Here is a 135,507-nt window from a genome sequence, read left to right as displayed (position 1 = left end):
CACGCTCTTCTGTGCTCTTTAGTGCTTGCCAAACTCCTATATGTGTGCTGCTGCTTCCATCGGACAAGAAGCACAGCTTTCTGACAGCAGCTTTCAACTTGCCCAAGAAAGAGCTTGGCCATTGAAATGTGATGCAAATCTGTGTGTGTGTAAGGTGCAGGAGCAATCTTCTGAAAAATGCGTTCTCCAGGTTCAGTTTCTCCCTGCCAGACGCATTGGAAATGTTTTCCTCTGGCATTCGCATCAAGAGTCGCAGATTGCTTAACTGAGGAGCTCTGAGAATGGAACGGCAAGAGGTGTTCCGCTTTCGTCATAAACAGTGCTCCAGAGCGCTTGGTAACGGGCACAACGAAACTTGTGTGTGCGGGATAGTGACCATTTACGCCTAGTGCTGGCAATGCACGAGCACTGCCAAAAGGCAAAGGAAGACGCTTAGCCTGCGGCTTGTGCGCAAAGCATTCAGACTGCCAGAGGACCGTAGCTGTGGTAAGCCGGCTTGCTCATTTGACGTTAGATGTCACCTGCAAGAACTTCACCCGCATCTGGTTTATGCTGCTACCTGTTGTTAGGCGACAACAAGGGCACATGTAGCAAATGTTTTTTTCCTGTTTCATTTTGCTAGGCCACGCTCTTCTGTGGCTCTTTAGTGCTTGCCAAACTCCTATATGCGTGCTGCTGCTTCCATCTGACAAGGAGCACAGCCTTCGGACAGCAGCTTTCAACTTGCCTAAGAAAGAGCTTGGTCATTTAGATGTGCTGCAAATCTGTGTGTGTATAAGGTGCAGGTGCAAACTCCTGACAAAGGTGTTCTCCAGGTTCAGTTTCTCTCTGCCAGAAGCATTGGAAATGTTTTCCTCTGGCATTCGCATCAAGAGTCGCAGATTGCTTAACTGAGGAGCTCTGAGAATGGAACGGCAAGAGGTGTTCCACTTTCGTCATAAACAGTGCTCCAGAGCGCTTGGTAACGGACACAACGAAACGTGGGTGCGGGATAGTGACCATTTACGCCTAGTGCTGGCAATGCACGAGCACTGCCAAAAGGCAAAGGAAGGCGCTTTGCATCCGGCTTGTGCGCAAAGCATTCAGACTGCCAGAGGACCGTAGCTGTGGTAAGCCGGCTTGCTCATTTGACGTTAGATGTCACCTGCAAGAACTTCACCCGCATCTGGTTTATGCTGCTACCTGTTGTTAGGCGACAACAAGGGCACATGTAGCAAATGTTTTTTTCCTGTTTCATTTTGCTAGGACACGCTCTTCTGTGGCTCTTTAGTGCTTGCCAAACTCCTATATGCATGCTGCTGCTTCCATCGGACAAGGAGCACAGCCTTCGGACAGCAGCTTTCAACTTGCTTAAGAAAAACCTTGGTCATTGAAATGTGATACAAATCTGTGTGTGTGTAAGGTGCAGGTGCAAGCTCCTGACAAAGGTTTTATCCAGGTTCAGTTTCTCTCTGCCAGAAACATTGGAAATATTTTCCTCTATCATTCGCATCAAGAGTCGCAGATTGCTTAACTGAGGAGCTCTGAGAATGGAACGGCAAGAGGTGTTCCGCTTTCATCATAAACAGTGCTCCAGAGCGCTTGGTAACGGACACAACGAAACGTGGGTGCGGGATAGTGACCATTTACGCCTAGTGCTGGCAATGCACGAGCACTACCAAAAGGCAAAGGAAGGCGCTTTGCATCCGGCTTGTGCGCAAAGCATTCAGACTGCCAGAGGACCGTAGCTGTGGTAAGCCAGCTTGCTCATTTGACGTTAGATGTCACCTGCAAGAACTTCACCCGCATCTGGTTTATGCTGCTACCTGTTGTTAGGCGACAACAAGGGCACATGTAGCAAATGTTTTTTTCCTGTTTCATTTTGCTAAGCCACGCTCTTCTGTGCTCTTTAGTGCTTGCCAAACTCCTATATGCGTGCTGCTGCTTCCATCGGACAAGAAGCACAGCTTTCTGACAGCAGCTTTCAACTTGCCCAAGAAAGAGCTTGGCCATTGAAATGTGATGCAAATCTGTGTGTGTGTAAGGTGCAGGAGCAATCTTCTGAAAAATGCGTTCTCCAGGTTCAGTTTCTCCCTGCCAGACGCATTGGAAATGTTTTCCTCTGGCATTCGCATCAAGAGTCGCAGATTGCTTAACTGAGGAGCTCTGAGAATGGAACGGCAAGAGGTGTTCCGCTTTCGTCATAAACAGTGCTCAAGAGCGCTTGGTAACGGGCACAACGAAACTTGTGTGTGCGGGATAGTGACCATTCATGCCTCGTTCTGGCCATGCACGAGCACTGCCAAAAGGCAAAGGAAGGCGCTTAGCATCCGGCTTGTGCGCAAAGCATTCAGACTGCCAGAGGACCGTAGCTGTGGTAAGCCGGCTTGCTCATTTGACGTTAGATGTCACCTGCAAGAACTTCACCCGCATCTGGTTTATGCTGCTACCTGTTGTTAGGCGACAACAAGGGCACATGTAGCAAATGTTTTTTTCTTGTTCCATTTTGCTAAGCCACGCTCTTCTGTGGCTCTTTAGTGCTTGCCAAACTCCTATATGCGTGCTGCTGCTTCCATCGGACAAGGAGCACAGCCTTCTGACAGCAGCTTTCAACTTGCCTAAGAAAGAGCTTGGTCATTTAGATGTGCTGCAAATCTGTGGGTGTATAAGGTGCAGGTGCAAACTCCTGACAAAGGTGTTCTCCAGGTTCAGTTTCTCCCTGCCAGAAGCATTGGAAATGTTTTCCTCTATCATTCGCATCAAGAGTCGCAGATTGCTTAACTGAGGAGCTCTGAGAATGGAACGGCAAGAGGTGTTCCGCTTTCGTCATAAACAGTGCTCCAGAGCGCTTGGTAACGGACACAACGAAACGTGGGTGCGGGATAGTGACCATTTACGCCTAGTGCTGGCAATGCACGAGCACTGCCAAAAGGCAAAGGAAGACGCTTAGCCTGCGGCTTGTGCGCAAAGCATTCAGACTGCCAGAGGACCGTAGCTGTGGTAAGCCGGCTTGCTCATTTGACGTTAGATGTCACCTGCAAGAACTTCACCCGCATCTGGTTTATGCTGCTACCTGTTGTTAGGCGACAACAAGGGCACATGTAGCAAATGTTTTTTTCCTGTTTCATTTTGCTAGGCCACGCTCTTCTGTGGCTCTTTAGTGCTTGCCAAACTCCTATATGCGTGCTGCTGCTTCCATCGGACAAGGAGCACAGCCTTCTGACAGCAGCTTTCAACTTGCTTAAGAAAAACCTTGGTCATTGAAATGTGATACAAATCTGTGTGTGTGTAAGGTGCAGGTGCAAGCTCCTGACAAAGGTTTTATCCAGGTTCAGTTTCTCTCTGCCAGAAACATTGGAAATATTTTCCTCTATCATTCGCATCAAGAGTCGCAGATTGCTTAACTGAGGAGCTCTGAGAATGGAACGGCAAGAGGTGTTCCGCTTTCATCATAAACAGTGCTCCAGAGCGCTTGGTAACGGACACAACGAAACGTGGGTGCGGGATAGTGACCATTTACGCCTAGTGCTGGCAATGCACGAGCACTGCCAAAAGGCAAAGGAAGGCGCTTTGCATCCGGCTTGTGCGCAAAGCATTCAGACTGCCAGAGGACCGTAGCTGTGGTAAGCCGGCTTGCTCATTTGACGTTAGATGTCACCTGCAAGAACTTCACCCGCATCTGGTTTATGCTGCTACCTGTTGTTAGGCGACAACAAGGGCACATGTAGCAAATGTTTTTTTCCTGTTTCATTTTGCTAAGCCACGCTCTTCTGTGCTCTTTAGTGCTTGCCAAACTCCTATATGCGTGCTGCTGCTTCCATCGGACAAGAAGCACAGCTTTCTGACAGCAGCTTTCAACTTGCCCAAGAAAGAGCTTGGCCATTGAAATGTGATGCAAATCTGTGTGTGTGTAAGGTGCAGGAGCAATCTTCTGAAAAATGCGTTCTCCAGGTTCAGTTTCTCCCTGCCAGACGCATTGGAAATGTTTTCCTCTGGCATTCGCATCAAGAGTCGCAGATTGCTTAACTGAGGAGCTCTGAGAATGGAACGGCAAGAGGTGTTCCGCTTTCGTCATAAACAGTGCTCCAGAGCGCTTGGTAACGGGCACAACGAAACTTGTGTGTGCGGGATAGTGACCATTCATGCCTCGTTCTGGCCATGCACGAGCACTGCCAAAAGGCAAAGGAAGGCGCTTAGCATCCGGCTTGTGCGCAAAGCATTCAGACTGCCAGAGGACCGTAGCTGTGGTAAGCCGGCTTGCTCATTTGACGTTAGATGTCACCTGCAAGAACTTCACCCGCATCTGGTTTATGCTGCTACCTGTTGTTAGGCGACAACAAGGGCACATGTAGCAAATGTTTTTTTCTTGTTCCATTTTGCTAAGCCACGCTCTTCTGTGGCTCTTTAGTGCTTGCCAAACTCCTATATGCGTGCTGCTGCTTCCATCGGACAAGGAGCACAGCCTTCTGACAGCAGCTTTCAACTTGCCTAAGAAAGAGCTTGGTCATTTAGATGTGCTGCAAATCTGTGGGTGTATAAGGTGCAGGTGCAAACTCCTGACAAAGGTGTTCTCCAGGTTCAGTTTCTCCCTGCCAGAAGCATTGGAAATGTTTTCCTCTATCATTCGCATCAAGAGTCGCAGATTGCTTAACTGAGGAGCTCTGAGAATGGAACGGCAAGAGGTGTTCCGCTTTCGTCATAAACAGTGCTCCAGAGCGCTTGGTAACGGACACAACGAAACGTGGGTGCGGGATAGTGACCATTTACGCCTAGTGCTGGCAATGCACGAGCACTGCCAAAAGGCAAAGGAAGACGCTTAGCCTGCGGCTTGTGCGCAAAGCATTCAGACTGCCAGAGGACCGTAGCTGTGGTAAGCCGGCTTGCTCATTTGACGTTAGATGTCACCTGCAAGAACTTCAGCCGCATCTGGTTTATGCTGCTACCTGTTGTTAGGCGACAACAAGGGCACATGTAGCAAATGTTTTTTTCCTGTTTCATTTTGCTAGGCCACGCTCTTCTGTGGCTCTTTAGTGCTTGCCAAACTCCTATATGCGTGCTGCTGCTTCCATCTGACAAGGAGCACAGCCTTCGGACAGCAGCTTTCAACTTGCCTAAGAAAGAGCTTGGTCATTTAGATGTGCTGCAAATCTGTGTGTGTATAAGGTGCAGGTGCAAACTCCTGACAAAGGTGTTCTCCAGGTTCAGTTTCTCTCTGCCAGAAGCATTGGAAATCTTTTCCTCTGGCATTCGCATCAAGAGTCGCAGATTGCTTAACTGAGGAGCTCTGAGAATGGAACGGCAAGAGGTGTTCCACTTTCGTCATAAACAGTGCTCCAGAGCGCTTGGTAACGGACACAACGAAACGTGGGTGCGGGATAGTGACCATTTACGCCTAGTGCTGGCAATGCACGAGCACTGCCAAAAGGCAAAGGAAGGCGCTTTGCATCCGGCTTGTGCGCAAAGCATTCAGACTGCCAGAGGACCATAGCTGTGGTAAGCCGGCTTGCTCATTTGACGTTAGATGTCACCTGCAAGAACTTCACCCGCATCTGGTTTATGTTGCTACCTGTTGTTAGGCGACAACAAGGGCACATGTAGCAAATGTTTTTTTCCTGTTTCATTTTGCTAGGCCACCCTCTTCTGTGGCTCTTTAGTGCTTGCCAAACTCCTATATGCGTGCTGCTGCTTCCATCGGACAAGGAGCACAGCCTTCTGACAGCAGCTTTCAACTTGTCTAAGAAAGAGCTTGGCCGTTTAGATGTGCTGCAAATATGTGGGTGTGTAAGGTGCAGGTGCAAACTCCTGACAAAGGTTTTATCCAGGTTCAGTTTCTCCCTGCCAGAAGCATTGGAAATGTTTTCCTCTGGCATTCGCATCAAGAGTCGCAGATTGCTTAACTGAGGAGCTCTGAGAATGGAACGGCAAGAGGTGTTCCACTTTCGTCATAAACAGTGCTCCAGAGCGCTTGGTAACGGGCACAACGAAACGTGGGTGCGGGATAGTGACCATTCATGCCTAGTGCTGGCCATGCACGAGCACTGCCAAAAGGCAAAGGAAGGCGCTTAGCATCCGGCTTGTGCGCAAAGCATTCAGACTGCCAGAGGACCATAGCTGTGGTAAGCCGGCTTGCTCATTTGACGTTAGATGTCACCTGCAAGAACTTCACCCGCATCTGGTTTATGATGCAACCTGTTGTTAGGCGACAACAAGGGCACATGTAGCAAATGTTTTTTTCCTGTTTCATTTTGGTAGGCCACCCTCTTCTGTGGCTCTTTAGTGCTTTCCAAACTCCTATATGCGTGCTGCTGCTTCCATCGGACAAGAAGCACAGCTTTCTGACAGCAGCTTTCAACTTGCCCAAGAAAGAGCTTGGCCATTGAAATGTGATGCAAATCTGTGTGTGTGTAAGGTGCAGGAGCAATCTTCTGAAAAATGCGTTCTCCAGGTTCAGTTTCTCCCTGCCAGACGCATTGGAAATGTTTTCCTCTGGCATTCACATCAAGAGTCGCAGATTGCTTAACTGAGGAGCTCTGAGAATGGAACGGCAAGAGGTGTTCCGCTTTCGTCATAAACAGTGCTCCAGAGCGCTTGGTAACGGGCACAACGAAACTTGTGTGTGCGGGATAGTGACCATTCATGCCTCGTTCTGGCCATGCACGAGCACTGCCAAAAGGCAAAGGAAGGCGCTTAGCATCCGGCTTGTGCGCAAAGCATTCAGACTGCCAGAGGACCGTAGCTGTGGTAAGCCGGCTTGCTCATTTGACGTTAGATGTCACCTGCAAGAACTTCAGCCGCATCTGGTTTATGCTGCTACCTGTTGTTAGGCGACAACAAGGGCACATGTAGCAAATGTTTTTTTCCTGTTTCATTTTGCTAGGCCACGCTCTTCTGTGGCTCTTTAGTGCTTGCCAAACTCCTATATGCGTGCTGCTGCTTCCATCTGACAAGGAGCACAGCCTTCGGACAGCAGCTTTCAACTTGCCTAAGAAAGAGCTTGGTCATTTAGATGTGCTGCAAATCTGTGTGTGTATAAGGTGCAGGTGCAAACTCCTGACAAAGGTGTTCTCCAGGTTCAGTTTCTCTCTGCCAGAAGCATTGGAAATCTTTTCCTCTGGCATTCGCATCAAGAGTCGCAGATTGCTTAACTGAGGAGCTCTGAGAATGGAACGGCAAGAGGTGTTCCACTTTCGTCATAAACAGTGCTCCAGAGCGCTTGGTAACGGACACAACGAAACGTGGGTGCGGGATAGTGACCATTTACGCCTAGTGCTGGCAATGCACGAGCACTGCCAAAAGGCAAAGGAAGGCGCTTTGCATCCGGCTTGTGCGCAAAGCATTCAGACTGCCAGAGGACCATAGCTGTGGTAAGCCGGCTTGCTCATTTGACGTTAGATGTCACCTGCAAGAACTTCACCCGCATCTGGTTTATGTTGCTACCTGTTGTTAGGCGACAACAAGGGCACATGTAGCAAATGTTTTTTTCCTGTTTCATTTTGCTAGGCCACCCTCTTCTGTGGCTCTTTAGTGCTTGCCAAACTCCTATATGCGTGCTGCTGCTTCCATCGGACAAGGAGCACAGCCTTCTGACAGCAGCTTTCAACTTGTCTAAGAAAGAGCTTGGCCGTTTAGATGTGCTGCAAATATGTGGGTGTGTAAGGTGCAGGTGCAAACTCCTGACAAAGGTTTTATCCAGGTTCAGTTTCTCCCTGCCAGAAGCATTGGAAATGTTTTCCTCTGGCATTCGCATCAAGAGTCGCAGATTGCTTAACTGAGGAGCTCTGAGAATGGAACGGCAAGAGGTGTTCCACTTTCGTCATAAACAGTGCTCCAGAGCGCTTGGTAACGGGCACAACGAAACGTGGGTGCGGGATAGTGACCATTCATGCCTAGTGCTGGCCATGCACGAGCACTGCCAAAAGGCAAAGGAAGGCGCTTAGCATCCGGCTTGTGCGCAAAGCATTCAGACTGCCAGAGGACCATAGCTGTGGTAAGCCGGCTTGCTCATTTGACGTTAGATGTCACCTGCAAGAACTTCACCCGCATCTGGTTTATGATGCAACCTGTTGTTAGGCGACAACAAGGGCACATGTAGCAAATGTTTTTTTCCTGTTTCATTTTGGTAGGCCACCCTCTTCTGTGGCTCTTTAGTGCTTTCCAAACTCCTATATGCGTGCTGCTGCTTCCATCGGACAAGAAGCACAGCTTTCTGACAGCAGCTTTCAACTTGCCCAAGAAAGAGCTTGGCCATTGAAATGTGATGCAAATCTGTGTGTGTGTAAGGTGCAGGAGCAATCTTCTGAAAAATGCGTTCTCCAGGTTCAGTTTCTCCCTGCCAGACGCATTGGAAATGTTTTCCTCTGGCATTCGCATCAAGAGTCGCAGATTGCTTAACTGAGGAGCTCTGAGAATGGAACGGCAAGAGGTGTTCCGCTTTCGTCATAAACAGTGCTCCAGAGCGCTTGGTAACGGGCACAACGAAACTTGTGTGTGCGGGATAGTGACCATTCATGCCTCGTTCTGGCCATGCACGAGCACTGCCAAAAGGCAAAGGAAGGCGCTTAGCATCCGGCTTGTGCGCAAAGCATTCAGACTGCCAGAGGACCGTAGCTGTGGTAAGCCGGCTTGCTCATTTGACGTTAGATGTCACCTGCAAGAACTTCACCCGCATCTGGTTTATGCTGCTACCTGTTGTTAGGCGACAACAAGGGCACATGTAGCAAATGTTTTTTTCCTGTTTCATTTTGCTAGGCCACCCTCTTCTGTGGCTCTTTAGTGCTTGCCAAACTCCTATATGGGTGCTGCTGCTTCCATCGGACAAGGAGCACAGCCTTCGGACAGCAGCTTTCAACTTGCCCAAGAAAGAGCTTGGTCATTTAGATGTGCTGCAAATCTGTGGGTGTATAAGGTGCAGGTGCAAACTCCTGACAAAGGTGTTCTCCAGGTTCAGTTTCTCTCTGCCAGAAGCATTGGAAATGTTTTCCTCTGGCATTCGCATCAAGAGTCGCAGATTGCTTAACTGAGGAGCTCTGAGAATGGAACGGCAAGAGGTGTTCCACTTTCGTCATAAACAGTGCTCCAGAGCGCTTGGTAACGGGCACAACGAAACGTGGGTGCGGGATAGTGACCATTCATGCCTAGTGCTGGCAATGCACGAGCACTGCCAGAAGGCAAAGGAAGGCGCTTAGCATCCGGCTTGTGCGCAAAGCATTCAGACTGCCAGAGGACCATAGCTGTGGTAAGCCGGCTTGCTCATTTGACGTTAGATGTCACCTGCAAGAACTTCACCCGCATCTGGTTTATGATGCAACCTGTTGTTAGGCGACAACAAGGGCACATGTAGCAAATGTTTTTTTCCTGTTTCATTTTGGTAGGCCACCCTCTTCTGTGGCTCTTTAGTGCTTTCCAAACTCCTATATGCGTGCTGCTGCTTCCATCGGACAAGGAGCACAGCCTTCTGACAGCAGCTTTCAACTTGCCTAAGAAAGAGCTTGGTCATTTAGATGTGCTGCAAATCTGTGGGTGTATAAGGTGCAGGTGCAAACTCCTGACAAAGGTGTTCTCCAGGTTCACTTTCTCCCTGCCAGAAGCATTGGAAATGTTTTCCTCTATCATTCGCATCAAGAGTCGCAGATTGCTTAACTGAGGAGCTCTGAGAATGGAACGGCAAGAGGTGTTCCGCTTTCGTCATAAACAGTGCTCCAGAGCGCTTGGTAACGGACACAACGAAACGTGGGTGCGGGATAGTGACCATTTACGCCTAGTGCTGGCAATGCACGAGCACTGCCAAAAGGCAAAGGAAGACGCTTAGCCTGCGGCTTGTGCGCAAAGCATTCAGACTGCCAGAGGACCGTAGCTGTGGTAAGCCGGCTTGCTCATTTGACGTTAGATGTCACCTGCAAGAACTTCACCCGCATCTGGTTTATGCTGCTACCTGTTGTTAGGCGACAACAAGGGCACATGTAGCAAATGTTTTTTTCCTGTTTCATTTTGCTAGGCCACGCTCTTCTGTGGCTCTTTAGTGCTTGCCAAACTCCTATATGCGTGCTGCTGCTTCCATCGGACAAGGAGCACAGCCTTCTGACAGCAGCTTTCAACTTGCCTAAGAAAGAGCTTGGTCATTTAGATGTGCTGCAAATCTGTGTGTGTATAAGGTGCAGGTGCAAGCTCCTGACAAAGGTTTTATCCAGGTTCAGTTTCTCTCTGCCAGAAGCATTGGAAATGTTTTCCTCTGGCATTCGCATCAAGAGTCGCAGATTGCTTAACTGAGGAGCTCTGAGAATGGAACGGCAAGAGGTGTTCCACTTTCGTCATTAACAGTGCTCCAGAGCGCTTGGTAACGGGCACAACGAAACGTGGGTGCGGGATAGTGACCATTTACGCCTAGTGCTGGCAATGCACGAGCACTGCCAAAAGGCAAAGGAAGGCGCTTTGCATCCGGCTTGTGCGCAAAGCATTCAGACTGCCAGAGGACCGTAGCTGTGGTAAGCCGGCTTGCTCATTTGACGTTAGATGTCACCTGCAAGAACTTCACTCGCATCTGGTTTATGCTGCTACCTGTTGTTAGGCGACAACAAGGGCACATGTAGCAAATGTTTTTTTCCTGTTTCATTTTGCTAGGCCACGCTCTTCTGTGGCTCTTTAGTGCTTGCCAAACTCCGATGTGCATGCTGCTGCTTCCATCTGACAAGGAGCACAGCTTTCTGACAGCAGCTTTCAACTTGCCCAAGAAAGAGCTTGGCCATTGAAATGTGATGCAAATCTGGGTGTGTGTAAGGTGCAGGAGCAATCTTCTGAAAAACGTGTTCTCCAGGTTCAGTTTCTCCCTTCCAGACGCATTGGAAATGTTTTCCTCTGGCATTCGCATCAAGAGTCGCAGATTGCTTAACTGAGGAGCTCTGAGAATGGAACGGCAAGAGGTGTTCCGCTTTCGTCATAAACAGTGCTCCAGAGCGCTTGGTAACGGGCACAACGAAACTTGTGTGTGCGGGATAGTGACCATTCATGCCTCGTTCTGGCCATGCACGAGCACTGCCAAAAGGCAAAGGAAGGTGCTTAGCATCCGGCTTGTGCGCAAAGCATTCAGACTGCCAGAGGACCGTAGCTGTGGTAAGCCGGCTTGCTCATTTGACGTTAGATGTCACCTGCAAGAACTTCACCCGCATCTGGTTTATGCTGCTACCTGTTGTTAGGCGACAACAAGGGCACATGTAGCAAATGTTTTTTTCCTGTTTCATTTTGCTAGGCCACGCTCTTCTGTGGCTCTTTAGTGCTTGCCAAACTCCTATATGCGTGCTGCTGCTTCCATCTGACAAGGAGCACAGCCTTCGGACAGCAGCTTTCAACTTGCTTAAGAAAGAGCTTGGCCATTGAAATGTGATGCAAATCTGTGTGTGTATAAGGTGCAGGTGCAAGCTCCTGACAAAAGTTTTATCCAGGTTCAGTTTCTCCCTGCCAGAAGCATTGGAAATGTTTTCCTCTATCATTCGCATCAAGAGTCGCAGATTGCTTAACTGAGGAGTTCTGAGAATGGAACAGCAAGAGGTGTTCCGCTTTCATCATAAACAGTGCTCCAGAGCACTTGGCAGCGGGCACAACGAAACGTGGGTGCGGGATAGTGACCATTCATGCCTAGTGCTGGCCATGCACGAGCACAGCCAAAAGGCAAAGGAAGGCGCTTAGCATTCGGCATGTGCGCAAAGCTTTCAGACTGCCAGAGGACCGGAGCTGTGGTAAGCCGGCTTGCTCATTTGACGTTAGATGTCACCTGCAAGAACTTCACCCTCATCTGGTTTATGCTGCTACCTGTTGTTAGGCGACAACAAGGGCACATGTAGCAAATGTTTTTTCCTGTTTCATTTTGCTAAGCCACGCTCTTCTGTGGCTCTTTAGTGCTTGGCAAACTCCGATGTGCATGCTGCTGCTTCCATCGGACAAGGAGCACAGCCTTCTGACAGCAGCTTTCAACTTGCCGAAGAAAGAGCTTGGCCATTTAGATGTGCTGCAAATCTGTGTGTGTTTAAGGTGCAGGTGATAACTCCTGAGAAACGAGTTCTCTTGGTTCAGTTTCTATTTGCCAGACACATTGGAAATGTTTTCCTGTATCATTCGCATCAAGAGTCGCAGATTGCTTAATTCAGGAGCTCTGAGAATGGAACAGCAAGAGGTGTTCCGCTTTCGTCATAAACAGTGCTCCAGAGCGCTTGGTAACGGGCACAACGAATCGTGTGTGCGGGATAGTGACCATTTACACCTAGTGCTGGCCATGCACGAGCACTGCCAAAAGGCAAAGGAAGACGCTTAGCATGCGGCTTGTGCGCAAAGCTTTCAGACTGCCAGAGGACCGCAGCTGTGGTAAGCCGGCTTGCTCATTTGACGTTACATGTCACCTGCAAGAACTTCACCCGCATCTGGTTTATGCTGCTACCTGTTGTTAGGCGACAACAAGGGCACATGTAGCAAATGCTTTTTCCTGTTTCATTTTGCTAAGCCACACTCTTCTGTGGCTCTTTAATGCTTGCCAAACTCCTATGTGCATGCTGCTTCTTCCATCTGACAAGGAGCACAGCCTTCTGACAGCAGCTTTCAACTAGCCTAAGAAAGAGCTTGGCCATTGAAATGTGATGCAAATCTGGGTCTGCGGAAGGCGCAAGTGTGAGCTCCTGACAAAGGTGTTCTCCAGGTTCAGTTTCTCCCTGCCAGACACATTAGAAATGTTTTCCTCCGGCATTCGCATCAAGAGTCGCAGATTGCTTAACTGAGGAGCTCTGAGAATGGAACAGCAAGAGGTGTTCCACTTTCGTCATAAACAGTGCTCCAGAGCTCTTGGCAGCGGGTACAACAAATTGTGTGTGCGGGATAGTGACCATTCACGCCTAGTGCTGGCATTGCACTAGCATTGCCAAAAGGCAAAGGAAGGCGCTTAGCATCCGGCATGTGCGCAAAGCATTCAGACTGCCAGAGGACCGCAGCTGTGGTAAGCCCCCTTGCTAATTTGACGTTAGATGTCACCTGCAAGAACTTCACCCGCATCTGGTTTATGTTGCTACCTGTTGTTAGGCGACAACAAGGGCACATGTAGCAAATGTTTTTTTCCTGTTTCATTTTGCTAAGCCACGCACTTCTGTGGCTCTTTAGTGCTTGGCAAACTCTGATGTGCATGCTGCTGCTTCCATCTGACAAGGAGCACAGCCTTCTGACAGCAGCTTTCAACTTGTCTAAGAAAGAGCTTGGTCATTTAGATGTGCTGCAAATCTGTGGGTGTGTAAGGTGCAGGTGCAAACTCCTGACAAAGGTGTTCTCCAGGTTCAGTTTCTCCCTGCCAGACACATTGGAAATGTTTTCCTCTGGCAGTCGCATCAAGAGTCGCACATTGCTTAACTCAGGAGCTCTGAGAATGGAACGGCATGAGGTGTTCCGCTTTCGTCATAAACAGTGCTCCAGAGTGCTTGGCAACGGGCACAACGAAACGTGGGTGCGGGATAGTGACCATTTACGCCTAGTGCTGGCCATGCACGAGCACTGCCAAAAGGCAAAGGAAGGCGCTTAGCATCCGGCTTGTGCGCAAAGCTTTCAGACTGCCAGAGGACTGGAGCTGTGGTAAGCCGGCTTGCTCATTTGACGTTAGATGTCACCTGCAAGAACTTCACCCGCATCTGGTTTATGCTGCTACCTGTTGTTAGGCGACAACAAGGGCACATGTAGCAAATGTTTTTTCCTGTTTCATTTTGCTAAGCCACGCTCTTCTGTGGCTCTTTAGTGCTTGCCAAACTCCGATGTGCATGCTGCTGCTTCCATCGGACAAGGAGCACAGCCTTCTGCAGCAGCTTTCAACTTCCCGAAGAAAGAGCTTGGCCATTTAGATGTGCTGCAAATCTGTGTGTGTGTAAGGTGCAGGTGATAACTCCTGAGAAACGAGTTCTCTTGGTTCAGTTTCTATTTGCCAGACACATTGGAAATGTTTTCCTGTATCATTCGCATCAAGAGTCGCAGATTGCTTAATTCAGGAGCTCTGAGAATGGAACAGCAAGAGGTGTTCTGCTTTCGTCATAAACAGTGCTCCAGAGCGCTTGGTAACGGGCACAACGAATCGTGTGTGCGGGATAGTGACCATTTACACCTAGTGCTGGCCATGCACGAGCACTGCCAAAAGGCAAAGGAAGGCGCTTAGCATCCGGCTTGTGCGCAAAGCTTTCAGACTGCCAGAGGACCGCAGCTGTGGTAAGCCGGCTTGCTCATTTGACGTTACATGTCACCTGCAAGAACTTCACCCGCATCTGGTTTATGCTGCTACCTGTTGTTAGGCGACAACAAGGGCACATGTAGCAAATGCTTTTTCCTGTTTCATTTTGCTAAGCCACGCACTTCTGTGGCTCTTTAATGCTTGCCAAACTCCTATGTGCATGCTGCTTCTTCCATCTGACAAGGAGCACAGCCTTCTGACAGCAGCTTTCAACTTGTCTAAGAAAGAGCTTGGCCGTTTAGATCTGCTGCAAATCTGTGGGTGTGTAAGGTGCAGGTGCAAACTCCTGACAAAGGTGTTCTCCAGGTTCAGTTTCTCCCTGCCAGACACATTGGAAATGTTTTCCTCTGGCAGTCGCATCAAGAGTCGCACATTGCTTAACTCAGGAGCTCTGAGAATGGAACGGCATGAGGTGTTACGCTTTCGTCATAAACAGTGCTCCAGAGCGCTTGGCAACGGGCACAACGAAACGTGGGTGCGGGATAGTGACCATTTACGCCTAGTGCTGGCCATGCACGAGCACTGCCAAAAGGCAAAGGAAGGCGCTTAGCATCCGGCATGTGCGCAAAGCTTTCAGACTGCCAGAGGACTGGAGCTGTGGTAAGCCGGCTTGCTCATTTGACGTTAGATGTCACCTGCAAGAACTTCACCCGCATCTGGTTTATGTTGCTACCTGTTGTTAGGCAACAACAAGGGCACATGTAGCAAATGTTTTTTTGCTGTTTCATTTTGCTAAGCCACGCACTTCTGTGGCTCTTTAGTGCTTGCCAAACTCCGATGTGCATGCTGCTGCTTCCATCGGACAAGGAGCACAGCTTTCTGACAGCAGCTTTCAACTTGCCCAAGAAAGAGCTTGGCCATTGAAATGTGCTGCAAATCTGTGGGTGTGTAAGGTGCAGGTGCAAACTCCTGACAAAGGTGTTCTCCAGGTTCAGTTTCTATTTGCCAGATGCATTGGAAATGTTTTCCTCTGGCATTCGCACCAAGAATCGCAGATTGCTTAACTGAGGAGCTCTGAGAATGGAACGGCAAGAGGTGTTCCGCTTTCGTCATAAACAGTGCTCCAGAGCGCCTGGCAACGGGCACAACGAAACGTGTGTGCGGGATAGTGACCATTCACGCCTCGTTCTGGCAATGCACGAGCACTGCCAAAAGGCAAAGGAAGGCGCTTAGCATCCGGCTTGTGCGCAAAGCATTCAGACTGCCAGAGGACCGGAGCTGTGGTAAGCCGGCTTGCTCATTTGACGTTAGATGTCACCTGCAAGAACTTCACCCGCATCTGGTTTATGCTGCTACCTGTTGTTAGGCGACAACAAGGGCACATGTAGGAAATGCTTTTTCCTTCTGTGACGTACTTCCGGCCAAGATGGCGGCGGCCATGCCTCACTTTTTTCCTCTCTGTGACATCACAAAAATGAGTGACCCAGTTTCCCCTCTCTGGGACATCACTGCACTGACAAGTCCAATTTACACCTCCCAGTGTCACCACAGTGGTGACAGATCCATTATTCCCCTCTCTGTGACATCCCAGCAGAGACAGACTCAGTTGTCCCCTTATTGTGACATCACAGAAGTGACAGGCCCAATTGATGCCTCTCTGTGACACCAGTGCAGTGGCAGTCTCCGTTTTTTCCTCTCTGTGACATCACACCAATCAGGGACGCATTTTCCCCCTCTCTGGGACATCACTGCACTGACAAGTCCAATTTACACCTCTCTGTGTCACCACAGCGGTGACAGATCCATTATTCCCCTCTCTGTGACATCATATCAGAGACAGAATCAAATGAAGACTCTCTGTCATACCATAGCCATGAAAACCCCAATTGCATCCCCTTTGTGGCATCAGATAAGTCAGAACACCTGTGTGACTTTCTCTCAGACTCCACAGCTCTGATAGCCCCAGTTTTCCCATCTCTGGGACATCACAGCAGTGGGAACCCCAATTTATGCCTCTCTGGTACAGCACAACACATCACAGCACTGACAAACCAAATTTCACCCTTTCTCTCACATCCCAGATGGAACAAGCCCAATTTACACTTACCTGGAACACCACAGAGGTGACAATGCCCGCTTTCTCTTCTCCGTGACATAACATCAAATACAAGCCTGAATTCCTCTCCTCCTATAGGCCACAGCAGTGACAGCCTCAGTTTTCTTCTCTCTGTGAGATCACTGCAGTGACAAGTCCAATTGACACCTCTCTGTGACACCACGGCGCTGAAAGACCCATTATTCCCCTCTCTGTGACGGCACACCAATGAAAGCCTCAAATTCATTCCCCTTTGTAACACTGCAGAAGTGACTGGTCCAGTTTTCCTCCAACTGTGACATCAGAGCAGTGACAGGTCCAATTTACATCTGTTTATGGCACCAAAGCTGTGGCAGCCTCAGTTTTTTCCTCTCTGTGACATCACAAAAATGAGTGACCCAGTTTCCCCTCTCTGGGACATCACTGCACTGACAAGTCCAATTTACACCTCCCAGTGTCACCACAGTGGTGACAGATCCATTATTCCCCTCTCTGTGACATCCCAGCAGAGACAGACTCAGTTTTCCCCTCTTTGTGACATCACAGAAGTGACAGGCCCAATTGATGCCTCTCTGTGACACCAGTGCAGTGGCAGTCTCAGTTTTTTCCTCTCTGTGACATCACACCAATGAGGGACCCATTTTCCCCTCTCTATGACATCACTGCACTGACAACTCTAATTTACGCCTCTCTGTGACGCCCCTGCGTTGACAGACGCATTGTTCCCCTCTCTGGGACATCACACCAATGACAGCCTCAAATTCATTCCCCTTTGTAACACCGCAGCAGTGACTGGTTCAGTTTCCCTCCATTGGTGACATCAGAGCAGTGACAGGCCCAATTTACGTCTGTTTATGACACCAAAGCTGTGGCAGCCTCAGATTCTTCCTCTCTGTGGCATAATAAATAGGATGGAAACTGGGTCTTTCACCGCCGTGGTGTCACAGAGAGGTGTCAATTGGATTTCTCACTGCAGTCATCTCCCAGAGAGAGGAAAACTGAGGCTGTCACTGCTGTGGCCTATAGGAGGGGATGAATTGAGACTTGTCTTTGATGTTATGTCACAGAGAGGAGAAACCTGGCACTGTCACCTCTATGGTGTTCCAGGTAGGTGTAAATTGGGCTTGTTCCATCTGGGGTGTGAGAGAAAGGGTGAAATTTGGTCTGTCAGTGCTGTGATGTCTGAAAAGGTGGAAACTGGGTCTTTCACTGCTGTGGTGTCCCAGAGAGGAGTAAATTGGGGTTCCCACTGCTGTGATGTCCCAGAGAGGGGAAAACTGGGGCTATCAGAGCTGTGGAGTCTGAGAGAAAGTCACACAGGTGTTCTGACTTGTCTGATGCCACAAAGGGGATGCAATTGGGGTTTTCATGGCTATGGTATCAGAGTGAGGTTTGAATTGGTCTTGTCTCTGATGTGATGTCACAGAGAGGGGAATAATGGATCTGTCACCACTGTGGTGACACTGGGAGGTGTAAATTGGACTTGTCAGTGCAGTGATGTCATAGAGAGGGGAAACTGGGTCACTCATTTTTTTGATGTCACAGAGAGGGAAACACTGAGGCTGCCACGGCTTTGTTGTCATAAACGGACGTAAATTGGGCCTGTCACTGCTCTGATGTCACCAATGGAAGAAAACTGGACCAGTCACTTCTGCGGTGTTACAAAGGGGATGAATTTGAGGCTGTGATGACTGTGATGTCACAGAGAGGGGAATAATGCCTCTGTCACCACTGTGGTGTCACTGGGAGGCGTAAATTGGACTTGTCAGTGCAGTGATGTCATAGAGAGGGGAAAATGGGTCCCTCATTTTTTTGATGTCACAGAGAGGAAAAAACTGAGACTGCCACAGCTTTGGTGGCAGAAACAGACATAAATTGGGCCTGTCACTGCTCTGATGTCACCAATGGAGGAAAACTGGATCAGTCACTGCTGCGGTGTTGGAAAGGGGATGAATTTGAGGCTGTCACGACTGTGATGTCCCAGAGAGGGGAATAATGCGTCTGTCACCGCTTTGGTGTCACAGAGAGGCATAAGTTAGAGTTGTCACTGCGTGTTTGCCGAAGTGTCAGGCGTTAGCTGCACAAATACATGTCGTCCTGGCACACATTCACCTCTGCAGACGCAGTGGAAAATCTTTGCGCTTGCATGAAGACCAAGAAAGGCAGAAGGCGGGACTCTGGAGGTCGGAGAAGGTACACCGCAAGAGGTGAGACTCTTTTGGCAGAAGCAGCGTTCCGGAGCGTTTGGCAAGCGGCACAACGAACAATGTGTGCGGGAAGATGCCGGTTGGCGCCTGGGCGCTGGAAAGCGCAAGCGCTGCAAGGAAGGCGAATAAGGAAGGTGCTTAGCAGCCTGCTTGTGCGCGAAGCTTTCAGACTGCAAGAGGAACGTAGGTGCCGCTCGCCCGCTTGTTGAATAGACGCTAGCTGTCGTCTGGAAGATGATCAACCATGGTGTCCTAGTTTAGGGCAGAAATGGGAGGAACACTCCAAATGGGGGGTTCCCCAGGGAAAAAAATTCAAAGGATCCCTCCCCGCAACTGGTCCGGGAGAAAAAAAAAAAAAAAATTGACTTAGAGGGGAGTGGAAAATGTTGTATATTTAACAGAAATTGAATAATATTAAACGAAAAAACTTCTCACAGTTCGACGGGATGGGAAACCTAGGAAGAAAAGTCCTTTTCATGTGGTGTAGCTCAGCTCACTCAGGTTCTTCATAGTCCCTCCGGCGCTGGATAATGCCAAGGCCCAGGCCCCAGTGGGTCACAGGCGTGAGCTCCCGGGGTTTGTCTGGGTGTTTTTCAGTCCAAAAGAGGTTTGCACAGACTCCGGAGAATGTACACCACAAGAGGTGAGCCTCTTTCGGCAGAAGCAGCGTTCCGGAGCGTTTGGCAAGCGGCACAAAGAACGATGTGTGCGGGAAGACGCCGGTTTGTGCCTGGGTGCTGGAAATTGCAAGCGCTGCATCAAGTCCCGGGACAGACGCTCCTGCTGCCCCCAGCCTCACGTCCCGGTGTGTCTTCCGGCAGAGTGTGGTCCCTGCTCGGCAGGTGGTAGAATGGTGGCCTCGCTGCTGTTCTGTAGAGTCGTTCCCGCTGCTGCTGGCTTCCTGCAGGCCTCCTCACGATCCCCCAAGCCCTGGCTGATGTTGCTGGGTCAATAACTCTTCATGAGCCATCAGCAGAGCAAGGGTCTCACCGTGGGAAAGGGCTTTCTCCCAGTACTCCTGGGCTGGGCTCCTGCTCCCACCTTGTTCCCACGCTGCTACCTTGGAATCGGAATGAATTGTGGAGTATCCCAAACTTGAAGGGATCCACAATGATTAAGTCCAACTGCTGGCCCTGCACAGGATACCTCAGCAATCCCACCGTATGCCTGAAAGCATTGTCCAAACACACCTTGATCTCTGTCACGGCCAGGCCCTGGGGACCCTGTTTATGTGCCTTCCTTGCTCAGCTCCAGAGGCTCGGCAGAGGCTGATTCCAAGGGAAAGGGCAGCTGGTGTCCATGGGTGGATGAAGCAAGCCCTGCTCTGGCAGGATTGTACAGGCTCAGAGCCTTAGGCTGCAGCTCAGTGTGTAACACAAGCAGGTTTCCACCTTGTGAAGCCTGCAAATGGCCCCACAAGAACAGGACAAAGGAAGGGTGTCACAGAAACCGGCCTGGCTTGGGGCTGAAGGAGCTGCAGGGAATATTCCCTGGAACAACTCCGCTTCCCCTACATGCCACCATGGCTCCCAGTGCACCAAGTTCTGCTCCCACACAGACTGTGCCTGGCATTGTTTACTTATTTATTCAATCTTCTGTTGGTTATTTATTTTTCCCATTATGTCCTTGTCCTGAACCTGTCACTGAGCGAGTGCTGAGCCCTGACCTGGCTGGGGTGGTGTGGCAGGGGCAGAACATGCTCTGGGCACAGGGGAACCCCCCCACTCCTGCTGGCTTCTCAGGAATCCAGCAGCTGGGAGCTGGCTCGCTGTCACCACCGAGCAGGAGTGTGGGGACCGGCTGGGCTGTGGTGACCTGCTGGCATTGCCTTACATGGCTGCATCCCCGGGACACCGCCAGCTGTGAGGCACTGGGCCTGGGCGGCTGCCAGTAGAACCTCCATTGTGCCAGTGAGCAGTCTGTGCTCCCTGTCTCCAGTTCTGCAGTGCTAGGTCCCCTCCTGCTCCCAGTCCCAAATGCCACCTTGCGCTCTCCACCACAGTAGCCCCAGTGTGCTGGTAGCTGATGGAGATCACTGAATCCTGTAACATCCTGAGTTGGAAGGGACCCACAAGGACCACGGAGTCATGCTCCTGGCCCTGCACAGGACACACCAACAATCCCACCATGTGTCTGAGAGTATTGTCTAAATGCTACTGGAGTTCTGGCAACCTTGGGCCTGTGCCCATTCCCTGGGGAGCTTGTTCAGCACCTGACCACCCTTCGGGGGAAGAACCTTGTCCTAATATCCAACGTAAGAAGGCACCGTGTCCCTGGCGACCTCAGAGGTCCCTGGCAGTGTCCCTCTGTGCTGAGCTGGGGGGCATGAGAGGACACATAGGGCACCCGCGCTGGCATCTCACTCCGTGCCCTGCCATAACGCCCAGAAAGCACACGGAGATCCTTCCCAGGTGGAGACGTTACTGCTCCCCGGGCAGGGGCCGAGCCGGCCCCGCTGTAGCCGAGGGCACCGAGAACCGGTCTGACGGCGCCGGGCGGCTCTGCCGGCTCCCGCCCGCACACGGTATGCTCCGGGAGACGGGTGGAACCGAAACGCCGCGACCTGTTTCCACGTCGGGGCCGGGATGCGCGGGGCTTGGGGCTCGTCGCCCCTCGAATAGAGACCCAGATGCACGGGGTGAATCTCACAAATCGGCGCGGGGGGCGACCGGGACCTGACAAAACCCCGGGAACCCCTGACCCGTCCCCGCCTACCGCGCTCCGCCCCGTCCGGTGGGCGCAGGGCAGACTGCAGCGCGCTCCGCCCCGCCACGCCCATCGCGGGGTCCTCGGAGCGCCGGGGCCGAGCCGGGCCGGGCCGAGCCGTGCAGATCCCGGGAGCCGGGCCGAGCCATGCCGTGCGGGGCTCTCCCAGCAGCAGTGCTGGGGCTGCGGATCCTGGTTCTGAGTGCGGCGCTGGGCGCGGGGGCGACCCGGCCTCAGCCGCCCCCCTTCCCTTTCTGGGACCCCTCGCTGCCCTGGCACCGCCGCCTTGATGACCTGCTGGGCCGGCTGAGCCCCGCCGAACTGGTGCTGCAGGTGAGGGGGCGGCGGGACCCCCTCGGGGCTCCCGCGGGACTCCCCGCTCAGCGCCGCTGCCCTGCAGGTGGCGAGGGGGGGAGCGATGGGGAACGGCCCCGCGCCCCCCATCCCGCGGTTGGGCATCGCGCCCTACAACTGGAACACGGAGTGTCTGCGGGGTGACGGCGAGGCACCTGGGTGGGCCACGGCTTTCCCGCAGGCCTTGGGGCTTGCTGCCGCTTTCAGGTACCAGCACCGGTGACCGGGGACCGAGGGTGTGGGATGGGACCTTGTAAAACAGGTTGCCCTTGTCTTGCCTACGCCACCCTGATACCCCTGTGCTGTCCCCACAGCCCTGAGCTTATCTACCGTGTGGCCAACGCCACGGCCACCGAGGTGAGAGCCAAGCACAACAGCTTTGCTGCTGCTGGCCGCTACAGTGACCACACCGGGCTCAGCTGCTTCAGCCCTGTCCTGAACATCATGAGGCACCCACTGTGGGGGAGGAACCAGGTGCCAGATTGGGCGGGTGATCCCTGGCTGGGATTGGGCCACAAAGGACTGTGGCTGACCAGCTGGATATGGCCATGGCTTGCCAGGCTGTGGGGATATAGGGACAGGGCTCCCAAAGGTGACCTGCCTGTGCCCTGGACAGGAGACCTATGGGGAGGACCCGTTTCTGAGTGGGGAGCTGGCCCGCAGCTTTGTGCAGGGGCTGCAGGGCCAGCACCCCCGTTATGCCAAGGCCAGCGCTGGCTGCAAACACTTCAGTGTGCACGGAGGCCCTGAGAACATCCCTGTCTCCAGGCTAAGCTTTGATGCCAAGGTGAGTGCAGCGGGGCAGGGGATGTTAAGAGGGCAGGGGACAGTCCAGATGCTGACCCCACTCAGCCATGGTGCTTTCAGGTGCTGGAGCGGGACTGGCGCATGACCTTCCTGCCCCAGTTCCAGGCATGTGTGCGTGCTGGCTCCTACAGCTTCATGTGCAGCTACAACAGGTGTGGAGAGTGGCAGGAGCCACATTGGCTGGGCTGCCCCTGGCATGGCCAGTGCCCCGCTCTCCTGGCTGCCCCATCCCCTCTCCAACAGGATCAATGGCATTCCTGCTTGTGCCAACAAGAAGCTGCTGACAGACATCCTGCGTGGCGAGTGGGGCTTTGATGGGTATGTGGTGAGCGACGAGGGGGCTGTGGAGCTCATCATGCTAGGGCACCACTACACACACAGCTTCCTGGAGACGGCGGTTGGTGAGCTCATGGGCTGGGCATGGGGTCGATCCCCAGGCATCGCACAGCCATGACAGGAGTTCTCCCTTCTCCCTGGCATGGCAGCCTCGGTGAATGCTGGCTGCAATCTGGAGCTCTCCTATGGCTTGAGGAACAACGTCTTCATGCACATCCCTCAGGCTCTGGCCATGGGCAACATCACGTTGCAGGTAAGCTGAGGGGAGTGGGTTCAAGGGTGTGGGCAGAGAGCCTGAGCTGTCCCTGCCAAGCACAACTGTGGTGTTTGGGTTGGGGTCTCCACAGATGCTGCGTGACCGAGTCCGGCCCCTCTTCTACACACGGATGCGGCTGGGGGAGTTTGATCCCCCTGCCATGAACCCCTACAACTCCCTGGACCTGAGTGTAGTGCAGAGCCCTGAGCACCTCAACCTCTCGCTGGAAGCTGCTGTCAAGAGTTTTGTGCTGCTGAAGAACATGCGGGACACACTGCCTCTGCAGGCCCAGGACCTACCTGGCCAGCACCTTGCGGTGAGCCCCTTGCAAGGTGACGGGCAGGGGAACATGCTGTCTCCACACCCATGGCACACAGGTGTCACAGGTTTTCTGGTGCCCAGCCTCACCTTCTGCCCCCTGCAGGTTGTGGGTCCCTTTGCTGACAATCCCCAGGTACTCTTTGGGGACTATGCACCAGTGCCAGAGCCTCAGTACATCTACACTCCCCGGTGAGACAGCATAGTCCCACCTCATGTCCTCCTCTCCTGGTCACAGTTCCCCTCTGGATACTGTCCAGGGCTGCTGCTGGAGCTGCTTGGCCCTTGGCTGGTGGCCAGGGCAAGGGGGCTGTCCCCATTGGGCCCCAGCCCTGGGGCACAGCTGCCCCTGTGTCCTCTGCTCTTCCCTGGTGCAGGAGGGGGCTGGAGATGCTGGGGGCCAATGTCAGCTTCACAGCGGGCTGCAGCGAGCCACAGTGCCAGCGGTACTCGCAGGCAGAGCTGCTGAGGGTCGTGGGGGCAGCTGACGTGGTGCTGGTCTGCCTGGGGACAGGTAGGTGGCAGCAGGAGGGCACTGGGTGGGCACTGCCAGGGGAAGGGGAGTGCTCTAGGAGAGGGGGTATGCCCATGAGCCATCTCTGAGGCGGTCAGTGCCTCTCTGCCCTGTCTGCCCACAGGGGTGTAAGGGGCTCTCCCTTGGCTGTCCCCACCCAGGGGTAGATGTGGAGACAGAGGCGAAAGACCGGAAAGACCTGTCCCTGCCGGGACACCAGCTGGAGCTGCTGCAGGATGCTGTGCAGGCGGGTAGGGGCTCTGTGGGACTTCAACTCGCCCAGGTGTTCCCATCCATGGGACACACTGGGGTCATCCCAGCAGTGCCACTACAGGGCTCCCAGTGACAGCCACCTCCCTGCAGCTGCTGGCCGCCCCGTCATTCTGCTGCTGTTCAACGCGGGGCCCCTGGATGTGAGCTGGGCACAGGCACATGATGGTGTGGGGGCCATCCTGGCCTGCTTCTTCCCTGCCCAGGCCACTGGCTTGGCCATAGCCAGGGTACTGCTGGGCGAGGCGGGGGCTAGCCCGGCTGGCCGGCTGCCAGCCACTTGGCCTGCAGGCATGCACCAGGTAAGGCCAGGGCTGCTGGTCGCACCCTTAGCCCTTCCCTGCCTTGGTGGCTGCAACAACTGGGGGATGCAGGGCTGGTTCTTGCCTGTGCCTGCCCAGCTCTGCCCTGTTCCACTGGTCCCTTGTCCTGCAGGTGCCACCAATGGAGAACTACACCATGGAGGGACGGACATACCGGTATTATGGGCAGGAGGCCCCACTCTACCCTTTTGGGTATGGGCTGTCCTACACCACCTTCCGCTATCGGGACCTGGTGCTGAGCCCCCCAGTGCTGCCTGTCTGTGCCAACCTCTCTGTGTCTGTGGTGCTGGAGAACACAGGGCTGCGGGACAGCGAGGAGGTGGGCACAGCTGCTCTGTACTGAGCTGGCTGTACGGCGTACAGATGTGCCCGAGCTCCTCCCACAGGGGGACTGCTGTGGAATCCCATCGTGCTGACTCCCCTCCCTCCGTGCAGGTGGTGCAGCTGTACCTGCGCTGGGAGCAGTCATCTGTGCCGGTGCCCCGCTGGCAGCTGGTGGCTTTCCGCCGTGTGGCATTGCTGGCCAGCCAGGAGGCCAAGCTGTCCTTCAAGGTGCTGGCTGAGCAGCGTGCAGTCTGGGCACAGGACTGGCGCCTGGAGCCCGGCACCTTCACCCTCTTTGCTGGTGGGCAGCAGCCCAGCCAGAAGACACGGGCACCCTCGGAGGTGCTGAGCGCACAGTTCAGCGTCACTGGCACGGCCCGACCCTTACATGCGTGTTAGCGGTGGCGATGGCCACTGGGTGCTGGCAGAGGGAAGAGATGTGAGGTACCCTGTGTGCCATGGGCAGCATGGTGGTCCTCTGCCCTGCAATAAAGTGCTGGTGCTCCTGTCAGCTGTGTGGGGCCTCCCCTCCATCCTCCCGGCACAGCGCTGACATATCCCGGGAGCAGGACCACGCTGCTCTTGTCCTGCTCAGTGCTTTCACCCTCCTCCCGTGGCTGTCCCACCCCGAGGTGCTGCTGCAGGCCCACATCCTGCCTGTGCCCCACACTGACCATGGGGCAGCGGCCATCCGGACCTGCACATCCTGCAGCCACACGTGCCTGCGCCTCCCGCTCCATTTACAGCTGCCGGGCTGCTCCAGTGCATTCCCTGCACTGAGGGAGCGGGTGACTGGCAGCCTGGGAAGCTCGGAGGGCAAGGGAAGGATCCAAGGAAGGATCTCCTTCCCAGGCAGGACCCAGGGAGTGGGAGGGATGCTGCAGGGAAGGGGGCAGAGATGCTGTGTTTGGAGTGACCAGGCTTTGCTCTGGCCCGAGGGACAGATCCAACCCTGCAGCAGCTCGGGGGCTGTAGAACAGCCCTGGGATGTGATTCTGGAAGCAATGCTGGCGGGGAGCCTGAGCTGGGCAGGAACTCTTCCGGATGGTGTTGGAAGACTGTGATCTCCAGCCCCAAGGCCGGAGGCCAAGGTGGGGGTGGCAGGGAGTGCATGGGGCTGCCCAGGCCTGACCCCATGACATCAGGACACTAATTACAGATTCAGCTTGGGATAATTACAGAGCAGGCGCGAGCTGTGGCAGGGCAGAGCACAGCCCGCTGTGGCTCAGCCCATTGCTGGCCCATTTGTCACTGACACCCACAGGTTGTCTTGCAGCAGCCGGGATTTGCCATGGGCTGTTGTGTAGCCCCTTGGCAAGATGCTGGGGTTCTGGTTGTTGCCCTGACGTGCTGCCGGTCATGGGTTCTTGTTGCATCCATCCACCCCAGGACAGGACACAGGGACAGACACTTGTCCCCAGGATCCTGTTGGGTCACTGCCCCACAGCTAGTGGGAATCAGCTGGAGTGTTTTGGGAACAGGGATTCAGATCAGCCCTTGTGGGCACTGTATCACAGAGCAGCAGGGTGCAAGCAGCCTGGAGCAAGGGGCTGAGGACAGATGTGGGAGCAGATGGAAACAGGTGGGATGGGATGTACCACACATTACTTTGCTCAGAGGTGCTGGTAGGGTTTGTTTGCTATCCTTGTCCCTGTTTGCTCCCAGACTTGCACAGTGTCAGCTCCTGCTGGCAGGGCTGAGCTGTGGCTGTAGTTATCCTTTGACTTTGGGGTGCTGATCATTTTGGGTCCCTACAATCAGTGTCAGGACCAGGTGTTGGGGCCCTGGAGTGTAGCTCCCTACCCAGACTGGCCCGATGAAGCCATGGCATTGTTGCACCCTACGCTGCAGGGCTGAGGAGCACAGGGAGTGCTGGGGCATGCAGCAGCCAGGGCTGGGTGCTGTGCTCATCGTGAGCTCATCGGATTTTCCATCAGCTCAGGGAGGGCAGCTGTTCCCAGCACCACAGGAATGGCAGGGCTGGACCCAGGAACCACAACACAGCGGGGCTCTGCCTGCAGCGGAGTGATCAATCAATCCCTGCTTGTATAAGCCCATCGACTTGCGGGGCATTCACGAACCCGCTCATGTTCCACTGCTGGAGCATTGCCACAGGCCCTGTACACCCGTGGCTGCCCCTTCCTCACCATGCCCCCTGCTCCAGACTCACCCCACTGCAGGGAGGAGGACCATGGGACGTGGCTGGATCCAGTGCCAGGCTGTCCTAAAGCCTTGAGATGCTCATCTGCTCCAGGTGATTCTGTGGGACCCACAGGCAAAGAGGCTTTGGAAGCCACCCATAGTCACCCTTGGAGATGTCATGGAATGCCTCCAGTCCCGCTCTGCCAGATTCCTTGTGTGCCATGGAAATATGGGGCTGTGGGGCTGCTGCAGCCCCGTAGAGGCTCAGCCATGCAATGGGAGTAGGGCTGTTCCCCTTTCTTGTCCCAGGGCATATCCTGGCGTTGTGAGTTCGCAGGGACACTGCACTCCGTGCCATCCTCCTGGGGTGCCCAGCTACCTGAGCTGGGGCTTGGCCATGCAGCATTCCCTGCCAGCTGGGGAGTCAGCTGGCAGGTGAGGCTTGGGGAGTTTTGGGAAGCCTCTGCTCTGTCTGAGCCAGGTGAGAGGGTGCAGGGCTGGAGGCTGTAGGAGGGTGATGACTTTAGGGTGATTTGGGGTATAGGGCTACCCCTGCAGCATCATAGAGTGGGGCCGCCCTGTCTGCTGAGGAGCTCCCCATCCCTGAGTCACGGGAATGCACTTCCAAGGGAAAGGGTTGGGATTTCGGTAAACCGGTTTGCCTGGTAGATGAGGGAGAATGAGTGGCAGCGGATCTCCTGGCCTGCGGTGACATCATCCCCAAAACAGGCATCTCTGATGGGTGCTGCCCGCAGAAAACTCACTTTGTTCATCCACACACCCAGAGCGGAGCACTCTGCGGGATGGCTGAAGCAGTCTGGTCACATGGTGGACAAGGACATGTCCCTGCCTCCTAGTGCCCCTGCAGAGCCTGGAGCCGTGTTCCTCCCACTGCTGGTGCTGCCCACTTGTCCCCTACCCTGGCCGTGCAGCTACATTCCCGTCCAAGCAGGGCGGAAAGGGATTTCAGCGTAGAGCGGGGCCCGCTGCTCCTGCCCCGGGAGCGGCCCCCGTTGTCTGCCGGTTACCGGGCAGGGTGGGGAACCCCGCGAGCGGGGGCGGCTGCTGGCGGTGACTAAGGCTCACGTGTGACGGGGAGCGGGGCAGCAGTAGCTCCAAGGCCTCTCGAACAGCTGAGGTGGGGCTCGGAAACGGGAAATCGGTGTCTTTTTGGGGTGCCTGAGGCTGGAGCAGCTGGAACGGGTGGCGCTGGCTGTGCATCGCGGTGCTGCTTGGGGCGGGGCGTTCGCTGCGGGGTCAGCGCTACGGGCGTGACCGGAGCATCGTAAAATGTGTGTGCGAGTCCCAAAATCTGGGAGAGCAGGGGCTGGAGGCGGGCGAATGGCCGAGCAAAGCTGGGGGATGCTGAGCACGGCAGGGGCAGGCCCGAGGCAGGGGTGAGGGGCGCGGGGTCCCAGCCACGGAGGGCCGCGGCAGGAGCGCCGCAGGCTCGGGGCTGTGGGGCTGTCTCTGGAGCCGGGGCGAGGCGGAGCATCCCCCGGCCGCTCCCCCCGGCCGGGGCCGCGGGGCCGGGGCGGGGAGCGTTGAGCGTCCTCCCCCGCGGGCCGGGGGGAGCGGGGCTGGGCCAGCCCCTGCGCCTGCCGCGCCATGGAGCGGAGCTGCGCCGGGCGGGAGCCGCAGCCCCGGCCCCAGCCCCAGCCCCTCGGTAAGGATCCGCGGCGGCACCGGCGCCGGTACCGGCTCCGGGGGGCGCCCGGCCCCCATCCCGCACCGCGGGGCCGCAGGGAGTCCGGGTGCGGGATGCGGCCCGGGGGTGCGGGGTCTGCCGGGGGGTGCGGGATGCGGCCCGCCGTGCCGGCGGAGATGCGGCGGCCGGGTCCGCTGAATGTGGCGGTGCGGAGCGGGGCGGCGGCCCAGGAAGGCGGTGGAGGAGCCGGGGGGGTGAGGGCCGGTAACGCGCTGCCGGGGCCGGGGCGACTTCCCTAGAGGGACAAAGCCCGGGCACGGCTCTTCCATCTTGGGGAGGGCCGGAACGTCCCCGGCCCCGCCGGCGGCGGGGGTGCAAGGGGACTGTCCTTGGGGAGCCCCGGGGGTGGCGGCGCCGGCGCCGCCCCGGCTCGTCCCCGCCGTCCGGTGGGCGATGTTCCCCGTGGGAGCCACACTGTGCCCCCCGCCCGCCCGGGGCCGGCCCTGCCCCGCCGCGTGGACTCGCGGCTCGTTCCAGCAGGGCCGATCCCGTTGCCCCGGGATGAACCAGGGAGGGCGGCGGCGAGGCCGCTCTCGGGGCCGGGGCTGGCGCTGTCTCTCGGGACTCCAGCGCAGCGCTCGCTGTGACTAAGCAGAGCTCCACGGCGGAGCCGCTTCCCACCGCGGGAGGAAGAGGAGAGGCGGCTCCCCTCCCCCTCGGCTCCAGTGCTCCATCGCCCGGGCCCGCGGAGAAGGAGGGATGGCTGCGGCTCCCGGCGATGTTGAAAACCGGCGGCTCCTGCACCAGCCGGCCGCGGGTCCTGGCATCGCTGCCCAAACGACGCGTCCTGCGCCAGACATGTTGTCTGAGTCCCGCTCTTTGCCTCCACCGCCTTCCTGCCTGCCGTGGCCTGCCCGCTCGATGCTGTCGCTGCCCGGGGACCGGGGCTGGCTGCTCCCGGCCACCTTGGGCTCTCCGCACACCCGGATGGGTCACTCTGGCTGCTCCGCTGTTTGCACAGAATGGTGCTGATGAAGCACGGGTGGTTTTGCACCATGTCTTCCTTCGGGGACCATCCCTGACATGTCCCATGTGTGTGACCTGCATGACTGGGCAGCCCGAGCTGCTTCCTGTCTTGCTGCCTAGAACGGGTCGGAGACACCAGCACGGACGAGATTTCACTCAAGGGACCCACCATGTGTGTGGCAGCCAGTGGCACTGGAGGCCAGAAACTCGTGAAGGACAGTCAGGGCAGGGTGACCTGCGGAGCTTCCCAGGTGGGCAGAGGGATGCAGTGGACAGAGGGACGAGGAACTAAGCAGGCAGAGGAACAGGCCGAGGTCTGTCCTTATCGAAGTTTCCCCCAGCTTCTCCAGCCTTTCTCCCTTGGCAGGGCAGAGAGGGAGGGTGAGCTGGTTGCCCGCCAGTGGCTGTGTTTGGGAGCAGCAGCTCCGGAGTTCTCCCAGTGCGGGAGCTGCTGCTGTGTAACCGTCAGAGCAACGTGATGCGACATGCAGAGTGGTGATGTGACAGTCCCGTGGTGCCATGTCCAAAATAGTTAGCACAGCTCTGGCTCCTTGGAGGGCTCTGAGCAGGGTCAGGCAGCCCCACAGGCAGCCTGCTGGGAGTGGAGCTGGATCCTGCACAACGCCAGCCCTGGTAGGTGCCGCCTCTGTGTTGTGAGGCACAGGACCTGTTTTTTGGGGGTACTGACCTGCTCCCCAGGGGGCTGGATGCTGGCAGGCGCACAGCCCCAATGCCCTGCCTCCCAGCCAGGTTTCTGTTTCCCAGCATGATGCTAGCAGACAGGTTTTTGGGAGCATGGCTGGGCTGGCTGCCCTGGGCACTGGTGGCGCCACATGGGTCGCCCCAAGGACGAGAGCACCTCCTGTCGCCACTGCCAGTGTGCCAGATGGATGGTGGGCAGGTGTTCTGGCCCATGCCCTCGGGCTGTTTGGGGTTGCACTGTAACCACAGTCACAGTTTGCTGTGGGGGTGCTGTGGTCAGCGTCAGCTCCAGCTCTTTCCTACAGATGTGTTTTAAACCCTGGAAACCCCCTGGCTCTGGCCTTGGTCTCACCACAAGATCCCAAGTTCCCCTTGTTGCTCTCCAGCTTGGCACGTCACTGCTGGCTCGGCAGTGCCATGGGAGCTTGGTGATCTCTGCCTTTGCCCAGGGGCTGGTGCAGTTCCCTCATGACTGTCCCCCATACCCTATCCTGGAGCCTTGGCAGAACACAAAGTCCTGGGAAAGGGGCTAGATATGCCTCTTTCTCCTGCCTGGCACCTGGTTCTGCCCTCCCAGTAGCCCTGCTGCCTGCCCCCTCCTGCCCTGCTCCAGCCTGTCCCTGGAGGCCTGTCCCCTGAAGCAGGCTGTGGTGGGCACTGTGGGCTGAAGCCCAGGCAGCTACCAGATGTGTTTCACTGGGTCCAAGCTGGCGGGGAGAGGAGCCAGCCATGGGTGACAGTGCCCATGTGCCTAGGGACAGGCTGCAAGTAGCTGTCCTTGTTGGGGGCAGGGTGTCATTGCTGATGGAAGCTGCCAGGGTGGCACTGGCCACCCCCAAGGCAGGGGCTGCTGGCATTGCCCATGTCTCCCTGCCCAGGCATGTGAGCCAGCATTGAGGTTGTGTGTCAGTGCTGTGCCTGCAGGTATATAGTGGGGACGTGTTGGGAATGCGGTGTGGACGTTCCAGGGATGTGTCAGGAGCACTTGCTCACTGTCCCTGTCATCCAGGTGTGAGGGTTGCTGCAGCACAGGGGAATCCCAGGAGCTGGGCGAGACAGGGCAGGGCTCAGCCCCAAGGCATGTCTGAGTGTTGAGGCAGGGGTGGGATCAGGGGCAGCACGGGCTTGGAGCACCCCAGGGCTTGGAGCATCCCAGTGCATCCCACAGTGCTTTGGTGGCCTCAGGTAGATCCCACAGGTAGATCCCTCAGGTAGACCCCTCCTCTGTGGCCATGGCTGCCTTCCTGCTCTGCACCAGGACCTACTGGCAACAAGAGACCCAGAGACCTGTGCCCATGGGGCTGCAGGGGAGGCAGCTGGGAACAGCTGCACCAAGGAGGGCCTGAGGGTGTATTGCTCACATGGATGTCCCCACAGGCTGCGGGGAGCAGCCCTGTAGGGCCAGCAGTGACTCTTTGGGCTGGCCTCAGGGTCTCGTCCTTGGCACAGCAGGGACTGGTGCAATGGCTAGTGTGGCTGGGCACTGTGATGCCAGCACCTTTGTTTGGCTTTCCACTGCTCACCAATGACATCCACTGCATCATCAGCCCTGCTCTCCTGCCCCCTGGGGCAGGGGCAGGCCTCAGTTGATGCCCCTGGCCCCGCTGGGCACTGCACGTGGAGCAGCCTGTGGCTGCGGAGCGGGAACACAAGGATACGGAGCCGGGGGGAGCTGAGGTGACATCAGGCGGGTCGTCCCCCCCCCCGCCCCCCCCCCCCCGTTCGTACAGGCAGTGCCCTGCAGGGACAGTTAACGAGGGCCGCTGGTCCAAGCAGCGCCTGCGGGCCTCAATGTGCTCTCGCTTCACGGCACCGGGATCTGCCTCCGCCTGCCTGAGCATCCCTGGCCATGTGCTGGCCAAGGAATCACGCTGCACTGGGCACCACCGGGCTGGAGGTGCCGCTGGTGCTCGGTGGCACGGGCACCAGTGCCAAAGGAACCCATGGGAGGAGCAGGATGGGCTGGGTGATGCAGCGTCAAGGGCAGCACCTCACTCCGTGCTGGGCACAGCGCCGTCCCAGTGGCAGCAGTGGAGCCGGTGCTATGCAGGCTTGCCTGGGCTGGGTGCTGCAGGGCAGCCATGCCTGCGTGTCTGGGGGGACGGGAGCTAATCCATGTGGAATGGCCTGGCCGGGGGAGAGGGGATGCCTGTACGGCCTGGGCGCAGGCAGCGTTGGGTTTCAGGGCAGCTGCTGTGCTGGAGCAGTGACAGGGACAGATGGCGGCAGGGCTGGCCCTGCCCCACCTTAGGGGTCTTGGCTGGGCCTGGAGGTCTTGGCTGTGCCCACAGCCCTACCCTAGCCACAGGTGCTGTTGTCTTTCTGGACAGTGGGGCAGGGCAGATCCTGCCAATGGCTCTGTGCCTGGCTGTGTGGGGTGGCAGGAGGCACCCACTGTCCCCTGCCAGTGCTTCCCACACATGCAGGGCTTTCTGAGGTATTTCCATCTGCTCAGGGGTTCAGCCGGGCCTTGATGCTTTCACTTGGCCCTGTGGGTAGCACTTGGCTGTGCCACCACGGTGGTCCCAGGGTCACCCCTCCCAGCTGGGACACACATGGTGACACTGCAGGTGCCATCCTTGGATCTGGCACCTGGGTTTGCCAAGCCCTGCTGCCTGTGGTTACCCATCTGAGGCAGCCTGGGGGAACGGAGCAGGGGACCCCCCCCAGTTCCAGCCCCTCATCAGACCGATGGCCGCCTCCCAGGGTGCAGCGCTGGGGACATGGGATGTGCAGGATCGGGGCCAGGGGATGGGCCGACTTCCTGCAGCAGAAAATACCCGGAAAGCTTGCGGGGGGGCCAGGGCTGGCTGTGTCCCCACAGAGTCCAGGGTGGGGGAAACCTGTTGGCACAGCCCTGGCTTGGGGGGCTGCAGCAGCATCCCCAGCCCCTCTCAGGAGACCAGGGGACCTGGGTGTGCCCATGCTGTCAGTGCAGGGGGCTGGAAGTGCCTCTTTGGGTAGCCTGGGCTGACCCTGGCTCGGAGCGCTCCAGCACGGAGTGGATGAGAATGCAAGGGGCACGTGAGGAGCTGTGGGGTGGGTGAGCAGCCATGGAGTGGGTGAGGAGCGGCGCCGGCTGTGTTTGCAGAGCCCACACTTTGCCCCTTGCTGAGGGTTGTGGAGAGCTCTGCAAACATGGCTGAGCTGGCGTGTGACATCAGCTGGTGGTGTGTGCTTGTCACCCGGGTTCTGCCATCCCCCCCTGGAGCTGGGGACTCACCCTGCAGTGATGCCCATGGGGATGGAGCTGTGTGTCCTGGGCTGGATGTGGCATCGTTCTGGCCAGGAGTGGTCGTGCTGCCACTGTGTGGGGGTTGGAGTTGGGATCCTGGAAAGTACTGAAGGGTTTGTTTGCAAAGGGCTGATAATGGGGGCCAGGGGAGTCACCACTGTGGTCACTGAGGACACTTTCCACACCTACACATTGCCAGGCACTGGCACCATATTGGGGTGTGCTCAGGGCTCCCTCGGGGTGCCTGGAGGCCATCCAGAAGGGGGAGATCCCCGAGGCTGCCCCATGGCCGGCCCCAGGCGGGGAGGGGGCTCTGTCTGGCAGCCTCGTGTGCATTCCTGGGCCATGAGTTCATGGCTGCGGGTCCGTGGTGCGATGGGGGGGGGCTGTCACGGTGACGTCAGCCCACGGCCCGCACCCATCCTGCCTCCAACTGCACTGTGGAAGCACTCGACAGCCTTGTCCCCCTGGGGAGAGTGGCAGGGGAGTCTGTGGATCCCTGTGCCCATGGAGGGTCTCTGGCCCTGTGTCCCCCCACGGCCGGGCCAGGCAGCAGCTGCCAGGGGATGAGGGGTAGCTTTATGGTGGCAGTGCCTGGTGGAGCCCAGCTGTCCCTCTGTGCATTGTGTGCCCAGCGCCTGGCACTCGCTGTGGGTGTCTCTCAGGATTGGGGCAGCAGCAGCAGAGCTCAGGTGGGGTCACAGTGCCCTCCCCAGCCTTGCTCCTGAGGGCTGTGTTTGGGGGGACAGGGCTGTGCTCCCCAAGGGCTGTGTTTGGGGAGGATGCATCTTCTTCCACAACTGAGTAACCTTGTGTTCTGCTCTGCCCCTCTTGCAGGGAAGCCACCTTCCCCGATGGGAGACAGCATCCCCCTGCCCTCTGTGCCACCCCCTTCGCCTGGAGATGCCGTGCAAGGAGAGCGCAGCCCCTGCCCACACAACCGACCCGGCCCTCCGGATGTCATCCCCTCGGAAAAGACCGTTCCACCTGTCCCTGCAGCCATCAACCCCTCTGAAAAGATTGTCTCGTCTGTCCCTGCAGCCATGCCCCCCTCCTGGCAGCCTGTGATGTCCCCCCCTGAGAGCAGCCTCCCGCAGCATGACCGACCCGGCCCTCCAGCCGTGGCACTGCCAGGACAGCCCACGTCCCCCAGCCCTGCGACTCTGGTCCCCTCAGCACAGAGTGTTCCCCCCCGGTGCGATCGGTCCCCCCCCCCCAAGCCACCTGGAATGGAGCACCCCAAAGAAGAGGCATTGCCCCACACCGCTGGCCAGCCTGCCCCCATCCTTGCTGCTGCCCCTTGCTCTGCGGAGACACTGCCCCATGGGAGCCAGCCCCCAGCCCCAGCTGCCACTGAAAGGGCCCCTCCTGATGCCAAGAGCTCCCTGGGTGCCACAGCCAGGCCCTCAAAGGATGTGACCCCCCGGAGCAGCCGCCCCTCACCGTCTCCTGCCACCAGCCCCCGGCCCAAGCAAGGTGGGTGCCAGGAGGTTGCAGTGCTCCAGTGATGCTCCACACTATGGGCACCAGTCGATGCCTGGTGGGGCCAGGCACTACCCTGACAGTGTTTCCCCTCTGCAGATGCCCAGAAAGCCCAGGCAAGGCACAAGCAGGCGAAGGAGCGGCGTGAGGAACGGGCCAAGTACCTGGGTATGGGGCTGGGAGGGAAAGTGGATGGGGGGGAGGCAGGGGCTAAGGAGCTTTGCCGGGTCATGACCAATCCCATTAGCTGTGGTGAGCTGAGCCCAGGCAGGAGCTGCGGTGCTCCAGCTCTGCCCACCAGGCACACCACTGATTCCCCAGCATGCCACTGACCCCTGGGCACACTGCTGACCCCCAGGCCTGGTGCTGATCCCACAGCACATTGTTGCTCCCTGCTTTGGATGCTTGTCGGCTCTGTGCAGGTGCCAGCAGCCCCGGTGCCCGGCTCTGCTGTGCGCAGGCAGCCCCAGAGGGGCTCGGGGCAGTGGGCAAGCGGGGCCCCTGCACTGCGCATGGGGCCTCCTTGTCCCCGCGCTCTTTCCACCCTCATTCCCCCATTGTTCGCCGCGCGGCTCGGCGGGCTCCCGGCGGGCTCCCGGCCTTCCTTTTGTCCTGGCCCAAACCCCTCCCTCGCCAGCCGTGATGCTGCCTGCCCCGCAAGCCCGGCCATGTGCCCCGGCCGCAGCCAGCCTGTGGCCCCATGCCACTGGCATGGGCACGCGGTCCCACCACGGGACTGGCCAGGGCTGTGCCTCTGGTGCGACCCCGCTGCCCCCCACAGCTGCCAAGCGGGTGCTGTGGCTGGAGAAGGAGGAGAAGGCCCGGCTGCTGCGGGAGAAGCAGCTGGAGGAGCGGCGCAAGCGGCTGGAAGAGCAGCGGCTGCGGGCGGAGAAGCGCCGGGCAGTCCTGGAGGAGCGGCAGAGGCAGAAGCTGGAGAAGAATAAGGTGGGGATGGGGATGGGTATCATGGGTGCAGTGAACATGGGGCTGAGGTGGCATATGGGATACAATCCCTGAGGAGTTCTCATGGCTCCAGCAGCCCTTCAGAAGATGCTTCATGAGCCCTTTGGGAGCTGCCCACTGTGCCTGTCTTCTGCTGCCCCTCCTTCATGGTGCAGAGCCTGTGCTGTGCCCAGCTTTTTGGCTGTGTGCCCTGGCCAGGGCAGGCATCACTGTCCTGTCTCCCTCCAAGCACCCCCATCGCTGTGATGGCCTCATGCTGGGAGGCTCTGGCTGGCCCCAGCCCCACTCCCGCAGCCGCCAGGCTCAGCCTGTCCCTCTCCCTCGGGCAGGAGCGCTATGAGGCAGCAATACAGCGGTCGGTCAAGAAGACGTGGGCAGAGATCCGGCAGCAGCGGTGGTCCTGGGCTGGGGCCCTGCACCATGGCTCTCCTGCACACAAGGACGGTGAGTGCTGGGCTGGGCACAGGCACCTCGGGACGCTGTGGCTCTGACAGTGGTGAGGGTAGCTGGGCATCTTGTTGGCAACCCTTAAACCCAGCTCAGGCCCACTTGGTGGGGTCATGCTGCCATCACTCTGAACTGTGCTGGGGACTGATGGGGTCCCGCGGCTGTTCCCTGCTCCTGTGGGGCTGGGTGTAAGCTGGAGGCTGTGCATCACAGTCACTGTTCCGCTCCGAGTCCTGCCTGGGGGCAGCCCTGGCTGCCTCAGCATGCCATGGCCACACTGCCAGGTCTCCAGCATCCTGAAGAGTCCCTGGCCCCAGGGGCTGTGGAGCTGCACAAGGCCTCCGCGAGCTCTGGTTGGAGTCTGTGCTGTGGCGTGTCCCCTTGTCCCCCAGCTGGGTGGGGACAGTGCTTGGCAGGTCCAGTATGGAGGTGACTGTGGCTGTATGTGTGGTTGCAGAAGCTGGTCCTGCTCCTTGAGGGCTTCTTGAGGACAACTCAGCATTTAGGAACGATTCAGCACTTGGACATGTGGAGGTCTCCACTGTCCCCTGACTGCTGTGCTGTGCTGGCAGGTGCTAGCGCTGTCTGGCATGGATGGTGACACGGAGGAGAGTGCTGTGTCCTTGGGAACTGGCCTTCACGTGCCATGGGGCAGCCGTGGTGGCCCTAGCTGTACCTGGCCAGGCTGTGTAGAGGTGTTGTGTTTCTGGCTGTACCTGACCAGGCTGTGTACAGGTGTTATGCCAGGTTGTGCATACTGGCACCATGTGCCCAGCGCCGTGTGTGTTCAGGTGTTGCATGCCCAGCTGTTCCTGGCTGGGCTGTGTGTACAGGCTCCATGTTCTGGGTATGCCTATCTCGGTGCCGTGCGTGCCACTGTGGCTCATGGCTCTCTCGGGGTGTCCGTGGTGCAGCACCTGGCAGGGTCTGGCAAGGGGACACCTTCCCCTGTTGCTTCCCATCGGGATGTCCTGCTGGAGCTGCTGCCATCTGTCACTCACCAATCTCCCCCCTGCACTGGCCCTGAGCTTCTCTGGCTGTTTTGTCCAGAGGAGCCTGGGGTGGGGAGGTCCCAGCTACCTGTGGAGGTGCTGCCAGCCACCAGCACTATCCTGGCAATGCCAAAGTGACCCTGCACTGGTGTGATGTTGTCTTGTGTCTGTCTGGACCTGCTGCCCTTCCCCAGGGTGGATGCTGGCCTGGTGCTGCCGAGGTTCCCAGCCACCTGCTCCTGATTCCCAGGACTGTGTTTGGAAAGGCTGTTGTAGCGTGGCCTGGGAGCCACCCTGGCTCTCTGAGGATGAGATTCCTGCATGATCCCAGCATGACCCTGTAGGGTTCAGACACTGCCATACTGAATGCCAGTGCTGCGTGTCGTGTCCCCAGACAATGGTAGCTCCTCTAGCCCCACTCTGTGCCGTATCACTGGATTCCAGCATCTCCTGTCCCACTCTGTGCTGTGTCCCCAGACTCCAGCATCTCTTGTCACAATCTGTGTTGCATCCCTGGATTCCAGCATCTCCTACCCCATTCTGTGCTGTGTCCTCGGACTCTAGCATCTCCCCTGATCCTTCCACTTCTGCCCCAGTGCCCTGGCACGGCCGTGCATGCTGCATGTGGGGGGCCTGGCCCTGGCCCCGGGACCTTAATGCCCTTGTGTCTTTTCCCTCCTCCAGGTGCGAGCCGGTGCTCGGTGTCCGCTGTAAACCTCCCCAAACACGTCGACTCTATAATCAACAAGCGGCTCTCCAAATCCTCCGCCACCCTCTGGAACTCTCCCAGTAGAAGTAAGAGCCCTTTGCGTTTGCCCCAGCGCAAGGGGCACAGCCCAGCCCCTACCCAGCGCTGGGGACCCCCGATGCCAGGGTCCCCCATCCCCAGGTGCCCGCGGAGAGAGGAGAAGCCGTTTGCTGTTTGCGGGAGGAGGCTGGAACCGGCTGGTGGCTCTTGAGGCTGTGTGGGCTGGGAGGAGAAGGAAGAGGAGGAGGAGGAGGAATGGCTGGGTGGTGGCAGCCCCATGGGGCGCCAGGATGAGGATGGGAGCCTGGCTCCCTGCCCCAGGGCAGTTCTGGTGGGTGCTGGTGCAGCCACAGGGGGGCTGCCTGTCTCTGGCTCTCCTGGGGCTGGGCACGATGCCAGTGTCCCCACAGGCTCCTGGGGCTGGGTGCCATGGAGCTCTGTGGCCGTGCTGCTGCAAGGTCGTCCTGGCCCAGGGAGTGCTGCCCAGGGCTGCAGCCATGCCGGAGGGATGTGTCCAACCAACAGAGGGATGTGTCCAGCGCCGGGGCTGCTGTTGTGTTTCAGGGTTGCCTGGCGATGAGCGCCTTCCCGGACGGGTATAAATAGCCAGAGCAGCTGACGCCGGTGGCTGTGGTGACGCAGGCAGCTCCCACCGCCCTGTGCTGGGGCTCAGTCCAGGGACAGGCACCTGGTGGCTGTCAGCACTGCCTGGGTGGGAGCAGCATCTCCCTGGGCCCGTGCCAGACCTGCCACCCTGTCCCCCTGCAGCACGCATGGCTCTGTGCTCTCCTCTCCTGGCAGCTGGTGCTGCCCCTGGCCTGACATCCAGTGGAGAGGGGCAGAGGGGCCCTGTCTCCATGGGTATTTCCCATGCGCCGTGGGGTGTTTAGTGATGTGCTGCAGGGAAGCCAGCAGCAGCTTGGTGCCCAGCTGAGCCACCTGTGTGGCCAGGCATCGCCGTTCTGTGGGTGCTGTGAGGCTGGCCTGGCTCCTGGGACACGCTTGGTGATTCAGCACAGCTCCCGTGGGATGAGGGCATGCTGTGGTGTCCCCCGGGCAGCTGACACGTGCCAGCGCCTTGGTCACACAGGGCAGGGCCACAGAAGGGTGCCATTGCTGGGCACAAGGAGAGGGCAGAGTGGGGAGGCTGCTGCTACCAGGGTGGCACCCAGCACCACTAGGTACATGGTACCTGCAGTGTCCACAGGACACAAGGACACCATTGTCATCATGCCACATGCCGTCTACAGGTGCCCAGCCACCCACCCATGCCTGGGCCTGCATGGCCCTTCGTCCTGCTCAGCTGTGTGGGGCCCTGGGGACCCCTCCCCAGCACAGCCAAGCTCTGGGCGCTCCTGGAACTGTGCATGTGCCGTGGTATTGCTGTAGACACATGACTGCTCCTCCCAGCGGTGGCTGTGCGGGCAGGACTGGGGTCTGGAGGTTTGTGATACACTAATGGCCCCTCTCCCTCCCCAGACCGGAGCTTGCAGCTGAGCCCATGGGAGAGCAGCATCGTGGACCGGCTGATGACGCCCACCCTGTCTTTCCTCGCGCGCAGCCGGAGCGCTGTGACGCTGGCTGGGAATGGCAAGGAGCAGGGTGAGCCCCCAGGGTGTCACAGACATACGGGTCCTGGCACAGGCAGGGACCCAGCATGAGGGAGCCTGGAGTCAGTGGGCAGCTGGTGTTGCTGCTGGCTCCATCTTGACCCTGGTCGCTCGTCCCCCAGTGCCCGTGTGCCCCCGCTCAGCCTCCGCCAGCCCCCTCAGCCCTTGCCACAACCACCGCCTGCCACACCGCTGCTGGGAGCGCCGGAAGGTGGCCGCCGCCAGCCCTGATGTAACACCGCGCCGCAGGACCGAGCCCTTGCCCGTGAGTGCCTCTTCCCGCAGGGACCCCGAGTGCCAGGGCAGCTGAGGGGCATGGCGTGGCTTCTGGCTGAGCACAGCACCCAGTGCTGACGCTGTCTCTGTCTGTCCTTGTCTGGAGCAGAAGAAGAAGGAGAAGAAGGAGAAGGATCGGGAGAATGCCAAGGAGCGCAGCGCCCTGTCCCATGAGCGCAGCCTCAAGAAGCGGCAGTCACTGCCGGCAGCACAGCCCTGGCTCCTGCCTGCGGCTGACAGCAGGTCGGGACCCCCCACCCTGAGGCTTCCCCTGATCCCACCTGGGGGCTTCCCCAGCCCCACTAACGCAGTCTCTTGCTCTGTTTGCAGCCCTGGTCCCAAGAACCGTCCCTCATCCCCTGCCGCCCCCAAGAACCGTCCCTCATCCCCTGCCATCCCCAAGAATCGTCCCTCATCCCCTGCCACTCCCAAGAACCGTCCTTCATCCCCTGCTACCCCCAAGGCCCACCCATCGTCCCTCAGCCCGGCCCTCAGCTCTCCCCACAAGCCACCCCTGCCTCGAAGCACCCATTCCTCCCCCAAGGTGCGAGCCAGGGCCCGGGAGGAGCGGGGAGAGCAGGAGGGCCAGGCGAAGGCCCGTGAGAGGAAGGAGGAGGAGCGGGGTCTGGCACCCCCAGCCCTTTCTGAGCCCCCCAAGGTGCCCGCTGAGCCGACAGCAGGTGGGTACAGCATGGTCAGGGAAGCCTCAGGGCTGGGAGAAGCCAGAGCAGCCCTGATGCTGCCTACCTCCCCCAGGCTCCCCAGTCCCTGCAGCCCCTGGCCCTGTGCTGGCCAGCCCCCCAGCCAGACCTCCTGCTGGCACCACAGACCGGGAGGAAGCTGCCCGGCTGTTGGCGGAGAAACGACGCCAGGCCCGGGAGCAGCGGGAGCGGGAGGAGCGGGAGCGCCGGGAGCAGGAGGAGCAGGAGAGGTGGGTGTTGTCCCCCTGGCCCCCAGCCCCGTCCTCCTGCCGTGCTAAGGGCCCCCTCCCCACAGGCGGGTGCAGGAGGAACGGGCGCAGCGGGCAGCCGAGGAACAGAGCCGGCGGGAGGCCCTGGCACGGCTACAGGAGGAACGAGAGGCCCAGGAGAGAGCCCGGGCTGCACAAGAAGAGGTGGAGCGGCTGCAGAGACAGGTTGGGGGAAAGGGGCTGCAGGAGATGGGGTACAAAGGCAGGGATGGATTCAGTCTCCAGGGGGATGGAGGGGTGAGAACCAGCCCAGCCCCTCAAGGCCCAGGGTGGCAGGGAACACGAGGCAGGGAAGTGCTGAGCTGTCCAGTCAGCACATCCCCACAGTCCCTGCCCCATCCCTTTCCTCCCTGTCACATCTCATCTGTGTGTCTATGTCCTGCTGTGACACAGAGGGAAGAGGCCGAGGTGAGGGCGCGCGAAGAGGCTGAGCGGCAGCGCCTGGAGCGGGAGAAGCACTTCCAGCGTGAGGAGCAGGAGCGGCTGGAGAGGAAGAAGGTGAGGATGGGGGCCATCTCCAGGCATGGGGCATGGCAGGTTTTCCCCTGGAAGGGACCTGCATGGCAGCAGGGGCAGGTCTGGGCGGCCAGGGCCATGTGTGAGTCCCTCTGTGACTGCAGCGCCTGGAGGAGATCATGAAGAGGACACGCAAGTCGGACGCAGCAGACACCAAGGTAAGAGCTTGTCCTCTGTCCCGAGGCACTGGGGACTTGGGGCGCTGCACAGAGTGCTTCTGCCCCTGCCTGCAGACCCTCACAGCTCTCCTCTCCCTGCAGAAGAAGGACGACAAGAAGGTGGTGAATGGGAAAGCAGCCGAGCAGGAAAATGTCCCAGGTGTGTGGGCACCCCAGGTCTGCTTCTCCCAGCCATGGTGTGGCCTGGGCCATGGCTGAGCCAGGTTCTGCCATGTCCTCAGGCCACGAGAAGCACCTGGGGCCAATCCCAAAGGCAGAAGAGCTCCCGGAGATGGAGACCCCAAGTGCAGGGACACCAGGGGGAACGAAGGGCTTGGTGGGTGAGGGGCTGCAGCCAAGGTGAGCACAGGGACACTGGGGGGGGGCCGGGGGGCGGCAGGGCTAGGGCTGAGCCCAGCCCTCCCATCACGCAGCTCCAAGGAGGCAGCAGCCCTGGTGAACGGCATGCAGCCCGGCAAGCACGAGAACGGCTTCTCAGGCACTGAGGGCTCCAAGGAGCTGCGGGATCTCTCCCACCACGGTGGTAGCCCCGGCAGCATCATCCCCTTCGGCGACAAGGAACCCTTCCTCAAGCAGGCCGTGGTGAAGCCCCCGCAAGTGACAGGTGAGCAGTGGGAGGGTAGTGGGGGGACGGCGCTGTGCGCATCCCAGGCTCACGCTGCTCTCCCCACCCGCAGAGGTGCTGTGAGGGCCTGGCCGATGTTCCTAGGGCCACTGCCTGCACCCTGACCCCGGCGGCCCATGCAGATCTGTAGCTGTCATCAGAACACGACCCTCACTGCTCCTCCTGGGCGCCCGGGGGCTGTGGGACCCCGGTGAGGACGCCTGACTCCTCTCTTTGTTCTCGTTTTTATTTCGTTTTGTTGGGGTTTTTTATTTTAAATATGCACCTTATCAGACTGACAGCCCACCCTCGCAGCCTGCCGGAGCTGCCCCAGACGTGTGGTGTAATGGTGTAGTTATTTAACTCGCTGGGTACAACGTCTGTGAATACTGTAAATAGAGCCGGCTGGGCGTGGGGATGCTCTGAGGGGCTCGGGGCGGGGGCCGTGTTACAGCTCCCTGTCTCCACGTTCCCCCGCATGTCCGTGTGTCCAGTGTCCCCGGGCCCGGCCGGCACCACGCTGCTCTGTGCCCTTGTGACAGTGTTATGCATCCAGACAACCTTTGACAACAATTAAAAGTGGACAATGCCCTCAGCGTGCCTCTCTGTGTCCGGGGAAGGGACTGGGCGGGTCCGTGCCCGCGCCTCGGTGCTCCGCCAGGCAGGGCCGGGCACTCTCCCGGCCTCCACAGCAGCGGGGCAGTTCGCCCCCGGAGCCCCCAGCACTGCCCAGTCCATCAGCTCCGTCCCGGCGATGGGGGGGAAACCTCATCCTGGCTGCCCCACCAGCATGCAGGGCCTTCCCTCCCGGGCCCTCAGGAGCTGCACATGGGACAAACCGGGAGCCCGGGGCCTGCATCATTAGGGCTGGACGGGAGAGGCCCCCCAAGGCCCCTTCGGCGAGGGCAGCGCCGCGCCCTGGCCGCCCGCGCGGCAGAGAAGGCCGGGCCGGGTCAGGCCCGGCTGGGCGGACGCGCCCCGTCACCGCCTCCGCCGCCATTTCCCGCCCGCGGTCCCGCTCCCCGCCGGAAGGGCTGCGAGCACTGCCGCGCCACGGACGGAGGCGGATGTGACGGCTGGCGCGCGCGGCTCCTGCCGGGAGCTGTAGGGCGGCGGAGCCGCCGGATCCCGCGCACGCTGCGCGGGCCGAACTACGAGTCCCGGCGGCCCCTGCGGGCGGGCAGAGCGCGCGCGCGGGGCGGAAGTGCGTGAGGCGGAGGCGGAGGGGGCGCCTGGTGCGGAGGGGCCGTGGCGAAGCGGCGCCGGTGAGTGCAGGGGCACTGGGGGGGGGGGGGGGGGGGGGTCCGCGGGGTCCCTGCTCCGCCCCGTCCGCCGCCACCGGGAGCTTCTCTTACCCTCCCTCCTCTCTGGGCCCTCCGCAGCCGCCTCGCCCCGGCTCTGCCCACTCCCCGCTCCCGCCCCTCCTGGGCCTCACCGGGGCGCTGCTCCCCCCCCTTTCCTAGTTTCCTGGCCCCGCATGTCCCCGGGCGAGGCTCGTTCGCGGCTCTTGGGACCGCTCTGGCCCGGCCCCAGCGGCGCCTCGTGGTGCGCCTGGGCCCGGCCAGGCCTTGGCGCCTCCTCGCGGCCCCGGGGCCGGTTGGGCCTGCCCGGCCCTTTCCCGGAGCCGCTCGTGTTTGGCTGTGGTCTTCGCAGACTGTTCCTCTGTCCAATTCCCGGAGATCCCTGTCCTCCACCCGCGCCTCTGAGCCGTGCCCTTTAGGTTCTCCCCCGCATCGGTCTGTCCCGGAGGTCCCATCCCGGTGTCCGGGGCTCCGCGTGCTGCTGCGGCTCGGGAGGCGCTGCCGGGGCCACCGAGGAGGCGGGCGGGGCCCGGCAGCTCGAGGGGGCCGCAGCCGTGACACCGCGTCCCAACCCCTGCGGGTGCGTGGCTCCCGCAGCGTCCCGCACCGGCGCTCAGCACGGCCTTTTTCCCGGTTCAGCAGGAGAGATTCGTGCTTTCTCACTGCCTGCTTTGTGTCTTGCTTAAACGTGAAGTTTGGCTGAACTTCAGGCGATGTGGCAGAAGAGGCGTTGCAGTGGCGCAGACGCACGTGTGAAGCCTGAGTCTTCATTTTTCGTGTACTGATAAAGGGTTTTTTTGCTAGTTCGTGTTGTTTTGGGGAAATGAACGTGTTGGGGGTTTCTACAAATGAATTTCGAAGTCTATCCGATTGTCACTGTATTTTCTCGTGCATGGGTTTCTGGGTGTTTATGTGGAAATTGACATGGAATAAGCATAGAATTGGCATGGAATAAGCTCCATAGAATCACCGAATCATGGGATGGTTTGGGTTGGAATGGACCATTAGGCTCATCGCGTCCCACCCCTTCCATGTGCAGGGCCGCCTTCCACTATCCCAGCTTGGACACTTCCAGGGACAGGGCAGCCACAGCTACTCTGGGTGACCTGTGCCAGGGCCTCCCCACCCTCACAGGGAAGAGTTTCTCCTTAAGCTTCGATCTAAACCCGCTTTCAGTATGAAGCCATTCCCTGTGCCCTGCTTTGGGAGGAGCGGGTGAACTCAGTGTGTGTGGTGTGCATGCAGCAGCATCCTCTCAGGTCAGAGGTGGGGGACTCCTTGATTTTTATGGGTACAGTGATGTGCTAGACACTGTGGCACAAGGACTGACTGGTTTGTTGCTTGAAATTAACAATTTAAAACCATTTGGAAGATGTCTTATAACTCGTGGTGGAAGAGAAAAGCTTTTATTGCTGCAGTAGCAGTGTCATAACAGCAAATGGATGTTTTCAGGCTGCTTTTCCCGAGAGCACAATTAAATCATCCAGTTACCCTCTGAAAGGACTCAAGAATTCCCTCTCATAGGGAGTGAGGGCAGATGCTGTGTCAGTGCTGATGGTGTATGACATTTTGGGTGGGCTTTACTGTGCCCTTGGTGAGTGTCAGGCTGGGAGAGCTGCTCCCAGGGATTGAATGTCACAACTTTGCCTTCACTCACTCAAAAGGTGTTTCAAAGCTTTGCCTCTCAGGTTCCCTCAAAGGCAGTCAGGTGTAGGCACAGGAAGGCAAGTGCTAGGATCCAGCAGTGCTTTCTTCCATGGCTGCTCTGTGTCCTGCTCTGGAACTTTACAGGTGCTGAGCATGGAGTGAGGAAATGGCTGGCTTTTTGACCTCTCTTACAAGTTGCACAATCTCATAGCAGATGAAAGGACTAAAGAAGACAGTTACTGTAGAGAGCTTTTGCAAATGTACATTTTTGTGTCATAGGATCCTCTGAAAGGGTCTAGGGCCTTGTGATTTTTGTCTAACATTTCTTTGGGTGCTGCTACCTATTTTTGAATTGCATCCTTCCTTCTAGGAATTATTGTCCCTGCTTCAGCAGGAACATGGAGGGCAAGTAAGAACTTGATTTGAACAGTTACCTCTAATGTCCGTAGGCAGCTGAAGGTTGGGAATGCTGCTCCTGAGGCAGTGATCTGGTGAATGGGCCTTGGTCTGATTTGGAAACACTACTGTCTGGTCACAGGGGATTGCAGAATTCTGAGGTCTGAACCCTTCCCCTCCAGCTGGAGTCCTGTCCATGGGACGAGGGAGGTGCAGGGCAGCCAATGCCTTGCTGCTCCTTATCTCATTTTCACGTTCTTTTTGTCCAGAGATCCAAGGATAAAGCCTTTTACTTGTCAGGTTATTACAAAGGGTGGTCAGGCATTGGAAGGGAGGGGTTGCCCAGGGAGGTTTGGAGTCCCCATCCCTGGAAGTGTCCAAGGAACATGTGAATGTGGCACTCAGTGCTCTGGGCTGGGCGACAAGGTGGGGATCAGTCACAGGCTGGACTTGATGATCTTGCAGATCTTTTCCAACCTAAATGGATCTGTAAAGACCTGGCCCTGGGAAGGAGGTGCCTTTCCAAGGTGCTGTAAAGAACAGTGTGCTCTGGCTGCAGCCACATGTTTGCCCAGGCTATGTTGGCAGCAGCAGGTGTGAGCAGCGATGGATCCCTGCTGGTGTTCTTTGTCTGCAGGAGTCCTGCCCGTGTCTCTGCTGAATTATACCCTGGTGACTTCCTGCTGTTTTCTATCCTTCCTAATTCCCTGTCTCTCTGTGAGTTGTGTGTCTGGAAAAAAGTTCTGCTGTCAGTGCTTAAGGGCTGTCTGGGAAGAGGCTTCCCTGGACACTGGGGCTTTGGACCAGCCATGGGCGCTGACCTTCGCTTCTAGTTCTTTTTCATGGAAGTAATGCTTTGTCGTGTGTTGTAAATAAAATGGGTATTCTGCTGATGGGGCTATGATAATATAATTTAGCTATCTGCTGCTTTGTCCAGTTCATTTAAGTCAGGAAGTATGTAAACTATTAAAGGAAAAAATTAAAGTTATTAAAGTTATTTGGGTCAAGCCAGGCATGTGGGCTCACAGTGAGGTGTTTGAGGCTTCAGGAAAGCTGGTGAACACTTTCTGACATGGGTATTGCTATTAGAAAACAAAAATGTTACGGTTATAAAGCACCAACATATAGCATAAGTGACAATCCATGCACATCAGCAGATCTAAATTTGGTTTACCTGCTCCCACTTTCTCTGCAGTTAAAGAAATGTTGCTTTGGGAGGCCTAGGGAGTGCTGAGCTGGACTGGATAATCCTGAGGATTCTTTTTGTTGTGAGGCCGTGATGTCCCTAGCTGTATCCCTGAAGGAATAGAGTGGTTTTGCCAGAAGTTTGAGTATTTTTCAGCTCACTTGGCTTTGTCTTTGTGAAATGACAGTTTGTCGTTTTGGAACTCATTAATTGTTTGAGCAGCCCTGGAGTCCTTGAACTTTTTCTCCGTTTCTGGAAAAGTTTACAATATCCTGAGCTGTGTTTAATGGCTGCATGTACCAGGGCAGGGATGTGGGGTTTGGGTCATGTGGTTTCCTTGGAATTATGGCAGTGCAGGGAGTTCTTTGGTGAGGCAGGAATTTCAGGATATTTAGCCACATAGTTCAGGCCACGGGCATTGGAAGAGAGGGGAATGGTGGTGGTGGTTGCAGAAGCTGTTCTGGCTCTCTGGGGAGCTTGTGACATTTCATGGTCCCAGACTGTGTGACAGCTACTGGTGGCAGTGGGGCTGTGGCAGTACCCCTTGAGCTGCCCCTGTTCCTGGATATGGCAGTGCCCATGCTGGACAGGCCTGGGAAAAAAGCTTTAACTGCTCTGTTGGATTCTGTAGTGGGTCCCAAGATGAGGAAGTTGTTAAATTTGGCCCCAGCAGCTCATCAGGTCTTTGTGCCTGCTGGTGCCAGGACAAATCAGTGTCTGGGAAGGAGCCGGTGCCATTTTGTTTCCAGATGACAGGTTGGGCGTGTGGGTCTGGAGACTCCTACCGTAAAGGAAACATCCTTCCCCTTCTCACAGAAAAACTGTGTTAGGAGAGCCTGAGTGCTGGGGGAGTCACTGCTGGGAGTTTAGAGAAGTGAAGAGTTCCTGCTTAATTTAGCTTTGTCATGTCAGAGCTATGAATAGTGAAATCATGGGATCACATTTCATGCCAGCTGGGAATGGTGTTTGCACTGCCTCACTCCATGGTAACCGGAAGCTGCCAGGCCATAGAAAAAAAAGTGAAGCTAATGGCACACAGATATGACACCCAGCTTCACTGGGGGTTGTTTACCCGCCAAGGACGGGTTTTCTGTCCATGCCCTTGCTCCTGTCACACATGAACACAGCTTCTGCCTCTCTGGTGTCCAAGGGAGGCCTGTGCACAGCCCTGCTCACGTCTCCAGTGATCCCAGAGCAAGTGCCCTGCTCACAATTTCACCTCCACATTCGTCACCCGGCCATTTTTAGCCTGCTGTGATTTACAGGGTGAGGTGGGTGTGCAAACCCCAAAGAGCCCCCACTGGGACCACAGTGTGGAGCTGGCTCAGCTGGGCACTGCTCCTGCTGCTGCTGGGGTCACTCCTACCTTTGGCTGAGTGAGAGCAGCAGAGGAAAGTGGGGCAAGGAGCCTCCTGGGCGTGACTGCTCAAGGAGCACTGAAGGTGATGGGGTGTCGGGCTGGAATTCAGTCCTCCAGGGACTGAGACTCAGCATGTATGATGGTAACTAACCTGTGCCTTAACAAGGGGCTGGACATGTGATACCAGGTGGTGTCCTGTATGTTGTAATTTACATCTGAAATAATTACAGTAATTGCTCCTGTGGGGCTGTGGGTGAGATTGGTTTCCCAAGTTAAGACCGGTGTATGTACTGTCTGATTAAATGAGGTTATTTTGGCAGCCTTTGTTTACTGGGAAACGGTGCTGGGATGAATGGCTGAAATCAGAATCCTTTCCTGTGCTCCTAAAATAAGAGGATTTGCCAGTGTCTGGTTTGGCTTAAATTTGATTTTCCCTTTTTCACTTAGGTCAATCGCTTCTAAAGAGGCAGTGTTTAGAATCACATTTGATGGGACACTTGTACAAGGTAAGTGAACACAGCACAGAAAATTGTTCAAATAAGCTTATTCCATATGTACAGGATTCCTGTGGATAGGCATTTCCCTCTGTTTTGAAGCTTGACAGAGCATAGGGATGGCCTGGTCTGGTGCCTTGTCCTTACAATAATGCCACAATTTTTAAAAAAATATTTAGAAAACTTTAAATGTTATAGCAGGTCATGGAAATCCTTTTCCTTGTTTTCCCCTGAGGTAGTGGGATTCCAGTTAAGGTAGAGATAAATGAAGTGCTGGCTTGAGAATATGTGATTAGTTTTGCTTTTTTCAGCTTATAAATGAAATCTGATGGAATTAGTATTTTCATAGGTTAAATGTGTGGAGAGTTGCAATCCCTCAAGAGATTCTGTTTTGGCTGTAACTGTACTGTGTGCTGCAGAAGAAATTCCAAAGAGTCCCAAATCAAACAGTTTTTCTGTTACTTGCTGTTTATTTGGAAGCAGAACTTCCACGTTTTTCAAGCATGCACGGTGTCCTGGGCTCCAGCTGGCAGACACCTGAGAGGATGGAAATGTCCTCGAGGGCACAGATCATCCTCCCTTTGCTGAGAACTTCACTTACACACAAGTTTGAATTCTTTCAGTTAGCTGATTTGTGAATAGTTTGCTTAAGGAAAGTAAATTGGACCATTTTGTGCTTCTTGTGGGGGTTCCAAAACTCCAGGCACGGATTCCCAGCCCTCACAGCAGTGTTGTCAGAGTGTCAGTTTGCATCCAAAGTTGCTCAGAACAGTACAGCTGTGCTGTGAGAAAACCATCAATTTGGGGAAAGACCTGATCTTTCTGCTTTTCACAGGCTGTGTAAATTTGGAAGGAAAAAGCTGATGAAATAGGTTGGTTTATCTTTTGAATTTTTTTTTTCTTTTTTTTTTTTAAATTATGGATATTTTCTTCTGTGTTTAGTAGAAATTCCATCTACCCAAATTCTATAACAAAAGCACCCAGATTTCTAATCAGCTTTTTCTCAGATTGTTTCCTTGAGCTAAACTGTCTGAATAACTACATATGACTTTTTAAGCTCAAATATTTGTAAAATAGTGTCTCTCAAGTACCCACTTTCAGAAAAGTCACTGATTGGGGTTTGTAGCTGGTCAAGTTATTTGGAAAGGGATTGTTAAGCAATAAAATCTGCAGAATCAGTCCTTTCCAGAAGAACCTGTAAATACTCTTCCAGCCATTCCATAGAACCTGCTTCTAATTATCTGAGCCCAGGGCTGGAGCTCAGGGTTAAACTTCTTTAGGGATTAGTTTAATGGTGTGAAAACCCAAATGTGCTTGAAGGAAAATCTTAATTTTGAAAGCACATGGACTAGAGAGAAATTGAAACTGGTGCTGACAAATTTGTTTCTCTTGCTGTGGCAGAATAATTCTGGATGTTTTTCCTCAAGTATGTTTAGCACATGTTAGAGTAGAACACTCTGTTTTGTGGTTGGGTTTTTGGTCATTTTTTTTAGCAGTGTTGTCTGGGACATTTTTTGCTGAGGAGTTCGGTAGGTTTAGTTGTAACTTGAGTTAATGTGCGTCATAAATCTTCTGAAAACACACTGGCATTGGATCAGGGAAGAATAATCATACTGTTTTTTGTTTCCCCAATGAAATTTGATTAGAATTAACATTTTAATTTGCTCCCTGGATGGCTGTAGGAGTTGTGCAGGTGGTTCTTCCCGTCCCCTCAAGTGTTCTGTTGATACCAAGATCATACTTAAGGTTTGGTCTTGCACCAAAAATTAGCTTGAAAAGGAAGAATCCAGTAGAAAGTGAGGTGTTAAGAGTTGGATGATTAGCTAACAAAGATGAGTCTGCTCTCTGCACTTGCTGCTGCACTTAAGGGACGTGGAGAGAGCTGCAACTCTTTATAAGCTTATTTTTGCAGTGATTGTTGTTGCCTCATTATACAGAGTGCACTTTGGTGGTAAGGTGTTTTGTGGGATTATTCCTTTTTTTCAGAATGAACTAATCTTGTTTGGGTTTTGGAGCTTGGGATTAGGAATTGTAGAGCTGGCAGAAGGAGAATTAATTTTTTTTCTTCCCTGATAATGAAGGGTGTTGAGCAAATGAAGGAGCAGTTCAGCTGTTCCTCCCAAGCTGAGTGTCTGTGCTGGTGACACCAAATGGATGCCAAGAGGCTCGGGCAGAAATGTGCTCTCTAATGAGGTGCCACTTCATTTGCTTTGGGCCTCACAGCAAAATAAACCACAACAGCTTCACACAAATGCTAGCCAGTGAAAAGCAAATTCTTGTTTTCCTATTGCACTTCTAGAGAGCTTTCTAGAAATGCTTTTACAAAACTTAATATTTACGAGCTGAATGTTTGCAAACATCGTGTGATAAACGGAAACCACTGTAAGGAATTTCACCACACTGTGCTTGTGTCTGAGGCATGTACAGAAGCTGTGTCACTTGTTTCCAGGTGTTTTGTGGTTTATGCTTAGATATGAACACAAGCAGCTGCCTTGGCAGGGAGGTGTGTGCTGGCTTTCCCTCTCCAAGCTGCCCAGCTGTGGTGCTCGGTGTGCAGGATCCTCACTGACACCTGGGGATGGAGTGGGCTCAGCTGGAACTTGTGCCAGCTGGCTGCTTTGGGCAGGGCTGTTCTGCAACAGCTGGGGAAGGGCAGAAATCCCGACGTGTGCTACCTGAAAGACCTTGAACAAAGGAGTGGAAGATGGAAAGAGTCATAAAGTAATACAGGCCAGTTGGAAACAGGGAACAAATTCCTGGAAAAAGGCTTTTTGACAGCCAGCAATGTTTTTCATTTGACCCATGCCTTGGATCATAGAAGTGTTCTTTACAGTGTTCTGGAATAAGAAGCTCTTGAACTATGATGTCTACTTGAGCAGAGAGCATTGAGCATGTTTCCCAATTCACTTTTGCTATCTGGAAGAAGTGTCTGCTACTCCTGCCTGTTGTGTGTTGACTTGGTTCCTTTTTCTGTAGTAGTGCTCTAAATACAAGAATAGTATTTTTCTCCAAAGAAGAATCCAGGTTTTGCTTTGGATGACACCTTTGTGTGGGATTGTAGCAAAACTTGGTGGTAACAGTGGAGTTTGGGAAATAGGCAAAAACCCCCAAAACCCAAGTGTTCTGTCACAAAGCAAGAAATAATGGGTATGGCAGACTCTTTCTGCCACTGTGAAGGGCTGAAAGTCAAAGGTGTTTGTTAGATATAAGTTGAGATTTCTTTTTATGGACATTAAGACTGGTGGACAAGACAACAGTAAAAATAATAAAAGAAGGTCTGTGGCATGCTGTTCTTTGTGGTTTTTTCCCAAGATTGGTAAGCAGGGTTTCAAAATCACTGAACTTTGCAACACCACCTTCCCGTTTGGGTGAGAACAGGACTTAATCACCAGTTCAGAGAAAAGTTTCAAGGCTACTTGAAAATTGCTTTTTCAGTGAAGTAAGGACAAGAAATTAATATCTTTAAACAAGTCTATTTTATGGCTGAACACAGAGTAAGTGACATTCTTGCTGTTAGATCAGAGGTTTAATAAAATGGAGTAATTTTTGAGGTTGTGTTTACTCTTGTTTTCTCTTCTAAAACCTCCGCCCCTCCAGCAGTGCATGGAAGGATTCTGAAATGTAACTGTAGACCTGTCAGAAAAGCTCCCAGTGGACTGGTGGCTCCTTTGGATGACGGCGATATGCTGATGGATGAATTGTCAGGAAAAGAATTGTTTCTGTTGGCTTGTGGATTCCTTTAACAATATGGGAAAATCCTTAGTCCTGAGCCCAGTAAGACCATTCAAATGGGCTGAGAGAAATGACTCCAGCATGGCTGTACAGGTGCACTGACAGATGTGTGTCACAGCAGGTGGGATGGGGCAGGGGAGGTGGAGCAAGGAAGGAAGAAGACTTAAAATTTTGAAAGCATGAACTATCATTTTGAAACCTACATTTTCCATTAAAGTCCATGAAAAAATTCCTGGTCAGCTGTGGTGTGTGTGCTCTCTGAAACACTGGGGATCTGATGGACCTTTTGGGTGCAGCAGGAGCTTAGGGCAGCCAGTTCACTTCTGGAGGCAGTACAGCAATGCATGTACAAAGATGTATTTTCTTCTCATTTCAGGTTTTCTTCCTGATTTCATAATTGACAAAGCTGAGAAGGTGAAGTCTGACAGAAAGGTGCAAGGTGTGAGCCTGCTGAAGCAGGTAGGCACAGCAAATAAAATATTCACAAGAGGTAAAACCGCCTGTCTTGGGATTTGTAATAGGTCTTATATCCCTTCTCTTCTGGGCATGCTGCAAGTTATGCAACAATGGTAAAATTCTGCTTTCACTGATAATTTTGCTGTGCAAAAGATATGGAGCAGGTTTAGAAGAAAAAAATCAGCTTTGTGTCTTAGAATGTTTGGGCTTATCTTCCCAACTAACTGCGAAATATAAGGGTAAAGTAGAACAATTTAGTGAAAAAATCCTGGATGTACTGAAGAAGTAGTACCTATTTTTGGTTTTTTAATGGTATATTGATTAATCTTTAGATTTACTCCCTGATGGTTTTTGGGAGAAGAGCACTGCTTCCCTCAGATACCATAACTGGCCAGATTTTTAAATGTCACACTGATCTAAGTGTTAAGTCCCATATTGTGCCATGTGCCTTCCTCCAGCTTTTGTTCTTTGCATGAGCATTGCAGTGATTTCAATCAGTGGCCTTAAAAGTTTTCCTTGGCTATTGTGAACATTTAAATTCCAAAGCTGTGGAAGCTCATTGAAGTGCATAGCTGTGAAAGACTCTGGATGGTGACCTTTTTTCATTGCTGCAGAGTGAAGCAGAGTTGTGCTTCTTTTTTGGCTTATGTCAGGAGGTAAAACATTAACTTTCCTGCCACTGTGTCCTGACAATAATTTGCCTTCTGGGAAAAGTCCATCGTGGTGCTTTAGTGGGAGCATTTGCTCCTCTATTGTTTCCATCAGTGGTCTGCTGGATTGCCCTGAGGATTTGGAATGGAGAAGGCAAAGTTTGCTCTATACAGTGTGGTTTTATGACAGATGAACAAGCTGTCAGGTGTCCGTTTCCCAGGGGGTGATGCCTTACCAGAACTTCTAAACTCAGCATACAGATCACATCCAAAACAGTGTTTGTTTTTGGACGGGAGACTACACTCCTTGGGAAGATCTGCTGGACAGCTTAAATCTGGGCCTGCAGAAGAAACAAACCAAAAACCAAAAGTTGAAAATTCCTGGCAGTGCTTGCAGCAGGACATACCCTTCAGATGTGTGTAGTCACGCTTGCCTGCTGGGAGAGGAGATCTGGATCAGGCAGCAGCATCAGCCTTGTCCCTTCCCCAGGTGCAGGAGGAGCTGGTGTTGGGGGGTTCTGTAGCTGTAGGAAGGAAGTGGGACCTGGGCAGGGCAGATTAAGGATGAGTCCCCGTAGCACTGTGCAAATTCTTCCACTTGCAGTCCCTGCTCAGGGCCAGACACAGCATCTCCAGGAGTTGTGTGCCCTCGGCACAGCTCCGTGGGCAGGGGAAAAATAGGAATGATGGGGAAAAAATGGGAGTGGGAGGTCAGCAGCCACTGCTGTTCTCAGAGTTTGCCTTTGCTTCACTTACAGGCACCACTTTATTTAAAAAAATCCTTTTTATAAGAACAGATGCTTTCAAAGCAGGGTATTTTGCTGAGCATATTTTATCTGAGTCAGTCATTCTTAAAACGAAATGTGTATTACAGTAAGTTTACAGCTGCAGTTAACTTAAGGGAGCTGACCTGACTCCAGTGTGCAGTTTGTTTAACCTTTTGAGTGCTGATAGACCATAGCAACTCTGTTTCTATCCTAGTATGAGTTACTTCATGTGTTAGGAATGAATCAACTTTAAAATGTTGGCAGAGATAAAGAATCCAAGACGCGAGGGTTTGGCAAATGTTGCACACACCAGGGTGATTTGGCTGGGAAGTACTGTAGATCAACGTGAAAGGCAAAAACTATTAAACAGATCAAAGTGATATACTTAAAATCTATTTTGGGGTCTTCTTGGGACTTCCTGAGAGTTGGTGCCACATCTTCTGTATCTTGCAGTAGTTCCTGTTACCATTTCTTTCTTTTCCTCTTCCATGTTTTGGTTTCCAATGCTCAGCATTGGATTGTTGTGGACAACAGAGTAGGAAGTGTTGCAGGAAGTGGTTCAACAGACACATTCAGTTAATTAAAAGGAAATACTTGAAAATTATCCTTTCACATGTTCCTTCCCTGAAAAATGACCAAGAACAAGCTTTGGTTATCTGTGGCAGTATCTTTTGATTTTCATCCCTGGGGCAACAGGGAATAAAACAAATTCTATCGTTTCCTAGCAGAACAGGAACATAAATTTTATTATTTTTTCTGCATGCTTTCTGATGTGGAATATATTCAAATGCTTCAGTTGAATTGATCTAACATCTTTAGTATAGGTAAAGGGAAGAATGGGAACATGTAATGTGATTTTTTAAAATAAAAGCCAGCTTCCCATTTCTAGGAAGTCTCAGCTCTGGTGATGAACTACCACCCACTCTCCCAGCAGCTGCTCCTGTGCTGGGCATTGTGCTTTTCCTGGAAGTGCCCTGGCAGAAGTTGAAGCCTTTGGTAACCATATATGTAATTTTGGAGAGCCACTGAAAGTGAAGGCATTGCGAGTCAGTCCTCTGGAATTTCCTTAAAATGGATAATAGCAGCAGCAGCCGCACTTGATCAGTTGTGTTTATATACCTGAATGTCTCTATTTTTAAGCAGTGGGTAAAAAAAAAAAAATGAACTTTGTACTAATGTAGTTCCTTTTTATTTCTGGCTCTTTTTCATTAGTCATTTTAGGTGGGAAGTTTGTTCATAACTTATTGAATATGCAATTAGTGCAAATTTCACTCATTGGTAAAGGAGAGCAGATCAGGGAGGGTGTAACTGAAAGATTTCTGTGGTCAGACTATTCCCTGAATCATCTTCTAAGGGACTTTCTAACCTTTACCTGGATGCATGCCTGAAAATAGCCCAGGTAATTCATAATTATAGCTATTTTGAGTCATTTAGTGCTACAGTGTAATCTCTTCGGTCTCTGAATATTTGGAAGGACATCGGATTTATTTTGGCTGCAACAGAACTCCTGGCTGGGTGATGCATGCTGGTGACTGATCGCAGCAACTGCAGGAACTGCACAAGCATGAACCTGAGCAGAGCTGTGCAAATAGGGTCACATTCCTGTGACTTGGAGTATCAACTCTTGTTTGATTGCCTCTGAAAGTTTAGATAAAAGTTTACAGGGTGGGTTTTTGATGGAAAGCTTTTTTATTTCTTTCCTATCCTTTAAAGCAGTGGCAGCTAGCTGCAGAGACAGGGATGTGGCTGCAATTACATGGAATTTTCACTTCCATGGGCTAGTTTGCCTCTAGAGGTGTCCTTGCCTCAGCCAGCAGTGTGGCCCTGCCTCTTCCCAGGTTTGCATTAACTTGGTGCTTTCAACTGTCACACTTTCATTTGTGATTACTCTGGGTTTAGAGCCTTTTATTCTTTTTGCAGTTTTCCCCTTTAGATGGAAAGAAACCCTCTATTCTGAACTATTCATCTGTTCCTAGCAGGCACTTCAAACATTCCTATTTCCAGCCTTATCAAGCTCCACGTCCCTGGAGTCTGTCAGCCTGCCAACCTGTCTGTCCTCTCCTACCAGCCACATGCTTAATTTCTCAAATACTTCTATTTCCCTCTTTCCCTCAGGTGCACTGACAGGTGCTTGCAAAGATGTCTAAAACTAACAAATCCAAGTCTGGATCCCGTTCCTCCCGCTCAAGGTCTGGATCGAGGTCCCGCTCCCGATCCTTCTCCAAATCCCGCTCCCGTTCCCGCTCTATCTCACGGTCAAGGAAACGCAGACTGAGGTGAGTGTGCCCCGCCAAAGGCTGGAATGGGCCTTTTCCTCCCTTGCAGGTGGTTTGTCACTTAGCTTCTTTCCAGGGAAAGACTTTGATTAGATCCCAGGACAGATAATGTCCTGTGTCTCAGGCTGTTTCCTGCCAGCCTGTGCTGGTTGGGTGTTTTCAAACACTTGGGAGAATAAATTGTGAATAAATAAATAAATTAGGAGAGTAAGATGTTTGTCAGCACAGTAAAGATTTTTCTTTTGAGACTTTGTCTTTTTTAAAGAGGCTTTAATGTACTGGATCCCAGACTTGAGGAGTCTTTGCAAATGTCATGTGCTTTTCCCCTCCTGAGAAATGAATTCAAGCAAGTTTTAATATCAATTTTAGACACTCCTGTGAAAGGTGGGGACAGTTCTTTATATTCCCTTGTCCCTCCCCTCAGCATGCAGGAGCCAGGTAACAGGGAAGATCCTCCTGGAGGGATAAAGTGGATAAAAGATAATTTTGCTGTTAAAAGTTAATTTTAAGAAATGATTAATGTGTATAATAGTTGTTCCTGTCTCCCTGAATTGCTTCTGAGTCAGTTACAGACTTGTGTCTTCTTCCCTGGATGTCAGTTTTTATCTTTTTTCTTGGCTAAGCATTCTGCGTCTGGCGAAACCATTGCGGTTGGATGAGGTGTAATGGGGTCCTGCCTTTTCACTCATATGAATAACACATATTCTGGAAACCACTGGGCTGTGAACACATGCAAGTGTTACCAGTTAGAAATTTTAAAAATACAGATGCTCTAATGAATGTACAGTTGGAGAAAGAAGGACATGACAAAACTAAATTAGAGGCGGAGACTTGAGTCCAAGTGAGCTCTTTGCAGAAGGAAGCTGGAACACTGGAAGATCCATGCATATTTGGGAATATCTCCTAGTTGTGAAGGAACTTTGGCAGTTGAGAAAAAGGCACCCTGTGTGAATATGATTGCTTCCTCTGTGCTGCTGCTGAAGCTACTTGTGCTTTATAAATAACTCATTTTTTTTTAAAAAAAAAAAGGAGTCCGAATGGAGGGGGTCAGCCCAGCCCCCCTTGGCTTTGGGATGTGCTCTAAGGTAGGTCTGGTGGGTCTCAGTAAAAGGCCATTGCTGCGTATTTCAGGATGCACCACAAATAGTTTTCTTCTTCTTTTGGTAGGTTTGCTGTTTCTGCTAAGTTACAGTGCTGTGTTGGAGTCTGCCTAATACATTCTGCTTTCTTGATGACTTTATTTCTCACTTCTTGTAAATGCTGGGCATTTAGCCCTGGAGCAGTGCAGTGCTAACAGTTCTGGGGGCTGGCAGTGTTGGGGGAATTATCACTTTTGGTGTTTCTTTTACTGCATAACTTTTACTGTATTTTTCTAAAAAGATTTCTGGTAAATAGTCTCTGCAACTTTTGGAGCAAAATCTTCCTGCTGCAGCCTCTGTAAAGCACTAGAACAGATTTTGGAAGCATCGTACAACAGGTCCTTGCTGATAATTGATCACAGATGGAGCAGTTGTCTGAAAATTGATTGTCTGTGTTCCTCATGCCTTGGACTAGAGCTTGTTATAACTGGTCCTTGCCTCCTGTCTCTCTGCTTTTCCTTCTGGTCGCTATTGTTTGAATGAAGAAATGTCTCAGATAAGTTTGTTGGTTGTTTGAAGGATTGAAAAATCTGTTGAAGTGGTCATTGAGCTGTTTGTTAGCAATGATTGGAGTATGAGTAAGAGTTTCCTGTTAAACTATGACCTGTTTGGTAGGAGGAAGAAATTAGAACAGGACTAAAGTTAATTTCTGACTGCACGTGTGTGCTAACCATGTAGGAATTCCAACAGCAGGTTGTTCTACCTTGGTTCTGGGGGTTTGGGATGCAGGTGAGGAGCAGCACTGAGATCTGTGTGAGGAAGTTCATGTCCATTGGAGTACAATCAGCGTGTGTGTCAGAGCCAGAGCTTGGAATGCAAGAAAGGGCTGTGGAAACTGTTCCAATGAATGTTATTTACTAAAATTCCATTCGGAAAACTTTTCTTTTTCAACTTCCTAGTTTGGCCAGTCCTTCCTGTACCTCTGGCATCTGAGCTACAGGGGGACTTTTAAACAGTTACGCAACTGCAGCAATTTAATGGGAAAGACTGCTGGGACAATTAGCCGCTGGAATCTGCGTTTTTCCAGGGTTTGTGCGTTCCTGGATTCAGGTTTTGTGGATGCAGGCAGGGGCGTCCACAGCGGCACCTGGTGGCGCCTGGCAGAGATGTCCCAGCGCTGTCCCTGCCCGGGAATGCCATGAGATGGGGCCATGGGATGCACCTCTGGGAGCTTAAACCCATAGGGCAGCGTGCCCTTCACCCACTGCTGCCCTGCTGCTCTTGGGGTGTAGCCATTTATTGAACTTGCCTGACAAATAAGTGAGATTTCATCTGGATTATCTAATCTAATAAAATTATTAGAATTTTAAAGCGCATCTGAAGTTGGGACAAGAGAGGGAGATTTGGGGTCTGTTCCAGTAACAGTAGTGTGATTTCCATAAAAAGTACTTCTTTGTGGGTGAGGTGTAACTGTGACCTTGAGTTGTTAAGGGCTGGACACTTGAGATCTGTCACTTTTTCTGAAGCTGGATAGCAGCCATTTTCATCCCAGCAAAACTGAGAGCAATGTGTACTTATCATGGTCTCTGCAATGATCCTGAAATCAAATATTTGACAGTATCACAGGTGCAAGTTATTTCCATTGCAATTTATTCATGGCAAAGTGTAGTACCTCAATCAGATAAGGGTAAACCAAAGAAATTTCTTTTAAAAGCTTAGGATCGAGTTTTTCAAAGTCTTATTTTAGTAAGTCTTCAAATAAAAAGTTGTGGCAGATGAAAAAACTCTAAAAATAAATTGTAAAAAGAAACTATAACATAAAATATTTGTGTAATTTTTTTTTTAATCAGTTCTAGGTCTCGTTCAAGATCCTATTCTCCATCTCACAACAGAGAAAGGAACCATCCAAGAGTCTATCAGAACCGTGATTTCAGAGGCCATAACAGAGGATACCGGAGACCGTATTATTTCCGTGGCCGAAACCGAGGGTTTTATCCCTGGGGCCAATACAACCGAGGAGGATATGGGAATTACAGGTCCAACTGGCAAAACTATCGCCAGGCTTACAGCCCTCGCAGGGGGAGGTCGCGCTCCCGCTCACCCAAGAGAAGGTCTCCTTCCCCACGGTCCAGAAGTCATTCCAGGAATTCTGATAAGTCATCTTCTGACCGGTCAAGGAGGTCTTCCTCTTCCCGCTCATCCTCAAATCATAGTCGGGTTGAGTCTTCCAAGCGTAAATCTGGAAAGGAGAAGAAATCATCCTCCAAGGATGCCCGGGCATCCCAGGCTGCAGGAGATAACCAAGGAGATGAGTCTAAGGAGCAGCAGTTTTCAGGAGCGGGAGCTCAAGATGCCAAAGCATCCGAGGGATCAAAACCATGGCAAGATGTGAGCAGCTATGGCACGGGCTCCACGTCCAGAGGGTCGGTGTCAGAGCTGAGCCCCCGGGAGCGCAGCCCTGCCCTCAAGAGCCCGCTACAGTCGGTAGTGGTGCGGCGGCGCTCGCCACGGCCCAGCCCCGTGCAGAAGCCGAGCCCGCCACGCTCCAGCCCATCCCCGATGGGCTCTGCTGCCCAGAGTGGCTCCACCTCCTTCCAGGGGGGCTCCCACCAGAGCCCCTTCGAGCATGGCTCGGCAGGAATGAGCCCCACCAGAAAGAGCCCGGTGTGCAAAAGCCCCACACCGGTCAGTTCGCTGTATGGGGCCACACCGAAGGAGGAGGGCACAGCTCCTGGGGGAGGAGCCTTCTCCAAGAGGCAAGTGATGTGCTTTTTGGGTTATGTTTTGGGTTACTTTCGAGGAGCCAGCTGCACATGTGGGTGCTCCCTGTGAGCAAGGCAAGTGGCTGGGGCAGGCTCCAGCTGAGGAGCTGTGCCAGCACACTGCCACTCTGGGCCTGGTCCTGTCTGAATTATGGAAAAAGCACAGACAGCCCAGAGTTGTAGGAAGTTGGAATTGGTTTTCCAACTTGGATAATTCTAAAGATTGTTATGTATTCCCTGCAAAAATATTTACAGCTCATGAACACTTGAAGTGAAGACTGCCCAAGGAGGTTTCTTGGCAGCTGGAAGCTCACATTTCCCAGTTATGTACATGTTGGTTATAAACATTTTTAGTGTTGCCTTCTGGAATTGTTAGGTACTGTAAATTAAAAGAAATTAATTAAATCCTACCGCATATCCTGCTGTAAGCAGCCCAAGGCAGGTGCAGCTGCAGTGCTTGTGCCTGTGTGTGTGGGTAGGATGAGAAACTAAAGCACCAAATACATCTCTAAAATGAAGACAGCCTTCCATGCAGAAGGCATCTGCTTCCATCATTCTCTTGATTAATCCACTACTGATTGTGCCCAGAGGTGACACTTTGTTTTAAAAGATACAGCACCATTCACAAAGTGCTTTCAAATCTTTATTTTTTTGATGGTTTGATCTGATTCTATATTAAGGATGTCTGAAATTTAAAAAAGAAAAAAACTCCTGTGACTCTTTGTTTGCGCTTTCCAAAGCACTGAGCTGGTGTCTGTGGGCTTTCCTGCTGTCCCACAGAGCTGGGGTTTTCATTTGTGAATGCTTTAAAACTGTTCAGATGCTATAAACCAGCTGAATTGTTCTCACCAGAAGTATTTTATCTCTCCCAGCAGCATATTCTCCTCTGTTAACCTGTTTGCTTTTATTTGTGTTTGCAGTCTGTCATGAAATATTTAGCTTACCTATGAAACTTGCATCCCAAATTTGAAGTAGCTTTTGAGGCTTTTATTTCCAGTGTGTTATTTAAAGCAGAACAGCCCAATATGAAAGGTTTGATGTGTTATTCTCCTGAACCAGGTTTGTAAGTAAATAAACTGAGTGGGTAAGATGTTCCTCTTTTCCTTCCAATGCATCTGTGGGTCAGCTGGGTTTGATTTGTCTTTGAGCCTCATTCCATCAGTTCTGCATATCCTTGTACATATGCATATGTCCTTGTACATTTGCTGGATTTAGTGAGACAAAAGTCTGAATTCAGGCTGAGTAATCTGCTTGACTTTTTAATTATTTTAGGGCCTAGAGGCAGCTTTCAGTACATGCATATCTTAGTGTTCTCTGAAGTTTGACTTTATGAACTAAAGACTTGTCCTCACTGAGCTCTAATAAGAAATTTCCTGTAATGTCTATTTATGATCAGGTATCTGGAAGAGCAGAAGACTGAGAATGGGAAAGACAAAGACCAGAAAGTAATAAATGCTGAGAAAGAAAAAAGTAAAGAAAAAGGGAATTTCTCTGAGTTGGGATCAACAGATGGAAAGACAAAATCTGACTCATATGGATCGAAAGCTGACTCAGAGAAGGGATACCGCGGCAGCCAATCGCCCAAGCGCTACAAGTTCAGGGATGACTTTGACAAGCTCAAGGTCCCAGAGTTCCACAAGGAAGGTCATTATGGGAAAGATGAAACAGATGAGCTGGACAAGAAAGAGAAGGCAAAGGGCCGGAAAGATTCAGAATTTGATGATGAGCCCAAATTTATGTCTAAAGTCGTAGCGACTTCAAGTAAAAGTCAAGAAGAGGATAGGTCAGGAAAGTGGGAAGGTGTGGTGTTCTTGCCACCTGGAAAAGAGAAGCAAAGGAAACCTGATGAAATGGAGGAGGAAAGCTATTCTGAAAGATCCAAAAAAGAAGACAGATCAGGATCCAAGAGAGCCGAACCTGGTCACAGGGGTTTTGTACCTGAAAAGAATTTTAGAGTGACCACTTACAAGTCAAGCCAGGAAAAAAGCTCTTCCCCTCCACCAAGGAAGGCTTCTGAGGTGAAGGAGAAGCCAGGCACCAAAGTAGAGGGGCTAACTCCTGGCAAATCATCCTTTTCCATTACTCGTGAGGCCCAGGTCAATATTCGAATGGATTCCTTCGACGAGGATCTTGCACGGTAAGGATCTGTCAGCTTTTGAGCAGTCTCAGTTGTGATGTTTTTTCCTGTTTCTCTTCCTGAGATCCCCATGTGCTTGCCAAGTGTGAAGAAGGCTAAGCAATATTGCATCACAGTTTGTGGTTTTGGGAGCTAGAGATTAACTTTTTCCTAACCTTTCCTAATCTTTGCTGTGGTCTAATCTAATGTAAGATTAGTTTGGGAAGCACCAGACTCTGGGAAGAGTCCCAGATGGAGTCAGGTACTCAGTGGCTTCTGGCTGAGGGAAGCTGAGTTGTGCAGGGGAGCTACTGTGCTGCTTAAATCCATTTGATTCTCTGCCATGTATTTTACTACTCTTAATCTCCATGCAGCATTAGAAGAGTGACCTGAATTATCGTGAATTAACATGGAGCAGTCTATTTAGGGATGTTCAAAAGAGCTCCTCACTCATTTATTTGAGTATTTGAGGGTGCCTCCCTAATAACAACATAAACCATCAGTGAGTTCCCAGCTCCTGCAGAATTAAGCACCTTAAATTGCTTCCCTTCACTCCATTCTTCTTTCATGGGCTTTCCTTTTTGCAGTCCCAGTGGCATATTGGCTCAGGAGCGCAAGCTCTGCCGGGATCTTGTGCACAGCAACAAGAAAGAGCAGGAATTTCGCTCGATTTTCCATCACATCCAGTCGGCTCAGTCGCAGCGAAGCCCTTCAGAGCTGTTTGCTCAGCACATAGTGACTATAGTCCATCATGTAAGAGGTAGGTCAGCAGTCCGTGTGTCCTCAGCGAAGGTTCACTCCTCCTTTGCCCAGATAAGTGGGGTTTGTGCACTCAAAATGCCTGGAGTTCTTTTCCGGCAGATATTCCAGAGAGGAGAGCAGCAGCATGGTCACAATCATCTTTATTTACATAAATATTCTTCTGCACAGGTGGTGTTTTCACCTGAGAAATATTCAGAGTCTGGGACTTAGAATTTTTTGTTCTGATAAATTTGTGACTCACTCGACGAAGTTGTGTTCATTTCACTTGAAACTCCAAAAATTGAAACTGCAGTTTGTGAGCAGCATTAGAGCTTATCCCCACGGTGCTTCACTACCTGCACCTGGGTTTTAAGAAGTTGTGGGATGGGTGGGCTTTGTGTTTTTACAAAACTGGCACTAATATTTTGGTATTGTTTATTCGAACCCCTGACAGAGCATCACTTTGGGTCTTCAGCAATGACACTGAACGAACGCTTTACCAAATATCTAAAGAAAGGAATGGAACAAGATGCAGCTAAAAACAAAAAGAGCCCTGAAATCCACAGGTTGGTGCCATTAGACACTGTCTTAACATTGCAGAACTATTCCACATTTCATTTCTTAAACTCTGGAATAATTCCAGAACAATTCAAGTATATAACTATCTTCAGACAAAAAAAAAAAAAAAAAAAGGAAAAATATGGCAAGTTTTAAATACCTTTGGAAATACTAGTCTGCTTTAAAGAACATTTGATCTAAAATCTTCAGGTTCTTCTTAGGAGCAAGGTTATATCTGTGTATTGTTTTTTTTGCTTTAGGAGGATAGATATATCTCCCAGTACTTTTAGAAAACATGGATTCTCTCAAGAGGAATCGAAAAGCTCCAGAGATCCTGGCTTCAAGGTGAACTGTTACTCTGATTAGTTTAATTCTACAAAATGAGTGCATTGGGCATGAACTTAACAGTGATGTTTTTGTTTAAATTACTCTCTACTTAAGTTTGTGTTTTTCTTTTAAGGATGGGCATAATTCTAAAAATGAACTACAAAGGGTTAATTTTTATTAAAAGTGTATCAACAACCTTTGTGAAGTGGTTAGACTATGGTAAATGACCCCAAAGTCAATTGAGGTGAGCTTGAGAAAAAAGAGAGGATTTTTGGAACAAGTGCCCATGATGAGAGAAGAGACTTTTTGTGATATTTTTCTGCTTGTAAGTATGATTAACTCCATTGTTACGTGCAATTTTGCCAACCATGTTTTCAAAGACATGCATGTCAAAAAGAGGAAAGTAAAACTAAATGCTGAGCTAAAGCAGATACACTGTTAAGCTACACTATTATAAATTTTGTTCTAACAACTGACTGTGCCATTTCTGTTGATTGCTGTTACTTTAACATTCAGCACTTGTCTTAGATCCAGAGCATTTGGGTTTGAGTGTTTTAGCTTTGCTGAGTAGATGAATGTTAAGCCATTGCACTCACTGTAAACAATCATAAAAAAGGCTTAACATAAAATGTTTGAGATTTTAACCTTTGTTTATTCACCTTCATACATATTTACATTGAAGAGATTTTAACCAGTCCTGCTGAAACCTTACTTGTTTCATATTTGTTTTCGATTTTTTCCAAACACACTTGTGGCTTGACATGGACGATGGTGAGATGGATTTGATGGGCCTGAACTCTGAGCATCAGCTTGGCAGAGTGTGTTATAAACGTGGTTTCCAAACAGCTCGCCAGCCTTCCGTGAAACAGACGTGCCCTCCCAAACCCAAATAGGTGTTTGCTGTGCCACATAAGGGAGCTGCTGCTGATTTTGTCACTTATCTGTCATCCATCGTGTTGGGAGCAGTTTTATTCTCAGAGTAGAAATTAAAGCTCTTTGCCTGGGGAAAGTAGAAGAGCAAAATACCAAAACAAAATGCCTGCTCTCACTCCTGCGTTATTTGACATATTTATTTAAACAAAAAAGTGGTTAGAAACTCATGTAAGTAAAAAATTTAACAGCTAGAGAATTACTAATCCTTTTGTATTTAATTGAAGACAATTAATTTGATGTATGTTGCATATCAAGTTGTACAGTTCCCAAGGATGAGTGTTGTGTAAATGCAGTAGCAATGGCTGAGGCTGGGTGTTGGTACCAACATGGTGTAAGGCTTCCTGCAGTCCTCCTGCTGCCCAATTGCCTGTTTTTCAAACCACAGCCACTGTCACTTTGGGCAGGAAGCAGAATCTCACTCAGGTGCCACAGGGCTCAAAGGAAGCACAGGGAAAATAACTGCTCCTTTCCCAGAGAAACTCCTAATCTCTTCTTGAAGTACCAATTTAAATACAGCTCCAAGCAAGCATTACCAGGTGTCTTTTATGTTTGTTTTTAATTAGCAATGTAAATTTAGTTTTAATTTTTCATGCAGCTGGTGGGTTTTTGCTCTGTGAGACACCAGCTTGCTTTAGCAGCCTTGGCAGGATTGTGGGAGACACACACGATGTGTCTGTGGGGCTTTGTGGCACCTGTCACATGCTGCCCTCCAGCCCAGGGGAAGGAGCTGCAGGTGGCATCTGCACCAAGTAAATCTTCCTGACAGATGTAGTAACGCCTCCCTATCCATGGGATGTTGGCCTTTTCCCAGACTTCTTGGAAGCTGCCTTTCACTGGCCTCCTCCTCCCCCTTGGATCACTAATCTTGGGTAGCACCAAGCAGCAAAGAGCTTTTGCATCTCCCAGAGTATCACTTCTAGACCTGGGGACTAAAATCCCTCTGGCCTCTGCCCAGGTGAGGCTCTCAGCAGGGCCTCAGGTGCACCCATGGGCCGTCAAAGAGTTCTGCCACACTGTACTTGTGATCCATAGTCAGCTGGATGGGATTCCCAAGTTGTTCACATCCTTGCTGGCTGTGGTGTACAATAAGTGTCAGCTTCCATGTCTCACTCCCCTCTAGCAGACGGTTTATTTTAATGCTGTTTAAAGAGGAGATTAAAAGTTTAAGAAGCAGTGATTTTAAGTAGGAAGATTGAATTCTGACAAAGACAGACTTTAATAGTGCATTATTTGACATCTTTAAGTGGAATATTCATTAGTGCTCAGTTAAACTCCAGTTCTCCAGAAGTCTGTGCAGTCAGTAGCAAAGTAAATGGTGCTGAGCTGGGGCACTGCAGACCTCATGTTCAACTCTGCCCTCCCTCTCCCCTGCATTTGTAGGCTGAAGGGAAATATAAGGATGACCCTGTTGATCTGCGCCTTGATATTGAACGCCGTAAAAAACATAAGGAAAGAGATCTTAAACGCGATAAATCCAGGGAGTCGGTGGACTCGAGAGATTCAAGTCACTCAAGGGAAAGATCAACTGAGAAAACGGAGAAAAGTCACAAAGGCTCAAAGAAAAAGTATGTAGGAAACCCAGTAGCCATTTCCTTGTGCCTCCTGTGTCTCTGCTGCTCAGGTTGGAGACGACACCGTGTACAACAGTTTTGCACACAGTTGTGCACCTGTGACATAACTCCTCCAGTGGCCTGAGCTACTCCTCTGTGTGTGGTCTCGCTATCATTGTATCTCTCAGAAACACTAAATAATTGTAAAAGGTAGATGGGAAAGCTCCATGTGTCAGGATGGGTGAGTCACTTTTCCTTCTTGTTCCTGTTGTGTCAGAGAGAAATGGCCATGTTAAAATGACTTGGCTTTGATGTTCACTTAATCCTTTTCTACTAGCTTAATTTTCCATTTTACTAAAACCTCATGGGTGCATGCTAAGCTGAGAGGAGATGGTGTAAACACCTTAGGAAGGAGCAACAAGTTCCTTCTGGAGAGATCTTGGGCCCTGTGTTAGAACCTGAGCTCTTAGTATGTCTTTTCCTCTTTCAGTAGGAAAAGGAGAGCATGGCATTGATAAGAAAGTGATAAAGAAGTGGGTTTCTATCAGATGGATCATAGCTGAGTTTCTAATGCTGTTGTGTGGCACTCCCCTCTGTTCCCATCACTGAAACAGGAAACACCGACGGGTGCGTGAGAGATCCAGATCCAGCTCATCATCTTCGTGGTCCTCTCATTCAGTCAAAGCAGAGGAGTATCCCGAGGAGACTGAGGAGAGGGAGGAGAGCTCCACAGGCTTTGACAAGTCCCGGCTTGGGACTAAGGAATTCACTGGTCCAAATGAGAGAGGAAGAGCAAGAGGAACCTTTGTAAGTGTTCTCCACCCCTGACCCAAATGTTGTCCACCTGTGCCCTGAGAGTTGATTCTCAAAGTGGGCAGGAAGTGGTCGTTGTGTGTTGCTCAGTCAGTTAAAGTTGCCCTAGAGGAGAAGCCCTCAGGGTGATGAGCTATAGTGGAATCACTCCAGTTCTGGGGCATAAACCGGGCTGCTGGGGATGTGCTGTGGGCAGCAAGCTCCAGATGGGAGGAGCAGAACAAAGCCTGGAAGCTTCTGTGCTTTAGTGATGCTGAGAATCCCGATGAGCACACATTGTGCTTCTGTTGGGGTTTGGCCACACTCATGTTTGCAGTCCATGTACAGAGTGATCTCATCTGCTTGGGGTTGCCCTGGAAATGCCTCTGTGATCCTCACCAGCTTTACAGGAACTGTGATGTGCTGTGTGATCAGATTAACTAAAAACCCAAACCCACAAGTGCAGGGGGTGGTGTGGCCGTGCTAAAGCTGTCCTCTTGCTTTAGTGGTAGGTTTTACATCCATGTTTTGGATGGTCAGATAAGGGATGTTGGATATCTTGGGAGCCCTGGAAGCTGGCTGGGGTGGGAGGATACTGCCTCTGAAGCCGTTCTGTTTTTCTCCTGTGTTGCTGTTGCAGCAGTTCAGAGCTCGAGGGAGAGGATGGGGCAGAGGGAACTTCTCAGGCAACAATAGCAGCAACAGCAGCGGCAACAACGACTTCCAGAAGCGCAGCAGAGAGGAGGAGTGGGACCCCGAGTACACACCTAAGAGCAAGAAATACTACTTGGTACGTACCTGGGTGCTGAGACACCCATGTGCTCTGGGTGTGTCTGGTCTCAGGTGCTTTAGAGGTCAAAGCACCCACTGTCACTGACACACCAGGTAAGGCTTTGGGTGACGCTTCACGGGCAGCTGCCAGCTCATGCCTAAAGAGAGCTTGTTCCTGCTCCCTGTAGAGCGGTTCCCATTAAGTGGATTCCCAAGGGCGGTCGCAGAGGCGCGGTGCAGGGCAGTGCCAGCCTGTCTCACCTGCTGTCCTTGGCTTCCCGTGCAGCACGACGACCGTGAGGGCGAGGGCACGGACAAGTGGGTGAACAGGGGCCGCGGCCGTGGCGCCTTCCCCCGGGGAAGAGGCCGCTTCATGTTCCGCAAGTCCAGCACCAGCCCCAAGTGGGCTCATGACAAGTTCAGTGGGGAAGAGGGAGAAATCGAAGACGACGAAAGCGGAACGGAAAACCGGGAGGAAAAGGACGCCCTGCAGACGACAGCCGAGTAGCCACGGGGTCCGCGCACTTCTGGGAGCCCTGGCAGGAGGGGAGGGGTCAGGCTGGTGCTGGGGTGTCAGGGTGATCCCCACGTGCTGAGCAGAGCCCTGGAGAGCAGCTCGGAAACCATCCCGATGCTATTTAACTACATTTCCAGAGTTCAGCCTCCCCAAGCACGGACTGGGACTGATCCATCATTTACGCTCGGATCCACTCCTGGAGTTTCTCTTCCCAAAGACTTCCCTTCTGGACTGGATACGGTCAAGCGCTGGGTGAGACCCCAGATTTTCCCTACTCTGTGACCTTATGGTCGGTCAGTTATTTTTTGGTAACAGGCTTTGAGGACAATGTGGTTTTAGCTTGTGCCCATCTGACCCCACCTGTCCTGACATTTTGTTTTTCTTTTATAATTTGACCCAGTGACAGTCGGGGTTTACTCACCCGCTCAAATTTTCCTCCCCTATTGTGTATTCAATTTTCTAAATTCTGCTTATTTTAGGCCTTTACATACGTAGTAGCATCAATTCAGAGATGATTTTGGAAATTATTTTTGGTTCTTATAAATAAGAAAACAATGAAGCATGTGAGTAAACATCTAAATGTTCACTTGTTGGGACCAAACTGCTATGACTTTTTTTTTTTTTTTTGACCTTTTTTTATGTAACAGTTGAGTTTAGGGCCTTTTAAAAATTATTATTTTCCTTTTATGTTGGAAGTTAACAAAATTAGCATGGTTTAAAAGAGAAAAAAAAAATTTACACCCTACTTCTGGCCACTGTTTGTGTTCACTATTAGGCCTGGTGTGTGCTGGACCCCCAAACTGCTTGTAGCATTTGTGTCTCCTCCCTGCAGCTGGTTGTGACCCGAGTGCCCTTTCCAAGGTGACAGTTTTCTAAGGAACTTCCGAATTCTTCTTGGGAAAAAATATAAATGGAGATGAGAATTTTTCAATATTTTTTATTAATCTTTTTATAAAACCAAAAGGCAGATTCCTCTAGAGCTGGTTGAGGATGGCCCTTAGGATGCATTTCTTTTTATCTTCTACTTTAAAGATATTCTGGAGCAGTTTGTGGAGGGTTCCCGGCCAGGTTGTGAACCTGGGCGGGGAGGCACAGCCGTGCCCATGCTCCCCCTGTCCCTCTCCCCAGGATTGCTGTGCTGTTCCCCACACACCAGCTAGAGTTTGGTTTGTTTTGACTTGAACAGTTCCTGTTTAGCAAAGCCCCGAAGTTTGTTTATGCAAATAAAAGACAATAAAATAAGTCGTAGGTGTAACTCTGCTTGGTTTGTGTCCTGAGTTGCCGGGGGGGAGCCTGAAAGGACCAAGTGCCTGGAGCAACAGGGGAGCAACTCCCTGTTGGGTTTTATACATTAATAGATCATTCAGCCCCTGTTTTGACAGTAATTGCTTGGGGACAATGGTGACACAGCCACAGGCCCTTCCCCAGCCTGATGCCAGCAGGGATTGTGTCACCCGTGCACAGGACCAGCTCCATCCTTCCCACACCCGAGCTCCTCTCAGGAGCTCACAAGGGACCCGCTGCAGCCCCGTGTGCTGCCCTTGCTGCTGCTTTTCCATCACTGCTGTCTCAAGAGAGGGTGCTGGGGAGGCTGCTGGGTGTGTGGGGTTTGCAGAAATTCGTATTTCCTGGCTGCTGTGGGTAATGGTGTTGGCCAAGAGCTGTTGGGACAGTGCTGGGATAGCAGCTGGTGCTTCTCTTCACACTCAGCCTTGAGCCAGCCTGAGGTGCCCAGTGTTCCCAGCTCCTTGGCCTGAGTGGCCACACCTGGGGAGTGCAGCCTCCTGATCTGCAGTGGAACCTCTGTTCTGCTATCCTTCTTTGTCCCATGGCTGATTCCCAGCCCTGCTCTCAGTTAATTGCCTGGGTCAAATGCATTTGGCCAGAAGGAATATCCACTTTGTCTCCTGGACCAGGCACAGGCCAGGACCAGCCAGGATCCCTGGTGTCACACAGTGTGGGTTTTGGCCCCTCTGTGGTTTGGGTTTCACTTCCCCTCTGTCTGAGGGTGACAGAACCGCTGTGAGACCCTGGTGAGTGTGAGCTGTCACCCAGGCCAGCTGCGGTCCTCTCCTCCGTGCGCTGGCCCTGGCTGCCCCCGCAGTTGCAGCTCTGTCACACAGGGACCCCCACGGTGGCACAGGTGGCACAGCCCTGCCCAGGGCTGGAGAAGGTGGGTGGGTGGGGGCTCCAAGCTGGGGATGGCCAGGGGACACACGGCTCTGTGAGGCTCTGCTGTGCCAGCGGTCCCTTCCTGCGGTCCCACCCTCACCCAAACCCTCTCCCACAGCCGAGGCTGACGCTGCCGTCCCAGCACAGAGAGTCCCGTGGGTCTAGCCCTGGTGTCCATCATATGCTGGGAGCTTTGGTGTCCCGCCGGGATGGCCAGGCAGCCCCAGGAAGGGCACGAGGTTGGCTCCGGAGCAGGAGTCCTCCAGTGGGGCACAGGGATGCGGTGTGGACCAGCACCGAGGTGCGCTCTGCTTCAACTTCCTTCCCAGCATGGAGCTGATTTCCTCTGGCATCACGTGTGTGGTGTGGGGCTGGGGAAGCCTGGCACTGCATGGCACCACTCAGCCTCGGGGGCAGCCCCACACTGGCAGGTAGAAGAGAGCAGTGGCAGCTCCGAGGGTCCCAGGCACAGGGATCATCCCAATGGCAGCACCTGCGTGGGATCACACTGCTCCAGGGCTGGGGCGTGCCCTGGGCTCCAGGAGAGCTGCCCATGAGGGGCTGGCAGGATGCCGGGCACTTCTGGGCACCATCACCCCTGTGCCACCAGAGCGGAGGAGCACTGGGGCCTTGGATAGGGGTGTCCTCATCCCTGCAGCCCTTGGAGCTTCAGCCATATCTTTGGTGTCTGCAAGGTCTCTGTGACAAGGGCTGCGCTGGTGGCAGCAGCAGGGACCAGGCACCATCAGGACTGCTGGCCCACCACAGGGACATGGTGACCCACCACAGTGACAGTGTGGCCGACCATGGGGACAGAGGGGCCTGCTGTGAGAACAGCGTGGTCCATGGGCACATGTCCATGGCCTGATGTCCTGTGTCACACCACGCCAGTGGGCTTGTCCTGGCGTGACCCCAGGGTGCAGCGGTGGCAGGGATGCTGCTGTGATGCTGGTGGAATGACATCCTGCCCCTGCTGCAGCACTGGTGCTCAGAGGAGCTTTGAAGCTGCTGCTCCACCACACACGGAGGAAGCGCCAACCACAGCGGGGCTGATGTGGCGCTGGTGCAGGGCTGGCGTGGGGCTTTGAGAGGCTGTAACAAGGGTCCTTCCCCAGCACCTGATGAGCCCCTTTGCTCCCTGGCAGCTGCAGCCACAGATGGACAAGAAGGGTGAGGACAGGGAGTGAGTCCTGGGCTGGAGGAGAGGGAAGGACAGGGATGTGCCTGGGCGAGGTCCCCTGGGCCAGGGCGTGGCACAAGCAGGAAGCACTTCCTGCTCCACTCTTGTCAGTGCCAGTCCCAGCCCCAGCCCTGCTCCTGCCTCTCTCCAGAACTCCCAGCACCAGCGAGGATGGAACCAACGAAGTTCCCACTTACTAAGAGGATGGCTCCTGCTCCCCCTGTTCCTGCCAAGACCAAACCAGCCCCCGTGCTGGCCACCAAGTAAGAAACAAGTGGCTGTACTGGGGTGTCCAGGGCCACTGCGATGTCCCAGTGCCAGTGCCATGCTCGTGGCTGCCCTGGTGTGGGGCTGGCAGCTCCCCCAGCTGTACCACTTCACACCTCTGCTGTCCCCAGGCCCAGTGACCCCCAGCCCAGCGCCTCAGCTGACATGGAGCAGGGCACAGCTGATGACCCAGGTAGGCTGCAGGGGCCATGCAGGGGCTGCAGGGGTGGCTGGGCCCTGCCCAGCACCAGGTGCTGATTCCTGTTTTCTCTGGCAGATGCCAATGGCTTCAACACGGTGTCAGTTACCACAGCCAGGCTGAGCCACCCCACAGCCACACGGCCATGAGTACCCAGCCAGCGGCCACCCAGCATCGCCCCAGGGAGCATGGGGGGACCCTGTGAGGGAGAGCAGCCCCAGGGGCTGCCCTGTGCTGCCTTCTGTGCCCCTGTCCCCAGAACGGGGCAGGCATCTGTCCCGCCATGGAGCACAGATGGGCTGGAGGTGTTGGAGTCAGTGGCCCTGGAGGACCTGAAGGCTGAGGTCCTCACCCTGCACATCCTTGTGGACCTGATGCGAGTCCAGCACCTGTGAGTGGGGATGAGGGTGTCAGGGAGTTCCCAGTGGCTCCTGGCCATTTGCTGCTTGTTCTGGCCCCGCCTGAGCCATCCTGGCATGTTGCAGGCGGGACCTGCAGGACCTGCAGCAGGAGCTGTGCCAGGAGCGGACTCAGGGCCAGGCGCTGCAGGTGAGTCCCTGGCAGGGGTTGCCTCGTCCTGGGGTTCCCTGTGTCCCCCACCAATCACAGCCTTTCCCCACAGGTGGAGATTGAGCAAATGAGGAAGGGGCTGGCCAGTTAGCATGTGGGGGCTGTGGTGCCCGCCTATGGAACGGGGCAGGTGGGTGGCACATGGTTCTGTGTACCCCCCTGGCCTCACTGCCCCCAGCCCAGTTCTGCACCCATTGGGTACAAATGCCCACCCCACACCCAGACACTGCTCCTTGAAGCATAACAGCCCCTGAATCTACAGAAATTGTTTAAAATAAACTGTTTTGGGTACAGAGTGTTGTGTGGGGGCTGCTCAGGGCTCTGCTGTTGGCTGCCATGCCCCTGAAGGGCTGGGCTGGTCCTGTCGGGCACAAAGGGTCCCACCGTGGCACAAGGAGTCCCACCAGGGCAGGGTTGGGGCAGGGTCTCTTCCTTCTCTCCCTCCAGCTCCCCCTCCTCCGCCTCCACCCCCGCACAGTTTCCCAGGCCAGCTCCAGTCCCAGCCCCAGCCCATCCTGGCCTCCAGCCATTGGAGAACATCTGGAAAACATCTGGATCCTGCTGGCGCTGGCGGCGGAGGGGGGAACCAGCCTGGGAAGGAGCTATTTTTATAAAGCTGCCAGGGAAGGGGGGCCCGGCACTCCGCGGGGCTGTGAGTGGGGCAGGATGCAGCTCAGCCCGGCGGGAGCTGCCGCATCCCTGGGGAGCAGTGGCCGGCCCAAAGTCCAGCAGGAACATCCGCCTCGGTCCGGCCGCAGGGCGTTGGGTCACGGCGGGCGGTGCCGGAAAAGAGCCGGCTAATTTTAGTGGGGCCGGGAAAGAAATTAGCTCGGGGAGGGGCCGAGACCGTCCCTCTGTCCAGGGCCCCCCAAAACGCCAGACCCGCCATGCTGGGCTCTAGTTCGTGTAGAACAGCACCATGTTTGTGGGGCAGGGGCCCACGGCTCACACGGACGCACAGCCCGGCCCTGCCCCACGGGGTGAAACCCCCGGCAGATCCCGGCTGAGCCGGGCAGCAACGGCTGCTCTGTCCTGTCCCTGCCCCGCGTGTCCCGGGGCTGTTCGGCTGGTGCCAGCCGTCGTACCAATGGCTCAAAGTGCATCGTGTCCCACAGTGGCGGGAGCGAGTCCAGCCCCGGGGGTGCCCGTGACATCGGGGTCTGTCTCTCCGCGCTGCAGGGACAGTCCAAGGCAGCTCCGCTAGCTCAGGGGCAGCGAGCAGCCCCGCTGTCCTCCTGGTCCCTCCTGGCACGGTGTGGGTCCAGTGGTGCGGGAGCAGAGCCCGTGCCAGGGCAGCTGCCGGGCTCAGTAGTAGTGGACGCGGCCCAGGGTGCCGATGGTGCCGGAGCCCAGGATGTCGGGCTGCCCGTTGCGCCAGATCTCGCGGATGATGCGCTCACGCTCCTCCAGCCGCTGCGCCCGCTCTAGCTCCTCGGCCGATGTGAACACATTCACGGCCAGCGCTCCGTCCCCGGGGCCATGGCCCTCCAGCGGGATCTCGGTCACCGGCAGCAGCGATTCAGACGCTGCGCGGTCGACGGTGTCCTCTTCGTCCTCCTCCTCGTCCTCGTCGTCCTCGCTGAGGTCGCCGGGGCGCGCCGGGGGCCGCGGGGAGGGCCGGCAGGACAAGCGCAGCACCAGCAGGCACAGGGTGAGCACCAGCCCGAAGCAGACGCCCAGCACAAAGTAGAGCCCGAAGCTCTCGGGGTTGGCTGCGGGGGGAAGGAGGGGGTGAGGGACCCGCCCGCGCCTGCCAGGGCCCCGCGGTGCCCCCCAGACGCGTCCCGGCTCACCTCGGATGTGGGCATACGCGGCCATGGTGTTGCTGAGCAGCTCCATGTCCCTCCGGCGACTCTCCATCCTGTTCCTGGCAGTTCTCAGCGGCTCCAAGGACGGCACATGCTTGGCATCTGCGGTACACGGGCAGAGCAATGCTCTGTAGGGGGCTGGGATCCCCCCCGAGTCCCCTGTCCCTTTCAAGGCCTGGGTGAGCTCCAGCTGAGCAGGGGCTCGTGTCTGGGCCGGGCTGCTCCATCCAGGGCTGGAACCCACAGATGCCGAGCTGGAGCCGTCCCACTCCCACCGCCCTCCATCCTTCCTGAGGGACCGGGACGGCTCCTCCTGGACACATCAGGCAGATCTGTGGCACCAGGCCAGGCTTTCTGTCCTGTGCCCGGCCATGGGATGGGTCATGGGGCAGAGCAAGGTCCCAGAACCAGGCTATCCGTGCTCATGTGCACACACGTGTGCTCTACACGCCCGCTTGGGACACTGCCCCTGCCCCTGTCCCTGTCCCCCACACTGCTCCAGCCCAGCTCCAGCCTTGGCCCTTTGCTGTGGGGCCCTGCAGAGCAGGGACAAGGCCAGGCACAGCGCAAAGGCCACCAGGACAGGACAGCAGCCAGGAGGAGAGGCAGAGCAGCGGGAAGGATGAGCAGCAGGGCAGTGGGAAGGATGGGGGGCAGGAGAGCAGGCAGGGCAAGGCGGGAGGAAATTTGGCCCTGGCAGGGGACGAGCTCATTCCCAGAAACGGCTCCAGGGAGGGAGGAATGAGGAAAGAAATGCAGAAAATGTGACACATCAGCAAAACCATCCCGGACGGTCCAGAGCTGAGGGGCCATGGCACATCCCAGGGCTGGGCAGCCCCTCTAGTGGGACACCCCAAAACGAGGCCAGCAGGGTCCCTAGGAGGGGCGGGTGGCCTCCCCGTGGAGCAGCTGCACGGCCAGCCCCTGCCCCGGCAAGGGACTCCTGGGGGGCTGGAGGGGCACAGCCCCACCACGGAACCCCAGGGACCGCCGGGGTGCTGATGAGGGCCGGGCTGGCTGTAGGGCCTTGCGGGTCCCCAAGAGCTGAGCCCCGAGTTGCTCGGTGCTGTGTCCCCGAGCATTACACTGCGGCCCCAAGCCGCCTGCTCTGCATCTTCAACCGCGACGTCCCCACAGCCCGAGTTCTGTGTCACCCAGCCCTGTGCCCTCAGCCCCCCCTGGCCCTGCACTGCGCCCGCGTTCCCAAGGCCAGAGCACCCGAGCCGGGACGGGACCGAGCCTCGACACCCGCTGTGCCCGTGGGGCTGGGTGGCTGCGGGTGCCGAGGTCCCTCCGGGTGCCCCGGCCTAAGCCCCACGCGGTGCCCAGGCTGGTACTCACCGGGGTGGGAAGGTGGCGGCGGCAGAGCCGCTGCACTTTGGCTGGAGCGAGGGAAGAGAGAGCAAGGTCTGTTTAGCATTAACGCTGGAGCAACAGGAAATAGTTCGGAGGCGGCTGGCGGTCAGCGCTCCCGCCGGAGCCAATGGCAGGCCCGGCCGGTGCTGAGCGGGCGCGGGGCCGGGGCTCGTCCCGCTCCCCCGGGACGCCGCGCTCGGCCCTGCAGTGGAACCGCCCCGGAGCGGGGCCACAGGCGGCTCCAGGCCCCGTGCCGGCCTTGTCCAGCGCCCATCTGGCCAGGCTGGGCTTGGCTGTGCCCGGCCTAGGCTGGGCTGGCAGTGCCAGACCCTCCGGGCTGGGGGAGCTCAGCCTCAGCTCAGGCTCAGCGGTCGCCGTGGGTTTGGGGGAGCTGCCGAGGATGGTTCCAGCCCCACGGAGGTGGAGGCCGTGCACGGTGGCCCTGGCTCAGCCCCGCTGGCCGAGGTGTGCGACGTGCCGGGACCGGTGGGGCCGGACCTCGGGGACTCGAGGCTCCGCATGCCACCTCTATCCCCAGTGGCTACTCCGGGCTGGGCTGGGAGGGACAGGCTCAGTGGCTCACTGAGGGCAGGGCCTTGGGGCAGGACAGGGCGAGGGGGCCCATGGGGCACTCAGGGCTGCTGATCTGTGAGCCTGGCCCTCCCCTCCCTGCTGTACAGCTCCCAGAGCACATGGGTACCCCAAAATCACCCCCTATGCCACCCACTCCTCCCACCCCTGTGGGGTCGCCGGGCTGTCATACGAAGTTTTATTGCCGACATGCAGGAGTAGTTCTGATGTAGTACAAAAATAACGTCTTTATACAATTTTTTTTTTCCTTTTTTTTTTTCTTTTTTTTTCCTTACAACAGGCTCTGTCCTGCCGTGGCCCTGTGGCCCCCCCATGCCCCCTGCACCACCCCCTTCCAGTTTGCCTTAGCACAAATGGATTGACCAGTGCTGCCACTGCAGGATCCTGGTGTGATACAGCCTCAGGGGGTCCCAGAATATTGCTTTTTGCTTTAACATTGGGGAAAAACAGTAAAATAAACAGGGAATGAGGCAGGAGAGAACCAGAAGGAGAGAACAGGGCCCTGGTGGGGTGCTCAGGGGATCCCTGCCCTGCTGCTGGTGGCACAGGGGGTGATGGGCCCACAGGACAGACCCACCATCTTCAAAATAAATAAGGCGAAAGAGTTGGGGCTACTGGCTCAGCTGGGGTGGTGCAGGGAGCTGGTCTGTGTTAGTGTTCATGAGGCCCTGCCTGGCCACAAGGCCTTGGTGAGGCGCAGGCAGGACGTAATGCCCGACATGGCCAGGGAGGTTCAGGTCCAGCCCCCTGTCCCCACAAAGCCACTGCTGCGGTGGCCCAGCTTAGACCCCATCCCCTTCCCCAGCCCGGGGCAAGAAAAGGCAACAACACGCTACAAACATCTGCCACTGGCTCCCTGACCACGCCCGTTGTGCTGCAGGAGCTCGGCCCAGAGAGCAGTGCAGCCCCACAGAGCTGGGCAGCCCCCCCCAGCTCCAACCCTCCTGGCTCATAGGGATGGCAGGAGGGTGATGCCAGGGTTGGGAGCAGCCAGGAGCAGGGAAGGAGGCAGCTGAAGAAGGTGCTGCCTTGAGCAGGAGCCCTGGCCAGGGCACTGGGAGCCCAGGGAGCACTGTGTGAGAACAGTTCATCTGGCAAGACAGGCATCCAGTTCATAAATGAGGCTCAGAAACAATTGTCCCTGTTCTCAGCACAGGCCAAAGCTCTTCCAGTGGCACCAGGTAACAAACCAGGATGTCCTTCCCCTGCTTTGGCATGAGGGCAGAGGCAGAGGTTTGGGCTGGGATGGCAAGAAAAGCTGGGAACAAATACAGTAGAGACTTCAGCCAGCCCCTCCAATCTCTAGGTGGATTATTTTGGGAAGCTTTTCACATTATAACTCATATATTACATCTGTACCACAACTGAGGCGGGAAACGCTAAATCAGAATTAATGCAACTGTAACTGCACCTGGGATATGCTACTGAAAAATAAGATTAAATCATATATCCTTATAAACTAAAAGAATCAGTGAGAGGTGGGAGTGGGCGCAGGGGTCCTAGTGGCCCAAGTGAAAAACTCTGAACTGCGGACAGGATCCGATCCCTGCAGGCAGAGCTGCCCGGACGACTCCTCAACTCCTGCCTGAGGCGGTGGCTGGGCTCTCCGGTCACAGCAGTGACCACACAGGACTGGCCAGCGTGGCCAGACCAGGCATGCAAGGACAGAAACAGATTTGATGCAGATGAAGGGAAGTGGGAGGTTTCAAGAAATTCTGCCTTTCGAGAAACCCTGATAAATCCAAGCTTATTCAAACCACACGGAGTGGGCGCCACGGGCCAGCTCCGCGCTGCACAGCCAGGGCTCTGTGTGCCAGCAGCTTCACCCTTGGAAGTCTCCTTTCTCACGGGCTTTGCTCGATCCAGAGAACAGCATGGTTAAAAAGACAAGAGAGGTAGATTACAGTCATGATTAAAAGCAGATTAGTCATCTAGGCTTCGATTTTAAAAAACAGATTCCAGAAGATGCCAAGAGGTTGCTGCTTCCAAAACTAGCTTTTCCAAAAGTCTTCTCCCTCTGGAGCGGGTGTGAGTGCGTGTCCCCGGACAGAGCTTGGGATTGCTACATTATTCCCCGTCGTGGGACACTGGTATTGCTGTAGGCTGGAGCAGGTGAGGTGAGGGCAGACTGCAGGGTGGTGCTCGTGCTCTTGGGGCATGGGAACCTACTTCCGGAGGTACCTCTGGGCCAGGATGGCCGCATCCAAAGGGTTCATGGGCTGCGCATCGTGGCCCAGGCGCCGCACCGGCGGGATGTTCCCAAACTGCCGCTTCTGCAGGAAGCTCTTGGCCTCATGCAAGGTGTTCTTCTCCTCAGCCAAGAGCAGCTGCTGCCTCATGTAGTTCTCAAACTCATACTGGGAACACTCCTCTGTCACCTTCACCTGCAGAGACCAACTTGTCAGAGGTGCGCCTGGCAGCCCCACGGGATAACTGGGATCCTAACGCAGGAAAGGGATGCTGAGCATGCAGGCAAGACTCCTCGTGAGCTGGCAGTGCCACCAGGACACAGCTCTGGCCACCACAGCCGCTCTGTCCTGACATGGCTCATCCCAACCCTGGCAGCACTGAGGCTGCAGCTGCCTGAGCCCCGTCCCTGTGGCACCACCAGAGATCCTGCATGGCTGTCCCTGGGCAGCCAGGCCATGGCCACCACTTCTAGCATGAAACATACTGGCAGGTAAACAGGATGTTTGCTCCCATGGCAGAGCTCACTGGGAGCCAGATCCAACACTGCTGCCTCCTCCCAGCATTCCCAGCTGTGTGTGAGGGAATGAGCGCTGCTGGGAGCGGAGTGAGCTGCTCTCATCAGCTCCAGGGCTTAGCTCACTTCCTGGCAGCTCAGCCAGCTGGATTGTGCCTCCTGGTCCCAGCAGTATTGGCCTTTCCTTCCATTCCACAACATGAGGGACTCAGCTGCGTCCTCCCCGCCCTCCCCTTCCCAGCTTGGGGACGCAACAGGTGCCATTACAGATAGACCGGCACAGAAAAGCAGTTCTGTGGAAAGCAGGGAAACCTACCTCCTGGGGGTTTTCAGGATTAGCCACTTGGTCATCTATGTCTGGCACCACCTGCAAAGGGCCACTCAGCGAGGACATGGACTGCCTGGAGGAGAGCACAGCATTGGGATCCAGAGCATGGCACTGGCTCACCCAGCCCCAGGGTGATCCCACTGGGATGGCTATGCCTGCTGTAAGCATTTGCACAGGCCTCTCCAGCTGTATCCATCAGCACAAAGTGGTGGACACATGGGATTTAAAGGCTTACTGCAGTTCCCAGACCCTCCTCTGGTGAGGTGAGCCAGCCACAGCTGGAACAACATAGCCTGTGGCCAGAGACAGCGTGTCCTGTCTCTCCCCTTGCACATACCAGGACGCTATGATGGAGCTGAGGGAATCCAGCACTTCAGAAGCCGTCAGCCGCTGCTGTGGGTCCAGGACCAGCAGTTTCCGGATCAAGCACACAGTGTTTTCCGAGACCCGGCCATCCCTGGGAGAGACAGCACGTGGTGAGCCTGGGGTGGGCAGAGTGGTGGCAGGATGGACATGCTGGGAGCACAGGCCAGGAGCTACAGGAGCCACCACTGCTCTGAGCCTGCCTCACCTTCCCCACAAGCTGTCCCAGCCCTACTCCTGCTTCCTGGTGTCTACTGCACACAGCCTGTTGTCAGTACTGCTGTGACTCTTGGCGTGCTGAGAGGAGCTCCTCCAGATCCAGCTGTCCCAGTAAGGCCCAGTGAGCCCCCCCATGGCCAGGTAGGAAGGGCAGGCTGTACTCACTCAGGGATGGTGTACTCAGCAGCCTTGATTTTGCGGAAGAGCTCCTGAGGTATGCTGTCATAGAAGGGGAACTGGCCGTAGAGCATGGTGAAGAGCACCACCCCCAAGGCCCACATGTCGCTGGGCTTCCCACGGTATGGCCGGCCTGTGGGGAGAGGGCACACACAGCCTGAAAACGCTGGAAAGCACAGCCTTGGTAACCCCCCTCACCTCCCACAGCAGAGGTGTTGAGCAACCCCCACATGGGACCCTTTTTCTAAGCATTAACCAAAACACTTGAGACTTCCCATAACATGACACCAAAACTTTCCAAGCCGCATATTCTGCGAATTAGTAAATTGTCCATCTCCACACAACTGTCCTCCTGTTCCCTATGGAGCAGGATTATCCCTGCTGTGAACCAAGGGCATCAGGTAGTTGGAACTGCTGTGCTGGAGTTCCTGGGTCAGTGTCCCTTGCACAGAGCCACCCAGCTTGCAAGTCTGTGCCAAGGGAGAGGGAATTCAAGGAAGAGGGAGCAGAGGGCAGAAGGAGGCAGGAAAGAAGCCTAGGAAAGATAAAGCTGAGCCCATGGAGAAGGGACTCTGTGGGATGGATGTAGCACACAGCCACTGAAGCCAGATGTAAAGCCACAGAGTGTGAAGGAAGGTGCTTTCCTTACAAAGACATTTAGACAAAGACACTAGATAAACCCTAACCCAAGGCTGCTGCAGCCCCAGGATTCACTTCATGGAAATGCTGCTTCTAAACCCCTTTGGTCACAATAATCAGCACTCAGCAGCATGGACAGGGTCACAAAATCAAACCCCAGTGCTACAGCAGCCTACAGGACTCAGGGAGAGACTTCCTCTGACTCACACAGTGAGTCACTGCTGCAGCATTTGGTATTTGTACTAATTATTCTTTGCTTTATATGTTCAGAAAAAGGCACCTCTCCCTCCTCCTCCAACTTTTCCTGCTGTGACATTTCAGCAGCCATCCCTCAGCAGAGACAGTTTCTCCTGGAGACCCACAACAATGATTAATTCCTCGGGCATTCCAGATTCCCCCTGCTCAGGAGCATCGGCAATACAGAGGGATGTGCCAAGCCTGAAGGTGGTGGTAACGCCTGGAATATCCTCAAGTAACTTCCCCCTTGATACTGGGAACTGCAGACTGAGGAATTTTGGGAGAGCGTTTTGGAGAGCACAGGATGGGCCCCACAGGAAGGGTTGTTGGGAGACACTGGATCTGGGGTGCAGCACAATGGCAGCGAGAGCCAGGCTGGACAGAGCAGGAGAGTCCTGAGCTAAGGCTGCACCTTGCAGGGTGTAAAACAGTCTCAGCTGTTAGAGATCAGCCAAGACAGCCTGTTCAGTGCCCCATGGCCAGTTACACCACAAGAGAGCCCTTAGAAGAGACATGAGAAGAAGTAGATCTACCCTGGAGGCCTGGGTAAGGAGCAGTAAGGAGCAACTCCCCGTAGACTCCTTCATCCACTTAAGCCACAGCTGCTCCAAGCGCCTGCAGAGCAGTTGGCTTCTATCATCCATCTGGTCACAAAGGCCTCAGGATATCCTGCAGAACAGGAAAGGCTTGCAAAAACCCCAGGATCCACCTCCTCGCTTGCCTTTGCTCCCTTCCTGGCCAGGAGGGAAGTGCCTCAAATCTGCCTGGCAGATCATGATGGAAGAGCTCAGCTACATTTACAGCTTCTGCCTGCAAACCTGGCAAAAAACCTCCTGAGGGGAGTCCACTAGAGCTGGATCTTCCAGGACTGGCTCCCTCTGAGGGCATTTCTGCAGTACAGCTGCTTGGAACAAGTAACTCATGTTAATGCCCAATATCTGGATCTACAAGAGGGAGGGGCTTTGTATGCACAGTCCCACCTGTACGTGCACACTTCAACAATCATCTGGCTCACCTGCATGAGAAGAAAAAACCCCCCAAATAATGCCTGGGTCACTACACTGACAACCAGGACCATCCCTGCCTGCTGAAAAGCTGGTACAGGAGCACAGAATGACCAGGTTGGAAGAGACCTTCAAGATCGAGTCCAACCCAGCCCTAACACCTCAACTAGACCATGGCACCAAGTGCCACATCCAGTCTTTTATAAACTCACCAGTGATGGTGACTCCACCACCTCCTGGGGCAGACCATTCCAGTACTTTATCACTTTTTCCATAAAAAACTTTTTCCTAATATCCAACTTATACTTTCCTTGGTGCAGCTTGAGACTGTGTCCTCTTGTTCTGTCAGCTGCTGCCTGGAGAAAGAGACCAACCCCCACTTGACCACAACCACCTTTCAGGAGGTTAAAGAGAATGATAAGGCCACTTCTGAGTCTCCTTTTCTCCAGGCTAAACAACCCCAACTCCCTCAGTCGTTCCTCACGGGGCTTGTGTTCCAAGCCCCTCACCAGCCTCATTGCCTCCTCTGGACACGCTCAAGAGTCTCAACGTCCTTCCTAAACTGAGGGGCCAGAACTGGACACAGCACTTGAGGTGTGGCCTCACCAGTGCTAAGTACAGGGGAAGAATGATCTCTCTGCTCCTGCTGGCTACACTATTCCTGATCCAGGCCAGGATGCCGTTGGCCTTCTTGGCCACCAGGGCACACTGCTGGCTCATGTTCAGCACCTGTCACCAGTAGCCCCAGGTCCCTTTCTGCCTGGGCACTGTCCAGCCACACTGTCCCCCAGCCTATAACATTGCAGGGGTTGTTGTGGCCAAAATGCAGGGCTCGGCACTTGGACTTGTTAACTTCATCTTATTGGATTCTGCCCATCTATCCAACTGTTCCAGGTCTCTCTACAGGCCCTCATACCATCCAACAGATGGACACATGCTCCCAGCTTAGTGTCATCTGCAAATTTACTCATGGTAGACATAATACCCTCATCCATGTCATCAATAAAAATATTTAACAGAACTGGCCCCAGTACAGACCCCTGAGCGACACCACTGGTGACTGGCTGCCAGCTGGATTCAGCACTGTTCATAACCATTCTCTTAACCCAGCAAAGAGTGCTCCTGTCCAAGCCTGGGCTGCCAGCTTTTCCAGGAGTGTGCTGTGGGAGACAGTGTCAAAGGTCTTGCTGAAGTCCAAACAGACAACATCCACAGCCTCTCCTTCAGCCACCAAGCAGTTACCTGGTCATAAAAGGAGATCAGGTTGGTCAAACACAGCCTGCCCCCTGCTAAACCCATGCTGGCTGGATCTGATACCCTGGCCATCCTGTATGTGCTGTGTGATGACACTCAGTATAAACTGCTCCATCACCTTACCAGGTACGGAGGTCAGGCTGACTGGCCAGTAATTACCAGCATCCTCCTTCCCACCCTTTTTGTGAGTGGGGGTCATATTAGCCAGCTTCCAGTCATCTGGAACCTCACCAGTGAGCCAGGACAGTTGGTAAATGATGGAGAGAGGCTTCAAAAGCTCATCTGCCAGCTCCCTCATCACCCTGGGACAGATTCCATTTGGTCCCATAGACTTATGAACAGAGCAGAGATGAGACCTCATGGAGAGAAACCTCCTGAAGCAACTGGACAGAAAGCACAGCTGTTCCCGAAGGTCCCATGCACTGGCAACAGTTAAAGGTAGGACACCAGGGAAAGCTGCTCTGTGCTAGAGCCAGACTCTGCTCAAAGCTTCTGCTGGAGACAAGTCACAGGCCAGGCTGCTGGAAGGGGATCCAGCCCAGACTGCTCTGGCCTGATGTCATCATTCCTTTAATTTTAAGTAACTCTTCTCTGTTGGTCCAGAAGCTGCCCAGAAGGTCACTAGTTCTCTCCTGTAAGTAGCAGCAGCTGGAGGAACTGTGCTCTTAAAGCACTGGAACACTCTGGACATCCTGGTGGGATTTGGACTGGCTGCCCCTTGGGCCCAGGGTTTTACCTGCAGCTTAAGGGAAGCCTCAGGAACTGAATTCAGACACTGGAAACAGAACGTGTTGTCTGCAGTCAGACTCATTTGGGAAAAGCCAGATTTGAATTAGCTTTGAAGTTCAGACAGGCCTTAAGAAAAAAGTCAGGCTCACTCCTTCCTTCCAACTTTCCCAGCTGGAAAACCAGACCAAGTTTCCTAACTGGACCTTAATTAAGAGGCTCTCATGAAAGTACATACAGGAACACAAAGGTGGTTTTATTTATCGTCAGGAGGCACAAATGAATGCCATGAGTGTCGAGGAGAATTCCTACCGCTGAGCACGTCTGGGCTGATGTAGGCAGGGCTTCCACGCTGGTCCTTCAGTAGGTCATCCTCACTCACCAGGTGCTTCCCCAGGCAGAAGTTGGTGATGGTGATCCGGTGAGTCCTGGGGAGAAGCACAAGGTGTCAGGGAACAAAGGCCATCCTGCACAGGCCACGCAGCACAGACAGCAAGTTGACTCCAGAACACGGACTGTGCCTGTGGGACTCTCTAGGAAGCTTGAAGTGCTGAGAGAAGACATACAGAGCTGTAAAATTAATTCCATCCCAAAGGGGAGGGATTCCATGCCTGCTAGCATGGCTTGCAAGGCACTCACAGGGGCAAGTAAAAGGGTCTGTGACAATGCCTGGGTGGCCTGTATTGGCATGGCTGTAAGCACAGGGTGAACCTGGCTCATATTGCAGCCACACTGGTGCCTTGGCCAATCTCCCAGGAGCATCCCAGCCTGCAGCACCAGAGCTGCAGGATCTGCCCCAGCTGCTGCCTGACCACTGGAGGGCATGAGTGTCAACAGAGCTGTGGTTTATTGTAACTGCTGACATCTTCTCCACACAGCATTTTCTGGGAGCTAAGGGAAAACACCCTGTGGAAGCTGCCCCGTGCCTGGCCCCCGAGCACTGTGCGTTTACAATCACCAGAGGAGCTACAGGAGTTGTGATCAGACTCAGCACAACCACGTCTGTGTCACTCAAGATTCCCACACAGCAGCCACGTGGCAGTTCTACTTGATCCACAGGACTGCTCTCCACACACAGGTGTGCACTACACAAAGCCTGATTGACACCCAAAAACCTCACACAGAAATGGGAGAGCTGCAGGTACACAAAATTTCTTCATTAGCTCACCCCTACTTCCCTATGGTACTGCCAGCTCCCATTAACATTTTTTTCCAGTGCAAGTGAGCTAATTACAAAACTATTGTTCCATTAATCTTCCCTGTCATTCAGATAATTTGGATTTTAACTTATAATGTAAAGGTGCGAGTACAAAAACACTGTCTGGAAGATTTCTTGAAAAGTATTTCACAACTAGAGCCTGAGTGAATGGATTAAGCCAGTCACAATAACCAAGAAACATTTCCAGCCAGTCTCACAGACAAATGAAATACAACTAAGTGTGGGTTGGCCATGGAGAGCTGATTATTAAAACAGACAGACTTGTGTTTAAGAAGTGTTAGCTTCAACTGTCAGGAGACTTTCCTGGCTGAATAACAAGCTGCAGGATTTGTTAAAGATTTAAAAGACTAAGTGTTCTATAGGACACTAAAATGTTCAGGGTTGCTTGGTTCTGTTTAGTCCCTGAAATTTGATCTAATCTGCAAGCACCCTACTCTTCCTGCACTGGCTAATGGGGTAACTTGAGAGGCTTTAATGTCTGTGGGAGCTCCAGGTGGGACGTGCCTGCCAGGCCCTTGCAGTGCCACCTTGTTACCTTTATTCCCTGCCCTGAGAAGGCACCTGGCTCTTTGTGAGCAGGGCTGGAACAGAACAAACGGTTCTACTCAGCCCTGCTGGCTGCTCCTCTCCATGGAGATCACTCTTACGCTTCTCCCACCCTTCCCTGTGACTCACTGCTGCACAGGCTGCAGCTTTTCCTCACCAAGGCTGAGTAAAAAGCAAAAGCAGAGTTGTAACACAAAGAGTGATTCTGGCAAGTATGTTCAAAGTTTCAAATACCTCTTCCTGCTAGTGGGGCCCTGGCTGTAGCCCCATCGGTGGGGTGCTCCCCTGCACTCAGTGCCCAGAAAAGGGAAGTTCATGGATCCTTTAAAGCACCAGCCTTTGTCTGCCTCTTCCAGCAAGGACGAGAATCAAAGCAGCAAGAAGAAGAGATTTATCCTACAGCAGCTCTACAGAAACAACTTGAAACAACTTAGAGGTGGCCCTAAGAAGCAGCAGCTGCTGTGTGGGGGGGGGGGGGGGGAACCAAGAAGTTCAAGCTCTGTGGATAAAATCCCTTTCCTTTCAGTGTTAGGAAGGAGAAAGCAGCAAGCTGTGAGCCCAGCAAACCTGCAAGCTTTGTAGACTCAAAGCCTGCAGAACTCCAGCCTTCCCGCTTTTTATTCATTCCACAGAAACCCAGACAGTGTGAAAAGGATGAATTCCACTCATTCTTCAAGTTAGTGCAAAATATTTAGTCAGTAATATAATCTTGGAGGAGAGAACAGAGGATCTGAGCTGAACTAGGCTTCCAGCTAAAGAACACAGACCCCAAGGCACTGAGCAGCTCCAAAGAGTCACCAAGCAGAGCCAGGCCACCACCCCCTGCCCTGAGCTCCTGTCCCTCTCTGGGCTGATCCCTCTGGGTCTGCACCAGTATCCAGCACCTGCCAGGCTCCAGAGGCTCCTGTCAAACCAGCAATGGAACAAGGGAGCCATTTCATACACAAATACATACTGGACAGAAGTGCTTATACATACTGGACAGAAGTGCTTTTGTTTAGATAAGTCAATATTTCACTGCTAGTAAAAATACAGCAGTGCAGCAGTCAGATCTAACACTGCTGTGATTGTAGGACAGCCAGCAGGGCTGGGAATGCCTTTAGCATGATGGAGGGTGAATGATGGGAACAGAACCAACCATCATATTTTTTTGGTTCTTTTTAATATCTATTAAATCAGTACTTCTCCTGCAGGTTACTAAATTACTATAAAATTCAGTTTTCAGCAGTTGAATTCAAAAAGAAGACCTGACAAATGGCCACTAAGCTGGCGGGGAAAGTGAACTACCTAGGCAGGGCTAAATTTTTTGAGATTAATTTATATAACTTTGAACTGGATTTGTGTTTTTGCACAGCCTGCTTCCCCTTCCCTCACCCTCCAGCACCAGAGCACTCAACAAGTGCTGCCTTTATCTGTGTTTGTATTAGAAATCTGCTTCAAGGAAGAAACAAGACTACTGACAGGCCAGCAGCTCTCCAGCACACTTACCTTTTGTTTAGCACCATGTTTCCTAGTTTCAAGTCTCTGTGCACAATATTTTTCTGCAAAAAGTACAGAAGTATTACATAAGCAAAAGTCTGTTTGTTGTAGAAGTATAAATTTCATACTTGCATAATAGCACTAAAAAGAAATCATGGCATCTGCACTCCCTGAAATAACCCAGGTCAAGGTTTCAGGTCAGGTTCCAACCTGAGTACTTTGTGCCCTTCACTTTTGATTGTGATCAGGACAGAACAAGCACATTTGCTAATTTGAACACAAAGACAGACTTAGTGTACCTAAGAGACCTGAAACTGAAGTATCCAGGTTTAGTCAGAGCAATCTGATAAGCATTCCTTTACCAGACCCATGCTGCACTGCTGTGCCAAGGCAGGACATGTCTTCTGTGTCACAGGGGAACGAGTCAAACATCAGCAGAATCCACTTTTATTACAATAGTTTCTAGCCCTGTAACCTGGCCACTGTCTGCCCCAGGAAGTTTTGAAGCATCTGCTATTCTAATGTGGGAAAACTCTGCCTCCCAGCACTGGAAAGAAGCACTCTTTCCAAGCTCTCACCTTGTGTAATGCTTCTACCACTCGTACCACGTCATAAAATATCACCACGGTCTCCCGCTCGCTGAGTCTCTTCTCTTTAATGACATAATGCTGCAGATTGATCAGATCTGCTGTTTTGTCACTGAAATCGTGAGCACAGAGACAGTCCAACACCAGGCAAATGCGCTTCTTCATCTTTCTGACCATCCTGTTGGCTTCAAGATCTTCTATGATTTCACAAGCTCGGTCCTGCAGGGAGGCAAACACAGCAGCAACCCCTCAGGGAAGCTCCAGGCCACATGCACAGAGCCTGGCAGAATAAATAACTGGATAACTGGGGAGTGATCTCAAAATGAGCAAATGCAGTGCTTGGCCTTTGTCCCAAGGCAGGACTTCAAAAAGATACAGGAGCTCTACTTAATGAATCACAGAATCCCAGACTGGCTTGGAGGAAACTTAAAGCTCATCTCACTCCATCCCCTGAAATGGGCAGGGACACTTTGCACTATTCCAGATTACTCCAAATCCTGTCCAACCTGGCCTTGAACAATTCCAGGGATGGGGCAGCCACAGCTTCTCTGGGCAATCTGTGCCAGGGTCTCCCCACCTTCACTGGGAAGAACTTTTCTGAGGAGGAAGAGTGCAGAAGGCAGAGGAAGTCTCTGCTGTGTGGCTCTGTGTGCATATCAGCTCTAATGCTCTTTATGCACACAGACACCTTAAGCTGAACCCAGGACAGCTCTGCAGTGGAGAATCCTTTGGGAATAGAGGGACCCAACACACGGTTCATATGAAGAACAAAAACCTCAAGGCACAATTAACAGTTCTTCCATGACAGTAAACAAGACACAGCTGAGCTGGACATTTGGCTTATTTAAGATTTAGTACAGATGGTCTCAAGTGAAAAGTGTGTTGGCAAAATGTAACCGGCAAATCAGACAATACCAACACCCAAAGCAGTAATTGCCATCAGCCCCTCACATCAGTGAACAGCCCTAAAGGCACCAACAGCAACACAACCCACTCACACAAAAGTTGACCAGCACAGTGACTGGTTTAACTTGCTAAAACAGTTTCTTGGCTATTTGTCCCCTCTTAAAAGTTATAAACAGTACAGAGACCAGAAAGCACAAATTTAATTCTAAAAGGTGCTAATTAATTTGCCAATGAAATAGCTGCTGTTCTGTTTGAAGGGGGAGTGCTGAGTGCCTGTCCCATTGGTGAATGCTCTCACATTTCTCAAAATCCTGCTGTACTCTCCAGAGCTCCTGTTTGAAGCAGCAGTAGTTAACCTCAGAGTGCTGCAACTTGGACACACAAGAGCAGGGTCAGCACGAACTGTACATTAAACAAAAGCAGCTCAATCCATCAGCAGTCCCTGGCATTGCCCCAGCCTGGATGGTGACCAGGTGTACCTGGAAGAGCCCGTGATGATGGACCACTCCTTCCTGGTTGTGGAGCAGGGAAAGAAGAGAATACTCCGTGTGCAGCAGCATCTTGCCCTGTCGCTCCTCCTGGGTTTCTATTCCTTTATCACCTCTTTCTTCTAAAGTGAGAATCTTCAGGAAAAGGGAAAATGTCTTTACAGTTCCCAGAGGCACACAAATGCCCCAGCCCTCTCTCAGTTTTGGCATTCCCATGTGTTTAACAGCTGGTGGAACTGCTCTGATGGTTGTGTCCTTGCCACAGGCCTGTCTGAAGTCAGCACCATCCATGCAGAATGGACAGCAGCAGCTTCATTAATGTGGAAAGGTGGCTGTTTGCAAACATCCCAGGTGCTTTTTCCCTCCTGGAGCTGCCCCATTGAGGTACAGTTCCAAGGACTCTGGGAGAGCAGCACAGCAGCAGAAGCCTCATCTCAGGGCTGATCCGGACACAGATCTGTGCCTAGAAGCACTGCCCTGCCAAGGGGGAGCTGCAGGAACTGTGTCCCACTGCACTGGTTCAGCCCACACCACTCACTCCCTGCCCAAGTGTTTCTGCACAAGAGCTGGAGAGCCCTGAAGGTCTGGGAGCCTGCAGTTTGCTTACCTTGAGCTGATAAAAGTCATCTGTCCCATCCTTTCTTGCCAAACACTGAACAATACTTGGCACAGGGGAGTTACCTAAACGTGGACCTACAGCACAAAGCAGAAACAGACTTGTTTTCCCTCCAGCAGCAGTGACTAACCCGGATTACATCAGCTGTCACCAGTTAAATTTGCTTTCACCAAGTTCCCTTTTTTGCAGGCGCTTGAGTGCATTTTCACAAATCTAAAGCCAAAAATAAAAAGGTCTTGAACTCTGAAACCTTTTGGGATAATGTTTCATTTGTTCTCTGGAGAAACATTTATCAAAGCCCACACATGGCCCAGCTGTTTGCAGAAATCCTAATTTCTGCATGCCTGAACCACACAGCTCTTACATTCACAGCAACACCCATGGCAACTGTTACTGCCACACCTGGGAACACAGCTCTGTACGGATGGCTCAGGGGTGTCCAAATTAGCCCAGATTACAGGTTAACATACAGCCTCCACTCCTCACTTTAAATCAGTCAGCTCCAATTGATTATCCATTGGTTTCCAATGTGAAGTCTATAATTTTTGACAGTTTATATAAGCCATTCTGAACCAACAACTATTCTAGCAACTCTCCAGAGCTGGCAGAGCGGCCTTGCCTTGGTATATACCACTTCGAGTGACCACTAGTGAATTATTAAGTTGGCCCCGTGCTGATGTGACAATACATTCCAGGTCAGCAGGGTCAAACACCTCCCCAGAGCTCTAATCAAAAATTTGAATGAATGAATGAATTTGGTCTTCAATAAAGCTTAAGAATGGAGTTAAAAAAAAATAATTAAAAAAAACCAACCAAAAAACTCAAGGGGGGTAAAATCAAGATCCCATATTTCTCTCCCAAGCCCTGCCTGCTTTGCGGCATTGGCATCCCACGTCTCCTCAGCTTGGCCAGCTGCAGGAGCTCCCAGGCTGCTGCTCTGCACATCCAGTAACCTGCACTCTCAGGTAAGACACCGAGTTACACACCTGCTTCCCCTCATTTCACAGTGCCTTTTATTTTCAATTTTGCCACCAGCAGCACCAGCAGCCACCCTGCCAACTGCAGAGCCCCCTCCCTGCTTACCCAGGATGAAAGGACCTGCTCTTTTGGCGTTATTCCCCGAAATCCCCGTGCACAGAGCCTTTGCCTTAGCGGATGTTTCCCCAGCTCCTCTGTCCGATGCACGCCGCTTCATCCTTGGCTCTTGAAAGAGAAGAGAGATCACATCTGATGAGCCACTGAGTTATTTTCTCCTGTTATCCCTAATTTCTGCTGGAAGGCTCTCACCTACGGATGCACTGGTGGCTCTGCCTACTTGTGTGTCTACACACAGCCCTGGCTCCCTGCTGACAGACCAGGGGTGGGCTGCAGACTCAGAGCAGTTCTCAAGGCATAAATCAGCCTCCTAATTCAGGGCAACATTTCCTACAACAGTTGTTTGAGAGACATAGTGGGAACAAGTCAAGATAATTAAAGCTTGTTTTACAGCAAAAACAAGTTTGCAAATTAACATATTCCAAAAGCTCTGAAAGAAGATGCCCAAGTTAGCCCTGTGTATGCGTGTCTGCTGCTGCTGCAGCCTTTTGGGAGTTCCTCCACAGAGGATCCACATGAGGCATCACAGCCACCCACTGAGTCCCTCAGAGGCTCTAGTCTGCTCCTCAAACAGCCAAGAATGCACAAAACTGACCACAAAAATTAGTATCTTTCACCTTTCCCAACAAGGGCATAGAAAACAAGCACAATAGTTATTGTGAGAGTCAGTTCAGACAAAAATGTATTTTTAGCCTTGAAAAAAGTCCCCTCTCTTTGTACCTTGTTAGGCTCTGACCTTATTACATCTCCATCTACCTACATTCAGTGCAGCTGGAATTTGAAGTCCAGCACATGTCACCTGAGCCTCTATGTGCAGGAATCAATGCTGTTTTTAGAACTAACTTACTAAATGCTCCAATGGACAACGCAACACTGGTGACAACACATGTATATGCCTGCACGACCACTGTGGTTCAAAAACCCATTTGATCTATTAAATGTGAATCTCATTGTTTACATCCAGGAATTTATTCAAGGTCCACACATCACCACTATTCAGCACCAACAACTAAAACCTCAACTACCTCCTCCTTATTCAGGTAGTGCAGAAAGTCTGATTTCCAACATCCATTTTCTGCTGCTTAAAAATCTCAAGAGAATTTGCACAGCCAAGACCTAAAGAACCAAATAAATTCACAGTTTATGAGCAAAACACTTCCTTCTCTAAAGAAGAGTCTCGTTTCAGTTTAGCTGGAAAAGCATCTCTCAGGTGAGCTGCTGGGTGTGGTCCGAGCTCTCCACCTCCATCAGCTCCAGCCAATGGAATCTTTGCTCACAGTACACTTCCTCTTCATCTCTAGCTTTTGGAAAATATCTTCAAAGACTTTCACAAACATCTACGCATTCAGTGTCTGTGGTCTCACTTTTTAAAAGATATTTTGGGGGGTAGGTGAGAAGAGGAATCAAGCACAGCTCCATTTCCTTACTCAAACCCAATCCCAGGAGTTCTTCCCTAAGAGGTTACTAAGACAGGGGAAAATATTTTTTGGGTTGTAAATACTTGTTTTAGAAGATCCCGGGTGTTTCACCACATAAGAGATTGATAAATCACCTCCCTGTGAGTGAAGTTCACCCTCTGGGAGTCCCACCATTTCTGTGGACACAGGCTGATCTCACTGCATTGATTCATCCAGCAGCACCTGTCTAGGACCAGCACTAGCCAGGAGATAAAGGGAGAAGTCTTGCAGCAGACTTTGCATCCCTGCACTCCTGACTCCCAGCACCTTCACACCTCCACATGGTGTGGAGACACACAGAGCAGTGTCACCATCCCAGCAAGCTGAACAGGACACGGTTCTGACCCCCACATGCTCCTTGCTCTGCTCATTCTGCATCCCTGACTCAACATCGTTATAAACTCCTCCTCTCCTTGTACATCACTACCTTTACTGGAAACATGTGAGTAACATTTCCACTGGAGAAACCCCCTGCACAGGAACTCTGAGGTAAACCCATTGTGCAATCTGGGCTGGATAGGCTTGCTGGTGCAATGGAGTTACTGTAATCAAAACAAGGACTCACGTAGTTCAGCATCAACTGTATTGTTACTCTTCTTCCAAACTAGGTTTTCCAACGTCTCAGGAGGCAGGAGTCATCACCTTGGAGAAGGCTGGATGGGCAAAAGGTCAAGGACTCTGTAATGGGAAATGAGATACACTTGGTGCTGCAGTTCTGGATTATTCTGAATATGAAAATACAGGATGCACTGAACCTTTACAGCCCAAAACATCTCTGTTTGGGCAATAAAAGGGCTCTGGAAGTTCGGGCCCTGCAGGACAAACTCCGATGTCACCCATCTCCAAAGTGATGTAGGACAGGCCCTTGGAGCAGGGACAAACACAGGCTCCACTTTAACCCCTGTAATGTAGCACCTGCCTGGGATGCCCAACAGCATCTCAAACACACCCAACTGAGCACCAAGAGACTCCATGCCACCACCAGCAGCTTTTTATCATGATAGGAGTTAACAGAGCTCGAGTCAGACCAGTATCTGATATCACTGTCCCTGGGATGGAGTGTTTTAAACATGGGTTTGTCCTGGTTCCTTGCAGATCTGTAGGAGGCTCTCTCTCAAGACTGATCCTGATGATGTTAAAATGATTTTTTTTTCTTTTCAGTCTTAAGAACTGGAAAGTCCCACCTCTTTGTGGACAGATGCATCCCCTCTCCCCAAAACTAAACTGAATCAAACCACCCTCCTCCCTTGTCCTGCCATTGGAACAAAAAAGGTCCCTCACACAGACAAAGTTACAAGTCCAGCACAGTTTCTTATATTTTTAAAAACTTTACAGTTTTTTATACAGAAATTTATACTTAATTTTGATGTGGCACATGGAATGAATCAAACATCTCACTGGAGAAGCCAGTCCAAAGCCTCTCACTGTGCTAGTTATGGCTTTAATAGAATTATGCATCAATTAATTTGGAGACCTACATGTAATGTTTTTAAATTATGTAGCTTAAGGAAATTGTTTAATTCCTGAATTACTGCATGTCCCAGTGCCTGCTGTAGCACAAATGGAAAACATGAGATGAGGAAACTGTCCTTTTCATCCCAGAATAAGGAACAAGCAGGTCCTGTAGTCCAGCAACCACAGCTCAGAGCTGGGGCTGGAAAAGGTATCTTTGGGGCATGAGCAGGATTACTCAGAAGCACAGAGAGCACTCATGGCTCCAGAGCAGTTGATCCAGCCCCCAACGCACTTTTGGGGGGGTTCATCTTGCACCAAGGGCACAACACAAGCTCAGTGGTGGTTATACTTCTTGTGTGAGAACTGGGAACCCCAAAAGTGCTTGACTCCACTGCTGTGATGAGCTGACTGTGGATAAGTCAGTGGATGAGCTGGGAACCAGCAGCAGGTGACAGAGCCCAAGAACACCTGGTGGAAGTTCAGCACTGCTGATAAGATGCTCCTTCAAGGAGCTCACACCATTCCAGGGACCTGCCTCTGGAGCCCACAGATGGGAGACATCCTGCCACTCACTGCAGCAGCATTTCTGCCCAGCATTCACTCCTGAAGCCAAAAGCATTGGGGATGAAGCTGGAGAGCTGCTCCACAGGTCTTTGTCCCTCTCTGTGCAGCCTTCATGTTTGCAAAAATGAACCAAAAAATGGAATCTGGAATCACATGAACAGCATCAGGCTGTACCTTTACCCACCCAAGTACCACAGTGGGCAGTATTTACCAGGGATGGTTAATCCAAGGTCACTTTAAGCCTGTCTTGTCTCGTGGGAACCTGTGTTGGATACGACATAAAAACCTCCATGAGGAAAACATTAAATGGGTAAAAGCTGGAGCACAGCCCAGCTTCTCACATGGAGCACCAGCAGGTCGGTGTCACTGCAAGGAGCAACTATCCCAGTGTTGCCTCACTCCTTCCCGGGCAAACCCGGCCAGGAACAGCTCAGACCCGAGTCATCAGCACTCCCAGGGACAGAGCCTCGGTTCTCATTGGAAAAGTTTCCCTGAGAACAGGCGGAGTTTGGATCAGGCAGGCCTGCGGAGGAGTCACTGGCTGGGGGATTAAAGGGAATGTTTGCAGGGCAGATCCCAAGGAAAGCAGGCTGTTGCAGTAAGTGTATGAAATTTGGTCAAAAACACACCCCTTGTGTCCCAGTTGGTCATCAGAGACCAGAAGTGCACCAAGAAGACATCATCCCACCCTGGGAGCAGGGAAAGGAGAGTCACCCACCAAATGTCTCCAAGAGCTTTTCAGCTTTTCCTCCTCACCAGGCAAAATTTCTGCCCCCCTCATCTACAGCCCACCCTTGTCCTCTTCCTCCCACACCACACACAGCATGATCTAGGGGGAAAATTGAGCAAGAGAGTCATGTGTGGTAACATGTACTGTACTTCATTAAGCTGATGTGCATTTTAATATTTAAATGACCCTTAATCAGGGGAAAGTTACTTTCTGGACATAGTGTCCTTCAAAGTTTCAGTCACAGGACTTTTGTTTTGTTCTTCAGCGCCAAACCAGCAGCCATCCTATCTGCACTGTCCCTCCTCCTGCAGCCAATTCAGCCTTCCCGACATCATCCCTAAAGATAACGTGGAATGCACAGGGGAAGCCTCAGCCCTTCCCTGGCTCCTTGCTCATCATCTCACATGGGCATGTGGGGAGAAGGAGCAGGGGCATCAGGATGGGCTCCACTCCTCTCCCTCTGCACAGCACAGGGGAGATTCCCTCTGCAGGAATGTTAACATTACTGAAGGCTCTGGGAGTTGAACCGCTCTCTAAGAGAGGCGATAATATAGATATAAAAAAAGCCCACTGGATGACTCAGTCCAGCCTGTGTTCCACTGCGCTGCCGTTCCAGGAAGGGAAGCCTGCTCCCGAAACGGAGCCCTGAGTCACAGAGTTCTTGGAATCGAGTGGAGACTCATTCAACTTCTTCCCTAAGCAAGAAGTTTAAAAACCAGGAGCAGAGTTTCTCTGCCCACAGGAGTAGGAAGAATCCTGGGGCACCAGCACAGCACAAGGGGCTGGGACAGAAGGCACCCAGGGAAGTCTGGACTCACTGAGCTCTACAAGCTGGGAGACAGGAATACCTCTGGCAGCCTTTGCTAAACCATCCCACTAGAGATCCTCCTTCCTTAGCCCAGCCTTCAGATCAGCTGAATCCTGGGCACATGAACAAGGCACAGCCAGCACCTGGGAGCCCCTACAGAAGCCCAGCACACCTTACCTCCACCCACATCCAGCTGAGGTCAGTCTCCAGCTCTTCAGGGACAAAAACGGCTTCCACAGACCAAGTCACACATCAGGGAAAGCAAATTCCATCCCACCTGCCCCCCCGGCAGCCAGGGAAACTCTGAAGCACAGGGTTCCGGTGCGTAATTATGGCACAAGCAACAAGCCAGGCTTTCTTCAAGCCCTTCTGATGCATCAACACATGAGATAGCCAAGGACTCATCTCTGGGAGTTCCCTCTTTGGTTACATAAACACCAACCTCAGCTTAACCCTTTTGTGCCAAAGCACAGGCCACATCCACCAGGAAAAATCCCCATTCCAGCTCAACACCGTTACAGCAGGAGCCTGGAAACGCAGCTGCAGCACTTGAGGCTGCACTGCTGTCCCAGTACACAAGTCCCTGACCCAGTCTGTGCCTGCAGTCAGGCTCAGCTTCCAAACCCCACCAGGGGTGAGGGTTGGGCTGTATTACAAGGTTTTATTTCTCATTTATTGCTTCTGACACTATCAATATGCCATAAGCCCCTGCAGCAGGACCTCTCTGTGCACAGAGTGCAGTGTGACCCACACACGTGCTGACACTTCCCAGTGAGGTGTGGCTCCAGTTTCTCACAGTGGTGACTCACCTGGCCCTACCTGGAGACAAACGTGTTGAAGTTACCTGCACACACTACCAGGCCTACAGTGTGACAACATGCTGACAGAAACTGCACAGTCACAAAAAAATACTAACCAAAATAACCTGTTTCATACAGAAAATTAACACAGACACATCAAACCTACTCTGTCCAGCAAGAGCTCCCAGCTGGAGCTCCCAGGCAGGAAGGAGACACACACTGTACCTGCCCAGAGCACCTGAGCCTCTGCACAAGTAACACACCCCTGAGCTCAGTGAGCAGCTCAGGCACAATCCCCAGGGCAGTCCCTATTCATAGTCACAGCATAGTTTGGGTTGGCAAGGACCTTAAATACTCTTCCACCCTCCTGCCATGGGCAGAGAGACTTTTTACTGTCCCAGGTTGCTCCAAGCCTCGTCCAACTTGGCCTGGAATGTTTCCAGGGATGAGGCAGCCACAGTTTCTCTAGGTAACATGTGCCAGGGCCTCCCCACCCCCCCAGAGAAGAATTTCTCCCTAAAATTCCATTTAACCTTGCCCTCTGTCAGTGTAAAGCCTTTCTCCCTTGCCCTGTCACTTGAGACTATTTAGTCTCTGTCCATCCTTCTTGTAGCCCATGCAGGTACTGGAAGGGGCAGTTATGTCACCCTGAAGGCTCTCTTCTCCAGGCTGAACAACCTGACTTCTCTCATAGCAGAAGTGTTCCAGCTCTCTCATCCACTTGGTGCCTCCTCTGGACTCACTCCAACAGGTCAATGTGTTTTCTGTGTTGAATCACAGCACAGCTTGTTGCCTATGAGGCTTCCCTTGCCTGTTCCAAGCTCTGTAACATCCTGAAGGTCACAGCCCAGCTGAACTTTGCTTTTAAGGAACACAATTATGTGATCAAACCCTCAGTATGGATACCACAGAGAAACAATCAAATGATGCAGCACAAGCCCTCCAGCAACAGGGAAATATGTCCTGAATCCTGCCTGCTGCTGGCCCAGGGCTCCATGCCAGCAGATGAGCGCTCCTGGGTTGTCCCTCAGGTCACACCTCACCTGTGTGCCAGGCACCTCACCTGTGTCCCACTGTGTCCCTGCTGCCTCAGAGAAGCTGGCTGTCCCACAGAGGGGTGGAGGCTCAGCCCCACCACATCAGGCAATGGCCTCTGCTCTGACTTCTCCCGCTCCCTCTGGACATGAGATTGCAGCCTGAGACCCTCAGCAAACCTGTTCATACCAGTAGATGTTAAGCCCATACATGAAGGCTCTAAACTAGCAAAGAACTGAATCCCCAGCACTGGTGCAGCACATTTCAGCACAGCCTGGGCAGAAGGGAGCATCTGGATGGACACATGAGGAACCCTAGACCCGCCGTGTCATTGGGCAGAGATGCCGTCCCCTGGGGTCCCCCCAGCAGTGAGACCTTTCACACCCTCAGTTCTGCAGAGGCAGCAGGCTCACAAAGGCTACGACCAGAGAGGGACAGCACCCGGCTCTGGGGGTGGGAGGTGCCCCAGCCCCCTGAGACCCTCGAGTAAGCTCCCACGGGAGTGCAGGGCGGGGTCCGTCCCTGAATCCGACACCTGCTGTTACTCACCCTCACTCAGAGGCACAACCCTCACCTACTCACTGCTGAAGCACACGAAGCTCCTCCTCGGTACAGAGGTCCCAAAAGTCTAAATTCAAGGGTTCCTGCCCAGACTGGAGGCAAAACCAGCCCTAGTCACGGGCTGTGCCTCCTTCGGCCCCCCAGACCTGCTCCCGTGCTGGCAGCAGCGTCCAGCCCCCCGAGCTGCTGCCGGGCAGAAAGAGACGAACAAGCGATGTACCAAGGGGCCTTTTCAAACCTAGCCCCCCAGCCCGGAGAGCGCCGGCAGCACCCAGCCGAGCCGGGCGGCCAAACCCCCGCCGAGCCGCCGGCACCTGGGGGGCTCCCCTGGCCCGGCCCCGGTTCCCCCCGCTCTCTCTCACCCCTCGCGCACCCACGGCTCAGCCCCGGCTCCCACCGCTCTCTCCCACCCCTCACTCACCCATGGCCCCGGGCCCGGCCCGGCCCGGCCTCTCCCCGCTCCGGCGGCCGCCTGACACCGGAAGTGACGCGCCGCCACCGCCCCCCACCGCCAGCCCGCCCCCTGCCGGCCGCCGGCGGGACGGGGACACGGCTGCGCTGATTGGGCGGCGGCGACAGCGCGGGCGGTGATTGGAGGAGAGAGGAGGGGCCGGACCAGGTTTTGGAGCGGGCTCTGATTGGTTGGGGCGCGCAGCTGAGAGGGAAGCAAGCAGAGGAGGCTGATTGGCTGTGGTGCGATGAACCCGTCGCTGATTGGCCCAGGTCGGGCCCAGGAGCCCGGAGGGTTGGTGAGCACGCGGGAGACTCGAACGCGCCGTGATTGGCCAGGGGGCGGGGCTTGTCCAGACGGCTCCGCCCACAGAGCCCCGCCCAGCCGCACTGGGACCCCCAGACTGGATACCCCGGGTTGTGTACCCCCGACTGGGACCCCGTGGGTTTGGACCCCCAGACTGGATACCCCGGGTTGTGTACCCCCGACTGGGACCCCGTGGGTTTGGACCCCCAGACTGGATACCCCGGGTTGTGTACCCCCGACTGGGACCCCGTGGGTTTGGACCCCCAGACTGGATACCCCGGGTTGTGTACCCCCGACTGGGACCCCGTGGGTTTGGACCCCCAGACTGGATACCCCGGGTTGTGTACCCCCGACTGGGACCCCGTGGGTTTGGACCCCCAGACTGGATACCCCAGGTTGTGTACCCCCGACTGGGACCCCGTGGGTTTGGACTCCCGGACTGGATACCCCGGGTTGTGTACCCCCGACTGGGACCCCGTGGGTTTGGACTCCCAGACTGGATATCCCGGGTTGTGTACCCCCGACTGGGACCCCGTGGGTTTGGACTCCCAGACTGGATATCCCGGGTTGTGTACCCCCGACTGGGACCCCGTGGGTTTGGACTCCCAGACTGGATATCCCGGGTTGTGTACCCCCGACTGGGACCCCGTGGGTTTGGACCCTCGGACTGGATACCCCGGGTTGTGTACCCCCGACTGGGACCCCGTGGGTTTGGACCCCCGGACTGGGATTCTCCAGGCCGGACGCATTGAAGCCCCATGCTCTGAGCCCCGGGCTGAGACCGTTGGTGTTGGAACCCTCTGGGCTGGGCAGCCCAGATGCCCTGTGCTGCTGCCCAGCCCCAGGCCCGTGCAAAGAAGCACCCCCAGGGCACAGCCCCCAGCTCCCCTTGCAGAGGCCACACGGCTCCATGTCCCGCAGGGTCCCTGTGGGAACAGGCTACAGTGGACTGCACCTTGGTAGGACCGCAGTTTGTGGTGATGGAGGGGCAGGAAGCAGAGGAGCCAGCAGTGCCAGCACTCTGTGTCCTGGCTGAAGCACGTTCCTACTTTTTGAGGCAGACAGTGCTGCCCCTTCTCCTGCACGTTCACACCCCTTCACCTCGCTCTCTTCTCACTGAACACTTCCAGAACAGTTGCCCAGCAGGAAGCTGAGCACAGAACCAGAACCAGCCCCTGCACAGCTCAACACCAGCAGCTCCAGCTCCCAGGGTAGCCATGCTGATGACAGCAAGTTCTTTGCTCTGTGGGCAGGGAAAGGCTGAGCCAGGGGCAGTGGAGGGACATGAGTAGCTGCCAATGGAACATGAAATGAGCAGAGAGACCACAGAGACTTTAAGTGATGTTATTCACTACAAAAAACAGTCCTGCTCCTCTGCAGGCACCAATGGGGGGAACCGCAGAGCCCCAAGTCCCTGGGGGAAGACGAAAATGTTCCTGGGGGGATGGCTGGCGTGGAGGGGGCTGGCAGTCCACCAAAGGGACATGTCCATTCCAAGCCTATCCCGGGTGTATCCTGGCTGTTTGTAGGCAGCACCAGGTCCTCACTTGTGCTTGGCACAAGGGAACTCCCTGCGGCCCTTGTCGCGTCCCCCAAAGCACCGCACCCTGTGGATGGCCTGCAGCTGCTCCTCGATGGTGGCCCGGATGTCCACCTCATTGGGGATGTGCACGTAGCGGATGTTCCTGCCAGTCACAAAGAGCTCATCCAGGTGGGACACAGCACCCTGCCTGTCCGTGAAGGTCACCTCGGCCAGGCGCACGTTCATGAAGGCGTCCACGCTGGTGATGCGCCCCACGGCTGCGCTCTCATCACGCAGCTCCACGGTGGTGACGCGGCCACACAGGCCCTGCAGCAGGATCACCAGGCTGTTCTCAGCGATGGTGCGCTCCTTCACTGAGTGGCTCACCTCCATGGCAGCTGTGGTGGGACAGGGCATGCCCTGGGGCTGGGGACACCCACCCACCCACTGCAGCTCACAGGGACCAGTCCCTTCCCATGGGCCAACCCCTGCACATGGAGCAGCCCCTGCATGCTCATCTGCACATGAAGCAGCCCCTGAACGCTGCCCTGAACACGTATCTAGCACACTGACACAAACCTCAAATGCTCACCTGCACACACACATCACCCCCTGCACTCTCACCTGCACACTGTACCAAACCTCAAATGCTCACCTGTGAACACACACATTGCCCCTTGCACTCTCATCTGCACACACACCTGCACACTGTACCAAACCTCAAACACTCACCTACGCACACACACATCTCCTCTTGCACTCTCACCTGCACACGTATGGCCGGTCACATGCCCACCTGCACACACACAATCCCTTTCACACTTACCTGCACATTCATCTGCACCCATGCCACTCTTCGCACTCCCCTACACACCCCCACCACCCCTCGCACACTGACCCCCACGCCGCCCCTCTCCCCACTCACTCCCATTCTCCTCGCCCACCCCCCTGGCACACCACCCCTGGGACACATGCCCCCCCCCCCCCCGCACGCTGGGCTGTCTCGTGTCTCCCTCGCACTCTCCCTGCCCTCACCCCCCCTGCACACTCCTTGTCCCTCTCCCACGTCCCCCCATTGTCCCCGTACCTCCCCCCTCCCCCCGCGCACTCACGCGCCGGCGCCTTCCCGCGCGCTCGCCCGCCCCGCCCCGCGCGCACGCGCGACCCCGCCCCTCTCCCCGCCCTGTCCGGAAGAGGCAGCGCGGCCCCGCGCGCTCCCCAGTGTCCGTGTGTTGCAATGTCCCGGTGTCTCCATGTCCTGCTGTCCGTGTGTCCCGCTCAGGGCTCAGAGCCCGTCCATCAGTGCCAGCAGGTCCTCGCCCTTCTCGGCGCTGCCCGGGCGCGGCTCCGCCACCTCCAGCTCGCCCAGGATGCGGAAGAGCTCCGCCCGCCGTCCCGGCTCCTGCGGGATACACACCGCGCTCAGCCGCCGCCCGTGCCCCCAACCGCGGCCGGGACTGCGCTGGGCTGGGACCTGCTCCTTTTACACCCAAGTCGGCTAAAACTTGCTCTGGTGTTTTTCAGGATTCAAATTTTCTTAGTGAATATTCACCAGTTCCACTGTCTCGACAGAAAATTGGCCGTTGCTTAGTTACAAGCTTAAGTGAAATGGGAAAAAATGTGTTTTTAAGTCCCTACTTTGGGTGAAATATGGTCCTTAGCAAGGCAGGGATGGTGAGAACCAGTGATGGGAAACATGTTGCGTACCTGTGTGGCTTCAATGTTGATAACCTTGTAAGACAACTCCTCTGGTCTGGTCTGTGCAGCGTATCTTGATTAAAAACATGAAATGAGTGGTTAATCCCATGAAGATGTATAAGGAAACGATAAAAATCAGACTTCACGAGGCTTCTGTAAGTACAAATGATGCTCAGAGGATGCTCACAGGGTGTGATTGGATGGGGCTTGAAGCAGCCTGGTCTATGGAAGGTGTCCCTTCCATGACAGAGTAGAATTAGAGGACCCTTAAGGTCCTTTCCAACCCAAACCATTCTGGACTTTGATAAAGTTTGGACTATGCCTCTGTTCCTACTCGGCAAATTAATGTATTCACCTGTTTGGAGGCTTCTCCCTGTCCTAGGTATTTTTGTTAAGTGTAGAAGAACAGGAATATTTCTGTAGCAGAGATGAAAAGCAGATAGAAACATCCTGCTAAAATGGCTGAAGGGATGTTTCTGTCCAGTGGCATTGAGAGCAAGGCTGCATCACCGGAAACATCCTGGAGCAGGATAACAATGTGCTGGTCTGACCCTAAAGCTGTTCAGGACCAGCTTTGGCCTCCAGGGCTCCCCACAGGCAACCCAAACCCAAACCATGAAGGACTCCAGCATACTCTTCCTCCTCGTCGGTTGTGAACAAGTTCAGCCGAAATCCTGTCTCGCCACCAGTGGGTTTCTGGATGTCCAAACCTCCCAGCAATCGGGCCAGAAAGTTCAGCTCTTCTTTAGCAAGAGGGTTGGGGGCTATGTTCTCCTGCAGGAAACAACAGTGGGTCTGGTGGACAATTACCTGGGAGACTGGGGCTGCAAGGAGCTTTGGTATTCCATATATGTCCTTCATATATTTCTGATATTCCATACATGTCCTTCAGAGGGATATAAACATATTTCCCTGTTGTTCCTGAGACAGACTGTCCAGATTACCAGGTAATCACCAGCTCAATACTAGAAATGGTTGCTTGAATTTATAGACTCAGCACAAGATACTTTTCCAGCTAAACTGGACAGATGAAAAATCTGTAAAGCCAACTTTCTGTTTTCTGAGGAGATTTAAATGGAAGCAAGCACATCCTTGCATGAGCATGTGGATTCTTTGGGAAAATGTGCCTTTCTCCTGGCTTCAAAGGACTGGGGAGGATTGGATGAGGCTCTGAGAACAACAGAAAAGCTTCCCTGAACTTACCCCATATCCAGAGACTAAGAATTTGGCCAGTTTAAGCAGTGACAGGAACAGGACAAAACTGACCTTTGCCTGGGATGCCAGGTTTTTGGATGATCCTGACATGTGTGTCTCCACTGGCCGGGTCATGCTGTACCTAGTGGGAAAACACACGAAGAAGAACAGCTTGTTCTGGGACGAGCTACAGCAACCAGAGGGAGCAGCACAGGATGCAGAATTTTGAGATATTTTTTTGAAGAGTGAACAATTGCAATGAGAAGTTACAGCTGAGTGTGGTGCAATACTGAGTCACTAAGACGTGTGAGGGACAAAGTTGTGAGAAGGAACAGATCTCTTTGGATGGAAAATGTACATTAAGGCAAACATGGAGAACAGAAAAGATTTTTTAACTGTGGTTACATTAAATCACATTTCACATAAGGTGCAGCACCAGGTGAGAACACTCTTTCCTCAGCTCCACTGTGGACATAAATCAAAGTTTTGCTGTTTTCTGCAGCTCTTTATACACTCTTCATACATGTCCTGGTGCAGGACAGCACCTTGTAACAAAGTCAACCTGATAATTAATAGCAAAAGAGGCCAAAACCATACCAGGCTGAAGATGTGCTTCTGAACAATACATCAGATTTGGTTCAAGTTTCTACATAGAACAAAAATTACTTACATATTTGTTCCAAGTTTGAGGACTCTGTCTCCATAAAGCTCAAAAGATCCTTCCCTTTGTGGAGTAATGTAATTCCCAGCAGTGGTGAACTCAGCCCTTCTAACTTCCACTCCTTTGTGATTGAATATCCTTAAAAATGAGCCATTATTGAAACGTTTAGTAGTTTCAGTCCTGATTTTAGTACCTAATTCCTCTGCTTTCTGCATGAGGGGAATAAAACTCCATTCTGCACATTGCTAAATACCTCTGTTGCGGGATAAATTACTAACAGCTAATTTACTGGGATAGAAAACTCCAAAAGCAGCTCAGCATTTCATTGCTGTGTGACTTAGTTCCAAATCCTGCCCTTTAAATAGTATTTACTGGAGGTTCAGCTATCCATGCAACAGGAATGGCAATTTGAGCTGGATTCCTGAGCCTTCTGGAATGAAATGCTCCTCCCTGAGCAGCCCCGCACATGGCACCGGCTCACCTGATGAGCCCTGGCACCTCTGTGCCCCATGGGACAGGCCCCGAGATTGGCAGCACGAAGCGACCGTTTGAGTTTTGCACTTTATCCTTCAGGAAGATGGAGACCTGCAAAATGAAATCACAAATATCACACCCTGGGGAAATCCTCTATGGACCTTCCCATCCAAATTCCCTGAAATCTGAGCTTAAACCTCTCTGCCTACAGTGGGGAAGGTCTCCTAGAGCTCTTGATGTGTGTATAGGGATGTATTTACAAAGCCAGTGATGTGGAATTATGGTCCAGAGGATGGGCACACTGATCTAACAAGAAAAAAATTAAATTAAAAACTACATCCTGTTTGTGCACGTGAGTGTGTCCAATTTGTTTAGAGAACATCAAGACTTCATGCTCAGGTTTCCTATCAAGTTTCTTCTAAAAGGAAAAATGGATTTATCAATCAGCAAATCACACTCCACTCGTAGAGATTCCTTTTGTCATAATATTGTAGAATTATTCAGCATTATTGCAGTATATGTGCTCAATTTATGAAATTTGAGTGCAATTACAAGCACATCAAGATGACTGAAAAGCACAAGCAACAAACCCAGACCTGCAGTGTTTATAAGCAAATCCCTTTGTATTCCAGCCCCAAACTCCCTGTCATTCTCCCTGCCTACTTGGATTGGGCTCTTACCCTGATGTGCATGTCTTGGAAGAAAATGAGAAGTGTTTGCCTGATGAGCTGGAATTCACCATCAGAGAGACAGTTGTAAGTCTGGAAAAGGAAAATCATCATGCAAGGGTTTACAGGTGTTCCATGTCCCACTCAGGGCAAGAGGGAACAAGCACAGCTGAATATTCTGATCCACTTGCAGGGGGAGCAGAGATGCTCTAAGGGGGCTGCTGGTCATTATCAGTAATTATTGTCTGTGACTGAAAGTCTGATTTAATTTCTGCTGAAATCAGTGGAGACTTAAATCAGGCTGAATAAGCAATACATTGATTTAAACTGGCCCAGTAGAAAAATACCACTTAACTCACAGCCCTCTCCAATGTAGTAATCCATCTCTTAAGAGGTAAAAAAACCCATAAAATCAAACCACAGTGTGTCCCACCCTTTTTCAGAGGATTCTTACCTCAATCAGCCGCCGGAAGGTCTCATCCACCTGGTTTAGAATGCCAGGGGAGTCGGAGATGAAATCCTTGATGGCATCCAGGTGGTTGAACGTGACCAGCAGAATGTCCCTGGGCCGAGGGCACAGCAGCACTTGGTATTTGAAGGCCATAGTCATGAGGTCGTAGAGCTGCAAAGGAACACAGGAATGTTGGTCCTATTACAGAGGAAACCTCCTAGGCATGGAGAAACGGATTAAGTCAGGCCAGCACCTGCCTGTGGGCCTGTCGCACAAGGAACCATTTTAGCTTTATTTCCTGAAAAAACAAGATCTCTGCAGTCCCATCCCCAGCCTCCCTGCTGGGTCTCCAATGTCACCAGTGCTCAGTGAGGTCACACCTCGAGTCCTGGGTCCAGTTCTCGGCCCCTCAGTGCAAGAGAGACATTGAGGGGCTGGAGTGTGTCCAGAGAAGGGAACAGAGCTGGGGAAGGGGCTGGAGTACCTAAAGCAGCTGAGAGGGCTCAGCCTGGAGGAAAGGAGGCTCGGGGGGGACCTTCTGGCTCTGCACAACTCCCTGACAGGAGGGGACAGCTTGGGGGGGGGTCAGACTCTGCTCCCACACAACAGGGACAGGAGGAGAGGGAACAGCCTCAGGCTGTGCCTGGGGGGGGTCAGGTTGGACATCAGGAAGAATTTCTGCTTGGAAATGTTGATTAAACATTGGAAAGGGCTGCCCAGGGATGTGGTGAAGTCCCCATCCCTGGAGGTGTCCAAGGAATGACTAGACATGGCACTCAGTGCTCTGGGCTGGGTGACAAGGTGGGAACTGGGCACAGGTTGGACTCGACGCTTTTGGAGAGCTTTTCCAACCTCACTGATTCTGTGAATTTCAGCAGCCCTGACACCTGGGTAGATGGCTCTCTGGTAATCCCATTCCTACCATTTTTTCCTAAATTGGCTGAATATTCTGATCCACTTGCAGGGGAGCAGAGATGCTCTAAGGGGGCTGCTGGTCATTATCAGTAATTATTGTCTGTGACTGAAAGTCTGATTTAATTTCTGCTGAAATCAGTGGAGACATGGTTTGCGGGCAGTAACTCTAACACCTGCAGCTGCAAGACAGTGGGTGTCAGTACAGAAATACAGACATTTATCCACACCCATATACCAAATATGTGTATCTTTTTATATTAATATATACAGAAACACCTGATAAACTTAAGGAATGCTTAATGAACTTGTTCAAATCAAACATTTAGCTGTTCAAGCAGAAAAACTCAGTTCTGAAGCAGCTGATACCACCACGGATTTTCTTGGCCGAGAATCATTTTCACAAGGAAAGCTGTTCCAAAATGGTAAAGCCATGGGTTAATTATTGCAACAGAAACTGGTGAAGGGCAGCTGGGGAGTGCAGCAGAGGCAGGCTGGGCAGCAGGACTGTTACCTTGTCCATGCTGGCCTGGTTCAGTCTCATGATGGAGGCGTGAGCCAGCCGGTCGTACACGGTGCGCAGGGCTTTCTTGGAATACAGATCCTGGGGCTTGAACAGTTCCTCCATGAATTTTTTGTTGAACATGGTGGTGATGATGTCGTTCATAACTGCAAAGACAAATAAACTCTGTGGTTTGCTGCAGAACAGCATGTTCCTGGTCCATCCCAGCTGCAACAGTCACACTGGGGTTACCTGTGCAGAGCAGGGACAGAGCACATCAGGAGGGGGGGAACAGCACCTCCGGATCCAGCACTGCTTCACTCCCATCTGGGCTGAGCCAGCTGGTGTCCCCCAGGGCACAAATGCCACCTGAGCTGAAGGCAGCAGTCCCTGCTTCCCCATGGGAATAAGGCTGGCTTTGTTGCCCTGTTTTAATAGCTATGGCTGGCACTTTTCACTTTGAAATAATGTTGCTTGTAGGCTGCTCTGATGTGTTATTATCTAAAAAAGCTGCAGTTCTGCTTCCTAAGGAGAGTGTTTTGCACTGTGGTAAATCTTTGCAGATTGCAGCTGCCTGGCTGTGCCTGTTCCTTGACACCATCAGTCTATTTTTTAACTTCTCAACAGAAGCTCCTGCAGGGCTCTCTGTAATCTTTATTCCAAGCAGATTAACACTGGCAGGAATTTAATACAGCATTTATATCCCTGGGATCTATATCAACATTCAAGGCTCTCACAGCTGAAACATCTGCTGGCCCTAAAGTTTCGAATGCTGAACTCCAAACTTCCTTACTTGTGGTTCATTTTTTATGTGCAAATTTAGCCATTTTTATTTTTACTGTTTTATTACTGAGGAGTTCTTAGAACTCAGAAGTGCTGAGTGTGACGGCTATGCTCTTGTTATTGAGCTTTTAACGCAAACAAGATGGAAAACATTGTGCAGTGGTTCAAACAGATGCAGCATCTGAGCTTTTGTGCTGGATCTGCCCCTTTTATTATCTCCCTGATGCACTCTTAAGAGTTATCATCAATAAACATTTATTCCTCTATTAAAAAAAAAAAGGTAAATTAATACATCAGGTCACAGATTATTGTATAAGTGTGGAATTTCCTAAGCACTTGACTTTTAGGAAGCTCATAATGCCAAACAATTCTTGTGGATTAGAAAAATATCAGAAATAATAATAATAAAAAATAAGAAAAGGAGAAAAAGTGAACATACAGAGAGTCGTACTGACCAGTGGTTTAAATTATTGCCCTTATGATTCCCTGGAGGGGTCACACATCTGGTTTTTCACACCTGTCATACACCAAGAGACAAACCAAAGGTAATTTCCCTGTCATTTCATCTCTTCCTAGAGGATAAACTCCCTAGGGTCTGCTGGGAGCCTGGGCAGGGAGAGCTCTGCTCCCAGGGCCAGAGACCTCCTGAAGTGACTGCCTCTTCTCTAAACCTGCTGGTCACAGGTTCCTCGTGCACTGGTCACACACAGCTCAGCAGCTCCTGTGCTACACCTGACAGGGCTCCCTAGTCCTGGTTTAAACACCCCAAAACCACAGACAGATCTCAGCTCCTGAGCAGTCTGGACTAGGAATACACCTAATTACAAAGGGGAAAAAAGTCCCTCCTTTCTCCCTTCCTTTCAAATAAAATGACCATAAAACAATCCCTACTTGCCTTAATCTCAGACAGAAATCCCCTGTTTTTCATGGAGAAAATAAAATATATTAGTACTAGTAGATATTAGTATCTAGTTAATTTTGCAGGGAATCAATAATGACAAAATAAGAACTTCTGCTTCATACTGCTATTAAGGAAAATATTTTTAAGCTGCTTGTGTGTGCTGCCCACACAGACTTCTCTTGTCTTTGGAGAGTCACAAACAACCCAAACCACCAGGAGACAGACACCTCCCTGTACACTGATTTTTCAACAGAATCGAAGGTCTGTGTGAACCAAAGACATAAATTATCTTCTGAAATTAAAACCTCTTGTGTGGGCTATAAAAAGAACTAAGAAAGATATTAAAAAAAAAAAATCACAGTAAAGGGCAAATTGATAATAAATCTCTTACATGTTTGATAATGACACAGCAAAGGTCTCAGCGGGGCCCTGGAGTGGCCATGGCAGGTGACACAGGAGCATTAGCCCAGGAACATGGCACAAGCAACACAGAAAAAGCAAGTGAGCAGAGAGGGGAGGTCATCAACTGGGATGAGAGAAGGGAAACCAGTATAGCCAGTGCGATGGACAGGACTGAAGCTGGGGGTGATGGTGGCTTTGGCCTCGCCATGCCACATCTCTGGTGACAGACAGCATGTATCACTGGCATGGCTGGGATGCATGACATGAGACTGGAGCCACGCCTGGGTGATGCTGGTGCATCCTGGAGGATGTTTGGGGCAGCAGAAGGAACATTCTGAGTTCTGGACAGTCACCTTGCATACCACAGGCTCGTGGTTCCTCAGGGAAACTTGTCACAGCTCCATCAGTGACAGCTCCAGGTGGTGACTCCAGGAGCCTCCTGAGATCCCCTGGGGCACTGAGAACAGGCAAAGTATTCTCCCTCAAAGGAGAAGTGATGGGTTTGGGATCTGCCCTTGAGCCAGCCCTGGCTCACTACATCACAGCTCTGGGCAGCTCCTCATCATTTTGGATGGGATGGAATCTGTTCCTGGACTTCTGAGTTAAAGGCTAGGAAAAGGGTGTGCTTGGAAACAGGATGCAATGGTAAGAAAAAAGCTGGGGAAAACTCCATGACATCACCATTTACCTTCAGTAAATATTAAAACCTACCAATGATGCTTAAACACAAATCATAACCTTGACCCCTCTTAAAAAAGGGCTGCTCAGAAGGACCCTGTAAGTTCTGCTAATGCTCACCGAGCAAAAACCTGAGATACAACACATTCATCTCCTCATTCCTTAGTACAGCCCGTGCTGGAGGCTCCTGTTCCAGGGCAGATTCCAGAGGGAAACATGTTCACACCTCAGCTGCTCCCCTGCAGCACCCCAGGGTTCAATCCCACCCTCAGGATCCCTCCAGTCAGGATGAGCTTAGCTGAGGTGTGGGCACCTGCTCCTTTGGGATCACTGCCAGGTGTAACCACCAGCACAAGTGGGTAAAGCAGCTGGGATGGGAATGCCTTCAATCATCCCTGGAGTTCACCTGTCCAAACCCTGAGCAATGAATTAGAGAAAGCCTTAGAAAAATGGAATATACCAAATATTCCTGCATTTAAGAAGAAAAACGACCTGCACAATGCTCACATAATTGCATGCTTGCATGAAAACAGTGGTAAAGAGACACAAATACCATTTTTTGCAGGCAAGACCACCAGGATAAAAAGTTTTGATCCATTTATAGGCTTGGTTAAATTAAAAACTGATTTTTGAGGCCATATGATTTTAAGATATGGTCTGTTTTTTCACTGATTTACAGTCAAAAGAGCATTTAAGGACCAGATGAGCATTATTGTTCATTTGTGACACTGACTGAAGGCTGCAGGAACAGCCTCAGGTGTTCAGGCACGATGAGCCCCAGGTGTGCACGTGGGGTTGGACTGGTGCATGCAGCCAGCAGTTACTGTACCTCTTTTCCTGTCCACATCTGTCCATTCATCTACACGAAGCATATAAAACAAAACAGCAGTTCAAGATGTAAGAACAAGAGTTGCAAGGAAAAGAAATAGAAAGAAATAAACTTTTTTTAAAAAAAAACTAACAAATGGATTTTGTCTCATCAGCATTCAGCACTGAATGAGAACCTCACCCTCCCCTTGGATAAAATCCTGCTGCTTCAGTTCACATCAAATTTTACCCTTTGCATGAGCTTGGGTAGGTTTCAGCTGTATTTTGCACTTACAAGTAACCAACATTTGAGTGAAGAGCTTTAAGCATCAACAAACACCTCAGTGTGGATGAACCACATCTCAGTGAAATCAACACACAATTTTTTGGAAGAAAAAAAAAAAAATCCATGTGTGGACAAACTAAAACAGTCCAATTCTCCTGCTGAGATACTCCACCAAGATTTAATTGAACTAAAATCCTAAATTTGTCCCTGTATAAACAGCAGTAAACTTCTGTCAGATCATTCCCTCATCAGGACACACATGAATAATAACAAATTGCTCCCTCACAAACAATACAATAATTACACAGTGAACCCTTTGTGGTTAGCACTTCATAAAGGACGGGCAGAAGGGAAAACAATACCAAGCTCATATCAAGTTGATTTTTTATAAAAACATACCAGAGCTTCCCGAGGCACATTCCCCATCCCCTGACACAGAGGTGCAAGGACTTGTAAAGCAAAGCTTTAATTTGAAGTGGTAAATCCAGAGGTGCTTGGCTGTGAGCTGGAGTTTCATGCCCCACATGAAGGCACAAGGCTCTGTTTGTACAAGGATTTTGGCCAAATAAGATTGTAGAAAAGCCAGACAAGGTTTTCAGGAGCTGTATTAGTATTTGAATTTCACACAACTGCACGTGCTGCGTCTGCACAAGATTTACGCATTTATTCCTGGAAACTCCTTCCCATTGCAAAGCAACCTGGTCTGCCCCAACAGTCCAGGACCTGGGCTGACATAACCAAATCCTGAGTTATTTGGAGTCCAAAAGTGCATTTCTGAAGCTTTAACCCCTGAACTGAGCACAGAAACACCTACATGGACTCTATCCTTCTGTGTGAGAACCTCCCAAACCAACCTCAGCAACACCTTTGTGCTGTTCTTATCACACGAACTTCACCGAGCTGATCAACCCAACGGGCTGCACTTCCCAGTGGAGACCACAAAACACAGAGGGGTCGATTTCTGTGATAATTAACAGTGGGAACTACTGCGATGGAGCCCTGAAATGGGGGCAAGGGAACTCCTGGCCAGACTGATGCTGTCAATTCGCAGCATCCTCTGGTTAGCACAGCACGTCCCTGTGTGTCCCGGTGCAACAAGTGACAGAAGGAGAGGACACAAAGCTGCGCCAAGGGAAGCTTAGGTGAGAAAAAAATTCTTCACTGAATGAGTGATTGGGCAATGGAATCGTCTGCGCAGGGAGGTGGTGGAGTCACCGTCTATAAAAAGCCTGGACGTGGCACTCAGTGCCATGGTTTTATTGATGAGGAGGTGTTAGGTCATAGGTTGGACTTGATCTCAAAGGTCTTTTCCAACCTCGTTCATCCTGTGATTCTGTGGCAATCCCGGGAACCGGCAAGCCGGGGGGAGCAGCCCGAGCCGCGATCGGGGAGGGGGGAGCGGGAGCAGAGCCCTGCCCGGGGACACCGCAGGCACCGGGAGCGGAGGGAGGCGTGCCCGGCCCCCGCCCGCCGCTCACCTTTGCGCGCCTTCTCTCCGGGGATGCTCTGGGCGCGCAGCCGCTGGTCCAGGATATAGAGCATCTCCCCGCCCAGGTTCAGGAACAGCAGCGGCAGCGTCCGCGCCGACATGGTCCCGGCACGGTCCAGGGACGGCTCCGCTCCCGCAGGCCGGGCCGCCGCCGCCGCCGTTGCCGGGCAGCCGCGGGGCCAATCCGGGAGCGCCGTCTTGGCCGGCGGAGCCGCGCATGCGCATCGGCTGCGTCTGAGTGTGCCTTCATCATCCCTGTGTACCTTCATCATCCGTGTGTGCCTTCATCATCCCTGTGTGCCATCATCATCCCTGTGTACCATCATCATCCGTGTGTGCCTTCATCATCCGTGTGTGCCATCATCATCTGTGTGTGCCTTCATCATCCCTGTGTACCATCATCATCCGTGTGTGCCTTCATCATCCGTGTGTACCATCATCATTCGTGTGTGCCTTCATCATCCGTGTGTACCATCATCATCCCTGTGTGCCTTCATCATCCCTGTGTGCCTTCATCATCCATGTGTGCCTTCATCATCCCTGTGTGCTTTCATCATCCCTGTGTGCCTTCATCATCCCTGTGTGCCTTCATCATCCCTGTGTACCATCATCATCCGTGTGTGCCTTCATCATCCCTAGCTGTGTGCCATCATCCCATCCTGACCCATGTGCACATCATCCCTGTCTGTGCGTGAAGCATCCCAATCCATGTGCGCATTGTCCCAGTCCCTGTGTGGATCATCCCACCGCACAGGCACGGCCCCAGCACAAAAAGAATGGTTTGGGTTAGGGTTAGAAGGGACCTTAAAGCCCAGCCAGTTCCACCCCCTGCCATGGGCAGGGACACCTCCCACTATCCCAGGTTGCTCCAAGCCCCACCCAACCTGGCCTTGAGCAATGGGGCAACCACAGCTTCTCTGGGCAACCTGTGCCAGGGCCTCTCCACCCTCACAGGGAAGAATTTATTCATAATTTTCAATCTCTATGTCTTAAGTTTCACATTTTAAGAACATGTGACAGTGCAAACCTCTGGACTGGCTGTGCTGACAGGACACAGGCAGCACTTGAGCTAACAGAGCTGCAAGGTAATGCTGGAGCCCCCACGTCCTCTCACAGACCAACCTGCCTGGCACTCGGCCTGAAATTAAACTTCTAAACCATTTAAACCACCCACTGCCCTTCCCAGGTGCTCAGAACGGCACAGACCACACCACATAAGCAAAGAGGCTTGAGGTCTTTGGGCAGGTGTTTATTGTCAGCCTGGCTGTGCCACTACACAGGCGTCCCCTCCTGTGTCTGCTTCTCCTGCACCTGCTTCTCCTGCTGTTCCCGTGCAGTCCTTACTCTTGCCTGCCTCTCTCTCCTCTGCTTCCGTCTCTCAGCTGCTTTCAGCTTCTGCTTCTCCTGGTACACCTGTGGAAGTAGGAGAGAGATAAAGCTGCCTGCAGAGCTGCTCCCCAGGCTGTCTGCTGCAGGCAGAGTGGTTCCAGCAAGAGCCAGATCAAATCCTCCCTCTGTGCCTTCCTTGCTCCAGGCAACCATCTGAGATTATTCTGTTACAGCCACCCAGCCAATCACTGAATCATTCAGGTTGGAAAAGGCTTCTGAGATGACAGAATCCAACCTGATCCCCACCTTGTCAACCAGACCAGAGCACTGAGTGCTATGTCCAGTCATTCCTTGGACACCTTTGGTTCAGTCCTTTGGTTATAATTCAATTTGACTGAAATTCAGAATTTACAAACCTAAGGCATGTCCAGCTTTTCGTTCTGCTCAGTTATACCAAGATCTACTGCATACAGCAGTTATGCTCATCTATTCTGAGCAAATCAGGGCAGACCGTGGGTGCACCCATGTCTGTTCCAAACTGCCATCAAATTATCTCACATGTCAGTTCCCATACCAGGATTTGAGAAAAAAGGTTTGAATAATAAATTGAATTATTTCAATGGTTTGAATTTTTGAGCAAACCAGTGGCCCAACCCTGTGGACATGATTTTCTAAGTCTGAGAGTTTTCAGCCTGTCAATGGCTGATCTGTTCCCAAGGGAAAGTTTCTTGAGAACATTTCTCCCTCAAGGACTGTTTTTTGTAAATAGGTTTTTGGTTCCCAAAACAATTTTGTAAGCTGTGTTAAGTGTTTTGTCTTGTCCCACCAATGGGATGAGAGAGGTGTTGTTCCCTTTACCAATCATGTTAAACCTGTATTGGAGCACCTTCTAAAAGGGGCTGAAAAACCCTGAAATAAATCCTTCTTCTGATAATACCTCTGCCTGCTGTAACTGAATCCACGCTCCTATCTCATGTCTAACACAACCTGAAGTACCTGAGTACAGCATGTGTCAGTGCCCATGACACCAATGTCCCCATGGAGCTCTTGGCTGAGCTCAGGCAGCTCTCTACAGACAGGATCAAAGTCCAAAGTCCTCTGGCTTAAGAGGACTTGGCTATCAGTCACTTCTAACTTCTAGAGAGGGCGTTTTTCCCTGTCCAGCCTGCTCCATACCTTGATGCATAAAGCCTTCTTGACCAGCCAGCGCTTGGTGACGTGGCGGGTGTAGGGCTGGGGGGGGCTGTACTGGATGCCAAGCTGTTTGCAGGTGTTCTCAAAGGTGCCGTAGTTGACCCGGCGCAGGTACCCCAGCATCTTCCTCCGCCGGTCTAGGTCCATCAGCATGAACCGGCGGTTACTTTTGTCCTGCAAAGCACCCAACGTTCATGCCACTGCAGGAAGATGGTCCTGCCATTCCAATAAATTATTGAGAACAGACCAGATCTAGGCTGAAAGTGAATGATCAGGTTAAGGAGAGAGTCTTAGGACAACTTCTGTTGGCAGATGCTGCTAGTACATCAGGTCAGCACAAGCTGATCCAAGGAGATATAATTTACTTTGCACTGGAATTGCTTTCTCCCTTCCATGGCTGCACCTTCACCTTCCCAGAAGACAGTTTTCAGCTTGTGTACAGTTTCAGGCTGTGCCAAAGCTGCAGGGAATATCTTCTGGCTAAAACCTGCTTCTCTTGAAGTGTGCTGCTTCAGAATAACACAAGCATTTACCTCTGTTTTGTCAGAAATGAAATATGAAAATAATCTGTGACTTGGCTCTGACTGGTTGTTCTCTGCAAGGGCACAAGCATAGCCTGAGCCACACCTGTCAGGGCAATCCCTCACAGGAGACATCTCCCTGTGCTATATGAGTGATTTGTGTAAAGAACAGGCTTCAGCCAAGGAATTCCAAAAGGTCCAACTTCACTGCAACACTTGGCACAGCTTCTGGCTTGTAATAAAAAGGTCAATTCTGTTCTCTTGTACCCTTCAAGTTTTCATGAGTAACAATTATGCACTTCTTTCAAATGCAAAAATCACCTTTTGTCCTTCATAAAGAATCTTTGGTATCTGTTTTATGTACATAAATTCAGTCGAGATGTCTCAAATTTGGGCCTGAACCCAGATAGCTGCAGGCAGGGGAGTGGGACATTCACACAGTGTTGCCCACCAAACATTTCCATGAGCAGAACAAGCACAGACTTTGCTCTTTGTTTATTACTGCAGCTGCATTCATTAATTAGTGAAAACTAAGTGGTGAAGACACATCTGCAGCGAGGAGAAATGGAGCTCAACTCTGCCAAAAGGAATCTGCTCAGCCATTTCCTCCACTACAGTAACAAACCAGAACACAGACCAGAGTCAGTGAGAATCCCAGCTGTGCCTGAGCCAGCAGCTCCCCACACTGGCACCAGGGAACAGCTGTAACTATTTTATAAACCTCCTTAGGAAAGCAATAATCCCCAGGATTAAAATCCTTTCATTATAAACTGAGCAAACCACCTGACCAGCTGCTGTGTGTGGGCTCAGATCCCCGAGTTACCTTGGGATGCCTCTGGAGGTGCTCCTCGAGTGTGCGTATCCTGGCAGTCAAAATAGCAACTGTAAAGGCCAGAGAGAGAAGCTGTGTGAGAGCAGAAGCTTTCCCAGGTGATCCAGGATCATCTGCTTTGCCTCAAGCTGCCAGCTGAGCACTGCTGCCCCTGCAGGTACCCACAGCAGCACAGCAGGGACTGCCCACGAAAAAACAGTGCCCACAGCAGCAAAACAAACACTGCCCACAACAAGCACTGCCCACAGCAAACACTGCCCACAGCAAACACTGCCCAACACAGAGCACAACAAACAACACACAACTTGCACAGCTGTGAGTGTTACGAGGCTGCTAAATTAGAGGGTAAGATTTTAGCAATACATCATATAAATTTATCTGTGAATTTATTCCTCTTGCACTCATTCAATTCCTAGTGATTTGACATTTATTTCACCTCATGGGATTTAAGCTCTGGGGGAGCAGACAGCAATAAAAGGTTTTTTTTCCAAGGGCAGACAGGTCTTTGGGATTTTGGGCTCTAGAGGGAGGGGGTGGTGGCATCCTAAGGAACTGAAGGTCTTTACTGATGACAAAGGAGTTGTCAGTGTTGGTCAGCGCAACATGGCCTTTGTCCCTGCACTGTCCCCACTGTGCTTCAGCTACAGCTCTCTGATGCAGGGAAAAATTCGGGTTCTGTGGCTGAATTTGGTTCATTCTGGTAACAGCTGCAGCTCAGTGCTTTATGTCACAGAAGCACTACAAGCAGAATAATGCACACTGCCTTTGGAGTGTGGATGTGGAGAGGGAATTTGGAAGCACCCCAGCAGCCTCTGCAACGCCTCCAGCCCTGGAGCAGTCCTGCAGGGCATCCTGCAGGCTACCTGCCTCTCAGCAGCACTCCTGGAGGAAATTCTCCTGTGAGTCATACAGCAAGCTGGAAGTGCTGGGGTGGGAACAGCTGAATAGCAGAGATGTTTCATCTGCCAACAATACCCTTCCCTTTTTTAACTTGCCTTGCACCTCAAAGGAGCCATTGTCATTGGGAGACCTCCTGACCTTCTCCACCAGCTGCTGTATCTTTACCTTCATCTTCTCTTTCTGTGGGTCACAGAAAAGAGGTTGTCACTGTCCCAGAACACCAGAGGTCGGAGACAGCTCTCTTCCCAAACACCCAGACAAAGGCTTTGCAATTCAGACCTTTACTCAGGGCTTTTACTTCCTTTTAAGATGAAGTGGCAAACACAGAGGAATGGCATAGAGATCTTTGTGCCACTTTCCTACCTGTTTGTTTTCTGGGCATATGGAAAGTAAAAATAACCTGAAGGACATCTGCTGTCCAGTGCAATGGTTTCTGGAACACAGGGGGTCAGCCACAAGCAGCATCAGAACAGCTCAGTGCCCTGTCACCCCTGAATACTTTCTTCTCTCATTTTAATATGCAATTGTTACCACTTTAGTGCGATAAATTTTAAGAGCAAACCAGACTTACCACTGTATTTCATCACCCCATATTTACAGTCACTTAAAAATACAATAAATGAAAGATATTTAACAACATAGACAAGTCTCACATGAAGGTGTTCATTAAATCTATTTTTTTCCAAGCAAGCAGAATGACACTGACCTGACTTGCCATTTCCAGGGACAGCAGCCGTTTCACTACATCATCCACACTGCAAGGAGATGGCAAATTAGCTTATAAACCAGGAACAAGTCTATTTAACAACAGAAATGAACTCAGGTTCTTGGAACATACTTGCTTTTCTCAGCTTTAATTTACTCTACAAATTTACAGGGACTCTCCTCCCCTCCCAAACCTGGCAGCCATGAACCAGTGCTCACTTTCCTAAGCAAAATCATGGCTCAGATTACAAGAGTATTGAGTAGTTTTGCTGCAAAAATATTTAAGACTGGTTCCTCCAGAGAGCAGTGAAAAGTCACAGTCAAGCCACTGGGGGCCCTCCCTGCACCACACACGAGCAGCTCTGCATCAGAGCACAGCAGTGCTGAGCCCCAGAGCCCAAATTCAGCAGCAGCTGAATTCATGCTGAGTTTTTTAATGACACTCTCCATCACCTGAGTTCAAGACAGGCACAGATTATTTGCAAGATGACTGTTTCTAGTAATTCAAGGTTATTTTCTTTTTTATTTCTTATGGACTACAAAGCCCACAGAGGATGTGGACTTCAAGTGGTCAATCAAGCCCTGACCACTGTCTGCGTCTGAAAATTTGACTTTCAAACGGACTTTGCAAATTTTGTGCCCACAGAGCATTAATAATTAGTGAGCAGGTGACAGCTTCCACATACCATGGTTATATGTAAGATACAAACCCCTGGAAAGAGCAGCCATTCTCTCTCCCTGGTTTTACCTGTTCATTATTGGGAGATTGGCATAATCCTTCTTCAGCATGCTGGGAGAAAGGTCATCCAGATGGCTGGGGGTGTCTACAAAGAGATAAACATTTGAGGAAGAGAAGGACAAAGTCAGAGCTCTGACCTTGCAAACCAGATCAGAGGAAACATGTTCTGAAAGAAACTGGCCATGTGCTCCAAATAAGAACTGAGCAGATCCAGCCAAGAGGGCAGGAACTGAGAGAAAAAAATAGTCAGTCTCTTCCCTTCAGCACTCTGGATTTAGAATATGGTGTGCATGTATTTACAACAATCCACCGAGCTCAGAGATCACAGAATACCAAAAGAATTTGTGCTGCAAGGGACCTTAAAACCCATCTGATTCCACTCCCTGCCATGGGCAGAACACCTCCCACTGTCTCAGGCTGCTCCAAGCCACATCCATCCTGGCCTTGGACACTTCCAGGGATCCAGAGGTAGCCACAGCTTCTCTGGGCACTCTGTGCCAGGGCCCCAACATCCTCACAGATCTCCTGATACTGACAATTGTTCATTTCTCCACATTCAGGAGGAGGGGAATCTTCTGAGTAACTCCTGAACTTGCAAGGAACTATTTCTGCAATGATTTCTGTGCCATGAGGGTATAGCTCTGAGCATGTCAGCAGCAAAACATTTGCTCCTGTGAATCCTGACATACCTTTCTTCTTCTTTGTCACAGGTCTGGCATAGCCCCTGGCTGCCTGGAGCACAGGATTGCAGGCTGGTTGGGAGAAACAGAAAGATAACAGATTTGTGTGCTCTTCTCCAGCTCTGTACACATCAAATACTTCTTGGTCTGCATAGGGTCAGAGCACTGAGACTCGGGGGTGATCAGTGACCAGGCAGATCTTTAGTCCCAGAGGAGTGTGGGATAGTTCAGTCTTGCTTTCACATGGTGCTAGAACAAACCAAGCTGCGCTGCTTGAGAGTGAGCAAATGCCGAGGGTGGGGCAGCACAACAGACTGCACACACTGAGTGCGAGGGCTTCCCCGGGCAAATGTGTTCATTTAGAGGGTTTAAACTGCTGAATTAACTGCTGAATTAACTTAATCTCATTAGCCAAGTGGACGGGCTGCTCCGGACCACCCCGGTGTCAGAGCTCAGGGGTGGGGACAACCTTTGTCTGACACAGCTCGGTACACACGCGAGTATTCATCACCAGCCAGGACTTCGTCATTCTTTGACCTTTCAAGAACTCTTCCAGCTGCTCTCCCAGGGCCCTGCTGCTGGAATCAGGACCTGCTTCAGGCCATCCGCCTGTGCCCGGCTCGGCCACCCCCGCTCGCCCCCGCCTTTCCAAGGGACCCCGGACTGCCCGCACCCCCTCCCAGCCGCACCCCGGGGACCCCCAAGGTCACCCGGCTCCCTGTCTGTTTTCAGGGGGCACAGACCATGAGGCCGGTGCGTGGCCCGCTGAGTGGCCCCCGGCTACCCCCGACCCCGAGACCGTCCCTTTCCCGCATCCTCAGCTCCCACCCCGGCCCCGGCCGCTCCCCAGTTCCTCCAGCGGGATCCGCTTCTCTTTCCGCCCTCCCTCCCTGCGGCCTCCCGAGCCCCCGTGCCCCTCACCGAGCTCTGCCTTGCCCAGCACGGCGGCCCCGGCGCGGGCCGGCCCGGACAGGCCGCGGCCCAGCAGCGCCAGCATAGCCCGCGCTCACCGACACGCCACCATGGGCGCCGCCATCTTGCCCAGGCGCGTCTGCTGAGTGCCGAGACAGGGCGGGGGAGCGAACGCCGAGCGCATCGATAGCCGCCCCGGATTCTGGTCCCCTCCCCCTCTTCGTCCCGGCCCTGTCCCTTTCCCGGTCCGACTCCTGTCCCCGTCCAGGTCCCGTCCCCATCTCCATTTCCATCTCCGTCCCCGTATCGGTTTCGTCCCCTACCTGTCCCCGTCTTCGTTCTTGTCCTCGTCCCAGCCCCGATCCCAGTCCGATTCCCGTCTCGGTCCCATCCCCATCCCTATCTCCATCCCTGTCTCGGTCCCGTCCCGGTCCTGGTCCTGGTTCCCGTCCTATTCCCGTCCCCGTTCCCCGTCCCGGTCTCGGTTCCCGTCCTATTCCCGGTCACAGTTCCCGTCCCCATCCCCTTCCCGCAGAGGCGCCCGGGTTGTTCTCAGCATGTCCCCGTTTATTTCAGAGGGAGACAGTCGGTTCGGGACACGCACACAGAGCGTGGTGGAGCCGGGAAGCGCCCCGGGGTGCGGCTGGAACCCCGCGGGTGGCCCCGCATCCCGCGGCTCCCGCTGTCGGAGCCGGTGTCGGTGCCCGGCTCCATCCCGCTCTAGTCCGCCCGGCACTCGTGCAGCTCCTCGGCCCCGCCGATGCGGAGCCCCTGCAGCAGCGGGAAGGTGGCAGGAGGCTCCTCGAGGAACTCCCAGTCCCCCGCGCCGCCGCCGCCGTCCCCGCGGCCTCGCAGGTTCTCGTAGAACCAGGGACCAGGCTCGGGCAGCAGCCGCTGCCCCCGGTACCCCGCGGCCCCCACCCGCGCGTACTGTACGGGCTCCTCGGGACCCTCCTGCCGCACGTAGGGCCGGGGCAGCGCCGGCGGGGCGGCGGCCAGGGCGGGGTGTTCCTTCCCCTGCTGCTTCCCCGGTTCCCCTTCCAGCACAGTGACCGTGGAGATGCCGGCCGGGCCGGGCTCCCTCGAGACGAGGACCTGGAGCGGCTCCTGGGGACAAGCGGGAGGTCACTGCCGGTGCCATCTGCCCCTGCTGTCCCTCACAGGGGCCATATGCCGGGTGGGGACTGGGAGGAGCCCCCAGGGCTCACCTGCGGTACCGCTGCCGGCACCCACTTGCCCAGGCTGCTGTTGGCGGGGTCGGGGACACTAGGCCAGAGCTGCTCCTTCATCCTGGGGACCACGGGGATGAGGGCACTCAGCGAGGCGGGCTGGAATGGTGGCCTCAGTGCTGGACTGGCTCCCACCAAGCTCCCGGCGAGATGTCAGCACCTCGCAAGGGCCACCCTGTCCCACCAGCAGCCCAGCCTGGGCTGGGGCTCTGCTACTCACCGCTCGTTCTTCTGGAAGCAGATGAGCAACACCATGATTACGACAAAGACCAGCCCCAGGGTCAGGAAGAGGAACTGGATCTCGGTGTCATCTGGGAAGCAGGACAGGGTCACAGGGAACTGCAGTGGGCACCTCCAGCTGTGCTATGCCATGAGGCCAGGGCAGGACTGGGGGCCGCAGGTCCCCTCCCGCTTGCCCCCACCCTGGGTGGCTGCAGCCCTCACCCAGCACTTTGGTCACCAGGGTCAGGCTGGTGCCGTTGGTGCTGCCAGCAGCCGTGGATGCCATGATGTGCACCTTGTACAGGGTCGATGGCTTCAGGCCCCGGATGACAAAGGAGCTGAGGGAAGTATTCACGGTGGCACCTGGGGGACGCGTGGGGCTGTTGGTGTGGCAGAATCCCCCCACCTTTACAGCCCCTCAGGTCTCTGCTGGTGGGGAGCCCTGGGAGGGACCCATAAAACTCCCTGACCATCTCTGAGAAGGACACAGGGGCTCCTGATATCTCCACCCGGCACATTAGGATGGGACAGAGGGCAAGGTCAGTGGTCCTGTGGGCAGGACTCACTGGCCAGGTCGGTGATCCTGTTGGCCCAAAAGATCGTGTAGCTGGTGATGAAGCCGTTCTGCATGTCCACTGGCAGCGACTCCCAGCACAGTTCGGCCTCTGACTTGCTGATCCTCTTCAGGTGAAGCTTTGGGGCATGGGATGGTGCTGGAAAGAGCAGAACAAGGGGGGACCAAGTGCTGAGCAGAGCCACTGCCTCGGGTGGGGGGTCCCACTCCCAAGGTGTGGGAATCACGACCTGCCCATGCTGTAGGGGAGCTGAGAGAACATTCAGAGCTGAGACAAATCCAGCCCCCAAGCTGAGCTTTTTGCTACAGCCCCTGTGTTAGGGGTACATAGGGAAAAGGTCGTTCCTCCTTTTGGAAGGGGCCAAGTCTTGGTGGTGGGGCACCCTTCCCACATACCCTTCTGCTGGGAGTAGGCTGTGGTGTGCACGGGCACCCCCACAGTGCTCTCGTAGAGGGGGTACAGAGAGATGTTGTACCGCTGGAAAGGCTCGATGCCATCTACAATGGAGAGCAAAGCGGGCCGGGAGTTCAGGTCACTGGCTGCTGAGACCCCAGAGCTGCGCCGCCCCTGCCCCACGGCGCCAGCCTACCTACCCTGGGGGTGGATCCAGAGGAAGGAGGGAGGGTGGGGAGTGGGCTGGGGGCAGGGCTCGGCCCTGGTTTGGTCAGGATGGGTGCCAGCCCCCTGGGACAGGTGACCAGGGGGTCAGGACCCCCTGGCAGCCCCCACTTACCCTGGATAAGGGCTGTGGTGGCTGCCCTGTCATGTTCCATCTGCCAGCATGCGCTGCAGTGCCCAGGCTCTACTGTCACCCGCTGCCACTCCAGGACGTAGGCGGTCACTGGGGCCAGCGGTGCCTCCCAGTGCACCCAGAGGCTGTGCTCGCCCCCGGGCACGGCCCGGAGCCCTGCCAGGGGCTGACCTGCACGGGACAAGCAGCCGGGATGGTGGGAGAGGGGAGCACCTCTGGCCGTGCATGCCACGGCAGCCTGCTCGGGGGGAGCAGAGCCCCGGGGGACACGCGGAGGAGGTTTCTGGCGCTGGCCTCACCTTTCCTCTCCAGGAGGACGACCTCGGTCGGTGCCGACTCGCCGGCGGCGTTGTAGGCTGAGAGATAGACCCTCCTGGTCCCCGCGGGCACCGAGAAGTTGCACTGGGTGTGGGTGGTGTTGCAGACCGTGGGGGGGTCCCTGCCCCTCCTCCGGGGGCTCAGGGTGACGCGGTAGCCGAGCACTCGCCCGTTGGCTTCCTGCTGCTGTGGGGCCTGGGTGCGGGCAGGGTGTGTGGCTGTCAGTCCCTGTGGGGATCTCAGGCCCCAGGGCAATGCCCCGGCAGCTCCCGCGTACCCCGCCCGCCCCTGCTCACCTTCCAGCGCAGCTGCACCTCCAGCCGCCCCCCTGTCCCGGCCGGCTCAGCCCCCCACCACGCGTCCAGCTTCCCTGTGGGGGCTGCAGTGGGAGCGGGATGGCAGAAGGTGAGCGGGGCCCGTGTGACTATGTCCCCAGCGCTGTGCTGTGTGTCTCCAGGGTTGTGCTGTGTGTCCCCAGCACTGTGCCATGTGTTCCCAGCGCTGTGCTGTGTGTCCCCAGCTCTGTGCCACCTGCTCAGGCAGAGGGGACCCCCTGGGTGACCCACACTCACCTTTCTCATGGGTGGTGTAGCTCCTGCATGGGCTCCACTCACTCCAGTGAGCCAATGCCGATGCTGAGTTCCGCCGGCACCGCATCTGGAAGTGGTACTGCGTGCCGAAGAGGAAGCCGCAGCGCTGTGCAATGCCTGCCCGGCCACTGATGCCGGTGACCTGGTGGCAGCCGGAACGAGGGCTGTGCTGGCTCCTGCCTCGGGCAGGGGCTGGCCCTGGTGTGGGTGTGAGGGGACACCTTGCTGTCCCACTCACATGGGGACCCTTCCGCTCCCACTGCTTGGAGCAAAGGGAGGGTCCTGGCTCCTGCCTCAGCAGCACTCACCAGGGCCCAGGCAGGGTCCTTGGGTGCCCGGTAACGCAGCTCACACTGCAGCTCCATGTGCTCTGTGCCCCGTGCCAAATCCCAGGCCAGGGCAATGCAGTCGGTCTGGAAGGGGATAGACTGGATGCTGTGCAGGGTTGGGGGGTCCAGCTTGGCTGTGGGGAGAGCAGGGGAGAGTTGGAGAGGTGTGTGGTGGGCATCACCCAGAGCCACAACCTCACATGTGCCTGTTGTTCATGCCAGGAGCTGCAGCAAGAAATGGGAGGAAACCACCCCAAAACATTTAGGAGAATGGCTGGTGGCAAAGGACAGGAGCCTGTGTGTGCTCCTGCTTGGGAGGGAGTAATGCTTGTGAGCGCAACACTGGCACAGCTCTGCATTAATGCCTATGCAGAGAAAACAGATTCCATGGGGCTGCTGTCTGGAACACCCCACATTTGGGTCTGCTTGGGGGTGAGAGTGTGGCATAGCTGTGGGAAGGCTTAGCTGGCTCCTGGGCAGCCCTTCCCCAGCCCCAGATCAGGGAGGACCAGCGTCTCCATCTGGGAAGGCTCCTTTTATAAATAGTTTATAGGCACTGGATCCATTATTAATAGACCTGCTGAATAAATGGGTAATCAATTGCTGCAGGAGCTGTGGAGTGCAGCAGGTCAACTGGCAGCTCATAACCCACCGTACGCGCTGCTCGCTCTGTAATGCGGCGCTGGCCCTGGCTCATCCCGGCAGGACATTTATCATGGCACCTGCCCGTAAAATGTGACCTCAAGCCCAACACGTTTTAATGTCACTTTAATACCCCTGTCACCGCTGACGAGCTTCCCTGGCCCCTGACCTCTGCACTGTCACTCACCCACGTCCATGGGATCGATGCAGAGATGCTCTGACTCAGCCGTGCCCAGGGCGTTGGTGGCAGACACCCAGATCTCCATTTGCCGGTACAGCTGCAGCAGCTGGCGTGGCACCGTGCAGTGGCTGTGCCCTCCTCGTGGGGTGCAGCCCGTCACCTCCTGGGCTCTGCTCCTGTGGAACATAGAGCAGTGGGCTCGTGGTCCCTCTGGCAGAGGATGAGGCTTGCTATGGGGTTTGGCAGGGGACCGTGGTTCTGGAACTTACCCTGTGCACTTCAGTACGACGCTGGTGGGAAGGTGGCTGTCGGTTCCCTGCTCCCATTGGCACGTCAGCCCGTAGTCACTGAGGTTCAGGACGCAGCTGAGGTTGAGGGGCTTCGCAGGAGGGTCTGGGGGAAAACAGCCGGGAAAGAGCCTGAGCAAGTGCCCGTCCCTGCTGGGGAGGAGGGTGACCTGTAGAGGCAGCAGACTTACAGCCCGCCCTGATCTCGGCCATGCCAACGCGCTGCTTGGTCCCATTCCATTCCACACAGCACCATAGCCTGGCCTGCGTGTGGTTGAACCGGGGCAGGGTGAGGTTGGACACCTCTGTGCCCCCTGGACCTTGGCGCTGACTCCCAGCCACAAGCTTGTTGTCCAGCATCCATCTGATCCGGACCTTCCCCTGCTCCAAGCCGCGGCAGAGCTCTCTCTGGACGGTGCAAGATGCCGTGACAGCCGAGCCCAGGGGCACAATGGGGGAGCCCACAGTCACTGAGGCGCAGCCCAGCGTCCCTGTGGGCAGGAAAAACATGTCACATCCTGGGCACAGCTGTAACAAAGCCATCTCAGCTCCTCAGCTCCCAGGCAGGACATAGGGAGGAGCCTCTTCCCTTAGACGGGCCCCCCATGTGTGGAGAGGAAGAGCCGAGCGTTGGGCAAGCCACTGGCAAGTGCCAGGCCCTATCCTGCCCGCTCCTGCTGTGCTGCTGCTGTTCCTCCTGCCCCTGGCCCCAGGCAGCCCGGATGGGTGCAGGCTGCTGCGGATGTGTGGCTGTGGGACAGGACAGGATGGACCGCACTCACCGCCCAGGTGGAGGAGCAGGAGCAGGGAGAGCTGCAGCAGGAAGGGTGTCCCAGCACCGCACCGGGCCATGGTCTCCTCCGTGGCTTTGGCATCACCTGGAACGGAGAAAGCGGCTTGGTCTGGGGGTCGGCGACGGCTGGGGACGAGGTGGGCTGAAGGAGCCGGGCTCCATTGTCACTGGCGCTTCCCGGAGCAGAATGTCCTTTCGCTGTCAGCGTCAGCCGTTCCCGCAGCCCTTCTGACACCTCCGCCCCCGGCTCGGCGCCCGCGCCGCCACAGCCGCCGGCGTGGGAAGCGCAGTGGAGAGACCCCGGGACGCGGGTCCTTCCACACCGCCGTCACCGGCCCCGCACCCCATCCTGGGCACAGCACCCTGTTCCCGGCCGCAGGCACAAGCTGATTTTATCTCCACTATCTCCAGCCGCTGCCGGGCAGAGATTTGCGGTTTGAGGGCGGGTGAAGGCGGCGGAGGGCGATAAGCTGGGAGAGGGAAGCGAATGACCGACAGCAGCAGAGCGGGACTGGCCGGAGCTGCGGGGTCCTGCCCTCGCCCCTCCCGGATGCCCCCGACAGCTGCATCCCCCTCCTGCTGCTGGAATGGCCCTGTGAGCAGAGGCTGCCTCTGCCTCTGCCTGGATCCGCTGCCCTGGATGGGTCCCAGACACGTTCGGGACCCAGGAGGGGCTGCCCACACTGTGCCCAGCTCCAGGTGCCCACAGCTCCTCACCCCCCAAGCCAATATCCAGAGGGAAGCACTCGAGTGTGGGAAGTGGGACAGCAGCCACCCCTGAGCACTTGGCACATGCAGCTGTCCCAGGCAGGGGACAGGGCAGAGCAGCCACAGACCAGATGCTGCTCAGTGGGACCAGGCACCCACCCCTACCTCACCTCCATCCCTACCTCGCCTCCATCCCTGCCTGTCCTCTGTGTCCGGTGTGTCCAGCTGCTGCTCACCGCTTGCTCCAGGCGCGTGGCTCTGTGCTCAGCCTGTTTGCTAACATGCTGCTTTCCCCGTTAGTTCCTCAAAACCAGGGCCGTTAGTTGCTGTGACGCTCTGAAGAAGGTGATTGCAAAACACTTCCCTGAAGTCTGCGACCCCCTCGCTCGCCGTAGGCAGGAAAGCCCAGGGGATGCGGACACCCTGAGCAGCACCCGGCCTCCACCCTGCCTGCTCCAGGGCCGGGCTTGGCACAGCCGGGATGTGGCACTCAGTTCCTCACTGCAACTGCCCCGGGGCCACCGGGCTGGCCTGGGGGACACGGCAGAGGAACGTGGGCCGGTGAAGGTGGCGGGAAGCCATGGGCTAGGGAATTGGCAACTCAAGGGGCAGGAGGCAAACGCAGCTGTGGCTGCGAGTGCACTGTGATGCCACCTGGGAGCAGCTCACATCCTCCAGCCTGCGTCCGTGTCCACGAAGTCCAGCTTGTCCCTGGGTGAGCGGCCTGAAAGATGTTTGAGGGCAGCCCATGACATGATGTTCCCACCAGTATCTCCCAGTACTGACCATTAACTCATCTTATTTCAACAGCTCTTTGCCTGGGGCCGTGCCGAGCTGCTGTGCCCAGCCATGCCAGGCTGGAGCACAGCCCCAGCGGGGAATCCCGTGTCTGGTGGGATGGAGCTGGCAGGGGAGGTAAACAGAGGGTTGCGCAACCCTCCACACACTCACAGCTTTCGCAACCACGGCGGCTGTTGTGCAAAAAGCTGTTTACTCTGGGGTTGGGGCAGTGTTTCGCCTCCATGGCACGCTACAGTGCTCACATAGCTCCGCGCTGCCAAATCTGGGGGGGCTGAGCAGCCCTCTGGGAGCAGGGAGTCTCGGTGTGGTGGGACACCAGCCTGGGGACATCTGGCTTTGCCTCCTACAGAGCCAGAGGGGCTGGCCTGGGGCTCGCTCTCACTACCGACCTCACAAGCTCGACAGCCCAAGCAAAGGCACTACTCCCCAAATCTACCCTGCTTGTAACGGGTCAGGCTGCTGGAGGGGCTGGGCTAGGGGTTCAGCACCCTGGGCTGGGGCACGGGGCCGATGCCCAGTGCCTGCCCGGGCCGGGGGAGCTGCCCTCGCAACATTTCCCTGGGGTGTAGCAACCCCCAGCACTTTCGGGACGGAAGCCGGAGCCGTGCGGGCTGTTTACCAGCCGAGCAGGAATATCCGTGGGTAGCCGTGGCGACGTGGGCATCTCCCTGGGAACCGAGGGCGCAGCGCTGCGAACACTCAGCTGGACACCGAGAAGCGCCCGCCGCCGATGGGGCCCTGCCACAGGCTGGGATCCGGGCTGGGGAGGAGACCTCGCATCCCACAGCAGCGCACGCCTGTCCTCGGGCTCATCTCCGCAGGGAAAGGGCTAGTCCCAGGAGGCTCCGAGCGTGCCAACCTGCCGGGACAGCCGCCTGCGAGCGGGGATGGAGCAGACGTGCCTCCTGACAGCGCTCTCGGTTCCCCTTCGGCTCTGAGTCACGCTCACAAGCTCACACATCCCGTCCCTGGGAAGGGACAGGAATACGAGGCAGGGTGCAAGGTGCCACCCCGGCAGAGATCCTGAGCCGTGGGTCCCGGCCAGCCTGGCAGAGGGGCTGGGGCAGGAGGGTGCATGGGGAGGGGGCTGCCGGGGTGCAGAGCTGGGTAACAGAGGGTCCCACGGTGCAGAGGCAGATGGTGACACAGACCACGGCGTAGGACAGCAAGAGGAGCACAGTTTGGAGGGAGGGTGGATGCTCACGAACCAGGTTTTGGGGTGAGCGGTGGGGCAATGGCTCCCAGTTTGTGACATAAGAGCCTCCCAAGCCTGAGGCCATCAGGCAAGGGGGAAGGTGTAAAGAGGAAGCGGCTGCGGGGTTTTTCCTGGTTGCAGTGGGTTGGATGGCGTTGGGCAGCAGCCCGTGAGTATGGCCAGACCCTGAGGGCAGCTCTGGTTGCAGTCCACAGGTGGCAGCCCCACACCCAGTACCTGGGAGCTCTCAGCTCCCTCTCTGCTCCCAGAGCCTCTGATTCCACCCCTGCTGGGTGGATCATTCCTCTTAAACAGAATAAAGTCATTCCCAGTGTGTATCAGCTCTGCAGGCAGCAAAACCTGCCTCCCCTAAAGGGATTTTCCCTTTCTTCTTTCCATTCCCTAGAAAATAGAGTATTGTTAGTCACGTAAGATCAAGATCCAAGTGCAAAAGCTTCTGCAGTCTCTAATGGGTGAGAAGAGCTGGTTAATTGGTGCCCAATGCAATTAATTCAGACTGCCCCCTTGTTCAGCCATCAGCAATGAGGAGGGAGCAGAGGGCTCCCCATCAAGTCACTCTGTGGGTGGGCAGAGGGGGTCAAGAGAGGACCCTTGGCTCTGGATCACAGGGGGACATGGGCAGCCTGCCACCATGGGACAGGAGCCCATCCAGGACCCTCCTGTGTCTGTAGGGTGTGGTCACCCAAACACTGGAGATGTCCTTGGTGCTTATCCCTGCTGTGCCACTGCCAGCTCCTCCCCAGCGAGGCAGCTGCAAATTGGAGAGGATTGATGGCAGGGGTCCTAGAAGCTGACCTTGAACAGCTCCCGACACATCCCTGCGATTAATGAGGCAGGAGGATTAATTTTTGTGTGGTAGATCTGAGGAGGCCCTGATGGGCATGGGGAGGGGGAGGAGGGGCAGGATATGCTGCCATTTTTCATCTCTTCTCTATGAGATGCCAAAGTGGTGCCAAGGGGCCACAGCTCTGGCTTGGCAGAGTGGTTTGACAGGGTGGATGGGAAAGAGGGAGAGATCCTCCATAGGACCACCTAGAACTTGCCTGTCCCTAAATTCCTGCCTCTGTTGCACAGGTGTCTGTGGCAGAAGAACCTCCCTATGTCCTTTGGCCGAGCCCTGTACCAGACTCTCACCCCTCATACTCCTGGAAATTCCTGCTCTTTTCTGCTGAGTCACTCCAGAGCTCAGACTTGTGAAGCATCTTCTGCCATTGCTGTAAAGAAATTTCCCTTTGATGCTGCCTCTCATCAAACCAGCTGGGCAGGGGCTTTTCTCCCCCCAGCAGAGCCCTCACCTCGCTGTGCCCGTGGTGCCAGTCTGGTCCCAGCTGTCGAGGCTGCGTGCCCACACCCGACACTTCCCAGCAATCAGGCTGCAAGCAAATCACTATTATTTTTCTGCTCTAATGAACACCTCTGACAAGAATAGGAAAAAACCCCAGCTTTTATCAGGAGAAAAGGATACCTGGGGATTATTTGCTCAGTCAATAGCTGCAGGTAGGGGCCACTGACAGCTGCTCGTGGCTGGAGTGGCTGGAGCATTGCATGGAAAACTCTCCCAACTGCTCCCCCCTTGCTGTTGCTGTATGAACCCCCCACCTCAGCTGTGCTGCCCAGGGAGATGCCCTTCATTCCCTATCCATGTCACTCTGGGACACACTGCCAGTGCCAGGCCCCTGGAAGGCACAGGGGTGCTCGAGCTGTGGGGCGGGAATGTGACTTGGAGTGGGCACTTCTCTTCCAAGGGCTCAGACCTGTGAGAGCAAAATGTCCATGGTCAATTGAGCTAATCACAAAGGCACTGAAATGACTTTGTGAGGTTATAAACATCTCTGCTTGAATCCAGTGACACATGGAAATAGGAATCCAACCAAGCGGCCTCCAAAAGTGCTTTATTCCCCATTATTTTCATTAGCTGCCTTGTAATTTGATTTGCCATTGGCTTTTTCCATGGCCAAGAGGAGTGCCAAATGAAACACCCACAAATGAGCCTGACAGTGTCCAAGGGTGTCGTCAGGAGTGACACAGCTCCCCTGGCTCCTGGGAAACTGCCGTGTCTGTGCTGTGCGAGATGGGACTGAAGGCTGGGGTGCCTGGACCACCCTGATGGCTCTGATACTGCCCAAATCTCCTGGCCAAGACTCCCTGAGGCTCAGGCTGTTGTTCCCATCAGTGCCCTTCCTGGGGGGCACAGGGTGAGGGCCCCAGGGCTGGCACGGTGTCAGCACCACCACCTGTCTCTGGGTGATCCTGTGCCCCCTGCTCCACACTGACATCCTGTCCCCATTATCTGCAATTTCCTTGAAAGCTGTCAGGCATCGAATGGGGCCCCTTTGCAAATGAAGAGAGGAGGAAACAACCAGGTCTGCATTTCCCACTAGAAATTAATCCCCCCTCCTTAGTTAAAGGCACCAGTGAAAGAGGCCAAGTTGTTAAGTGACAAAAGAAAAATGGTTCTTGCCTTCCAGGGTTATTAAAATCATGTTCTACAATTTTAGCAGCCACAAGGAAGCCCAGATAATGACAGATGATGATAATCCATCTCCAGCACAGCCTGGTCTATAATGATACTGCCCATATCTCTTGTATTACCACCAATTACTCAGTGTATAATGAAAAAGTACATCCATTCTGGGGAGCTGCATTTGCTAGCTCTGAATCAAATTTCTCCTTCCCCCAGTACTCTCCTGCTACAGCTGGAGCCCCCACCATGCCTGGCTCTGGGATCTGGCTTTGGGGATCCAGCCTGTCCCTGGCAGGGTTTTGTGCCTGTGAGGGCTGTGAGTGCCCCTCACCTTGGCCCCGAGCTCCTGGGGCTGCACATGGCCTGACCGGGGACACAGGCAGGACAGGAGAGGCTTTGAAATGCAAATCGCAGGAAGAACCTGAGGACAAACAAAGCAAAGTGAATGGTCTCTTCTGGTGGAGCTGCCAGCTCAGAACCGACCAACCAACCCAGCCTGGGCCACCCCCATGAGCTCCCAGAAGCCATCCCTGCTGCCAAAATCCAGGTGAAAGTGCCTGTCCAAATGCTGAGGTGGCATCATCCTGCTCAGCACAGCATCATCCCCCTCATCATCACAGCATCATGCCACAGGGCAGAGCAGAATCCTGCCCAGCACAGCATCATCCTGCTGGGCATGGCATCATCCTGCTCAGTACTGCATCAGCCCCCTCATCTTCAGTGGCACACACTGGAACACTCTGGCACACGCTGGCACACACAGGCACATGTTGGCACATGTCGCCCTGAAAACTCAGCTTCTGAGCTTGCTAACATAGTTTTCTAAAGACTTTCCCAGGACAGTAACTGTAAACATAGATATGTGTACATTCTTTCTGTTACACGTCTTGTGATGGACATCTCTCATAGCCAGTGCAGTGAGAAAGTGTTATCCTGACCATCCAATCCCTGGCTGTGGTCAGGAGCCTATAAATCCTGGGGGGAAAAATAAACTTTCTCTTCTCTTTGCCACACCTCGACCTGTGTCCGTGTGATCTATTCATCTTCAGCGGTAACAGGCACACACTGACACATGTTGACACACGCTGGCGCACACTGGCACAAGCTGGCACATGCAGGCACGCTGGAACACTCTGGCACAAGCTGGCACACTCTGGCACACAGTGGCACACACTGGCACATGTTCGCACACATTGGCACACAGTGGCACACATTGGCACACGTTGGCACATGTTGGCACACACTGGAACACTGGCACACACTGACACACACTGGCACACACTGACACTGACACACTGGCACATGTTGGCACACTGGCACACGTTGGCACACGCTGACACACTGGCATATGCTGGAACACGTTGGCACATGCTGGCACACACTGGCACACGTTGGCACACTTTGCACACGCTGGCACATGCTGGCACACGTTGGCACATGCTTGCACGCACTGGCACACGCTTGCACGCACTGGCACACGCTGACACACTGGAACATGGTCGAACACTCTGGCACTCACTGGCACATACTAGCACACACTGTCACACATTGGTACACGTTGGCGCACGCTGGCACACTCTGGCACACGCTGGAACATGCTTGAACACGCTGGAACACTCTGGCACACGCTGGCACACGCTGGAACACGTTGGCATGTGTTGCCACACGCTGGCACACACTGGCACACACTGGCATACTTTGGGACATGTTGGCACACATTGGCACACACATTGGCACACTCTGGCACAGCATCATCCTGCCCAGACAGCATCATCCCCCTCATCATCACAGCATAATCCCACTGGGCAGAGCAGAATCTTGCCCAGCACAGCACCATTCTGCCCAGCCTGGAGCAGAGCTTCCATGACAACCCCAGTATCACCCTCTGATGTCTGGAGGTGACAGGTTCACACACCTCCCCTGCCACAGATGCTTCTCAGGGAACATGGACCCCTGAGCTTTTCCACCACCCTCCCAAGGGGAAGCTGTGCTCCCTGCACCCTGGGACCAGCTGCATTTCACAGCAGCATTAATCCCGTTAAATTACAGTGGGAATCACTCAGACCCAGGTGGGCATCTGATTGCAACTGGATCCACTCCTGCTCAGCACCTGGAAGCAGCACGAGGCTGTGTGAGGTTAATGTAGATATATATTTCATCTGGATGATGTTGTCTTTCACTTTATTCAGGTCAAAAAGAGGGAGGCAACATCTTTTAAGGTGAAAACATAATCTTTTGGAAAATTGAAAGTACAGATCATTGTTTGGACAGCAGTCTGTGCGTGTGCTGCCACCAGGGCCTCCAGTGACACTCCAGAGACCCCCAACCTGCATGGGGGGCACCTGCATGGGGGTCCCTGGAGCAAAGGAACATCTTGTGCTCATGGAGAGGAGCTGGCAGTGGGAAAGCTCCCAGAAAACATCGTGTGTGTGTGTGTGTGTGTGTGTGTGTGTGCGCACCATATGTGCACTGGGGTGGCCCTGCCTGCCCTTCCCAACAGCTGCCCTGGGGAGCACCAAATCTCCTACATAAAGAAAGAGCTCACCACAACAGGGCCAGGCTCCCTGTAAATGTTTTTCCTTGGAGCAGAGCTCCACAGCCAGTTGCCTCGTTAACACTGCTCTCCAGGTAGCAGAATTTGCCTCGTTATTTCTTAAATTAAATGCCTTTATTTTTCATAACTTTGTGTAATAAATCTGTGTGTGTTTAATACATAATTAAGGGCTCCTCCTGCTCTGAGCTGCTCTGAGCAGAACGCCTGGTACCACCTTCCCCAGCTCAACTTTACACGAGTTATTAAAGAACAGAGGTGCATCTATTAATTACTTCATAAATATTAACAAGCCCTTAATGGCTGGAATCCTGGAATAACAACTTCCCAGGGAGTTCAGTTTTAAAACGGTTGTTAACTACACTGACCACTGGGCTCTGGGAGCCCACAGGACCCCACGATGTGGGCGATGGCAGCAGGAGCAGTGCCAGGGCCAGTTGCTGTGTTTGGATCCCTTGGCAAGTCACTCCTGGACTGAGGACAGAGCTGGGGTCACCAGAAATATGGTTTTAAATTGAAGGACAATAGGTTTAGACAAGATATTGGGGAAAAATCCTCTCCTGGAAGGGTCATGAGGCCTTGGCACAGGTTGCCCAGAGAAGCTGTGGCTGCCCCATCACTCAAGGCCAGGTTGGGCGAGGCTTGGAGCAACCTGAGATAGTGGGAGGTGTCCCTGCCCATGGCAGGGAATGAGATTGGCTTTAATGCCCCTTCCAACCTGTTGGGACCCTGGACACAATAAAATACTGTGTTTGACCTGAGGCCATGGGAAAGGCTTCCAAAATGAACAGATAGAAGTGAAACTGTGAGTGTGTAGTTTAAATAGAAGTGTTTTATATCACTTGATGGAAAATTTAGACTTTAATGTTTTAGAATATAGTAATATGTATGCAACAAGATGGAGGTTTTAGGGCATTAACCTGTCTTGTTCTTTCACCTTCTTCTTGGTTTTGGGTGGTATTGGGTAATTGGACAGAAAAGTACGCAGTGTTGTGGAACATGGGTGTTAAAGGTAAAAATGAATTAGTTGGCATTTGATTATTGGATAGTTTATGCTTAAAAGGCCTTGTGGACAGAGCCCGAGGTGGCCATTT

General features: G+C 53.5%; 9 protein-coding genes across 28 annotated transcripts; 3 read left to right on the top strand and 6 right to left on the bottom strand.

Moving 5' to 3' along the window:
- Positions 1-21,211: 21,211 nt before the first annotated feature.
- Positions 21,212-25,176, top strand: LOC131588087 (xylan 1,4-beta-xylosidase-like). The gene is made up of 14 exons (XM_058856660.1): positions 21,212-21,499; positions 21,567-21,727; positions 21,835-21,994; positions 22,137-22,307; positions 22,388-22,479; positions 22,571-22,728; positions 22,813-22,916; positions 23,011-23,235; positions 23,344-23,429; positions 23,615-23,751; positions 23,913-24,002; positions 24,115-24,323; positions 24,457-24,663; positions 24,780-25,176. The coding sequence occupies exons 1-14, from the start codon at positions 21,314-21,316 to the stop codon at positions 25,065-25,067; spliced, it is 2,274 nt and encodes a 757-aa protein (XP_058712643.1). The 5' UTR covers positions 21,212-21,313; the 3' UTR covers positions 25,068-25,176.
- Positions 25,177-28,318: 3,142 nt separating this feature from the next.
- Positions 28,319-42,803, top strand: MAP7D1 (MAP7 domain containing 1). 3 transcript variants are annotated; one of them, XM_058856502.1, is made up of 18 exons: positions 28,319-28,476; positions 34,259-34,897; positions 35,003-35,071; positions 35,685-35,848; positions 36,196-36,310; positions 37,990-38,100; positions 39,533-39,655; positions 39,786-39,928; positions 40,049-40,182; positions 40,270-40,619; positions 40,696-40,870; positions 40,936-41,074; positions 41,303-41,407; positions 41,530-41,583; positions 41,686-41,743; positions 41,826-41,943; positions 42,018-42,208; positions 42,282-42,803. In XM_058856502.1, the coding sequence occupies exons 1-18, from the start codon at positions 28,419-28,421 to the stop codon at positions 42,290-42,292; spliced, it is 2,757 nt and encodes a 918-aa protein (XP_058712485.1). In that variant the 5' UTR covers positions 28,319-28,418; the 3' UTR covers positions 42,293-42,803. The 3 variants fall into 3 exon arrangements, with proteins under 3 accessions (XP_058712485.1, XP_058712488.1, XP_058712486.1); XM_058856503.1 differs by lacking the exon at positions 28,319-28,476 and adding an exon at positions 28,491-28,564; XM_058856505.1 differs by lacking the exon at positions 37,990-38,100 and having other exon boundaries at positions 28,320-28,476.
- A 563-nt stretch (positions 42,804-43,366) lies between these two features.
- THRAP3 (thyroid hormone receptor associated protein 3) lies at positions 43,367-69,874 on the top strand. Of its 14 annotated transcripts, none has more exons than XM_058856493.1 (14): positions 43,367-43,473; positions 48,546-48,604; positions 52,193-52,417; positions 52,701-52,783; positions 56,313-56,473; positions 59,403-60,308; positions 61,711-62,451; positions 63,018-63,190; positions 63,626-63,737; positions 63,990-64,074; positions 66,370-66,554; positions 67,154-67,346; positions 67,972-68,121; positions 68,389-69,874. In XM_058856493.1, exons 5-14 carry the CDS (start codon positions 56,337-56,339, stop codon positions 68,608-68,610), a joined length of 2,904 nt encoding a protein of 967 aa, XP_058712476.1. In that variant the 5' UTR covers positions 43,367-43,473; positions 48,546-48,604; positions 52,193-52,417; positions 52,701-52,783; positions 56,313-56,336; the 3' UTR covers positions 68,611-69,874. The 14 variants fall into 14 exon arrangements, with proteins under 14 accessions (XP_058712476.1, XP_058712475.1, XP_058712481.1 ...); XM_058856492.1 differs by having other exon boundaries at positions 52,190-52,417; XM_058856497.1 differs by lacking the exon at positions 43,367-43,473 and adding an exon at positions 48,051-48,180.
- A 135-nt stretch (positions 69,875-70,009) lies between these two features.
- On the bottom strand, positions 70,010-76,846 carry EVA1B (eva-1 homolog B). The gene is made up of 3 exons (XM_058856506.1): positions 76,157-76,846; positions 74,801-74,917; positions 70,010-74,719 (listed from the first exon to the last, which is right to left on the bottom strand). The coding sequence occupies exons 1-3, from the start codon at positions 76,233-76,235 to the stop codon at positions 74,313-74,315; spliced, it is 603 nt and encodes a 200-aa protein (XP_058712489.1). The 5' UTR covers positions 76,236-76,846; the 3' UTR covers positions 70,010-74,312.
- Positions 76,847-78,797: 1,951 nt separating this feature from the next.
- STK40 (serine/threonine kinase 40) lies at positions 78,798-99,288 on the bottom strand. 2 transcript variants are annotated; one of them, XM_058856243.1, is made up of 12 exons: positions 99,181-99,288; positions 93,372-93,484; positions 91,338-91,457; positions 90,246-90,331; positions 89,630-89,773; positions 88,236-88,463; positions 87,667-87,719; positions 84,726-84,841; positions 80,542-80,686; positions 80,132-80,251; positions 79,783-79,867; positions 78,798-79,146 (listed from the first exon to the last, which is right to left on the bottom strand). In XM_058856243.1, the coding sequence occupies exons 3-12, from the start codon at positions 91,447-91,449 to the stop codon at positions 78,928-78,930; spliced, it is 1,308 nt and encodes a 435-aa protein (XP_058712226.1). In that variant the 5' UTR covers positions 91,450-91,457; positions 93,372-93,484; positions 99,181-99,288; the 3' UTR covers positions 78,798-78,927. The 2 variants fall into 2 exon arrangements, with proteins under 2 accessions (XP_058712226.1, XP_058712225.1); XM_058856242.1 differs by lacking the exon at positions 93,372-93,484 and having other exon boundaries at positions 99,181-99,248.
- Positions 99,289-100,844: 1,556 nt separating this feature from the next.
- Positions 100,845-102,197, bottom strand: LSM10 (LSM10, U7 small nuclear RNA associated). Its single transcript, XM_058856240.1, has 2 exons — positions 102,151-102,197; positions 100,845-101,436 (listed from the first exon to the last, which is right to left on the bottom strand). The coding sequence occupies exon 2, from the start codon at positions 101,429-101,431 to the stop codon at positions 101,060-101,062; it is 372 nt and encodes a 123-aa protein (XP_058712223.1). The 5' UTR covers positions 101,432-101,436; positions 102,151-102,197; the 3' UTR covers positions 100,845-101,059.
- Positions 102,198-102,222: 25 nt separating this feature from the next.
- OSCP1 (organic solute carrier partner 1) lies at positions 102,223-113,382 on the bottom strand. Its single transcript, XM_058856237.1, has 10 exons — positions 112,934-113,382; positions 107,611-107,765; positions 106,188-106,355; positions 105,746-105,826; positions 105,073-105,176; positions 104,601-104,729; positions 104,003-104,072; positions 103,371-103,510; positions 102,746-102,809; positions 102,223-102,440 (listed from the first exon to the last, which is right to left on the bottom strand). The coding sequence occupies exons 1-10, from the start codon at positions 113,214-113,216 to the stop codon at positions 102,324-102,326; spliced, it is 1,311 nt and encodes a 436-aa protein (XP_058712220.1). The 5' UTR covers positions 113,217-113,382; the 3' UTR covers positions 102,223-102,323.
- Positions 113,383-114,172: 790 nt separating this feature from the next.
- Positions 114,173-120,921, bottom strand: MRPS15 (mitochondrial ribosomal protein S15). 2 transcript variants are annotated; one of them, XM_058856238.1, is made up of 8 exons: positions 120,766-120,921; positions 119,854-119,916; positions 119,174-119,249; positions 118,427-118,475; positions 117,816-117,900; positions 116,812-116,870; positions 115,450-115,641; positions 114,173-114,357 (listed from the first exon to the last, which is right to left on the bottom strand). In XM_058856238.1, the coding sequence occupies exons 1-8, from the start codon at positions 120,839-120,841 to the stop codon at positions 114,217-114,219; spliced, it is 741 nt and encodes a 246-aa protein (XP_058712221.1). In that variant the 5' UTR covers positions 120,842-120,921; the 3' UTR covers positions 114,173-114,216. The 2 variants fall into 2 exon arrangements, with proteins under 2 accessions (XP_058712221.1, XP_058712222.1); XM_058856239.1 differs by lacking the exon at positions 119,854-119,916 and having other exon boundaries at positions 120,766-120,903.
- A 388-nt stretch (positions 120,922-121,309) lies between these two features.
- Positions 121,310-127,714, bottom strand: CSF3R (colony stimulating factor 3 receptor). Of its 3 annotated transcripts, XM_058856234.1 has the most exons (16): positions 127,564-127,714; positions 126,663-126,758; positions 126,072-126,371; positions 125,863-125,986; positions 125,600-125,769; positions 124,750-124,904; positions 124,424-124,583; positions 124,148-124,230; positions 123,833-124,046; positions 123,516-123,704; positions 123,178-123,279; positions 122,774-122,920; positions 122,430-122,570; positions 122,206-122,296; positions 121,965-122,046; positions 121,310-121,863 (listed from the first exon to the last, which is right to left on the bottom strand). In XM_058856234.1, exons 2-16 carry the CDS (start codon positions 126,730-126,732, stop codon positions 121,477-121,479), a joined length of 2,415 nt encoding a protein of 804 aa, XP_058712217.1. In that variant the 5' UTR covers positions 126,733-126,758; positions 127,564-127,714; the 3' UTR covers positions 121,310-121,476. The 3 variants fall into 3 exon arrangements, with proteins under 3 accessions (XP_058712217.1, XP_058712218.1, XP_058712219.1); XM_058856235.1 differs by lacking the exon at positions 122,430-122,570; XM_058856236.1 differs by lacking the exon at positions 121,310-121,863 and having other exon boundaries at positions 121,977-122,084.
- Positions 127,715-135,507: the final 7,793 nt, after the last annotated feature.

The sequence above is a fragment of the Poecile atricapillus genome, chromosome 24 (genome assembly GCF_030490865.1).
Source record: "Poecile atricapillus isolate bPoeAtr1 chromosome 24, bPoeAtr1.hap1, whole genome shotgun sequence".
NCBI classification, from domain to species: domain Eukaryota; kingdom Metazoa; phylum Chordata; class Aves; order Passeriformes; family Paridae; genus Poecile; species Poecile atricapillus.
This window is presented reverse-complemented; position numbering and strand designations above follow the sequence as displayed.

Bases quoted from the DNA above. Each gene is read 5' to 3' on its own strand.
- LOC131588087 (XM_058856660.1), top strand. From the start codon at position 21,314: ATGCCGTGCGGGGCTCTCCCAGCAGCAGTGCTGGGGCTGCGGATCCTG. The intron at 22,308-22,387 runs GTGAGTGCAGCG...TGGTGCTTTCAG, and splicing joins GGCTAAGCTTTGATGCCAAG to GTGCTGGAGCGGGACTGGCG. The intron at 22,729-22,812 runs GTGAGCTCATGG...CTGGCATGGCAG, and splicing joins CTTCCTGGAGACGGCGGTTG to CCTCGGTGAATGCTGGCTGC.
- MAP7D1 (XM_058856502.1), top strand. From the start codon at position 28,419: ATGGAGCGGAGCTGCGCCGGGCGGGAGCCGCAGCCCCGGCCCCAGCCC. The intron at 39,656-39,785 runs GTGAGCCCCCAG...CTCGTCCCCCAG, and splicing joins TGGGAATGGCAAGGAGCAGG to TGCCCGTGTGCCCCCGCTCA. The intron at 41,584-41,685 runs GTAAGAGCTTGT...CTCTCCCTGCAG, and splicing joins CGGACGCAGCAGACACCAAG to AAGAAGGACGACAAGAAGGT.
- THRAP3 (XM_058856498.1), top strand. From the start codon at position 56,337: ATGTCTAAAACTAACAAATCCAAGTCTGGATCCCGTTCCTCCCGCTCA. The intron at 63,738-63,989 runs GTTGGTGCCATT...TTTTTGCTTTAG, and splicing joins AAGAGCCCTGAAATCCACAG to GAGGATAGATATATCTCCCA. The intron at 66,555-67,153 runs GTATGTAGGAAA...TCACTGAAACAG, and splicing joins CACAAAGGCTCAAAGAAAAA to GAAACACCGACGGGTGCGTG.
- EVA1B (XM_058856506.1), bottom strand. From the start codon at position 76,235: ATGCTAAACAGACCTTGCTCTCTCTTCCCTCGCTCCAGCCAAAGTGCA. The intron at 74,918-76,156 runs GTGAGTACCAGC...CGTGTACCGCAG, and splicing joins GCCGCCACCTTCCCACCCCG to ATGCCAAGCATGTGCCGTCC. The intron at 74,720-74,800 runs GTGAGCCGGGAC...TTCCCCCCGCAG, and splicing joins CGCGTATGCCCACATCCGAG to CCAACCCCGAGAGCTTCGGG.
- STK40 (XM_058856242.1), bottom strand. The intron at 89,774-90,245 runs GTAAGCAAACTG...CTTTTCCTGAAG, and splicing joins ATGACTTTTATCAGCTCAAG to ATTCTCACTTTAGAAGAAAG. The intron at 79,868-80,131 runs GTATGTGCAAGG...GCTCTCCTCCAG, and splicing joins AGCTCCATCATAGCGTCCTG to GCAGTCCATGTCCTCGCTGA.
- LSM10 (XM_058856240.1), bottom strand. From the start codon at position 101,431: ATGGAGGTGAGCCACTCAGTGAAGGAGCGCACCATCGCTGAGAACAGC.
- OSCP1 (XM_058856237.1), bottom strand. From the start codon at position 113,216: ATGATGAAGGTACACAGGGATGATGAAGGCACACTCAGACGCAGCCGA. The intron at 106,356-107,610 runs GTAACAGTCCTG...GTTCCTTTGCAG, and splicing joins ACCAGGCCAGCATGGACAAG to CTCTACGACCTCATGACTAT. The intron at 105,177-105,745 runs GTAAGAGCCCAA...TTCATTTTGCAG, and splicing joins TCCAAGACATGCACATCAGG to GTCTCCATCTTCCTGAAGGA.
- MRPS15 (XM_058856238.1), bottom strand. From the start codon at position 120,841: ATGCTGGCGCTGCTGGGCCGCGGCCTGTCCGGGCCGGCCCGCGCCGGG. The intron at 116,871-117,815 runs GCAAGTTAAAAA...TGGCCTTTACAG, and splicing joins TGGCTCCTTTGAGGTGCAAG to TTGCTATTTTGACTGCCAGG. The intron at 114,358-115,449 runs GTATGGAGCAGG...CTACTTCCACAG, and splicing joins AGAAGGCTTTATGCATCAAG to GTGTACCAGGAGAAGCAGAA.
- CSF3R (XM_058856234.1), bottom strand. From the start codon at position 126,732: ATGGCCCGGTGCGGTGCTGGGACACCCTTCCTGCTGCAGCTCTCCCTG. The intron at 126,372-126,662 runs GTGAGTGCGGTC...TCCTGCCCACAG, and splicing joins CCTGCTCCTCCACCTGGGCG to GGACGCTGGGCTGCGCCTCA. The intron at 123,705-123,832 runs GTGAGGCCAGCG...TGTCCCGTGCAG, and splicing joins CGTCCTCCTGGAGAGGAAAG to GTCAGCCCCTGGCAGGGCTC.